This window comes from Passer montanus, unplaced genomic scaffold (genome assembly GCF_014805655.1).
Source record: "Passer montanus isolate IOZ18808 unplaced genomic scaffold, ASM1480565v1 scaffold25, whole genome shotgun sequence".
Lineage (NCBI taxonomy): Eukaryota > Metazoa > Chordata > Aves > Passeriformes > Passeridae > Passer > Passer montanus.
This window is the reverse complement of record NW_024367149.1, coordinates 1,429,878-1,553,413: the sequence shown is the minus strand read 5'-3', so window position 1 is coordinate 1,553,413 and position 123,536 is coordinate 1,429,878. Positions and strand designations below refer to the sequence as shown.

Here is a 123,536-nt window from a genome sequence, read left to right as displayed (position 1 = left end):
TAATTTCATCCTGAAAGACTAGGGGTTTTTGGTTGGATTTGGGTTTTTTTTTTAAAATCTGTTCCTCTTTTAGTATATATTTTTAGCCTCTTTCCTAGGAGACTGTTTACCTTTCTGCAGAAATGTGCCATCTAAATGGTGCCATCCTTTCACCTGCATCAAAAGACAGATGCTGCATGTTCAGAATCTTTTTTTTCCTGTCTTCTTTCATTCAGCAGCCAAGGATAATATCCTGGAGGATCACACAGACGTTCTTTTTCCTAAGCAATGTCTGGGGTTCCCTGACCTTGTCTGAGGTCTGTGAGACAATCCCTATGCAGCAGAGCCACTGATGCATACACTCTTTCCAATCATCTTTAATCTCCAGCCTTTTCCCCAGTTTGGTTGGGCTACACATGATCCCTAGCTGCCCTTTTTTGAAAAACACTTCTGCCTCTGGAGAATTCTGGAATTTGGGTGGGAGTGAATTGGAGATGGAGGGAAGCTGTCTGCTCAAAGCAAAATGTAGGCTGTGGTAACACATCTGCTCAGCCCTTCTGTTTATTGCTGCACAGAGTAACCAGACCTGTGTGGGCTGCTCAGTCCCTGGGCTAGCAGCTCCCATCTCTCCTCAGGACTGGCAGAATTTGGGAACTAAGGAGTCTGGGTTCTGAGACTATGTGTAAAGTGAGCAAAGGAACTGTCAAAAAATGAAACATACAGATTTGGCTTGTTTTGTCAGAAATTGATCCTAATCTGCATCTTTGTATGGGGGATTTAAATTACAATCAGCTGGCACTCTTCACTGGCAAAAGGAAAACATTCTGCCAGAGAATTTGTGATTAACTCTTCTCCTGTCCAGGGGAGAGCTATCTAAATTAATTGTCTTTGACAGGTGAGGTCTGTCCTCATTTTGGTACAGGAGATAAGGTACTGGTTACGACACAACTGGGTAGATTTGCACAGCTTTTTAATTACAACAAAAGCACTTATCACAAATGTCTTGTAAACTGAATGTCAACAGTGCTTGGATTGCAGCTGCCTGGCCTTGGGGTTTGACAGCTTCCCTCTTTAGTACACAATGAAACATTATCCTGCATTCTGTGACCAACTTTGCCTTCAACCTGTTTTTATAGTGCCTTATAGTTCATCAAGCCCTACTACACAGGCCTTAAAATAAGGCAAATCAGATCAGTTTGGTCTCACATTGCCTTTTTTGTCAGCACTCTAGAGAAGATGCTCAGTTCATTGATCTGACACACTCCAAGTTGCACTGCCTCATCATCTTAGTGACCTGATTGATGAAAGACACTTGATGTATGGTGATGTCACTGAGTAAAAAGTTGCCTTGTCCTGTGTATTAGTTCTGCAGAACTAGGAAGGGAGCTAAGCAAATGCTTTCCCTGAACATACTGTATAGAAACCAAAAATCTTCCAGCACCTAATTTTGCAGGATAAATCCACATGGTACAGTTCAAGCCCCATGCCATGCAGAGATAGTCCTCCTGGCTCTGGATGAACAAAATGTGCCTGCATACAAATGGCAAACCATTTGTTACATTTTTGCAAGGAAAAACATGAAAAAGTCTGACGGAGCACAGCCTTGCAGCTCCTCATTTCTCTGGCCTGTGCTGGGAACAGCAGGGTGAGTTACTTGGAATTGGAATTGTGAATCACTTGGTATTGTGTTGATTAATTCACACACACACACAAAATGGCATGGTTAAAATGTCATACACTAAAAGATCAAGTCACTGTCATGCTTTTTTTTTCTACAAGTGTTGTGGAAGGAAGGGGAGACGGCAGAGTTTATACTCACACAACTGGCTGAAAGCTGTATAGAGTAAGCACCTGGAGAACATCAAGAGATTGTGAAGGGAATTATTATGAACACTATAATGATTTTATTTTTTGTTATTTCTTCATGCTATCTTGAAAAAGATCAGTTATTTTCATCAGCACCTCAAAGATTCTTCCCAAAAAAAGTACAAAGCAGACTGACAAAGAGTTCCTGAAAGTGGTTTCTATTGCATTAAAAGAAGCAGTGGGAATTTAAGAAGGGCAGAGAAAAGAGTGAATATTTAAACTAAGGACATTGAGACCTAAAATTCCAGCACTTTATGTACTGTACTTCTCACTGGTATCAATGGGAGCACTTACTTAAAGCTCAGTACAGGATTCAGGGATTCTTTCATATCTGCAAATGACACAGAAAAAAAAAAGAGGCCAGTCTTTTTCTAGTGTGAAGCCTTTGTTTTATCTTTCATGATACTTGAAATGGCAACCAGCTTTAGCGATGGTTCAAGTGTCAGAATTCACTTTCCCCCGCTCCAAAAGAGGACAAGGGAGTCAAACTGCACCATTTTTTGAGAGCAGCCTTGCAGTCCTTGGGAGTTTTAAAATGGGGAAAGTACTGTATTAATTTGAGTGTATCAGTGGTGAATGGGATAATTTAACAGCACCTTCCCCTCTCAAGTATATCTTTTCTTGAATAGATTATTGTACAGGGAGGGTTGAGGATACAAACCTTGAATCATGAAAGCATGTGTATATGCTGAAGAGGTATTACAATGAATTCTAAGCACTGGTAATAGTTTAGAATCCAAAGGGCTGGTGACCTTTGCTTTTAAAAACATGCTTTAAATGTTATCATTCTACAGCACCGTCTTCTCTACTCTATCTTCTAAATGCTTTTGGACACACAGACCATGGGATTAATTATATACTGCAAGCAACAATTCATGAATATTTAACACACTCATTTATACTTAATGAATAAATTTGCATTTTGACAGTGTTATTTAATGTGGTTTAAGGAAAAACTGCTCATTACCTTTCAATTTTGTAGATTAGGAGAATGTAATTGGAATGATAAGGTAGGAGAGAGGCTGCATGATTGTTTCACACGCTTTGTTCCCGCAGGTTTTTTGATCACAGCGGCTCAGTTCGGTTTGTTCGTGGGAAGTTTGTCTGTCTCGGTTACCTCGTCCCGCTCCCTTCGGGGAGGCGGCAGCAGCGCGGGCTGAGCTGGGAGGCAGCCCGGCTGCCCGGGCCGCTCGGGGGCTCCGGGCAGGGAGAGCCGAGGCAGCCCGGCTGCCCGGGCCCCTCGGGGGCTTCGGGCAGGGCATTCCCCGGGCACAGAGCCGAGGCAGCCCGGCTGCCCGGGGCGCAGCTGGAGAGGCAGCGGGACCCTGGCAGCAGGGCAGGGCCTCGGGGCGGTGCCGGGGCTGCGCTGAGGCTGCTCTGGAGAGCCCTTCCAGCACCTGCACCCGGCTCGGTGTGGGCGGCTGCCGGCCCGGGGGGGCTGTCCTGCGCGGGGCAGGCCCGGGCGGGTGGTGCCGGTGGTGCCGGGCGGTCCCCGGCCTGCCCAGCCCTGCCCAGCCCTGCCCTGCCCTGCCCACCCCACACCCGCCCGGCCCCACAGCCCGGCAGCACCGGGACCCTGCAGCGCTCGGGGCTCACCCCGTGCCAGATTGCACAAGGTTTTGTTGAGTCGGTTTTTTTCCCCAAAAGGCTTGGTCCTTTTGAGAACGCTTTGTAAAAAGAAAAAAACAAACAAAAAACCCCAACCTCCCAAAACCCGCAGTTCATCGTGCAACAAAACCTCGGCACCGACCTGTGTAGATTTCAGCAGTTCAAAAGGAGAAGGAGGTAAAAATATAAATTATTTTTTTCCTTTTGTATTCTTAATTTTTAAGCCTATTTCATGATTTGTAGGAAGGGGAAGCAGTGAGGAGGAGAGACAACTTGCTTTGGTTTTGTTTTCTGTCAGCAGTCCTGATATGAAGGCTCTGTCCCATTTAAATTTCATGGATTTTTTCCCCGTTATTTTAATAGGGCTAACTACAAAACCTTTGTGCGTGGGTATCTTTGCTTTGCCTTTTAAGCATGTATTTAATCAACTCAAATGTTTCCTTAGGCACAGAGATACTATAAAGATTTCTTAGCTAGTACTAATGAAAAGAATAAAAAATAATCAAAAGTTTAAAAAGAATTTCCTGGGACTTGGTCTCGTATATTTCTGTGTCTGAACAGCAATAGAAGAGAATGTCCCCGGGTTCCTAGTCTTTAATACCAAGGGTTGATTTTGTAAAACAGTTTTTAAAATGGGTTACAATTTGCTTCTTTAACAAAGTATATGCATTGTTTCTGTTTGTCATTTTGAAGTGCCATATGGTGGCAGATACTAATCCACAATATGTTGCCACAGTTCTCTCTGATCTCTCTTGAAAAAAAATGTAATTACACAAATGGAGACTTGACCTTTCATTCAGATTTAATGGACTGTTTTCTGAGCACATTTCTAACAAAGAGAATTGCATGAAATGTTATTTTTTAAAGTTGGCTATATACATCTTCTCTGGGAAGGGAAAAATCTTCAGGCCAGAATCGGGTTGTTCACCAGCTCCCCGTTCAGCACACAGAGTAATGACATCTTGATTCTTGCAAAGGGGCTCTGGAAGTAACTTTGATGTTAAGCAAAACAAAGATTTGAAATACAGAAACTGTGTTGATATCCTTCTCCTCTGGGCAATGATGCATAAGCAAAGACAGCACATCTTTGACATGCTCCTCATCCTGTGGGAATATTCCCACACAATATTAATAGAGTGGAATGTACCAGATAAAGCTTAGATCTGCATTTTGGCGTTCTTTTCCCTTAAATTTTGTAAGACTTGAAATCTTAGATACTGCTTTGACTGCATCCAGTAAGCTAAGAGCTCATGATTTTCACTCACATTCCCAAACTGCCTGGGCCTCCATCACGCTGCATCTCCTGATCAAGAATTATGTTTCAGTCCCTCATTGACTTAATGTAATTCTGGTTTTAATATATCAAAAGTATCTAAGCTCCTGGTGGGATATATGGGGCAAGTCTAGGTGAACTTCCTGTACATGTCTCCATTTTATTTGATAACAAATGGAAAGGGTTTGTGTGGGGCTAAAGCAGGTGTGTGCAGGCACAAGGTCAGCTGTTTCCCAGAGGAGCTGTGTGACCACTGCTGTGCCTGCAGCTGGTGCAGATGGGCTGGCACAGGCTGGGATATGCAGGTTCCACCAAGGACAGCTGCAGCACTGCCCATTCCTCCTGACTGCGAACAGGTTCTTTTCCTACTTGGGAGGAGAGTTTGTAGCCCTGTTTAAAGGTTTTTGTTCTTGTTTTAGTCACCAAAATGGTTGATAATGTTGACAATGTGTGAACAATAGAACCTGAGGTTCGTTATTTTGCATAGGGGTTTTTTTTTGATACATCCATTACCCTTTTGGTCTGGAATTTGATAGCCCCCAAAACAGTTTTCTGTCTGGAACACAGGATTGCTATCTTAGGATATTTCCTGAGATATTTGTTGCTGAAAGTGTGTATTGCTTGCCGCCATTTTGATAAGGCAGGAAAGCAATAGAAGTCCTATCTTTAAAACTTGTCCCACTGGGAAATCTTGAGTTTGTGAATATGGTGGCTGATTATATGCATCACAAAACAAAAATGCATAATTGAACAGCAGCAACTGTCTGAAAATAATCTACTGTTTCAAACAGTTGAAGGCTCCAGTGTGACAAGTCACCAAGTACTTAAACTCTTCCCATCATCAGTCTACTTGCTAGCTTGATAAAAGCTGTTAGCTATGAATACATGAAAGAATCCTTTGTATTCCTCCCATGCCCCACCTTTAAGTATGCCTAGAGTCATGTTTGATGGGGCACAACAGGCACTAGACCAGATGTCATCAGGCCCCATATACTAGCTGTTTGGGTTACTACTTTTCCCTCAGTATTAAAGGTTTAAGACTTCTGGGATACAAAAAGAAGATTCATGATACATTAGTCTTATTTTTTTACTTTGGTGATTCAAATTTACTTGCATAATTTAACTCAATAATGTTTTGCTTGATAATGCATGTGAACTGAGAAATGAACAAGTAAGAAATCTATAGTGTTTCTGGAATTTTATTCCAAATCTATATATTTCTGTTGAACAAATTTGTCAGTTGTATTAAGATGTTGGGAAACCCGTATATGATGTTTGCTTTGGATTTTACAAAGCAGAGCTACTCACATCCAAGTTATGAAAAATTACTACATTCATAATTTGTAATGTATAAGGAATAGCAAACATCCAACTTGCTGGCTATAGGAATCAAGCCTGGGGGCATATTTAATTGACTCAGAGTCAGACATATTCCTCCTGTGGGCAGAGACGTAACTTTTCTGAGACACAGAAGTCTCTCTCATTTGTATCTTGTGCCAAAGATCTTTAAGCCTCATGAAAACCGTCCTCTCTGGAGCATTCTTCCTTCCACTACTGTATTTCCTCTTAACAAGGTATTGCTCTTCTGCTGTTAATGTTAATGAGAGTACTAAAATCTCTTAATAAGAAAATGTTTGAATTAATAAAGATAGTGCCTTTGCTATTCAGCATCAGCCTGATTCCTTGTGCAGCGATTTCTATGGACAGTTTTACAAATGCCTGTGTTTGGCCTGGCCAGGGCCTCTTTGGAAATGCTACAATTTCAGGGAACAGCATAAATACTTCAGTCAGGCTATTTGAGAAGATAACACAGTAAAATTTTTTACCAGTATATTATCTCAATCTAAAAATGTTGACACCTGAACACAGCAAGTGCTGCTACATTCATTTATAATGAATTAACTAGGCTTGCCTCAGCTTTTGAAGGTTATGTGACTGCATTTATTGATCTCATTTCACTGGTATCAATAGGAGCTGAAGTTTCTTGTTACCCCATAAGGTCATTCATGCCATGGTCTCCCAGATTCATTTGAAGCTTTTTCTTTGCTCTAGAAAGCTAAAAAATCTGCATGAATCCTTAGAAGAAGCTCTGTCTGATATGGTTGCTCTGTTTATTGTCAGTGAAAGGACATAAGCCATAGCCCTATTACTAGCTCTGGGAGAAATGAAGTCTGGTTAGCAATGGGTTTGTCCTTAACAGTCTGCATTTCTCCATTGATTTCACTCCACGTTCCCCATGTCCCTTCATACACTGTAATATCCCCATGTCCTCTGTCTTTTTCCACACTGCCCCTATGCCTCTCTTGCCTATCCCATGTATATTTCCAGAGAGATTTTCTACTGTGGTAACTGAAATTAAGGTGGCTTTAGAGCTCTTTCACATACTCTCTACCACCTTTTTTCCTGTCTGGTGGTCCAAAGAAAACATACTTTGGCTGGTTTAAAGTTATGTGTTGACTTATGGTTCAGTTAATAAATGTGTACCCACTCACTGCTGCTTTCTCCCTCTGAGCGAGCTGAACAAAAGAGACAATTTAAACTGCTCCTGCCTTTCCTTCATTTAAAGTTCTAGTAGGGGCTCTCTCCTATTATCTTGCTGTTGAGCTCCATGAAACTCATGCCTATATTTGAGACTTTTGTTTTCCTGTGAAATTAGTTTCAAATTACCCAGTGAAATCCAAAGTTACTTAATGGAAGTAGACAGGCATGCAAACAAGCAGTGTGTCTGTGATCACATGAGCTTTGTTTGCATGGAGACATTAGGCTTACACAAAAACAAGTGGGAAGATGAAGGCAGTGATTTATAATTCCAGTGGACGCCTTTGCTAACTTTCAGGACCAGTTATATGGCAGATTGCTGGTTTCCCCTTTGTCACAGACCTAGATGGGCTGAGGGGTAACAGCAGTGAAACCATTGGAGGGTTGTGGCATTCACATTCTCTGAAAAAAATTACTTCGCCCAGGATTTTTCTCCTGGGAAGCTGAGAAGCCTCAGAGAAAAAGGAAACAATTCTTGTCTCACTTGCTTCTCCTCTGTTTTGCTCATGTAGAATGTGTTTGGAGATTGTTTACCCAAAGGTGATTGTTTTGTTGGATTCTGGTGTGAGTTGTTTTTACACTTTGGCCAATCAGGGCCAAGCTGTGTCGGGACTCTGGAAAGAGTCACGAATTTTCATTATTATCTTGATAGCATTCAGTGAGTATCCTTTCTGTATTCTTTAATATAGTTTAATTTAGTATTCTTTAATATAATATAGTATTATAAAGTAATAAATTAGCCTTCTGAGAACATGGGTGAGATGTATCATTCCTCCCTGCCACGGGGATCTCCGCAAATACAATAGAGGGTTTTGTCACATTTTGTTTTGTGTCTTTCTTTTTCCCATTAGCCTTCTGAGAATATGGGTGAGATGCATCATTCCTCCCTGTCATGGGGATCCCTGCAAATACAATAGAGGGTTTTGTCACATTTTGTTTTGTGTCTTTCTTCTTCCTGTTTGATCGTATGACAGGTGTCAGTCATTTGCTTTTTAAGAGGTTGTCTTGGTACCTGGAGAACTGGAAGTGCCTGTGTTTTATGTGTTAGTACTAGACTAATAAATCAGAGGTAAGAACAGAAGCAAAATATGCAGGGAGACATTGTGTGGCAGAAAACTATGGGAAGAGATTAGGAGAGGTCTGGATTGCCAGTTAATGGGGAGGAGAGGAAGGAAAAGAGCAGCCTGACCTTTCTGTGGTGCCCTTATAAGAGGTCAGAGGAATGAAACAATAATGGCAGCCTTCAGTCTCGAAAAGGGCAGCAGGAAGAGAAGGGCAGCAGCAGAACTCAGCTACTGCTGTATAGTCTATTAACATTTGCTGCTCACAATCCCATAATTTTTCACTGAGTAGGAGCCAGGATAAAAGCCATCCTACTTAGTGTCCATTTTGCAAAGTGAAATCTAATTAGTTAAATGCTTCAAAGTTAATGAAGAATATGTAATGTCAGAAAATGTGTTCTAGTGTAAGTGCAGCTCTCTCATGCAAGCCCTGGTGCTGTTGTGAACTCAGATGATGCAAATAACACCTCAGTGCCAGTGCTGTGAAAGGCCATGGAGATGGCCCTTGGCAAAGGGCCACGAGGATGCTGTGCAAAAATGTCCAGTGATCTCTTTAGAGGTTCAGCTCTGGTGTTAATGAAGGCTCCCCACAGACACACACATGAAAGGATCTTCTGGAGTTTGTGTGGCATCCACATCTGTAACTGCAGAGTGCTGGACAAACCTGAGAAGATGTTTTATCTGGGCATGTGGGAAGCATGCACTGCTTTGCTTTAGGACTGCTGCTCATATGTAGGTGCAATCTAGCTTGAAATACTTACCCAAGAAATCAAGGGGAAAAAAACCCTGAGAATTGTCTGATGAGCTTCAGATATCACTGGAGTTCCTGAGTTGTCCAGCTGAAAGTGCATTTATTTGACAGGTAAATACTTGATGCTTGAATACAGAAGTTGGAATATTACATTTTGAGGGCTCTAATATCTCCAGATGAAAATTTCTGCTATAGGACTAAAATTCAATATTACGTGATATAATATTTTGCCCCTACACAGTGAAATTTCAGCACATTCATCCCTAGAAGAATTTCCAGGAATTCTTATGCTTCTCCAGGAGATGCATCAGAAATGAAAAAAAAATAAATCTTTGAATCAGACAAAGGAAAACCCATTAAAAAGAAGTATTGGGTGCAATAGTACCACAGAGAACAAGGCCAGATTGCGTGTGGGAGTACATCAGCATTGCTCCATTGAAGACAAATGGATAATCTGGACGGAATGTTGAGTCCTACAGGGATCTTAGGTAATTTCTTTCTTAGCCTCTGTTCTTCTGCCTGAAAGCTGGTTGATTGCCCCTTAACAGAATCTAAGTATTGTAATTTCAAATGTGTCCCTTTTTACAAAAAATATTCATGAAAATTAATTTCAAACTCTGGTTTGTCAAGATCAAAATACAAGTAATATCCAGCTAGGGTACAGGCAAAGCACAAAGCCTTTTCTCATTATATAGTTATCAGAAACACTCTAAAAAACTATAGTAGGAAAGGCATTCTTTGCTATTTTGATCTATGAGTGATTATAGAAAATAGAAGTTGTTTTTTAGAGGGAGCTACAGAATGATAATTCTGTGACTTGAAGAGAAATGAACAAAAGGTTATAGTTGGGAAAATGATATTTTTTCTTCAAGAAAAAATGTGAAAGAAAAATCAACTTCCAGCAAAGGAGCTAGATGTGATTAGAAGAAAGATATAAAAGTGATCCCCAAAGAGTGAAAAGTAGAAACTGTTCTAAGAGGTGGCTGAAATGTAGTGAAAGAATCAACTACTAGGCCTCTCTGGAGGAGTTATTCATAGCAAAATGCTGAGGAAAAATGAGTATACTAGAGACTTGATGTGTAGTATGCATTCAGGCTCAGATAAATATTCACATTTCACAGCCTTTGCAAGAGTAGCTCCTGTGAATATTTTAACATTAACCTGGTGATCACCTGTAAAAGCTGTCACTGTATTTCCCACTCTCTGTACTGGGTTGTTTTGGTCTGGTTTCTTATTGGCAGCTGTGGTTAGTGTGAAAATCCTGGTGGATTAATTAGGAATACTTCCTACGTCAAATATGGGTGAGTGGATTTGCCACTATGAGAGAATCGTAGGACTGATTTTGATTCAGATTCATACCTTTTTACCCAAGTAGTGCATCAGAATCAGATCATCTGCTGTGAGGAGGAGTGCAGGAAGGGTTCGGTGGGATAACAAAATTTGGATGTTTGTATTCCCGCCAGTCCTTCACCCGAGTGCAAGCTCCTGTGTCTTTGAAAGGCTTCCACAGCCGTGTTTTGCCAAAAGAAGTGGTCTGGTGCTGGGCCAGCAGTGAGCAGGGATTCGGGCATGTTGTGGAAATGTAAAGCAGCACAGAAGTAGCCCCTGCTGCTCTCAGGTGAACTAAATAGGAGCAGGATAAAGCCACGTGTGTGGGAGGGCTGCAGATGCTCCTTCATATCTGGAATACCTAGCAATTTTTATAAGGTACCTAAGGAGCAGTAATGCTAGGTCTGTGATATTGGATGGAAAACCAGTTTGAAAGCTTTCAGAAATCATTGAACCGTTAAAAGGTAGGAGATTCCCTTTCTCCCTTTTAGAGGGTTCTGGAGAAGTATGTAAGTACTGCAGCTGTCTGTGCCCCCTGCCTTATGTTAGACTGGTTTTGCTAAGAAAACAGAATTTCTGAATCCATTTTTAGTTCTAAAGATTTTGTCAGGCTTGGGTTTTTTTGTTGTGTATGTCTTTATGGCACACTTTACAAAGACTGGTAGAACACTGGTCACAATCACCTGAAGTTGACAGCATTTCTTCTGCTGTACAAAGAAACTCTGTGGACTTTATTTGGAACTTTCCTCTTGGCTGGTCAAATATTTTGAACAGTTTTTATCATTTGGGTGAGATATGAAATTAGGAAAGAAGCAACTCATTGGCTGAATGTGGCCACTTTTAATTCTTGAAACCAGGTCCCTCCCACAAATCAGGTAAATATATTTTATTAGCATCTTCGTTGTTATGATACTGATATTTCTGTGGCTTCCTTGTGGACTTTTTAGTGACTATTTAATGTTTGAATGGTGTGAATAGATGTCTAAACATCACATGGTATTCCTGTTCCTTGAGTGGATGCCCACAATGCTTTTAATCAGAAAATGAGTTTTGGTAGAGCCTGATAGGCAATTACTGCCTTAAAAAAAGAGGAGAAATGGCTCTGTGAAGGGGAAGGGCACAATATTATGTTTGTGTTCCTGAATATTGCCCATGAAATAGCAAGAACTGCCTGCCTACCTTGCTGTTAGCTTTTAGTAGTTGTATTTAAGTTAGCTTTAGTTTTTCTCTCTTCAATGCCCTTCTGTGCTACTCTTAGCCTTACTCTTTACAGAGAAGTTCAGAGATGAAGGCATAAATTTTCTGACATAAGGTCTATTTGTGTGTGAATACACTTAGAGAGGGTCCATGAACATTGAAATGCTCTTCAGAAGAGGAAAGCAAAAAGCCATTTTCCCTTATCCCCAGTCTCTGAGGCAGGATGAGCACACTCAGAACAGCCATGACAAGGGTATTTATAAAATTTTTTAAGAGCAGGTGATTAATTCATGAGAGCAGATTCTCAGTTGGTATAAACTACATATTTCATTCATTAATCTTGCTATGCCGATTTTCTCTGAGAACCATCTCCATAATTTTCAGAATATCATCTTACATGCTTCTTGTCCAGAGTGCTGTCTCACAGGACGGTCAGATATGATGACAATGGACTTGGTATAAATAGGCAGAGACAGATCTCGGAAGGGATCGTTTTGAAAGAGCCAGATGGCAACAACCACATTTATTTTTTTCCCAGTGTCACAAATATGCTTTGCAGTAGGGTTGTGCTTTTTCATTCCAAATGAACCCAACCAAAACCCCATGTATCTTTTTCCATGTATATTTCAGTTCCTTAGGGAGACATCTATGGGCACAATTATCCAAAGTCCAAGCCTCATTTTACTGATTTACCATGCAGGAAATGCAGTGACATAACCAGATTGCTTATAATTGTGGTTTTTTTAAATTGGCTTCCTGAAACATTAAAAAAGAAACAGTGAAAAGCACAGTTGCTGATACAGGGTCCCATGCATACCACTGCTTTGCATGAATAAGCCTCTGATTAATTCTGAGATCCCTTAAAACACATCTTAGTCATCCTAAAATCAAAACAACATTTCTGTGTTCAATTCAACATCCACATCACTCACTCAGTACTTTGCTCCTGATATTTCTTCCACTTCTCTGCCATTTTTTCCTGTCTTATCTTCTATCAGCTGGTAGAAGTTCATACCTTCTCCTTGATAATTCTGTACATAGGAGACAGTAGCTTTCAGATAAATAAAATGAGTTTCTCTTCCCTTACCATGTCTATAGCCAGCTGAAAACTTCTGTCTGTAGTGGAGGTAACACTATGCTATCCAGAGCAGGTGTTCTTTTGGTACTAAGCAGCACACTTGATTCAAAAGACTCATTAACTGAGGTGTGAGCACGCTGTATAAAATTCTGGATTCTGGATTTTTAAACTTCATACCAGACTTGGGACCATACGTGTGCCTTTTCTGCTTTTGCCAAGTTTTTACTAATGATCATTAAGAAGTACAGTTAGATCCAGCATTTTTCAGCCTCACTCTTCACCGACTTGCTGAGCATTTTTTACATAAAAAGAATTGCTATTTATAATGTTATAATGCAGAAGGGGAGAACTTCCAGAGGGCAGGTTCCCACTGCAGCATAGCTCCTGTTCAGAGGAGGGAGGAGATAAACCCAGATTCCTTTCAATTGCCCCCCTTGGTGGTTATTTACATTGACCCTAAGGCGAGGCTCCCCAGCTAACATGCAGGAGGGGCTTTGCTCTCGCTGTGGGAAATGCTTGTCCCCTATCTGAAAAGTGTTTTGGAGGCTGGAATCCTGTTTGGGGTGTTTGCTTCTCCCTCCTGCTCGCTGAGAGTTCACATTCCCCTTTCATGAGGAGCTGTGTGGGGGGCAGAGAGATGCTCAAAGCAGCAAGGTGGCAGAGGAGCCGGGAAGGCTCGGGGCTGGCAGCCTCAGCCCTCCTGTTCTGAGGCTCAGCCTGAGCTGTGCCCAAGGCAGGCAGCCTGAGCTGGGGAGGAAATGCAGCCTCCAGAGCTGCCTTTGTGCCATCTCTGTCAGGTGATCACACTATCAGCTACCTGATCTTTCAATATGTGATACTGGCCTGAATGTGGCAGGCAGTGCCCTGGGAAAACACAGGGAAATACATTTCTTTTTTTTTTTATTTTCAAACTGCTGTCTGAATGGGGAGACAAGAAATTTGGGGATTTTTTGTGTATTTTTATTTCTGCTCAGGGGAAGTTTAGGGCCATTTTTGATCAGACTTATGTTTGGGGACAGTAAAATAAAGGAAGCAATAAGCCTCTGTAAATACAATTTTCTGGAGTGCAGTGGCAATGATACTGATTAGTGCTAAGTGTACTATTGTTCCTTGATATCTCTGTGAAGTGGAGGCACAAGTATTTTGCTCCCTGGTGATCACTCACTTGAGGATAACTTTTCATAAGAATTTATGCTCAGCTGCATTCTGCCCTATTTCCTGGTATTTTTGGCGAATCAAACTGGTGCCTTCAGCACGCTTGCCTTTGTACTTTGAATGGATTGTCATTTCAGAGATGACAAATCCTTTATACAAATTTGAAGGATAAAAACTCTGTATGGCTTTTATATTCAAATTTGTTTACAGAATGATATTTACAGGTAACTCTTTAAGTCACTCTCTTTTTTCTTTTTATTCTATTTTAAGTGATGGTGTAGTCAGTAGCTTGTTCTGTGCTTGGAGGTGTATTTCTTTTAGTATGTCCATTATTCATTATGGTTCTGTACTCATGCTGTGGGAATCTGCTGCATTCATTAAATACCATTTCATAAAATTGATGGACTGTAGCTGGCACAAGTTTATCTGTAATATTTTCAAAGAGACTATATCATGTAACCAGCTTGTAAGATAAACTCATACGTTTTAAAACATACACAGATTTATTATGCATTTTCTGTTTGCATTGTTCCGTCACCTCCATGATCAAGTCCAGATGCCTCTTGGAGCTACAATTTGATTCTATTTTGCTGCTGACATTCAGCAAGCCCTCTTTAGGATTTCCTCTGCTGTGTGACATTATACATTCTTCTGGAAAAATACAAAGCTTCCAATTCTTGTAATTATTGCATTCTAACTTAACTCCTAGTTCTAACAAGAGAAATTTCATTTTCTCTATCAATTTCAGTGCTGCACACATGTCTCTATGCAGGCATTGTTTATGGTGTAAAGGTGCTTCATTTTCTCTATCAAATACTTGTGATGCAATTTCAGTGCTGCACACATGTCTCTATGCAGGCATTGTTTATGGTGTAAAGGTGAATAAACACTACAATATACAGAAAAATTACAAAGAATTTTGAGAAACCTCAGGGTTTCAGTTTTGTATACACATGAAGGGAAAAATTACTGTTGTTATGATGGTCTAAGAATACAGATAAGGCAAGGTTTTCAGGGAAAATTTATATATATTATTATGACAGCTTTTACAATTTTTGAGGGAGGAAACAACCCCTCACTTGGCCTTGTGCCCCCAAAGCTGGGCTGTTTGTCCTTATTGTGTTCACTTGTATAATAAAGGATATACCTCTCCCTAATGTGTCAAATTCACATTTTTCATAAAACCTGACCTTGCTTTTGTATTCAGCAAATAAAATTTTCTCATAGCCACCAGCATTTCTTTTTCCTTTGGAAAGTGTGCATTATAATAATGAACTAAAAGCTACATAGCAAGGAGATTGTTATTATAGTGGACAACACAAACATGATGGCTTATGCGCTCATCGTTGTAAAAGTAAATTGCAGATGGTGGGAAGTGCTGTGGTCATTTGATTACTTTAATGTGGTAATGCATTAGCTTAATGTATTGAAGGTCAGGAAGTGTACATCTCAGTGGCACTAAACTGGAAATCTGCAGAATATAACAGAAACCAGCAACAAGTAGCATAATTGATAATCATTAAGAAATTAATTTAGCCAAAGAGAACTATTTCTAAGCAGTAGTATACAGAGGGCTATAGACCTGTATGCAATTTTGCAACCACCTTGTCTCAAGGAATGTTTTATTTGCCAAGTGCCACTCTTCCTGCAGACACAGTTACAATAGTTTTTCCTCATGCACATTGGTCACAGAAGTCTGTCCATTAAGAATCAGACATACAGGAAATGCAGGATCAGAGCAGATTCTTCAACACTGATGGTTACTAATTTGGTGGTTTGTAAGAATTCTCATTTTGTCCAGATTATTTTTTTGGTCAGAATTTTAGATCTAGAAATATGCTCTGGATTCTGTGAGCATATAAATCTACTTGACATTTCACAAATGCTAGAATCTGTTAGGCTGTTCTTTGCTGGATACGAATTGGTTTTGTTAAGCTGTTCATTAAGATATGTAATAATATATAAAGCAAAGTACAAGACAGTTATAATAATTTGCTTTGCCCTGATCTGCTGATGCACTGGAAGACATGACAGAACCAGAAAGCCTAGTAACTTCAGTATATCTCTGGGTTGGTACTGAGGTAATGATCACAAACCATGTTTGGCAAGGCATTTCTTAATCCTTGGGACATTTTTTGGTGAAAGACTTTAGAGCACTGGAAATCTGAAGACAAGAAAATTATTTTCGATTGATCTTGCTTCACCTTTGATTCTCATTCTGCTTAGCAACCTTGGTCCAAATAGATTCCTCCTGCCTTTTCTTCTTCTAGCTAGTTCTGCTTCCTAGTTGCAATACAATGGATCTCACTTTTCAGGCAGCTCCTCAAACTCAGTGTTTAGGTAGACAAACTGCATCTTTCAGAGCAAACCACAGGAGAATTTAACTTCTCTCCTGTGCAGGTTACTTTCTGAAGTCTATTCAAAGACTTCACTGCTAGGAAACTCTCTTTCATTGAGGATGAGACATACCCAGCTGAGATCCCACAATGACTCTCAGGTTTGTGGGGGTTTACATGGTTTCTCTCTCCTGTCACTGAACGGATGGTTTAGTCCTAAATGGAGCTTGTAATGTAACAAGCCAATGACAAAACATTCGCCTTTAGCTTTCAGTACACAGCTATCATCTTTTAAAATGGACAAGTCAGAAATGCTGATATCAATGGCAGAGACTCCTGAATGCTTCCCACAGTTAGCAATGCTTCTACTGAATTTCATTAGTCTACTTTAGTGGCCCAGCAATAAAGAGAGCTTTAATTATTTCCATTGTAATCTGAAATATGGTGTGCCTGTCAACCAGCCTACAGGATTGCTTTGTTTATGACAGGTGAAGAGTTTTGCACTGTAAATACTGTGCAGTGCTTTCCCATGATTTACAACTATATCATATGTGTATCCATGTCTAGTTCTTATGGTGCTGTTAATTTCTGAACTGATCCTGAGCTGAACTGGAGAAGCTGAGTTTCCATCTCACTTAGCCTTTTTGTTTTCCATTTTTTTTACTTTTAGCAGTCAAAAGAGCAGCACATACAATACGCTGGTTAGAAACATTTCAGAAATACCATATAGTTATATAGTCCATTTCCAAAACAGTGTTTTTGAAGACAGATACCTGTTTTTCTTTCCATTTCTTGTCTTCAGTCAAAAGGATGGCGTATTACTGGATATTTAGTGCATTACTTTTTGTGGTATAATGCTGCTTAGAAAGATGTGCAAGCAGCCTAAATTTGATGGGAATATGCAAATGTCATGCAATACAACAGTCTGTGCTAGACTGGAAGAACACAGACAGTGGATCTCAGTTTTATAAAAAGGTAGTTTGTTGTTTTTAATGAGGCCATTGGGTAGAATAAAAGGGTGTGACTTTTTTTCCCCTGCTCATTGCAAATATATCTCTCTGATCTCCCTTATTCTCTTATCTTTGGATGAGCTAGATTATAATAGGACCCTCAGAATCCTTTGTATTTTTTGAGCCTTTCATATCTCTTATCTGAAAAATCATCTTTTTTCTTTTATAACAGACTTTCTAGCATAGCTTTCTAGCTGGCCTGTTAAACAGCTTTATCAGATCTATTCTGTTTGTCCAGTAACTGAAAGAACCTGGTCTGTCACATTTTCCAGTAACTCTCCTACAGACTGAAAAGCATCCTGCCTCAGAAATGCACTCGTAACTCAGTGTGCAGACATTACCACCTGCTTCCCTATTTCATCACTCATTGGCAATTACATGACTCATAAATGCAAATTAGGGACAAACAATTCTCATGAAATTTGAGTTTACCCAAACTTTCCAAACATTTCCTGATGTTTGCAGATGTACTTTAAGTTTGTGAAACTTTGGGAGGCATGATTTGTTTTTTCTTTTAAACAACATCTTGATGCCAGTTCAGTTCTAAAGCATAGATGAAATCTAAGCAAGTAATGCCCTTGTCTTATAAATATTATAGTCTAGTTGCACTCTCAGAAAATGCAGCCATGCATAGAATTCCCTTTTACTGTTTGAAAAAAAATGCAATCATAAAAAATATGTGAGCTAATTATTCATATTTATTTCCCCAAAGTAGTGAGGATTCAGATGTTTATAATTTATTTCAATTAAGAATTTGATGCTGTATTCTGGTGACAGGAAATGCTTATCTTCTGATGGACCAAACCTGAGAGAGTCGGTCACATCAGCCATTTGAGCTGTTTCCCACTCATCTCACTGAGTAGCTAATGGCAGGAATATTGTGGATATTCTGCTCGGCCCATTAAAAACCTTTCTTCAATACCCACTGTGCTCTTCACAGACACACTTTTGGATGCATTTTTAGCCATCTTGACAGAGTATCTTGCATTGTAGAGTTTCTGTCGTCCAACTTAGTAACACCTACATAGGCGTACATAAAGCAGCTTGGATCCAACACACCCCCTTAGTGTCCCAGCAGGGATTCTTGGGCTGGTCACTGCCATTTGAGGATCCAACACACCCCCTTAGTGTCCCAGCAGGGATTCTTGGGCTGGTCACTGCCATTTGAGGATCCAACACACCCCCTTAGTGTCCCAGCAGGGATTCTTGGGCTGGTCACATTTGACCAACACTGTCCTGCTTCCAGACCTGAGCTGGGGTGTCTGTGTGGTGCTGGGCAGCCTTGGATTGCACTGATTCACACAACTGTCCTGTATTTCACTGCACAGTTGCCTCAACACAGTAAGTGGAATTTCTTCTGGCTTTTTTTTGTAAAGAGAATGTTTCTTTGAGACGAACCTCTTGGGAAAACAGGGCAAATCCTTGGTTAGCAAGTGCTCATACTCTGGTAACATTTAATTTAAAAGTTTTCTGTAGAAAGAAGATACATGTAGACAGTCTACCACGTAATGAGACCATATTTGGAGCAGACAGATGGAGCTAAATGAACCAGGAAAACCTACAGCTCATTTTAAAAAGGTTTGCTGTAGCAGGAGAATAAAACAAAAAAAAGGAAGAAAAAAAGAAAAGGAAAGTTTTATAGGATAATCCTGAGCGTCTGTCCCTAGTGTATTGACTACCTGAATGACAATTTTTAGAATTCAGGAATCAATTATATTAGCACATTCAAGAAGATTAAAAATTACCCAGTCTTGCTTTATCCATTGGTATAGTCCTTATATTTTTTGACAGTGACTTTCTGTACTATTTGAAAGATAATCATGCTAGAAAAAGCACACATATTGTAAGAAGTTTCAGAAGGTATAAGAGCAAGGGCTTTCTCTCTGAAGGATAATGAGCAGAGGGGCACCCAGATGAATATGTACAGCTTGTAAAGAAAAAAGCACAAACTCCTCTCAGCAATTTCTGAGGAAAAAGGAAGTTAGCAAGAAAGAGAAAATTGATATAAACATACTGTCTGACTCATACAAATGCTGAATACCAGCAATTAAAACATTTAAAAGATGGCACTGCATGTTAATGCTTCTTCAAAGACAGTGTCTATTCTTCTCTAGTCTTGTGTAATATGCATCATCTCTGGGAAGCTGAAAAGTTTGTAGGGAGGTCTTCAAAATACTGTTCCTCCTTCTGAATGAATCATTCCTCCCAGAGATAGTTAACTATTGCCTTCTCTTTGCTATAAACCAAATGATAGCCTAAACTCAGTTGTAATAGCAATGTGGTTTTCTCTAGCATCATTTCAAAGGAGGGAACTTGAGGATATGTTTATTTATTGCTTGGTGAACAAATATATTCTCAGCAGATGACAACTGAGGATAACATCCTGCTTTAATGGCACTTTTTCATGGTATGTTTTTTTTCCACTTTCCTTCATATTCACCCTCTTGTATTTTCTATTTACTGGTTTCTGATGTGCAGATCAACACTAATCAAACAGGCTATGCTTTTAAAGCTCCATTCTTAGTCATGCTTGGGTTGAATGTGTGAAAACACCACCTTCCCAGCCAGAGACACCACTGATACATTGCAGTCTAAGGAGAAGTCTCATGTTTGAGGCACTGACAAAACAGCCACTCGCACACTGCAGGATGTAACTATAATTTGCATGCTGATGCAATACACTGCTAGTGTAAGTATGGTCTGAAACCCTACAGCAGTATCTTAGGGAAGATGAAGGAAACAAGGAGGAAGGGTATGTGGGGAAAGAGACATAATTTATAACATCACGACATTTTGTCTGGCAGGCGTGCTTTAGAAGTGATGCTATGAGTGTCACTAACTTCAGGGTGCACTTATAGGTAAATATAGTTTCTCTTTCAGAGGGATTATCATAGTGTATTTTCTCACTTCATCATTCACAAGTCATCTATAAATAAAGACATTTATATACTTTAGGAATAAGTAAACAGCCTGCATTTCAGAAGTAAATGAGTTCTGACTCTGGACAAGAAATACAGGGTTATATTTACCTTAGAGATCCTTACTGGTCTTCTCTAGAATATGTTTCTCCATAGCCTATATGGTCCCCACTCCTGTTCAGCAAATGACACTTCCTGAAGAAAGTATGCAGGGAATAGGTGTATATGGAACCAGTTCCATGGAGTAACCAAAGCTTGTAACAAAAGTACCACAGTGCAAGAGGAACATTTGGTGCACATTAAGAATAGCTTGATTTTCATTTCATGTTGCTTTCAGACAGGCACCTTTTTAAGTCAGTAGGTCAATCTTCAACTCGCCCTTTCATTCTCAAAATTAATTCCCATGCTAGGAAACTGAGCCAAAGCTCAAAGCCACTTTTCCATACCCATGTTCACACTGGCCCTGGGCTTAAATCACCTACTGAATAATTTAGAGCAAACAGGAACATTTTTATGGTCCCTCATAGCAGTTTTTCCTCTGCTTTGAGCAGCCATAACTATAAAAAACAGGCAAAGTTAGTCCCAGAATCTGAACCAAATACACACAGATTGCTAATTGTCATACTGTTTACGCCAAGATTTAACCCATTTTTTGCACATATTCATTTCCATGATCTTAGGAAGCTTAGGGCAAAGTCCTTGACAAGAATTTTGTTAGTGCATAAGGTTTTGATTATTTTGTTCCTGGCCTTAAAAAGGCATTCATAAGGCATTATGATTTGTGTATTTTAAGACTATATTACTCAATTAGTTGATCCTATTTGCTTTGCCTTTTAAAGTCAAATTCTGGTTTCTTTCTAACCATCTGCACCAAAAGATAAAATAAGAGCCCTGAGGCCCTTTCTTTGGTTACACTCTCTGCCATTCCAAGTTAAATCCATATTTAAGTTTTGAGCTCGTCTGTGGGCTGAGAGCTGGTGTGTTTAATAAATCTGTCATGACACACTAAATGAAGTAGAAAGCTGATCAACACATACTGATTATTAGTTGAGCTTAGGATGTGTGTTTTAAAAACAATTCCATGACCTGGTGTGGACCATTTTACTTCCACAATGCTTAACACAGTCACCAGTTAAATAATTGGCCTGGGCAAGGTTGAAATGGCTGTCCTCTGAATTTCAGTCAGATCACTAAATACGTGGACAAACAACACATCCTGTGTCTCGTGCCAAAACTTTCACCAACTTCCCACCCTTAACTGTTGCCTCTGGCTATGTAAAGGAAGCTACTTTTAAAAATGATACACTGCTTTAATCAAACATTTCACTTCCGTACGAGACAATTGTGGCTTTCCTCTACAGCCATCCCTGTTTCACCTGGACCACTCTTTACTTCTTTCCATTCCCTTGCACCCTCACTTGGATGTATACAGCTGAAAATTAAGTTAGCCAAATAAATTATATCTGAATCCCAATGTGGAAATTTTGCAAGGTCCCTAATGGGTCTGGCACCTAATCTGTCTTGGTAAGAGACAACTAATACTTAATATTTCCACTCATGAAGAGTAGCTACTCAGACTGCTTAGAGGGTACCTTAAATTTTTGTATGCTATTTATTTTTCATTTCTGTATGTTCTTAAACATCTTCCTCTGTCTGTTTGTTGACTGATAAATCTAGCTGTTATAGTCTTGTGTAGACATCATTTATACCTAGAAAAGCATATCTGAAAATACATTACCCTTAAATAGCAGGATCCATCACATCTGAGCTCCCATGTCTGATAGCCAAAAAGCTCCATTTCATTTCAGAAGAAAAATTGCTTCTGTCAAGGTAAACAGAATGCATTATCCCCCCTTAATAACCATTTTTAAGCATGCTTCTGTATTACTTTTTTCACAGCTGTATTGCAATAAGCCTTAGAGTAATTGCCAGTTCTTCTGTCTAATAGGTTCATTATTCTTTTGCCATAATTGCAGCCATTAAACGTCCAATTGTTAAATTTCCACTCCTACATTTACTTAGTGTTACTTTTTATAATGGGCTATGTCATTACAGCACCCCAGTGGCTACAGCTGTTGTTCAAAGTGTTTCTAAAAGTCAATGAGACCTGAGATATGTCTGTATTCTTGATTTTTCACAGATTCTCTCCACTGCACTTTGTCATCTTTTTTTAGCTTTTATAAAGATAGCTGCATTTAGATACCCTTTACTGAAAGTTTAAGAACCTGACCTATTCAAGAAGCCATAAAACTATGACTTCAATATTTCTAAAGCACCATTTTTTCACTTTTATGGAATGATTCATATATAACAAGGTGATGGAGCAAAGATTTAACTAAGGGAAATTAACACTTATGGCTTAATAGCTTTTCGAGAGCACTGATTTATCTTTTGTCATGTTAAATTTGTTGGGCTTTTTCTTTGTTGTAAAAGAAGCCTAGCTCCTAGTGTTACCTACAGTTGTGGTAATTAATAAAACAACCTTTCCAATGTCCCTTGCTTCATTACTTGGCATTTCTAGACACATTAATAAGTATGCTAGGGTTTACTTATTTGTGTGAGAAGGACTTCTTGATTTGAAATGTTGCATTTAGACTTGATAATGAAGTTTTATTTTTTAAAAAAAATAAGTAAAAACCATTAGGAATCCTTTTGTTGGTTGTTTTTGTTTTTGGGGTTTTTTTAAGTAACACTAAAAAATGGCTTTAAGACACCTACACTAACACTTGCACTAGTTTTTGTTGCTGACAAGCATGGAGAAGCTGTCCTGGAAATTGCTGGTAACAACCACTGTCAGTCCAAATCAGTTTCCTGGCAAAATGATACATGATACCCAATAAGTATTTTTGAGGTTATCCAGCCTCTTTTTAGGATATAACTTCATGTCACTTTAAAACTTTCATAGGCGGTATGTCATTTTTATTACTTAGATTTCATCCTCCTCCATAAGGGGTTGATTAAAACTGCATTTGAAATGTATATCACATACGGTTTTTTTATAGACCACATTTTCATTCTTAACCTCATTACCAAGCTGTAATTTTTTTCAGTGATTAACCTAAAATTGCATCATTTCCTATCAGTATATGCAGTATCTCCTATCTTCTCCCTCACACATTATAATAAAAATAATATGATATGGAGTACGATTGATTTATTTAAAAAAATAGATTTTTATTTAAATACTTTTAAAGAGAAACATTTTTACCATCCAGATTCCTTCCCATATTGTAGAGCGTGCACCGAAGACAAAAACAGAAAGAAAAGAGGTCACAAAGAAAATCAGCTTGTTATTTTCTGTGTGGAGGTAGACTTTCCACAGCGGAAGGCAAAGAAAACCCTTCTGATTCCTACTTTTAAATTGCAGCTCAAATCTACATCATTATCAAAGAAGAAAGTTGTTACCACATCATGTCTGTGTACATGACATTTATCTGCTTGTTATCATCATGTTTCCAGTGCTGAGGTAGTGGGTAATTAATTCTTTCAGTGCCTGGCACCAGATTGCAGTTATACTAGATATGCCAAGGTGTTGAAGATGCCATTCAGATGTTCTGTTCTCTTGTGGAGGGGTTCTTTTTGAGCAAAGTAAATGTAGCAAATTTCTACTGTAATTGTCAGCTTTACAGCTACAGAACTGGCTTTGCTTTCCGGGATCCCTGGATTATAAAATTCAAGGAGATACAAAGGATAAGATAAAAACCCCACCAGCTAGTATTTTGGGGGGAAAATTATGATGGGATTAATGTTAATATAAGCAAATAGGTAGTAGAAAAGATGTAATTAATTTTACCCTGGTTTTTTAGCTCTTTGCAATGCTGGGTAGAAGAAAAGCATATTCTTGATTTAAAATCCAAGAGTATCACAGTCAGCAGATTATCAGATTGTGAATTTCAGATGTTTTAACCAGATGTACAATTCACAAGTAAATCACAAGCCATTCTGCAAGCCATAACACTTAGTTAATAAATAGAGCTTGTAATTCACACAGGCTAGAAATAATTCCCATTTACATTTTTCATTAGAGTTGTTAAAAGTATCATCATCTTCTCTCTTTTACCCACCAACCATTATGGCTATAACAGCACAGTTGTGCAGAAATCATCAATTCAACTCAGCCGTGCTATCAAGAGGAGGCTGCAAATGCTGAAACTCTTCCTGGCTGGCTGTGCAGCCTAAAACCTGTCCATGTGCCTTAGGCAATTCCTGTCACCCTGTAGGAGCTGTGGGTAGGCCTGTGGGGCTGGGGGAATAGTCTGCAGCATAATCTGAAAAGAATGGCAAGGCTTTTGTACTGTTTTTTTCATACATGAGTAAAGTTCAAGTTGTTTAAGGCTCAAGTTCATAGGTGAAATTTCACTGAAAGAGTTAGGACCATCCATAAACTGAATGTGAAGGCAAAGTGCTTCCCAAGGGGAGGAACAGAGTGCTGTGTCACTGGGGCTTGAGTGCTGGATGGGGACCTGGAATATATCATGATCTCTAAAATGTGCTAGAAGTAATGTCAAGGTTAGGCTGTATTCTGACGAGCTCTGTGAAAGTAGGAGGCTGCTCCTCGACTTTCTGGAAGACGTAAATGTTTTTTTTCTTACCAAACAGTGCTGAAGTCAGTACTGAAAGGCAGAGTTGAGCCTGCTTTTATGGTGGCAAATAAAAGTACACATAGCAGTGATGTGGGAACATGCTTCTATGGCACTGATGGATGCCCAACGGCATTTTTAAGGCTTAAAGAGCCACAGAACCTTGAAAAGGTTCCCACTCCCTAGGATGCTGCATGGGACTGGGAGAGGAGTGTATGTGTATAGAGGTGTTGTTATTTGAATGGTAAATTCCCTAACAACTCGTGCTTGTTCATCCAACTGAAGTATCTGTGCAGTAAACAGGACCTTTTTTCTGCCTGTTCTGCATGAACACCATCAACTACATTCCAGATGTAAAAAGTAGTAGTGAAAACAGAAAGTATGGAAGAAATGTAGTTTAACTTTCAGTTCCCAAATTATGGCTCTTGTTCACATTGTATTAATTGCAAACAAGGCAAATCCTTGCATCTTCTAGACTATTAGCTGGAAAGAAAATTTCCTGTGGCTTGGGAGTAGAATGACTTTGATATGGTATCATTGATGTTGACGGTAACCCACAGTGGATCTGCCCTTTTGTGTGTTAGAGTAATCCCAAAGTCATTATTACAGCGACTTTTTCTGACTGACTCTGCTTTTACTCCTGCTATTGTATTCTTTTCTTTTCTCCCAACAGTACACCAGCATATCAGCTTGAGCTTGAAATAATAATAACATTTTAGATAGTTTATGACACAGCCTTAACCTTCTTTAACAGCAGTTTTATGTATTCAATATTCTGCTGCTCTAGTCGGCTTGCAGTCTTTCAGAAGCGCTGGTCACTAAATAAAATAAAGTTCATATTTATTGCTGTGTGTCATCTAAAAGCAATCACTCAAAACAAGAATTATAATATCTTCTACAGATGAAAATGTTTTTGTGATGGAACTTGGCAAGGCCAATCTATTATCATGAGGCATGGAGAAGAAAGGCCAATGTTCTTGACTGTTTAGTGAATGCACTTATTTTCTTTTTGCAATTTTCATTATGGCAAATTGTTTGACCTAGCAGAGAGACACCTTCTCAAGGCTGGGATCATATTGTTTTGCTAGTATAATTCCATCACAGTCAACAATGGATATAAATGGGAAAATGAGGCAGAAAGGTACAACGGTATAGAATGATATGTTTTCAGATCAGTAATCAGTGTCTGTTTAAAATAAAATAGAAATGTATTAAATGATATGCTTTGACTCTATTTTATTAAAGTGAAGTGAAGTTTTATTACTACTCTATGATCAAATGAAGGAAAATAGGGGTAGTGAGAGCAATGCACAGGAGAATAAAGGCAAGCAGCTAAAAATCTGCTTTATTAACCTAACAGTTTTTGACATTCTGTAAAGTCATTGAAATGCGATTTTTCATCCAGAGCTAAAAAGTTTCTATGACAGTATTAGTTAAATAAAAAAAAGGAAAATAGAAGTCCTGGATATTGTGTGCATCTCCATTGCAGGAGACACATATGTCTGATTTTTTAGGACAGTGTAAAGGAATAAAAATGCTAATTTTTCCCATCTAAATTCTAGAGAATAAATAGAAAAATAATAGCTAAAATAGTGAAAATTACTTACAGAATAGTAACTTCTACAAACAAAAGCACAGCTTTTTCCATTACCTTGCCAAGTCAATACAGTGGCATTTAACTGTTCATATTCTTTATTTTTAAAATGGATTTGTTTCTTTTTTGTTAGATTTTTCAATGTAATGGAAATACCAAACATAAGGTCATTCTTTCTTCAATTTTTATTTAGCAAATATTATTTTATAATTTAAACCACTATGTGAAGGATTATTTTAATTTATGCTTTGTAGCCCAGTACTCACGTGTAGTTACACTGGACCAAATTTAACAATACTGAAGGAGAAAAACAGACACAGGTTGATCTTATGAACTTTTAAAGACGTGAGGTGCTTGCTCATGTCTGTGGTTCCACAGAAGTTAAATTGAATTATGCAAATAAGACCACATGTGTACATGCTGTCAGGTTCCAGTTAATAAATGGTCTTACTCCTCTGTTATTTTCATGAACTATACAAAAAAGATGCTTATGTAGACATTTCCTCAAAAAATATGAATAAAATTTTCTATGAGATGAGCAAAATAACACCATTTAATCTGGCTGTGAATGAAACTGCAAATACAGTGTTTCACTTTCTGAATTTCTGAACTGTTTTAATTACATTATGAATTTATCTCCATATGGTTGCTGAAATGCATTGAAACTATAGTTGTCAGCCATTTAAATTTATGTTGTGCTGGTTTTTGGTGGGGCCTGATTCTTATGATTACATGAAGTGTCTGACACCTGTTGAGCAATGGAGAAGTGTATTTAAAAAGATCTGCTGAGATTTGCCCCCTATCTACAGCCTCATAACATGGACAAAAGAGGGCACAGTTACCTTAGTGCAAATTATAATCTGACCCAGTGCTTTCATGCACCTTTATTTTAGATCCTGGCATTGCAGGTATAAATATGTACCCGTGTCATAGAAGAGTGGACAATTCCTAGAAACTTGTGTGATATATGGCAGTGGTCTCTGGAAGGAGTCCCTGCCCATGTACACACACATACAAACACCCCCAGGACTGTCTGCATGCAGCAGTGCCCTTCAGAGCTTAACCAGCTGAGATGCACAAGGCTTGTGATAATCTGCAGCAGCTCTTGCAATGCTCCTCAAGCATGGGACTCAAACTCACTCACAAACACCCAGGCATCGTGCCCTGCCTCATGTGGCCTTTTGGTCACCAGTGGTTTGGCTTCCTGAGAGGGAAGTGAATCTGTTCTTTAGTCTGAGTTTGCTCTGGGTGTGCAAGATATGATTAAAAGAGGTCTGCCTTGCCACGTATTAGGTCACATTCAGACTTACTTGTAGTTCAGACTACTGCAAGCCAGCTCAGAGAAGTGGGTGGAAATACTGCTTGCCCTTTCTCTCACATCCTTGCATCAATTTGGTTTTGATTAGTCCTGCACTCAGAGGTGGTGGAACATAGAATGGAAGTTGCAGCCTTGAAGTAGTGAAGACTTAATAAAATAAGGTTATTTTATTTAGTCACTGCTTGCCAAGATATTTCTTACAAACCCAAAATTATTATTTTCATTTTACTGATGCTTTTTAGAATGAGGTAAATGTTTTTTAGTTTGAGACCATGACAAATTCAACTGTTTAACAATCTGTTTTTAAAATGGTTTTTCTGACTGACCTATGAGTTACAAATCAACTCAATCTTTCTCTATTTCATTTTTGAGCTTTATTGATAGTGAGGAGTCATATGAAAAAGACTTCACATATGTTAGTGGTTACTGGAATTGTTCATACAGTCAGCAATGACTTACCATAGCAGTGATAAAAAATTTTTTATGGAAAAATCTCTGAATGGGAGCTCATTGTTGACATACATTATGGAGTGTCTGACCATGTTTGTCCCCTCTTTTCTTCCAAAATTTTGAGAAGTCTGCTATATCTGATTTACAATACACTTTAAATGGTTGTAAAACTTATATTAAAAAAGGAAGGAGTTTTATTCATTTTCTGAACGCTCCAAATTTAGCAAGTTGATATCTGAAATTCACTAAAAAACCCCATTTGAGCTACAAGAAGAAAATCCTTGTTCATATTTTCATTTTGGTTACTTCAACTCTATTAATTTCAATGGAGTAACCAACACAAAGATGCTGGTCCTGAAGACATACATATCCATGATCTCCTGTCATTAGTTCATTACTGGTCAGACTGCCTGAAGTCCAGATGTTGTCTGTGTGCTTCCTACTGCATCCTCTTGCTTTAAGACTGGGTAAACAAATAACAAACTGCAGGCTCAACTCAAACAGAGCCCTTACATCAAAGGTGCTGCTCACTTACCTGTTTGAACCATGTACTCTCCAAGCACACTGCTTAACTGAAGTCACAGTGAGAACAATCAAGCTGACTGGGGTGTTTTTTCAGTGTTCATTAGGCTGTAAAGACTATGAACATGATTTTCCCCAAATGTTAGTGAGGGCTCCCTGGCATGTGTAACAGGTATAGTGCAGGTGAGTGTACTGTCTGCTAATGTCCCATTATAAATTCCACTCTGATAGCAGTCAGGGGAGTGAACATTTGACTTATTTTAAACCAGTGTAAGCTATCAGTTATGGACAATATTTATTGTGTATTTTAAGAGAAAAATTATTATCAAATGGGTTAATTAATTGTGGCACCTCCATATCTTACATTTTTTGCAGAAATGTATTCATTTTAAGAATCCAAACTGAATTTAAATTGCTGCATAATTCTAGCTTTCCCAATCCTACACTTTCCAAAATCATGTTCAATTTTATCTTCCTTATAGGCCTTGAGAATATTTTAGAAGCTGTTTTACCATACTATTTTATCTTCATGAGGCTTTTTTGAATCATCTCAAATTCTTCAAGACTGCATAGAAACTGTTTTTACAGTAGTTTTGTTTCAGGTATATTGACAATTGTGACAGCAAGTGCTTGTGACTGTACAGCAATGGATGATAAAAGAGTAGTCTGGGCTTTCTCTGGAAGTTACCATTGAGAGCAGATGAACTGTCAGAGCTTGAAGAGTAAGAAGTCACGTCCACACTACTGAGGTGCCAATTAGCCAACTTTGAACACGGTCCATTTGTCAGATTTTAGGGAGTGAACATTGCTGGTAGCTGGAAACAAGAGACAGGGAAAGCTATTACTGGAATAACACATGGAAATATCCAATTGTTCTCTACAAGCTGTAACTTTTGTTTCATCAGCAAGTATGGAAGCAAAGCTGGCCAGGCTTCCTGACTAGCAATTGTAGCACAGCTTTCTTTCATCAGATTTTGATAACTTCATCAGAGACAGGCAGCAATCTCTGGATTTTGACATTGTCAATTTTATATAAATTGATAAAATCTCTGAAACAGATTAAAAGTCTCTGCTAAAATCCTTGAAAAATTTTCTTGGTGCTTTGTGTGAGTATCCTGGGGCACAATATAAATATTAATAATAATGTCTAAGGTAATGCTGATCTGTCTGCCAAACAAAAAAAAAATTCCATCCTTTATCTCTGGCTTTTTCCACTATTTTCTCTATCAATGGTGGTTGTAGAAGTACAGAAGCAGTCATGTATCTAATATCTCTCCATTTAAGTTTTTTGGGAAAATGTCTGTCAATAAATTGTGTGAGCTTGTAAAGAAGTATAACTGAAGCTAGTTATTTAAAAATAAATCACAGGAGAGTTGTTTTTTTAAAATCAATAAATATATATGGACTGCAGTTAAACATACACCTTTTCATAGGCTTTATGATTTAGGTGTTGAAACCAGATATGAACAGTGTTTTTTAAAAAAAACCAAACACATTGTGGTAGGAATGGAAATACTAAGAAGTGAGTTCTTCCATAGAAAAAGAGGATTTATATGTGTTAATCGAAGGACTAGTACTTTTCTTTTGTTTAATCAATTTTAGACATTCTCTGAGCCTCCTGTTTAAATCCTACATCAGTTACTGAAATAACTGCTTCTTTCACCTAAGGCCAAATCTTGAAGGCAATGAAGACTTGCCAACGTTTTGTTCTTGGTGAGAGTGGCCCAGGATGCTGCACCCTGTTACCCAGACTACAGTAAAAGTGTTACCAAATCTTTGCATTCCTCTGTGGGGCCCATTCTCTCGCTGCTGAAAATCCCTGTGGCAGAATGGCTTTGTCAGCTGTGGCCCATCTCTCTCTGTTGGGGCTGCTTTGCTGGGGCTCACATAACCCTTGTACCCTATTTAGATTATCAGTTCCTTGGTCCTTGTCCCCTTTTTGGTTTACCTGATATTCTTGGGGTGCAATAATTAAAGCTATAACAGATATCAAAATACATGGCTTGCCCTAGTTGACCTCCATGCCACTTACAAGGCAGGATCACTCACAGGAGGAGAAAGGGATATAATGCATAGATTTAAAGTTCTATTTCTTGGTTTTTTGGTAGGATGTTTTTTATTTCAAGCTGCAGCTTTCTATGATTCCTAGTTATCTAGCTGAATCCAATCTAATTGTGTCATCCATGTGACCAGGACACTCCTTTTTTTCCTTTTCTTGCTGCTCAACCACTCAGACAAGAACACAACTAAAATTCCATTTCCTTCTGAATAGTAGTGAGCAATGATTATTCATTAAGTCTGAGAAATATCTTTAATAGCAGTTTTACTTGACTTGATCATCTTTCACTGCCTTCTGGAAAGTTTACTGGAAGATCCTATATTTCAAACTCCATACCCCAAATAGAATCAGGAATCTAGTATTTGATAACGTTAAGTGAGATAGAAAGTTAGGTGGAAGTGAGATGACACTCTATCATGTGCTCAGAAAGTTCATGAAGATGCCATCCATTTCCTGTCTTTCACTGGGTTTCTCAAGCAAGTTCTGCTGCTGATGACAGAGGGAGTTTATTTCACTTGCAATAAACACATACATTGGCCACAGACTTAGGAAGCTCCTTCTAATGTTGTGGGTCTGTTTGGTTTTTTGTCTTAATTTTGTAATTCATTATTGCAATCCATTTTATAACGGAAAAAATTCACTTCTTCCTTGTCAAATGTAGATGTTTGTAGATGCCATTTCTCATTTATTTGCCTTTTTTTAGCAGATCTTAACAGTTCTTTTAATCCTTCTTCAAAAGCATCCTCTCTAATCCACACACACCCTCTCAGGTTTCTTTCTGAATTATGGTTAGTTCACTGGCACCTTTCCAGTATTAGAGTGCCAAAAGCTGTGTACAGAATTCCATGTGCAGTGTCACCAAAGCTATGGGGAGAAAGATTATCACCTCATTGGGCTGTGATACAATATTTCTACAACACAGAGCCAGTAACTGTTTTGGCTTCTTCAGATCTCCACTGTAAGGTTTAATTTACCATGCTTGGCTCTCTCTTTAGACTTCCCAGTGTGTCCTTTCTATGGAATTGCAGTGCATAACAAAGCATGACTTGGATTTTTGGAGGAAGGATTTAATTCTTAATGTTTTTACTCGTGTTTCTAACATTTAAGAGGTTTTTTTGTATGATTATTCTTTGACTAAAATATAAAACTGGCAAATTTAGTATGAAATTATATGCTGATATATGAAATATATTAAATATTTATTTTCTACTTCCTTTAAATTGTCACTGTTAAAGCATTCTGGCCTCCTGTTTGTGGCAATTTTTGCTTGCTGTTACTAAAACAGTGATGACATCTGAAATAATTTCAATACATTTTTAATAAGATTGTGTGAGAGATATTTTGTAAAGTCTGTTAATACATCAAACTCTAAAGACAAAATAAGTGCAATCCCAGAACGATCTTTCCCGTGTCTGGTTTTAGCATTTTGCTATTGATTGAGATTGTGAAACAGAGGATAAAAACAGAAATTCGATGTAGATCAGACCAAAAGGTTGGGAGGGTCTGTAAGAGGGAGATTAAAACTGAAAATGTTGATGGAAAAACATTGCCAAATGTTGGATAAACACTCTGAAATCAGTAAGGTGACATCCAGTAGAGGCAGATCTCTAGATGGAAACACCAACACACTGTGAATTGATTAGCTGTGCAAAATCACTGCAGATAATTATCTGGCCATAAACTGAATAGGAATCACTCCACAAATGTGATGCTGGACAAAAATAAAGCAAATGCTATTCTGAAGTGTGGAACAGGAGTGTGATCTAATTATGCCATGATATTTAGTACTGCTGGGGCTCTCCAGGACCACTGTTCTCCACTTGCAATCTCACACTTCAGTGTGTGGACAGCTTGGAGAAAGCTGAGAGAATGCCAGCAAGAACACAAGGTTTAGAAAGGAAAGGCTGATAGAATTGATTGCTAAAGAAGCAGCTGAATGTAATAATCACCTGCAAGAAATGTTGTCATGAAAAAGAAAATGATATGGGGGTTTTATTTCCCTGTTTCTACTGACAATAAAAAGAAAGAAATTGATCTCTTTGAAACACATGTTGTTATTCTGATGTTAGAAAATCCTTTTGATTTATAAGAAAATAGTTGGGAACAGACTACCTCTGGAAGTTTTGCAAGATTTTGCAGAGGATTTTGGGAAAAGGAAATTGGCCAACTATTACCTATGCTGTCTCAGAATAAGGAGAACTCCTCTTAAGGCCTCTAGCTCCCTATAGTCATATATCTCCATGCACAGTTCTGTTCCCACCTCTCAGAATGAAAGCAATATAAACTGAGTCAGAGAGGACTCACTTGATACAAACTCATTGTACAGCCCAGCCAGCCTCAGGACCTCTCTTGCAAATGTTAGTCTAGCTAATTGTAGATATAAATACACTGAAGTCAAGTTTCATTGATAACAACAGTTCATTGAAATTTTTTGGGGTTCAGCAAACTGTCCCTGAAGTGAAGGTAGAGATCTGGGGAAAACATGCCTGTCTCCAGGTGAGTCTGCCCTAGGGAAGGGTGGTAAAACTTTGGGCTCCTGATGAAGGCATAGAGAAATAACAGGTTTTCTTTGCTTCTAAACTATCCACACCACCTTTCCTTATTTCTCTTTTCACAAACCAAACTTGGAAAAAAGAAAAGGAAAAAAAACCCAAACCCACAGTGTGGGCAGCTCAGCTGTGTTTTGAACCATTAGTGAGATAATCCTCTGATCATTTATTACCTGGTCTAATTTCTCATTAGTGTACTTTTTCTTTTGGATATCTTCAAATATTCTTTTATTCACTGTTTCTTCTTTAACTAAAATTACCTCAGTGCACATTCACTCACTCTTATCTTTGTCCAGCTCTGTTCATTTATATATAATTCTTTCAATTTCCAGAACATTCTTGCCACCCTCCATTCTTTGAGTAGACATTTGGGAAGCTGTACTGGCTGCTTGGCATTTTCCTTCCTTTATAAGCAGGATTATATTGTATTCTGATGCCTTTCAGGAGCTTCAGCATCCTTGCACTTCAATATCTACCACTCTAGGAATCCATTCTTTAGCATGCACCACAGGATTAATGGGCACTACCAGGGAGCATCCCTACTATTTTGAATCAGCTCATAGTATGAAAAATTACAGTAATGAAGGTTAGATCCATGTTGAACAGTCTTTGTCTAGAATCTTTACTTTTATGACTCATGAAATTTTCTCTAGTGTACCTTAATTTTCAGATTTAAACTCCATTATTTTGCCACCTTGCAAATACAAAGGAGCTGTATTCAGGCCTTATACAGACTTATACATATATTCAGGAACTATGACCATCCCTCGAAATTATTACCCGTATATAGAGGTCAGGAGACTCCAAAACCACAATGGAGCTCATTTTAGTTATCACTGTTTTGTTGACGTGGGTAATGGGATGCAAGTAAAAGTAGTATGAAGAATTACTCCTTTGGCAACTGTCAAAGGGGGAAACTGAACCTCTCTTTGCATTTTTCACACTGTTTCTAAAAGGAACAGTAACCAGGAAACCAAATGGAGAACTAAAGGCTGGTCATTAATTCACACTGGCCATCCAAAAGTGTTTGGCCAGCTTGAAGTGTTTCTATAGCTTGAAGTGTTGCTATAACCCTCACTGCATCACTCCATTAGTGTCACAGATTTTACCTGAATTCTTCTGTGGCTACCTCTCAACAGTTCTGGAGTGTCTCACAACCGTTAAATTTGTGTATCCACACACCATTCCCACAAAGCCACTGCTATTTCTGCTTTCTACAAAGGAAAAGTGAGTGCCAGGTAAAAGTCATGCTTCAAGTCATAAAGGCTTGCAGCAAATCCCAGGTCTATAGGAACCCTAACTTTATATGTTAGTTCAGGTTATTGAGAGAAGAAATACCTGAAGATTGAATGAAATGAAATAACTTACAAATTATAATTAAAAAAAATCATCATTGGCTGTGGCCACTATGCATCCTACTTCCCTAGGAGCAGCAAGTGACTTCTGCTAAGTGTAATGAAACTGGAAAACAAAGTTTGACAAAATCAACAGATTCTAAATGTTCTCCTCAAAACACCACCTTTTTAGTACCTGTAGGCCCTTTAATCAAATAATGCCAGTCTGTTCTGCAGAAACCAGGACATAGCAGTCCCAGCTAACAAAATCTGGGATTTGGTGGTACTGGATGTAGCAGGTCATGACTGAGTGGTTTAAAGAGTAAAGTTTTTATTTGTACTAGGGATCCATGAAAGACAGGCACCAAAAAAGGTGAAACCATAAGATGCAGAGGTATATACCTTCGGATCCCAATGCAGTCATAGGCTGATGCAGGTAAATTTTAATTTAGGATGATTTGATAATATTTCTTATTACATCTGTGTTTACCATTATGCCATTGTCTGCAAAATTAGCACATGTAGTACTTCTGGAAATTAGGATTTTACAGCTATTGCAGCCTTCACTTGTAAAACTGTAGCCAGAGTTTGAACTTGAAATATACCCCTTCAACCTTTTAATTTATGGAATATATTAAGCTGTAGAAATGTAAATAGGCATACAAGGAGAAACCTATTAACTAGATTACATTCTTGATTTACAAAAGCAAAGGAAGACTGATAAACAGCACAGATACTGCCTGTGCACTGTCTTATGGGAAGATCCATGTGTGTTGGATAAGGGAAGTAATACCCCATCATCCACTCTTTAACCAGCCCTAGAGGAACATGTTCCAGATAACAGAGCCAGAAAAGGCTCTGTAGATGAAAGCAGAGATACTGGGCACAGACAAAGTCAGCCCAGGAGCCATAGCATGAAGTGTTCAGAGAACAAAGCAGAGATTTGAAAATGCAATACAGAAATAAATCAAAAAGCATATTAAATAGTTGCATGGAGTGAAGTGGACTTGCAATAATAAAAAAAATAAATTTGTGACCTCCTATAAAGCTCCTATTTCTTCAGATTATAAATTTTGCTCTATTGATAACTATGTAGAAAGAAAAAAGAGCAAGTACTCTCTTTATTGTATACTCTTGGTATAACAGTAAGGAAATCTCAAGTGTAGAATTTAAATGAAAGATTTAATTTAATTTTCTTTGCACTGCAGTGGTACTTGGACCACTCAGTCAAGCCAGACATGAGTGGGTAGTGGGAATTGCAGATCTGCATTTGCTCTTACATGTTTTACTTGTTCAGTCACCTTTAGTTTTTTTCCTGGGGCCTGATAGGAGCTCTAGATTTGGGGTCAGACCACAGAATTACAAGAAAGTGGGCTAATAAAAAAGTACTGCAGTTGACTGCTTAGTAACCAGGTGAAGTTGAGATTTATTTGTAGGAAATTTGAACTGTGTCCTACTACAGGAATAAGCCAAGTAAATGACTCATTCCTGTATTGAAGCAGGTAACAACTGTGAAGATTGATACCTTTATTTTCCAAATCTCTTGAGTGGACCCTAAGTCAATCCTACTAAACAGACAGCAAATATTTTAAGATCTGATTAGTGTGTAAGCTGATGGCTTGATAACCTTAAAACCTTTATGACAGATCTCTGTAGGCAGGGAGGGTATGTTTTGTTTTTGTCCTGGATTAGAGTCTACAGTTATTAGAGAATGACTGACAGCTTAGAAAATCAAACCAGCATTTTTTTTGTACACACATATGTGTGTCTCTGTATGTATTTCTATCCCTAAAGCCTTAGAATTTTAAAAAGCAACTTGAGCACCATGTTGATTGTCATAAGCAGATTTTATTTCAGCAAAATTCTTGTTCGGTTCAGAAGAATTAGAAAAGGATGGTGAAGACCTGTCCTTAATCATCAGAATGGCATTTTTCTGTAGCAATTTACATCCCTGGCTGGTCCATATACAAAATTATTACATTTATATCCTATATCTTTCTGCCAAGATCTAAGTCCAGAAAAAAATCATGGTTGGCACATGAGTAGAACCAAAAGTAATTTTCAAATGCTTTGTTTTAAACTAATTTATCAATATTTAGGAGCCAAAAGTAGCTTCAGCCTGTTAGTGCAGATCGAGGTCTGCTGAAGACTTTCATTAGGCTTGACTCTTAGGCACATCAGTCATCCTTTAGATATAAACATGTCTGCTAAATTGCAGCAAGTAAAATATGTGTATTTGTCCTTGCAGGATGAGGGCTTTGAACTATGGGTGAAACTTTCCAAATTGTTTTGTCACCAAAGAGTTTCACAACTTTACTTCAAGTACCAAAACTGAATTATTTGACAGCATAGGTTAATTGCAGGAAACTTTGCTCTTTACATAGACCTTGAAAAAACATCCTAAGCCAGTGGGGTAAACAGTGTAGAAAGGATACAAACATATTGCAGCTGCATGCCATTCTTCAGTCATTTTTTAGCTCATTATTATTGATTATTTATAAATCCCTAGAAATAGGTGTATCCAATAGCTCTGCTGATAGATCCTGAAGTAGAGTCACACAAATGGCAGGTTGTAATTAGACAGGGGGTGGGGGAATGAGTCTGATGTTCTGCCAGAGCTCATTAAAACAGGTTGTGCACTCCAGTGCTCAGAACATCACTCATGACTGGTAACAGAACATACTACTAGCTGCATAGGGAGGAGAACATGAAATTATTTTTCTAGAAAAATTAGGGAAAAAATGGAGAAGAAAGGGGAAGTAAAGTGGAGTGATTCTTCTTTTCAAGGACTGAGATAAGGCTGTTCTGACCATATGTTGGTAAACCAAAATGCAATTGTGTTTTACCATTTATTAGCAGGGCAAAGGTTTACTGCTCACAGGTGCCAGGGCCAGAGTCAGTGTCTGTATTGCCCAGTCTGACTGGCATTTATTTGGCAAGGTGCACACATTTTTTGGCAGATCTGATGGTTGCACTTGCCAATCATGTCCTATACATTCCTGTGCATTTATGTTTGACAGTATAAAAAGATGTGTGTAGTGCTGTGAGCTGCCATTTCTCATTAAAACTGATGCAGTTCTAGAAATAATTTTATTTGGGAACAACTTTTATGCATTCTGTCTCATCCTTGCTTTGTAATGGCCAGATTTTGACCCTGAAGGATGCTTTTAATATGTAGACAACACAGATCACCACTTGTCCCAGCAAGGTCAAACAAAATAGGAATTGCTATCTGGCAGCCTTGGCTTTGCTGCGTTTACTTCAGCCAGACAGAATGGACACCCTGCATGGGGTAGCAGGAGAGAGGGGGGAAATGCTGTTGAATGCAGTAATGCACTCGTGAAGCTTATTTTGCAAACAAATGTTCTGTAGTTCACAGAAGGGTAAAAAGCAGTGAAGCAGGAGTGTGTACAGCAAGATAGCCTTAGGTGCATTGATAGCCGCTTAAAAAAAAAAAACGAAAAAGAAAATGAATACTGTATAAAATATTAAGATATGATAAAAAATGAGAGCAGATGTAGACTTGAAATGAAGAGTTAGGGTAAGCTGTTTAGTAACCAATTAACAAAATTAATGTAATCAAGCTTTCTTAAAGTAAAAATGCAAGAATATTTCCCTTCTGTTGATTCCCACATAAGAGGGGCTTTGGCAAGTCTGAAGGTTATTTCAGTCAGAGCATGTCAGAGCAAGAGGCCAAAGTTCAGCACCTCTTCTGCACAGATCGTGAGAGAGAACATAGGTACTTAAAGGTCTAACATTATCTGGTTTAATACTTCTTTCATTAACTTTGTCTTAGTATAAGATATTATTCTGTAAATCCTGTACCAAGTAAAATATAATTTTCATTTATATTGGTCAGGTGAGAGGATTTATCCCCAGTTTAGCTAGACTGAAGCATTGAACAGAAATTCAGTTAGTAAATGGTATCTCACAGCAAACTAGATTTGTGATTCCTTGTTTGAATGCTATTCCAATATCCTGTGGAGATATTGTGTCCATATTATATAAAGAATATTACCCCTGTTCATTGCTTATTGATCAGAGATAATAAAACTCCCTGGATCCAGGTCTGATTTCAGCTGTAATCCTATACATCTAATGGAAAAGCAAAGCTGATAACTCTTCCTCTCTAGAAATGGGTGAATCCAGACTGAATACCTGCCAGCCATTCCTAATCCAAATCATGAACAAATGACGACATTAACAAATCAGTGTAAGATTACACAGGGTGAGGCAAGGTACTGGCAGAAATGCTAATGAAAAATAACCCTTCTTTATTCTGGGGAGAGCAAATAGCAGAATCAGCTCTAAGGCTTGCTTTGGCAGCTGTTCTGCAGTTGGTGGCTGTAGGTAGATTGACATTTGCTGAGAATCTGGACTAGAGATGCTCTCCTCTACACAATAATTTGGGACTGGACCTTACAAACCAAGACAACCGTGGAAATCATGGGTTTTTGGAAAGGAAAATTTTCAGTGCTTCTGCTTCTACTGTTCTAGTGTTTTCTTAGCTACTGTCATAACTGATTTTGATCTATGCCAATGGTTGGACAAGCTTGGCAAATGCATGGAAAAGTTCTCATTACAAAATCCAGGGAATAGGAGAGAAAGGTCCTGGAAAAGGAGAATTTTCTGTCTCTGTGGCACATTATAACTGGTGAAATGGAGCAGTCAGCTGTGCTATCAACATCTCTGAACGAAGATTTTTGGGATGTAGATCAAGACCAAGCTGATAACTTGCTTAAGCCATCATACAAATTCATAATCTAGAATAACCAAAACCTACAATTATGCTTAATATTTAACATAGAAATTATTGGAAAAGGCAAGGAATATGTTGCTGGCCTCTACAATACTTTCTATATTTGCTGCTTTCTTTATGTAGAGTTTCTCTTTGTAAATGTATGAACAGGTGTTAAGATGAACCAGTAAAAAGGTTACAAGAATATTAATTGCTGCTTTGAAGTGTTATCTTTAGGGAAAGTAAATTAAAACATAAACAAAGCAAGTAATAAGTATACTCCTGAGGCAACAGATAAGACTCACTCAGAGAAATTTCAACACCAAATGACCCAGCATTTGCTGCCACTGAGGGAGCACAAAGGCTGTCCCCTATCACAAGAGACCATTCCTGAAGTCAGGGAGGTATTTAAAGTGGATACCTATTTCTTGTTGTTCTGAAGTGAGAAGTTCAGAGTTTTACACCAGTTCTTCACCAGAGGACCATCCTTTAATTAGCTGAATCTGCACATGTCTGGCTAAATGGATGCTCTAGCTGTTTTGTACAGTGTATCTGGAGGCCTGGCATACTCTTTGTGTGGTAAACTTGTCCAACTGGGTATTTGAGAGGTTTTTTTTTTTTTACTTGGGTAAACTCCTAGGATGTTTGGATGCAATCTGTATCACCTGGGTTAGTGCTAGCAACCTTGAAGTTTGCACGACAGCTGAATGAAGTCTGGATAAAGGCAAGGAAATTAATCTTTCTTTGGCAAGAATAATTTTTTTGCCACCAAATTCAATGGTAGAAAAGGTTTTTGTCCAGTATGTTCAAATCTGACTCTTTTCTTTTGATCACAGGCCTGTCTTGATCTTAGTTATATGACATGACCCATTTGGAATCAAAGTGCTTTTGGGTGTCAGTAATTGTGATGAATTCCCAAGATGTATTCCAAGGTCTGGATTGCTTACTAGGTTTTGGTCCTATTCAGTAATTTTTGTTTCAGTTCTGGGATTTGACATTTCATATTAATAAATTGTGTTTGTGAGACAGTGGGCATTAATATCTGAGTGGGCAGGAGCTTTACTGACCCTGACATTTGATGAAGAGCTCATCTACCTACATAAATCAGCTTGGTTACTGGAAGACTGTGATGTGTTTATTTCTAAACAATAACATAAGCCAAACAGATACATCAGTAAAGGGAAAGAAAGAACATATCAACAGGAGTCTGAATGGAGACCAAATACTGATGAGAATGAAACCTTATCTCAGGATGCAGGACTTGGCATTCCCTGCTGCCAACAGCTTTCACAAGCCAAAGAAGAGAGAGAAATGTTTTATAAAAATTATAAAGAAGTTGGGGGAACCCTTTAGATAACTATCCACCTACATGTAGCTGTCCCTGAAAAACCAAACAGCAGGAATGAAATCCAATAAATGCTTGTTCTTTAGTACAGCCAAATGTCAGCTGTGGGGCTTCAGTGAAATGAACAAGCTCTGTCCTGAGTAAATATATATATTAATAGCTTGGAGCTGCACTATCAAAGAAAAACAGCTGAACAGCGGAACAACAAAACAAAGAAGCTCTGAGGCCTTCCACTGCCTACAGCAATATGCAGTTCAAGATGAATACTCTGCTCATTTCCATTCTAAACTAAACTCTATCTTCAATGCCATCAATATTATCAGTGTCATTACTGCAACTGCAGCATGAGTTTAATGCAATAGCTATTAATTAGACCATTTTGCCTTCCTCCAACAACAACCCTAGTGCATCAGTTCCTAATGGAGTTTATCTTATTGTGTTTTGATTTTGCTCGGAGCAGCCTTTCTGAATTTTAAGTTACTGTACGGTAATTCAAAGTACAGCAAAGGTTATAGAATACCCTTCATACTTTACCAGCTCATCTGCTTCACAACATTACACACCAGCAGCATAAACAGCCAACTCAATAATGAAGAATGCTGACATAAAAAATAGCACCCTACAATCACACACTCCAACTCTTTTCACTCCTCTCTTGGTGGTCAGCAAGGTGAGAAAAATTAGGAATGTCAAAGAGAGAGGGCAAACCAGTTAAAACTTCACTTTCAGAGGTAAGAACTTCTCCTTAAAACATCATCAGCTGTTCCATTTGTTTTGCACCACAATGGTTATCCTGTATAGATTCAATAGCTCTGGATTAGTGTAAATCTCATTGTTTCTTCTGTCAGCCTATATTTATCTAACTTGCTGGTTGGAGTCTGTCCATTGGTACATGAAAGAGCAGTAGGTTAATTTGCTTTGTGGGAGCACAGGTTGCTTCCTCATCAGTGCACAGGGAGTGATGCACATCTGCCTGTACTGACATCACTGTGCTCCTGCCTCCTGTAGTTATTGAGTAGAGATAGGACATGGAATACACACCTTTTCTTATCTACCTCTGTCTCCTCTGGTCCTCTGTGTTTTCACAGTCCCCATCACAAACAGAGCTCGTCTTCAGCAAAATGAAAAAATAAAAACTCAGGGTACCTTCTGAAAACCCAGTTCCTTCAGTCTGTTACAGGAATTAGCCACAAAATGTTGTAAAGATTTCCTAACATTTCAACCAAGAGTCAGCTCCCTTTCCTAATCTGTGGAGATGACAGTTGTTTCCCACCAATTAATGAAAATGTAAACTGATATTTGCCTATAATTTTGGAAGGGGACACTGGGTTTTATTGATCATTGCTATTGTAATCAGCTATTGTGGGTGAGTTTCTGTTTTCTCTCTCAAAGAAATTATCTGAAGTTTAAGAGCTAACCTATCAACCAAGGAAGTTTTGAGATCTATAGTCATATATGTGTACATAGATATACACACATATGTTAGTGTGTATGTTAGAATCATCTGTTCCATGAAATTGCTATTTCATGACATTGGATTGGGGTATATTTTGATGGAAAGCACATTCTGATCAAATTTCTTTTGAGTAATTCGTGACATATGTGGGCTTGATTTTTTTGTTGTTGTTGTTTTTGTGTTTTTGGTTGTTTTTTTTTTAATGGAAAAGAAACTAAAATGGAACCTAATTTTTTGAAACTACAAAATGTTTCAACTCATATTTGTTTCCAGTTTCTGCTTTTCAGGTTTATCATAACCTGTAAGCCAACATGTAACTAGATTGCAAGCATGTGATCCAGCAGCTTCTATGCAAGCAAACCCCCCCATTGACTCCTGCTGACTTAAGGGAAGCATCTTTTGCTACTGGGGATGAGTTTGAGTCCTTACAAGTGTGAAGCTTTAGGTCCAAATGTGCTGAGAGGCTTAAAAATATCCATGAACAGAAATACAGATAATCAGTGTGCTGAAATGTCAGAGAAGTTACTCAAAAGTGTCATGATGCAGTTTCCTTATCACTGAAGCTATCCCTGATAGGAAAGAGAACTATAGGGTCCTCCATAATCTTTTTATAAGATCACTATGGCCTCATCCCTTTAGAACACTTGATACTCTTGGCTCCCTGGAGTGGAACAGGAATGAAGTGAACACGTGGAACAGTTGGTCCTGAAATCTTTGATTTTGAGATTCAGTGCAAGTTCTACCTGAGTGGTTTATGAGGTAGATGTTAGGAAGGAGGCTTGAGGATTTAGCCCTATATGTCTCTCTGATTTGGACTCACAAGTATTTAAAACTCCATTACTGTTTTAGTAAAGCTGTTTAAGAATTTGCTGAAAACACTGTCTCCCTTGATTCTTAATGTCTACAGGATATTTCTTATGATAAATATTAATAATTTTCAAGGACATGGATGAATGCATTTTTATAATTATCAAAACCCAGACATACTGGTTTAGTGTTTAAAATTAATTATAGTATGGAAACCAGCATTCCATAAGGGAATTATATTAACTCATCAGAATGAGTTCATTTTGCCTTTCAATTTATATTTGTTGAATTTTATATACTGATTTTGTATTTAACTTCCAAGCACTTACTGAAATATCAGTTTTTGTAACTAGAGGGTCTTATTCCTAAATGTTTGACTTGATGTGTATTTAATTTAGATGACCATGTATTTGAACCTGCAACAAGTACATAAATACAAATAACTTCAGAGGAGAATAAGAGTAACTAATTTTCAAAAAGTGCCTTCAGTTGCAACATTCATTATGGCATGAGAATGGAAGATTAGTATTGGTTTTCCTTCAGGATTCCTGTTTACTGTGTTAGTGAAGGGCCCACTCAATGTCCCACTACCTTACCTGGTTCTCCTGTGTACTACAATAATCATTACTTTCTTCCACCCAAGAAACTTTAGTTGGCCATCTAGTGTTACCAACAATCTTTTTCATAGTGGGGATGATGGTCTGATTACACTTAATTGCAGAAGCCTGTGATAAATGGGAACCAGCTGCTTAGTGAGTTTCACCAGGTACCTCTCAGCATTTCACCTGGACTTTGCAGATTTCCCTGTTGCCATAGGGACTAATTCTAGCTTCCCAAATCTGTAGCACTGAGACTGGTGGGGGGTTACAGGTTATGGCTCTAAGTGAGCTGGCAGTGGAAGGATCTCTGCCAGCGTCTGTCTGCAACATTCCAGGCTCATCTGGTGCATGAGAGAACAGCAACAGTAACTAGGGATGGGAAAGACTCCGGTAAGGGTTGATGTGCACTGGAGAGTACCTGTGGGGTAGGATGTTCTCTCAGCATTATTGATACAGGAAAGCAGTACAAAAAAAAAAAGTCTAAAATATCACAGAAGAGGGTTCTTGTATTTAATGTGGGGAAGCAGGAGGCCAAGGAGTGGAGGAAGGACCTGGGCTGCAGTTGCTCACATGATGCTTGGTTTGACTGAAGGGGTTTTCTTTCTATTTGTAGAGCCAAAGGCTTATTCATCCTAGTACTGCTGGTGTACTTCTGACTCTTTCAGAACACTGAAGAAATGTAATAAAGAAATTATCTAGCCTTTTGAGAATTCATAAGGATTTGTCCTTTGTCTTCATGGTGATATGTCTTCCTGCAAGGGGAGGAGCTACTTTTCCTTACATCCCCGCGGTGATCACAGCATGGAAGAGCAGTCCATAGTGCTTCCTTCATAAAGTCATGTGTAAATCCAAGTCTGAAGTGAAGTATTTTTTCATTTGAAGCCCCACTGTACCCTATGCAGGCCATTGTGAAGGTCCTCAGACTTGTGAGTTTTCAGTTTCGCTGTTAGTGAGGGACTCAGAGCAGTTCCACAGTTATCATGACTTCGGTTCCAAACTCTTTAGCTGAATCCTAATCTACTGCATATTTTGGAAGTAGTTTAGAAACCGTAGTTCCCTCCATACTCTGTTTTAGAGTCTCCAAAGGGTTACTAATGTATAAGAAAATGGGACACTATTTTAAGGGCAGTTCTGCTCTAATGCAATCTACTTTAGAGTTGCCATCCAATCTCCCCAACATTTTGAAGACTGGTTTGCTTCCATTAGCAAAAATAGCACTGGAAGTGGGCACCCTTGACTAGTCTCCCTCGAAAGTCAAAACTGAGATAGTATTGTGACATTAGTATGCATCCTTGCTCAGAACAGTGTAACTGATGCCATACATTTACAGCAAATTTTTAAATTTCCATCATAGTAAAGAGAAACTGTCATTCAATCCAGTGAAATGCTTTCTCAGCGTCAAAAGATGCTATTACCACAGGACTGGCATCATTTTTCATCTTAAAGAGGATATTAAACAAGCACAGCAAATTCATGCAGGTGAGCCTACTGTACTAAACATAAAATGAAACCACGCATTGTTCAGGATGAATTATTTTAATGCTTATACTTTGAGTCAATTGGCCAATAACTTTCCAATTTGTTAATACTTGCATTTAGGAATAAAATGGATCAATGTAACCTATATTGGTATATGTTTCTGTCTGTTTCAATGTTGCCAGAATCAGCACCCTGCAGTCAGGGAAGTATCTGCTGGTCAGCACCTGGTTTGCATAATGTAGTGTTACAAAGATGAAAAAAACAGGCAACATCAGCTGGCAAAAAAAAAAAAAAAAAAAAGGTTTGCATAATGTAGTGTTACAGAGATGAAAAAAACAGCCAACATCAGCTGGCAAAAAAAAAAAAAGGTTCCCCTTTTGAAATGTGAAGGCTAACCTTGTCTAATGATTACAAGATTTATGAACAATTCAATAGCAATAGACTATAAAAGTGATAGGTCAGGCCACGTGTACACAAAGACTAAGCAGCTTTGGGTGAGATAAAAGATAAGGCAAAGATCCAGCTTAGATCCATAGCTCTATTTTCAAGACAGCCCAGCATGCTGAGCAGTAACATCTTTATACAGAAATACTTAGGTTTGAGTTTAGCAATATATTTTAATCACAGAGATTTGAATAAATAGCCTCCCTTTTCGTGGATCTTGTGCTCCAGGCAGAGGGAAGCAAAGATGTTATTTCCCTTTACACCACTTTATTGAGATTCAGAAATGTCATTTCACTTACATTGGGTGTGATCAGGGAGCATCCATTGCATACCATACTTTCTGTGTACCCTCTTCAAATTTTAAATCCTGATTAGCTGCCTTGAAATGTCAGCAGCCATAGGCAGCTTTAGACCCCACAGATTTCTTTTCTGTTTGTGTGAGTGAAACAGGGCAGATCAGACTTACAATTTTCATAATGTTTTGGTTGACTTCTGGACTGTCTGTGATGCAAAGACATTGTTTATCCCTGACACACCCTTGAAAGTGCTTCTCACCTTGCATGGTTTCTGTGTTTGTTGCTCTTTCTACCCTCCTCTAATCCCTTCCCCTTCCTCTCTCACCTTTCAAATTTGTAAAGCTGTGAAGAGAGCAGTCTTTCTTCTGAATGTTAGTTAATAATATCCAGACTGTGAAACTAAAACTTACAGTACTGCATTTCGAATTAATCAGAAAGACATACTGTAATAATATAGCTACAGACAAGGAGCTCTGCTAGCAGTCACCCAGTGCTCTGTTGAAAAGCAGCTTGCCAAACAGACCAATCATTAGCCAATTACATCGTGGAGCTCTGTATGGAATGGATTTGGTACATACATGGTAGAGCAGATGGCGGGGAAGAGTAGCCAGGGAGGACCTAGTCCAGCTGCTTAATGGCTGGACAAAGAAAAGCTGAAAAGAAAAGGGAAAGAAAAGAGCACAAGTGGTTTTAGTTGAAGATGAGGATGGGGGGATTTGAGAATGGTTTCTGTTGAGTGTTGGTTGCAGGTATAATTTGTAGGAACAATTAGTACAGGTAATTTGAAAGCACTGCAGTGATCGTGGCTCCTGGTTCATGTCTGCATGTTTTCTTGTAGGTCCTTGTGCTTTGCTGTCTAGAGAGGCGATACAAAGCAAAAAGGGCTGAGGAAAGGAAACTGCAAGCCAGAGTTGGACCATATGCCTAAAACGTTTGCTAATAGAGGCTGGCTCAGCTTCTCATGAAATGAGCCTGTGCATAGCCTGTCTTTGTCTCCTGGTGAGAGTGAGGAAAACAGGTTTTTTTCTCAATGCGCATTAGTCTCGCGTGTGTCTCATCAGCTTTTGATAACTGCTGATTGTAATTCAGGAAAGACTGTGGGCTTCATAACTTCTGGTAGCTAGAAATGTGCAGAATCAGAGTCAAGTAATGTTGTGAGCCAGTATTTGTGTGAGGTCACTTCCCACCCCATTCTGTTTGAAACTTCTTTCAAGCTGAGATGGGAGAGGTTGCTATTGCAGCAATCCTCAGGTGATGCTGAGAAATAAGAATTCTGGGGTTTGAGAAGTCAAGAAGGTTCAAGTTTCCAACACAGCCTTCTAATTTTCAGTGCCCAACTTTAGGCTTTGTGGGTTACAGTACCCAAGGTACTGAATATTCACAGTTGAGTGAGCAACATTCCTTACCTTCACTACACAACAGTCTTCTGGAAACAGGGAAGAAGCTACCTAGATTTTGTGAGGACTAGTTCCTGTATAGACAACTCTTGAATATGAATAGTGCTTAGGAAAAAAATGTTGAGGATCCAAAGATATTTACAAAGTCAGTTTGATTTAAATGATTGGGCCAGCTATACAAACAACACTGATACATATTTTCTTCTCACTTAAGAAGAAACACTGTCAATGTTTGCTTACTAGCAGGATATTAAAATATATACCAAAAAAATCTCCAAAAGCAGTGGCTGAACAAACACAGAACAAGTATTACATTATTTAATACTAAAATACCATGCTCATTTATTCACTTTTCTGCTAAGCTTTGGTTCTTCTTTCCTGTTTGTAAGTTCTTGAACCACGTCCCATAGTCCTTCAATGCAGCAGACTGCTCATGAGCTGGAGCTGATGTGCAGATGGACCCGAGCTCCTCTGCACAGGCTCCAGAGTGGGAGATGTGAGCCAGCTTCATCCCAGAAGGCTTTAGTCAGTGATGTGGTTCTGTGCCTGAGTTAATGTGCCAGAAGAGACGTGCTTTCACATTCCAAGCTCCGCATTTTCCAGACTGATACTGCTTAGAAGCAGAGAAGCTCATTTATCAATGGACAGAAAGTGAACCCGCCAAAGTGGAGGAACCACTGCTGGAGAGTGACTCAGGATTGTGACAGAGATGAAGCGGTAGGAGACTGAGCAGAGGAAGCTCACACAATGAGCAAGAACAGCTTGTGTCACGTTGCCACCTGTTCCTTTGACATCTGAATTTATGGTCTAAACCATAAATGGCCTAAGGCTTCATTTATTTGAAGTCAGGATAGAAACAGCACATGCTCTACACAGCTCAGTTTCACATTTCAAGTACCAAGCACATGAAAAACTGAACAAACCTTACAGAATTTGGGGGCTTTTGGTAACAAATAAAATTAGATACCATGCAAAACCATTGTAAAGGAAAAGGTATCATGTTAATACCATCTAAACTAAAATAAACCATAAACAAAAAATAAAAACTAAGTAAATAGATAAATATGAGTGTTTGAGGCCAAATGCAATTCCCACTGAGGAAATAATCAGATGGCAGTAAAAGTACTGGGGCAAAACTCTAGTTAGTATGTTTCTGGCCCTGTAGTTTATGGGAGAGGATAGACATATAATCATCACCTTGAATAAAATATATGTCATGACTGGGAAAAGTACGTGATTTTTTTAAGTCCTGTCACTTGAATAAAATCTGTGAGGTGGGTGGGGATGACAAAGGCTAGAGAATGTGATAACATGTATTATTAGCAATTCAAAGAAAGAAGGGTACAGCTGCTGCAGGAAATGTTGGATCCAGCTCTGCAGCTGAGCTGAATTTGGTCCTCTGCCCTGAAGTGTTAGAAAGAAAAATGAGTGTATGTAGCCATGGATTTGCTCTAATCCATGATTTGAGGATGCCAGTAGACACCCAAGATATCTATCCTGTACAGAACCGAGAAGGCTTGTTTTCTATATTTGTTTAAGAGTGACAAATATCAATAATATGGCAGAAATGTTTAAACAAGGACACAGCACATTGTAAAGGAAAACAATCCATCTGTTTCAGCAGCTGGTTTCAAGCATCCAGTTAGGTATCTATTGCAGTGAAGAAACTCTCCCAGGTTAGTTCCTATAATACTCATTTATCCTGGCTAGAAGAATTGTCTAGGGTGGTTTGCAGGACATTATTTGGACACAGAAAATAATTTTATAGCTGCTCTGTACTCTCTGGTAGTTTAGATTCCATGTCCAATTGCAGTTAACCAAGGAAGCTACATAAACATGGTCACTGTCTCCGTACCTTTCAAATGACTGCACCCCTGCCGAGATCTCTGGTGTCTGGTAGCAGAGGTCTGTCCCCATCTGGCTCTGCAAATGGCCAGAACCAACACTGCCTTAACAGGCAGCTCACCTGAATGCAGAGATCCTCCTTCCATCTCTGTCAGCTTCTTGGGAAACAAGAGTACTCAGGACCTCTCAGCACTGCGGTGAGCCCCCGAGACTTTATTTATGTGTCTGTCTCTGGAGTATGCTGGGTAAACAGAAGACATTTGTACATTGCAGAGGTGGCCACTACATAATTTCAGGAGCACGCATGACTCAAGCATGAAATTGCTGAGCTATGACAGAAGTCACTGACAGCTACTCTCACACTGCACATTAACATTATTGCTCTGAATTAATTATGATATATAATAATTAATTATGCATACATAGTGATATACTATATGAATAGTAAAGATGATTCCTCTAAACGTGTAGATTACCAACATAAGACCTGTATAGTTTGGTCACTGAAGGACTTTGATTCTGTGATTGTGCCTTTTCAGTTGGATGCTAGTGGATCTCTCTGTATAGTTTGGTCACTGAAGGACTTTATTTGATTCTGTGATTGTGCCTTTTCAGTTGGATGCTAGTGGATCCCCTTGTTGCCACAGTTTTTGCTCAACCTGTCATCATAAGCGATGTTTGTGTTTGTGTTAGAAATAGCAGGAGAGTTTTCTATCGACTTTCCAATAATACATAAAGAACTGTAAACCAATCCATAATGAGCACTTATTCTTCTTTGCTTCCTTTTTTACTCAGATGCTTCACGTCTGAAATTTGCTTGGTGAGTTTTTAAAGTTCAGAAATTCTGTTGTGTTTAACACTTTGACTTCCTGTTGGTGTAGTTTTTCTCTCCAAAGGAACAAACATACGTAGACTGAAAACTGAGCCATTCAGGATCCTCTTAAGATCTCATATATTACAGCAAAGATACCCCACATTTAAATGTATCCACTCATCTCTCACCAGATCATAGTAATGATGTCCTCAGTTGCTTTAGTCCATGTGTTAAATCTGTGCTCTGTTTATAGACAGGATATATACCTTCTTTCTCTTGTTTTGGTAGTGAATGGTAAAACAAAAGGCCATGAAGGAGCTCCTGGTCATGCCTGTTTTGCTTCCATAAGTGGTGCTGGGTAAACTCCGTCTCAAGCCTCCTGTGCTAATTTCTTAATCTTCAAAGATTCTGACTTTAGATGAAGAATTTTGAGTGCACTGTATATTCCAGCATATGTCTTGTTTAACTTCTCCAAAAAAGTAATTAGAATTAAGCACAGTGTTTCATGTGTGGTTTTAAAGCAGATGAGTCAGTTCAGTTGAGCTAGACATTGTTTGAGAAACATCCAATACCTTTATTTAGATTGGGGAGGAAACTAAGAAATAAGAAGGAAAAAACCAGCAGATTCAGCAGATCTTATCTCACTATTTCCCCCTCCTGTTTTCATTTGCACTTCTATTTCCATGCAATATTTCATTTCTTTATGCATCTATCACTGTTTTCTTCTGTCAGAAGTTCAAAGGCAGCCTGCTTTCATAAAGGAGAGGCAGTATTGACTGATCTATAATATTGTTTCTACCTTTTTTGACCAATTCTCAATGCATATTTCAAGTTTTGAGAAGCATTTCATGAATCACTGGGCAGTTTGAAAAATCTATAGTGTAGGCTCATTACTTTGCTGGCTGCTGAATCTTTTCCATTGGTTGTGTTGCAAGGCAAAAATGCAGCCTTTTCTCTCAGGAAAAGAGGTTAAAATTTCATATATACATAAATAATAAAACAACACATGGAGGTGATATCAGTGTGATGTATTTCATTTTATATATACTTTTGACTGCCCTGCTGTCCATTAATTCACACAAACTCCCGTCATATTCCAACCTCCTTAGCACCTTTAGTCTTGCTTTTCTAGGTAGTCAGTCAAAAAAAGGCTCCTTCTTTCCTCTGAAATGTGGCACTCCCAGCCATCTCCCAAATGTCACTGGCTGCAGGCCCAGGACAAGCACTATTCTGTTCTGTGCTAGTGATCATGGTTTAAGCTCCAACCTCATGAGGCTGCAGAAGTGGGAGCTTTACACTTCCAAGTGAGCTCCTTGCCCCAGCAAGCAGAGATGGATAAAATGGCTGTAGGAGTTTATTTCAGTAGGGCCAGGAGGCCCAGCTCCTGGAGACAGATCCCGGCATTCACAGACCACAGAATGTAATGGAAATTACAAAATGATGCAACTTACCAGGAGTCACTTTTAGATTAAATTTAAATATTTAACAAATTTTTTCCCTGTTTCCCACCTATCAAATCTTAGTAACTCATTCTGCATTTCAAAGGCATAAGGATATCAAAGTGGTCCCGATACAGTTAACCTCACCCCTCCAATCTATTTTAAGCACTTCTATCACCAATATTTTTCTGAAAAACACCTTCATACACATAGTGTGATGGGAATGTATTTAAGTGCCTTCAGCACTCCTGCAGAGTGACATGCAGAACTCACCTAGACTTTAACTACTTATATCACACCAGATTCCTTTATTTCTCACTCTTTTGTGAAGGGTAGTAGATAAACAAAAACTCCCTTTTTCTTATTCTCTTTAAAATTAGGCACAGATCTAAATCAGTTCTCTAAAATACTACCTTTTTTTCTTTTTTTTTTCCCAGCAAGAGCCACACCGCCATCAATGAGTCACAAAATAATTAAACATTTAAGACTGTCTGGGCTTTTGTTCTGAGGAGGTGACAAGGGTGCTGAAGGGTAGCTGCAGCTTCCAGTTTAGAGGCATTCTGTGTACTGACTGCATGTGCAAACACTCTGCCTCTGGTCATGGTGGAAAGGAGACAGACACAGCAAGATCACACAGACAGTAGACAGTGCACTTAGGGAAAACAACATCTGGGTCATCAGCAGAAGCACCAACCACTGCCCACATCCCAAATTCCACTGAATATTTTGGCTACCAGTTGCTGAGGTGCACTGGCATAAAGGCACCTCAGGTACTCATTGCAGGCCAACCATCATGTGGAAAGTATCTTTATAATTGTGCATTATATTAAGGTGTAAATTATGCTATACAATCTCTATAGGAACTTCATGAGAAATCAGCCATAGCTTGAAAGGGTTATTTTATATCTATCTAAGGAAATCTCTGAAAGACAAACTGGGCTAAAATGCATTATAAAAAGGTAGTTATTTCATACATCCAGACATCTCAGGGGAAGTTACTCTTTGAGCAGTTTTATTTAGGACTCAGTGAAAGAGCTCTGCTGCTCCAAGTCCATTGCGAGATTTGTCTCTCTCTGCACCACTACTTCTTTCACAGATTTCTCACTCTGTATGGATTTCTATGTTGTCATTAGCATCTTGGGTCCTCCTGAAGCTGCCACAAGCAGATTTTTATTCCATATGGCTATTTTGTCAGCCTGTAGCTACAAGAAATATGAAAATGGGAAGGGTAAGTTTGAAGCGGAGACAACCCATACCATTCCATGCAGACAAAAAGCTCTCCTCAGTCAGTTTTGGTTGAAAAGCCCTGCTACCACTCTACCACTTTTTCTCCTGGGCTAAGGAAAACAGCTGTTTATATTTTAATCTGTCTTTACACCCAGCTCTAAGGAGGAATAGAAATGCATGGATCGTTCATTATCCCTTGCATATAGAAAAGAAATTGGTTGAAGCAGAAAGTCAAATGGACTTTAAGAAGTTTTCTGTATTGACTCATTTCCAAGTTGATTAAATGCTCTTAAGTGCAGCCTATGCTCTTCTCCGTGCAAATCTAGCTATTGGGTATATAGATTCATATTTACATGTATACAGATTCCAATAGTGTTAAAAGCCCCAAACCTCCAGACAGCTAGAAGTATTAGTTCACAGGAATTTAAAATTAAATTAAATAGCTGGGCTGTTTTCCAGATGATTTTTAAAGTTCCTGTGCTTACACAAAAACCTCCGTAGGATTTACATTACACTACTGTATTTGTTTCAGTGAGCATTTGACTGCCAAGAATACGGTCTATGACCAAAATGGCAATCTAATTAAATATTTGACAAGCAGAAAGCTGGACATTATTCAAGTCAAGCATTAAATTAGAAAATTTAGTTTGTCTCCTTTATCAGTAGATTTTTAAATCAGCCTATTCTACCAAAACCCGTAACTTTAATGAATTTGGTCAGACATACTGTGTAACAGATGTCTAACATACAGCCAGGAGCCTAAATCATAAAAATGATGCTTTGCTTTGGCACGGCAAAATATATATGAAAGGTCAGTCACCAGCAACCTGCTTGCTGGTAGTTGAGAAACAGCACTGTAAAATGCATGAGCTGCCTTCTGTAGTCTCTTATAGGAAGCCTTGGAGAGCCACAGATAATTTGCTTTCAATGATTCATCAAGTTGGCCCTTTGTTTCACTAATTTGAGTGTCAAGTGTAACCACATAATAAAGAATTACCGAGACCTGATAAGATTCTTCTTACATTGCTCTGTTTGTCTGAACAACTGGTACTGTTGAAACCAACCCTACAAACTGCATAAACAGCGAGTGTGTGTGCAATTGGTGTCTTCTCTGGAGTGATAAAGGTGTTTACTGCGTTATCCACTGGTGAAACACACCTTCATGTTTCTTTTCCCTTTCTTAAAAGGCACTAATTGCAGCATGCTGTGCCCATGTTAGATATGGCATTTGTTTCACTGTTAGTCCTCCAATGAATTAACAAAGATAAAAAATAGATTTCAATGACAATTCCAGCCTTGAGAAATGTGCTATTGTGACCATGGTTGAGTTACCCTGTTGATAGTTTTCTCCTTAATTTAATTTTTAATACTACATAGCTGTAGGTTAGATGTGAAGCCATATATTAGAGGCACTATTTCAATGAGTAGTTTCATGTGAAATAACTTCATGATTAGGAAATTGATTTTTTTTTATGCTGTCAGTCTAGTAACTTCATAAGAAAACAACCCTAAAAATGGCTTGTGTAGAAGGGGTACGTTTATACACGTGGAATTCCCACAGCAAAAGATATTTGTAATCTAGGGTCTGATAAAGTTTTCACAACTGAACTTTACACTATTAACACAAAGAAAGAATAAAAAACTTTAGACGTGAGAGTGGGAAAATGTCCTCCTTCAGAAAGCAGAGAGATGGCATGGGGAGCAAGTCTGTGAGATTTGATTTATAAGACGGAGAAAGCTTCTGTCAAAAGGGTTTGAAACCGGTTGTTAGAGCTTAGGCAAAATTGTGTGAGGGGGCATTGTCAGCGCCGCACAAGGAGTTGAGGGCGTCGATTTTTTACTAACGTGAATTTAAAGTATTGCCTGATCGCTGCCAGCTCCAGGAAACCCAGGTAGCGGTGGGAGAACGAGAAATTTTCCGCTAGGGAAAAATACAAATAATGTAATGTGAAGGTCGTGCCCCGGTACCACAAGCAGGACAGAGGCCTGGGCAGAGGGAGGAAGGGAGGGAAGGAAGGAGCTGCTGCCCCCGCTCCTGCCCGCTCGGGCTCGGAGCGGCGCCGCCCGCCCGGAGCCCGCGGCCATCCCGCCGCGGCCGCGCCCCCCGCGCCGCGGGCTCGCCCGCGGAGCAGCGCCCGAGCGGCAGGCAGAAGTTAACTTCCACCTGCCCTGAAGTCGCCGCTGCGCCGGCAGCAGGAGGCGGGGGCGGGGGCGGAGGCAGGCGGGGCAGCCGAGGACCCGGCTCTGGCAGGCTCCGAGGGTCCGGCCGAGTGTAATTCCCCCCTAATCTCCGCCGCGGCGGCGCTTCCCTGGCCGAGCCATGTCTGCGGCTTCCCCGCCATGCCGAGCCTAGCGGGGAGCGGGAGGACTGGCGGCCGGGAGGCGCACAAAATGAAGACCCTGATGGTAAGTGCATTGTTGGCACGGCTCATCCCGGCTCCGGCGGCGGGGAGGAGAGCAGGGGAGCGGCGCGGAGCGGAGCTGCCCCGGGCACCCTGCACACGCTCCAGCCTTCGCCGGGCTGCGTCCCCGCGGCTCTCCGGGATCGCGCGAAGGCGACCGAACCTTGGTGGCGGCGGCCAAGAACTTTCCGCCTGCTTTCTTTTATTCGTGTTGCTCGTGGTTTGGGGGTTTTGTGTGTGTGTGCGTTTTAAGGAGCGTACAGAAGACCGATCTGCTTAAAGGACGAGGCTGGAGGTATCTGGGCGGGGGGAAGCGCTACAGTCCCCAACACTCGTTAAAAGGCACGAATGAGATGCCCAAAGGGGGACGGCGGCACGGGAGTGAGAGGCGCCGGGTGGCGGGCGCACGGAGGGGAGAAGAGGCGAGGAAGCAGGGCTGGGGGAGAAGGAGGGAGCCACGGGAGCGGGCTGGCGAGGCGGCAGGAGGAGGACGGAGGGGCTTCCCCAGTTCTCTCCTCGCACTTGGGCCGGGTGCCTGGTGGGTGAAACTTGCGGGTGCGCCGGCGGGGAAGCGGCGCGCCCGGCCGGGCCCCGCGGCGGGGGGAGCCCGCTGAGCCGGCTCTCTCTCTGCCCCCCGCAGCGCCACGGGCTGGCCGTCTGCCTGGCGCTCACCACCATGTGCACCAGCTTGTTGCTCATGTACGGCGGCATCGGCATCGGCGGGGGCCGCCCGGAGCCGCGGCGGCGGCAGCAGCAGGTGGCGGCGGTGCCCAGCCGCCCGCCCGAGCGCGGCCAGCGCCACCCGGCTCTGCCCGTCGGGGCCGGCCTCCTGGAGGGATACATCAGCGTCCTGGAGCACAAGGTGAGCCGCCGGCCGCGGGACCCCCCCTCCTTCCCGGCCCCCGGGGCAGCCGGACCCCGCGCTGGCCCGGCCTCCCTCGGGGGACACCGAACCCGCCGAGCTCTCCCTCCTGCCCCTCCTGCCCGGTTCCTCTCGGCGCGGTGGATGTGCCCTGCCTGCCTCCCTGCCGGGGTTGGCTTAAGCGGCCTCCGGGTGCCGTCGCACCTGGCCCAAGAGCAGGAATTACCGGGGTCAGGAGCCGGGCTCCAGCCCGCGGCTGGGTATTTATGCAGTGCTGCTTCTCTTCTCCCCTGCACAGTAGACGGGGGTGGGGGAGAAGATGAAGTGTTTCTAATGTTGTGTGCTCTAGGTACAGTACAAATGTATGCTTATGGTGATATTAGTAAGGACTAAAGAATGAGGTTTATTTACTGGAGGGCAAAGTCAATAGGTGGGTGTTTATTCTTAGCTCATTTTGTCATAGGAAAAAAGTCTCCTGCACAAATGACCTTTTCATCCCCCTTGTGGGAAGCAGAAGTTGTCACCCATGGTTTCCATTCTAGAAATTTGGGGCACTTCTTTAATGGTGAACAAAATGATGTCCCTCCCCTTGACAGAGGAATTACCGGGCTGTATTGTCAGACTATAATACTTGTTTACCAGAGATAGGCAGGCTAAGCTTTGATGGCTCACAGGACAGATGTAGTAACATAAAGTGAGCAAGGTGGCACATCCATGCCAAAGAGATACTCTAGCTTCAGTAGTTTTCTTACAAGGCAGATTCCTCTGCTTTTTGTTTGGTGTTTGGTTTGTTGCTTTCACCTGGAAACTCCAAGGTCTTCCTCTTCCAAAACCGCAGATATAGTTTAGTCTACACACATCTTGCAGTAAAAATTTATTTTAAAAAATAAACAACAGAAATGAGGATTCACAACTTTCTTATGTTTTCACATCCAGACTGACAGTCTTCTGAAAGATATATTGTCAGACAAGTTACTGGGCTCAGTTTAGAGGTACTGTGTGAAGACTAGTGACTTTGATATACAGAGATTTTTATTGTTCCTTCTGGCATAACTTTCTATGCAAGAGTTATCTGTAGGGCTCTTAGCACAGAAAAATAGCACATGATGGTGCCTTGTAGGCTTTATTTACTTTCTTACATGGTTCTCCTGGAAATTCTCAGATGTAATGTCTATAGAAAAAGCAAGTTTGGCCATGGGCTTCTTACTGTCTGATGTGTGCTCTTGTAATTCTTTTGTTCTTCTTGAACATGACTTTAGTGATAGGTGTAGATAGATGTGCACATGGTTGTTATATCCAGCAGTAATTAAAAAGTAATCTGTGGGCTTTTTGGCATGCATGTGTGATTCTGATAGCCTTCTGATTCTGATAAAACCTCACACTCGTTTCTCCAGACTCACAAACACCTCTCATTAACAGACCATACTTAAAGTCCCTGTTCTATTATATTCCAGGATAATTTTAATGTTTACTTGTCTTTTGGAGAAAGATGATCCTTTGTTTTTTTTAATATATTGTAATATGGCCCAAACCCCACAGATACTCTATTTCTGAATTTCATTTCACACAGCTCATGCCTCACAGTAATAATCTCCTGAAGGTTTAATAACTTTTCCACCTAACTTCTGTGGGTCAGAAAGAATATTGTGCTATCCCTGCTGTGTTCCCTGCTTGCTTTGTCTGAATTTAATGCACATGAGATCATGCAGAGAGCTGTACCACTGTGGTATACAGAGCAGTGCATTACCATAAGGAGACTGGGGAGAAAGGGGCTTTGTCTCTTAATAATGTATTTATTTTTGTAATTTAATTTGGTAGTCCCATGTATTTGTCATGGATTTACAATCCCAGAATACATAAGTTCCACCCATAATAAAAAATGGAGAATGCAAAAAATCACAGAAAGTTGTGGTTTGGAAAAAGAAGGATTCAGGATTGGTGATGGTGGGAGAAGAGGGAGAGAGCAAGAACTGAGGAATGGTGAGGCATGTTCAGAGAACCTGTGGTTTGGGTGGGACATTGGAAACTGCAAAGAAGACAACTTGAATAGCAAGTGAAATGAGGGAATTGGGGAAGTTTTAAGGAATGCGAAGAGAGCTGCAGGAAGAGAGCAAGGTAAAATTCTGTTGCTGTGAACAGGACATGATATTTGAAGAGATGGGGAGGTCTGGGAGGAGATGAGAAGTATCTGTTGTTTGAGGACAACAGGCTTGCAAAGGTAAGGCAGGAATGAATTCAGCAATGGTACATGTTGTTTTGATAGCACATGGTGTGAAATGACAATGAATACTAGATTTTTCACAGTATGGCTTCCTTAATTTCCCATCTAGAATCTTGGAATTACTTGTCAGGTTGAATGACCTAAAGCTGAATGACCATTATACAAAAATCATCCTTGGTATGTGCACATGCATGAATGACAGGTAGCAGTAGACCTGGATCTGGTAGCAGTGGAATGTCTGGATCATTCTTGTGTTTGTTTCTGGATCCCATAATTTGCTTTAAGAGAAAAATCTCCTTTCATGTTCGTGGTGTACCCATTCTGGTGCATTTAATGAGAGTAAGTATGCACATATATGTAGAAGCTGTATGCCATGTAGTGAAGTTAGTAATCCATAATCACAATGTCAGTATTGACACATGAGCTGTGTAAGTATGTGGTAGTAAAGATGTTTCTCTTCAGGGATGAAATTGAACAATTGTCCTCATTGTGAAATATCATGTATTACAAATGTCTGTCACTACTAGCAATACAGCTCATTTAGTAGTGCTGGATGATCATGTATGGAGACTATTTGCCAGAAAATCTGGGCACTTAGTACTAAGCAACAATGATTTTGAAATATAGCCTGCAATATTATAATTACCAATTATTTTTCTCCTTTTATTTTATATTCAGTAAGAATTGTAGTTCCTCATCCATACTGTCAAGATAAGCAGGCAGTCTCTGAGAATACAGTAAAATATGTCTTTTTTTTTACTAGGTTGAAGAGGTTTTTTGCAGGAGTTTCTAGTCTTTGCTTTCATAGTTCCTGCAAGCCCATTTTTCCATGAGTCAAGCATCAGAGATCAGAACCCTGTACTTAGCTTTAGTAGCCTTTCACAGTTTAGCAGTGCATACTTAATTTTTGTTGAGCTGAATCCTTGGAACAAAAAAAAAAAATAAATCAGAAATGCTTGGATTCAGATGCAAGTGGATCCTTGTCATCTCACCTCTGCACATCCCAGAGTAACAGCAGTTGACAGGCATTGTTGATGGATGTTTGAAATGAATAAATAGTATCTCTTTTTGTTCCCATAGCCATATGTTGTATCCTAAAAAAATCTCATATTTTGAACAGAAAATACAGTTTGCTGATGGTTGTTATTGAGAGGTCAAGGACTGAAACAAAGGGAAGAAGTGGTGGCTTCTACTTCCAGGAGCTGCTGGTTCCCACGGAGGCACTTTGAGTGTAGCACTGCTTAGCTACGGCATCTGCTCTGCAGTTAGAAAGGACAAGAGTCCTACACTGTCAAAGTGACATCTTTCATGAATTCTGTGGGTGTTATCCTGAAATTAAAGGGGTTTTGTCACTGGCATTGAGGGAAGCAGAATTATGCTCTTCTGTGCGGAGGCATGGGGATAAGCCTTTCTGTTGATTTATCATAGTGCTAGCAAGAAATTACAATGCTAATATTTTTAAAGCGATTACTGCATACAAATAAGAGAATGTTAATGAAAGTAGGAAACCTAGCACTGCTCCAGAACTTGCAAGAAATAAATATTTAACCATTATATTATGATTCTGAAATGAATGTGAGAACATGTCTCTGGATAGTTAAAAGTCTTTTTACCCAGTATTGACTCAACAGTTGGTGCTGCAAATAAAATATGAGTTTGTCATGTATGTAATTGAATAATATTTCAAGCCATCAGGGATTTTGTTTCTTAGAAAATAAAAAAAAATTTAAATCAATTCTACAGTCAAAATGTATGATTTATTAGAAACATTTTAAATACCTTAAGAGCGAATTGAGATCAACATGGTAATTTAAGTGGTCACAATGATTTCTTAATTTATGATAATGTGAATTATCATATGCAAAGAAATCTTGATGATCCCTCTAAATTAATGCAGATCAGAGAATAGTGTAGTTAATGAAGTGTTTGAGGAAGAGTCATTCTACAAATAGTGCTGCTATAGCTCCTTAATCTCCGAGTTGCAGGAAGTTGCTCTTGGGTGAAACAACTTTTTTTTGGATAGTAAACTTTGTGCACTTAAAATCAGGTGGGAATCTTGCCATGTTTTATATTATTATTAGTAATTTTTAAGTCAAATGAGTTTGGAATTTTAATTTTTACCTCACTAAACCATTGACAGTTTGGGGCTGGATAGTTTTGGGGGGTTTCACTAAACCAGCTTTCATAACTAAACATAGAGATGAAGAGGAATCAAATTATTTTGAAGGTTTTATTGTTTTTGTTTTAATGAATTTATCACAGAACCATAATGTATCTTACAGCAAAACAGCTTATCTTGCCTGAGGTGGGATCAAGCCCACAGAGTTATGTAAACCACGTACCATGATTTCATTACATGTTCCTATTTGCCCCTGAAATTCTCACCCGCAGAGGAAGGAACACAAACTTTATTATACAATTAAGGATTTGATGGAGCTTTTATTATGTGAGAGATCCACAAGGGGGAGACTTTATTCTAGAATAACCTTGTTGGGGACACTTCCCTCTATCAGAGACCTAGGCAAGGTGGGAGTCCAAAACGCCCTTTCCTCAGTGCTCTCTTGGCTTCCTGGCTTTTTGTATTTTTTGGTACCGTAGTTACCTACCACTGATAAGCTGTAGGTTTATTTAAATCCTTACAAAGTTGTCGTCTTAAAAAAAAAAATCATGACAGTCAGGGAATGTAACTGAATATCCACACACAGGGAGCAGAGACAATTGTTATTCCAGATTTACAAAGCTTTTAAATAATGAGTGTCCTGTGCTTTACAATTTCTTACTTTTGAGCTACTGCAGTACTGTGCTTTTTCAGGCTTACCTTCATTTTGATGATCCTTGTCTAAAATCTTTAGTAGTTTCTGTGTGCACTAGCTGCTCACGCAGGGCAATACAGAGCCCGCAGCAATGACAGCAAATTATGGTACATTTTCCTGTTTTCCAGGTTGCTTGGCATCTCTGCAAGGAACCAGTAGTTCTAGCATGGCACTGCTCCTACTGAGAATATTTTGAAATATTTTTAAATGTTTACATGTTGGTATCAGCTGCTGCAAGTAATACTTTACAGTTAACACTATTGCCTAATTCTTTCTAAAATAAGTGCTGTTAAAGATGAAATCTAAATAGCAGGGGTGGTAGTGAGTCCAGGCAGGGGTCAGCATCTGTTGCTTAAAAAATTATCTCAAAAGAGCAAAGGTACTATTAAATATTGAAATGTCCCCGAGAACTGAAAGATGCTTGGTATGCATCTGGTGCATGATGTTGTAAATGTTCATTAATGTAGCGTGATAGATAAAAACCTACCCAACCACAAACTAGCCATGTTCTGATCATTTCCTGGTGATTGGGAAGAAAAAGGAGAGACAATCATTGTTGTAATACTGAAAACAAGAGTAGTTTTGGAGTTTATACTGGATGAAGATCTTGCCCTATGTAATTTATGACATTATGTGATATAGCCTTATTCTTTCATAGAAACTGAAGCAAAAAGTTTATTTCAGAGACTGTTTCACAAGATAGCGATGATTTATTTCAGTAAAAGCATAAATAGCAAGTAGTCAGGTCGACAGTTAATGCAGAATTGGGTTTTAATTTTCTCACATTTTAAAAAAGTCACATCTCACCGCAATATCTGATACCATATATTGGTCATGACATGTTATCTTATTTTTGCAACTGACCAAGACACAGTGTTTGTTTGTTGGAGTTTTGTTTTGTTTTTTCTTTTTTTTTTTTGTTTGTAGAAGAAAAACTGGAGTAGCATGAAGATATTCATTTTTGCACTTCTTTTTTATGACAGATTCTAGATTATATGAATTTTTCAAAAATTATCCTGATTTGTGAAAGGTGAAGAATGAGTAAATATGCTCTTTTCTGTTTTATGAATATCATACATATAATATTTTAATATGTGGGTGCTGTCTGTTTTCCTCATGTGCTTCCCTGTCTTCTTTTATGAACATACAAAATGCTTAATTCAGTGGATTTGCAAAATACTTTCAGGCAGGGAATTGGTGACACTTTGTCTGTTAGTGAAATTTGTTCATCTTTCATGCAAAGCCCCTTAATTTTTTTTTTCTCTGCACTTTCAATGACCACATTTGTATTTTTAGTATGTGTTGAAGTATATTATATTTGATAACCATTTAAAGTTGCTATATTGTGCACTTCTTTTTCACATGATCTTTCACTGTGAGCATTCTAGGCTATTTTCATCTTCCTGTGAAGACAAAGTGTTCTTTTGAAGGTTCTTAATCCTTGGTGGAAGCAAGTCTGAACTAAATGAGATTTTCAATGACAGGAAATGTAATTTTTGCTCACAGCTGATGGATATCTCTCAATAGAGTTCCTTAAATTCTCCCTTTCTGCTTGTCCTGGGGCATAAGTGGATATTGAGTGTCATCCTAACTATGTGATATCCTCAAAGCAGTAGATTGCAGGTGGTTTTCTTTTCCCAGTGACCTTCCTTACCACTGTCACCTGTATTGCTCAGTAACACTCTGTGTGCATGTCCTTGGTGCTGGGGTTGCACTGATAGGAAGAACTCAGTGCATTAATTGAACTTCTAATTAGGGCAATTATGATCAAATCAGCAGTCGTTTGGTGCTGATATAAGCAGATGTGACAGCACAAAAGCTACTTTGAAGGTGAGGTGAAGCATTATGGTATTTAACCTCACTCTGTTTCACCTCATCCCTCCCAATCTCCATTAGCATCACTCTCTCTAAGAGTTAAAACCTGAAGTGCTAAGACCAGTTATCCACTAAGGTTTGCTGTCAGCTGAAAAAGCAAGTATTTCCAGTTCAAAAACTGCTGTTAATTGTTCTCTATTGTCAGTCCGGAAATAGCCAAATGCAGTTAAAAATAGGAGTCAAGTAGGAAGAGAGGGATCTAGTCAAAGCTGAAACTTTCTGCCTTCAGAGCTTCTGTTTGCAACAGAAGTGCAAAATACAGAGCGAGGAGTGGAGCTCTGAGGTGTCCCTTGATAGTCCATATGAAAGACTGAGCTGGGCACTGAGCAACACGTACACAGTGCTGTAGAGAATCCAGCACCTTTGAACTGGCTTAGGCAAATCTGGTAACACTTTGTCTGGGCTGTGTTCAGAGTGACACAGGAAGGAAGAGAAGCACAGTGTTTATTACATGCAATAGTGAATACTGAATCCTTACTGAAGCCTTGTGAGAGAACTTCAGAAGAAGATTGAGTTATTTTAAAACAGAGAGGGAAAACTGGTACATTTAATAGGTTAGTAGAGTTATTTTTTCACAATGACAGTGTAGTACAAAGTGTTTGTTGTCCAAGATAAGGGAACAATAATGAGTTTGTATGGTATACAGGCAGCATAGATCAGGTTTTCTTAATTCAGATTTAATAATATGGACTGTTGTAAGTAACACAGAACAAGAATATATAAATATGTGTCTTGTTGAATACAACATGTTAGGAATTCATTGCAGCCGTAAAAAATTTCCATTACAGAATGGATGGCTTAGTTAGAAATAACCTGGAAGATGAAAATGTTTCTCAATAAACATTCAGTATATTTGGAATATGCATTTTTGTTTTGCAAATAATATATTTTGAATTTAGTGTGTTATTAGCATCCTCAGGTGTTAATATTGATGTTAATATTGCAGAAGCAAAATACTCTGTAAGTTTTGTAGTGTTAAAATATGTCTTGCCCACAGCTATAGCAGGTCATAAAAGTAGATGCAATAACAGCAGAGCATCAGTCCAAGAGCTAGCTCTAAAGAAAAGAAAAATTCCACAGTGCAAATTAGTGCAAATGTACATCTCTACCAAGCCTTGTGCACAGGAAAGTTAAGGGAGCTCTTGTTATGTTTAAGAAATGGCTGGCTGAGACACGGGGTTGCAGAGACCACGTTCATCACCGTGTATGGGCTGCTTACCAGCTTGCCGGCATGAAGCTAAAGCCTTTTGTCCCAGTTTGAGAGACCAGGCTGTGTTTTGCAGGCAGTGACGTGAGTTACAGCCGGGCTCATTCTCTTCTGAACTTTCTTGCCTGCATTACTGTTCTCTGTGGATAGGCACTTCTGTTCCATTTCAGTGAACTTCGTGCTTGGGCTTGTACAAAACAGCATCTGAGGAAGCATATAACTACAGAATCCTAGAACCCTATCATGGTTTGGCTTGGACAAGGGACCTTAAAGAGTATTTTGTTTCGCTCCTCACCCTGCAGTGGGCAGGGACACTTCCCACTAGACCAGCTTGTTCCAAGCCTTGTAACATCTGGTCTTGAACAATTCCAGGGATGGGGCAGCCACAGCTTCTCTGGGCAGCCTGTGCCAGGGCCTCACCACACTTACAGTGAAGACTTTTCTCCTAATATCCAGTCAACACCTATTCTCTTTCAGTTCAATCCCTCTTGTCAGAGGATGCAGTGTTTTCTGCTTCAGCTCTACTGTATTTCATGTATAGTACACACCAAATTCAATAAAGTGAGGGATGTAATAATCTAAGAGTATATTTTAAACAACCACAGTTGACATCGCAGACAGGAAGGTAGCATGTGGCTGTGGGCTGATGAAATGATGCAGAGATTCCAAGGCTGGCAGAGGCTGGGTCACTAAGTCTGCCTGGTGTAGTTTGAGACAGCCTTGTTAGCTTGAAACCAGAATAGTCACGCTGTATCTGAGCGAGTAAATCCTGCTCTTTGGCAGCCACATTTCTTCTGGAGCTGGGCTGGCTCTGCACGGTGCTTTCTGTAGCATTTGGAGGTCAAGGTAGGTGGCAGCTGCATGGAGTGCCTGGGGAATAGTGGTAAAGACGTGCCAACAACACATCTGGACAGTTCTCAAGTGCTGTGCCAAGACCTGAAATTGCATTTGGTATTCTAGCTGTTCTTTAACTTTGGCCATCCAAATTGTGTACACCTTGTATTTGAAGAGACTGAACCATTGGCCACAGCAAAGACATGCTTAGAAAACATAGTTTCCAGGAGTTGTCCATGGTCCTTGTGAGAAAGCTTTTGGCCAATTACATGGAAGCAGTGCTTTCCCAGCTTTATCCTCAGTCTTAGTGCAGAGCTGAGGGGCTCACAGGGGGTATGTGCTCTTGTACAACCTGTGCTATCCCTTCCCTGCTTTACTCCAGCTTTCAGTGTGGCATCTTTGGGTCAGTCCTTCTGACACTTGGCCTCATTTCATCCGTGGAGATTAAAATAATGTCACAGGTGCTCCTAAATTTGATTGCTGTCCGTTTTAGTCCTAATGCTACTGTAAAAGGGTTAGTTTTACACATCTCAGCGTATTGGTTGACTCTAAAATAGAAACATAAAACCTCAAAATACAGCCAGGGTTCTGAATGCAGCTGCCGAAGCATTGCAGAGTTAGCAGTGCCTGTCCTTGCTCAGCTCATCTGCCTGTGCCTGGATAATTGCAGGTGAACTCCTGTGTAAAAAAAAAAAAAAAGATAAAACACTAAATGTTATATTTAGGTAATTTCTTAGAGTTTATATTCCATAAAATGGTCATTGTTGATATTATTGATAACTATCTGAAATACATTTTACAAATAAAATGCCTATAACAAAGTCACTGCTATTTCCATTTTTTCACCTCCTTATGTATTCTCTTTGTAACACCACTCCAGATTTTTTCTGTTTTTAATAGTGATTCATGAGCCTTAGGAAGAATGAGACACTTTGTTATAATATTGCTCACATTATCCATGAGAACTCCCTCAGCCATGAATGGGACTGTACATAATACCCAGCCCTTCAGTGAGGGTTTTCCCAGTGCCAGCTGACATGATGTCTGAGCATATGTCAGGATGGGATTTTGCCAGCAGACAGGAGCACACTCTGCCCTCCCTTTGAGCTGGTTGGAGATGCACGGGCTCTGCTCTGGCAGCACAGCCACTGCACTTTGCCTGTTGCTAAGCCAGAACTAATAAGCTTGACTGAAAGGCAGGGTTTATTGTCCTGGGCTCAGCATTTGTAGTGTGGTTATGTAGCTTTCACGTGGAGCTTTTGTGAGTGCTGCAGTCGGCTCCTGGGCAGCGCTGCTGTGTGGTTGGCTGTGTGGAGCATGGTCAGTACTTGCCTGCATCACCCAGAAAAAACTGCTGGTCCATGTCCTAATGGCTTCCTAACTCTGCTCCAGAGGAGCAATTTCAGCCTCTGCCACACTGCCAGGAATTTTCTGCCTTATATGACCGGAGTATATAACTCAGAGTACTCTTGTCACTTAAGTTTTGGTCATTAGTTTGCCACATGTTTAATACATTTAACAAAAAAGACGATTTTTCATAATTTTTTTCTTGTACTGCAGCCTAATATGATAGATGATGTTGTGGATCAGGTTTTCAGAGTTTGAAGAGACACTAAATTTGGTTCACAGAGCATGATTTAGTCATTTGAGTCATCACTTAGAACAAAATCTGCTGTTTTCACTGAGCAGGTACTTGCTGAAGAAAATATTTTAATTTCTTTGCTTTACAAAATCATGTTTGAGCATGAAGCTATGTGGTTTTTTGCTTGTAACATGACTATTTCTGTATGCACAGATTATTTAATTTGTAATGTTTGTGTTTGCATTTGTCTTTTCTGATATTCTTACCATGTATATATTGCTCTGGAAATATTGACAGCTGCATCTTAATTTTGGTCAGTGAAGAATTGTTGCTGATAGGATATTTAGTAATGTCTTCACTAACAAGAGGCTGGTTTGCCTTTGAGCCTTAATGTTACTCTTTCCATATGTAATTATCATATTAATGGATTTAATTCTGATTTCATTTTTATGAATAGCCAAAAGCTCTGGTTTTTACAAGTAGAATCAAAATTAGAGCTGCATTTTTCACTTTTGCTGTATCTGCTTTATGTCTCAGTAGCAGTGCAAAGAAGCAATGAACCTAGTTACAGATACGCTGAATATTCTTTCTCAGGGGTAGTGTTGATGTGTCCCTGATGGCTTAAGGGCATAATTGAGGTACTTTGTGCAGCTGGTACATGTGGAGGAGGGATAGCAGGGCCAGGAGGGTATCTTTGGTATTAACGTGTCTGATTTCTTCCAGCACAGTGAACCCTTTTGATCTGTAGCAGTTTATGTAATACAAAACAGCTTTCAGGGTATCTTTAATTATGCCTGTGGACATTTTGAGATGGAAAGTGAAACGAGGCTTTAGAATCACCTTTCACTCCCAGCTGTGCTGATCTGAAGCTGGCACAGCTTGTTGCCCACCTTTAAGTCTAAGGGTCGTGTTCCTGCTCTCATGAGAGACGCTGGGCGTGCGGCATCCTGGCTTCAGTGGAAGGTGTGGGTGGCTCTCAGTCTCAGCGCTGTCAGTGCTGCCAGGATGGAAGAGCAGTATATCCCATACACAGACATCCATATGAACTGTGGTAGCATGTGTCTTCAGATCAAATTGGGATTTGAGGCACCTCACAGGACCTGCAGATCTGTCTCTGAGGTTTTGTATTGCTGAGGAGCACAGTGAGGCAGCTGCACTAGGAGCACCTGGAACGAGAGTTTGTGCTAAACAGAGACTGAGCCACTGTGCTTCGATCAGTGCTCTCAGACAGACACATGTAGAATACATTGATTGATTATATGAGGCATTAACTTTATTAAAAGTTTCTCAGAAATTATATTTTTTAATCATGCCACTTCATAGGTATATTTTTCAGGGTGTTATGAAGATGACATAGCATATTTATAGTGCATAATGTGAAAAAAATTGTTTTAACATGAAAATTAATGTCCTAATATTTGAACTTTCAGATATGTTGGTTAATTTTCATGGTCTATAGCAAATAAAAAAAAAGAAGATTAATTCTTTTTGACGGTGCAAGAGGTGATCTCATCCATGTCATACTAAGTCCAAGTACCTAACAGTTATTTAAGTTCTCAAAACGCCTTAAAATTGAGTGCATTGTTCACAGCAAGTGGATGAAAACCTTGTGACTGAGATCAGTGGTAAAACGAGCTATAACACAGCAGTGTGTAAGCCAGTTTAGCTGAAACTGAGTCCCTCATGATTGTGAATGATGAGGTTGCATCTGCATTTTTTAATGCTTTTTTTGTATACCAGTCCTTGCAAAACACTGAGACTGAACTTCAAAATGGAAGTAATCTCTAAAAAATAGTTATCCTTGGAAAACAAATAGATCTGTCAAATTATTTTTTGCTTCATATCCCCTACCTGACATCAGTAAAACTACTGAAAATTACATTACACTGTGTTTATTAAAGTTGTGCTCCTATGCAGTAATACACATAAGACATCTTATACTGCCTTAAGGATTAAGTTAAGCTCCTTTGTCAAGCCTGTTGGTCTGGCAGGACTGTTAATCTTTAGCTGTCAGACTGGTTAGATCCTTCTTTAGGCTGAGGCCCTGGCTAAGTGCAAAGAAATTAAAACGAATCAACTCCTAGTATTTATGCTTTCATGTTTTTGCACAGAGCAATCAATAAAATGGGAAGCTGATTTAGACATACATATTTCTATAAGAAGATTGTATTTCAAGCTCTTATTTAGCAGCATCATATTTGCTTTATGTTTATGATTGTGAAATATGAAGACAAAGTTGGCAGTGTTCAAAATATTAAATTCATGAAAGTAAGATATGCACAGGGTGACAGCTCATTGAAAGGAGGACAGAGAATAATTTTGTGAACCTATATTTGCTAGTTAAAAATCCAGAATTATCTACAATATGTCCATGCTTTATTGTTACATCAGTAATTATTCTTGCATTTTCTTTACAAATTACAGCATTAAGTCACAAAATAAGAAATGTGCTATAATGGCAGCATATTTAGACATGACAACACTTGAAACAAAACTGTATGAAGAAGAAGGTGAAGCTGCGAGGCAAAGTTAAATTCATTGTGAAAGATTGATGTAACATTTTAGCCATAAAAGGGTACAAAACTAGTTGTAAGGAACCATAATATTATGCTATAGGCATCAAAGGTTTTTGTTTCACTGTGAATGTCTATACCACTTAATTAATATTGGTCTTGCTAAATTTTTTGAAGAGGAATTTTTAAACAATTATATGATAATAGCCAGCCAGTGCAATTTCATGCAAATATTCATCAATTAAGTGATACAGATTGTATGTTGAAGCAGTAGGTAAAATATACTGCAGAGAAGGTTTTGAGTGTGATAGGTGCCTACATTGTACTTTTCTAATCAGGCTGTATTTTTTTTTTTTTGGTAATAGGAAAAGAGGCTCCCAACAAGCACAATTTTTTAATGTACTCCTTCAAGTATAGTTTGAAGTGGCTGTTTTTGTGTTTTATGGACATATAACCCAATCCCTTTGAGGGATTCTTTCCCTAAAATTGTTAAATAATAATGTTTTCTGCTTATGTATCACCTTGCTTCTGAGGATCTCGAAGTGCCATTAGAAGCTCTACATGGAGACTCCTGCCATAAAGTACAGGAGTATTAATTCCTTGTGACATAGGAGGATAGTGGAACAAAGAAGTTCAAAGCACAGTTTTGATCTTGAGTGTCCAAAGAGGAATTTAATGTATGAGTTTGGAAAGCTTTGGAGTATTGAAAACTGAGGGTGCTCAGCCTTGGGACTGGCACACAAGCAATCACTTTGAGATACCTGACTTTCGTGCATAGCCTGGAAGTCAAATTTCAGACCTCATTCTGTGTAGCACTGAAGTTGTGTACAGTGGATTGGGAGAGTGATGCACCTGAAATGGATTTGAGATACCTGCTCTGCTGTGCAGAGCCACCCATCAGAAAAACACTGAAGTGTGCTTTCAGTCCAGCCCTGTGCTTTTACAGAGCCGTGATGGGGGATGGTTCAGCCCAGGTAACAGGTAACAAAGGAGAGCACAAATTGTGGGTTTCAGTTGCAGATCTTGGAAATGGTGTGTAGAGCATTTGAGTTCCTTCTCCAGGAGCTGTTAAAGCACATCTTTTGAATTGGAGCTCACAACTCTTTGAGATTTCCAAAGAACTTCCTGATCTGTTTTATGGAGCTGTGTGACAATTCCAACTTCATCATAGGTGGCAGTGTTGGATGTGTCCTGCACGATTGCCAGATTTACCTGGCAGACACACAGAAAGAGCAGTTCCTTAAATACAGATTTGGGTGGTGGCTGAAGGAAGCTTTTGTAGAACACACTGCAGGTTCTGGCTTTCGCTTCTGTCAAAGTGTCATCAGCTGTGTCTGACACACTGACACCTCATTCTAAATTAGTACTCAGGCACTTAGAGTAATGCCTTGATTTTTAGAGCATATTGAGCTACATACACTTGGTGTTCCACTTTGCTACAGCTCTGGTGGCTTAGGGCTGGTTAACTCTTTAGGCATAAGAGTTCATGTGCACAGCAGGGCTGCACATCAGTGGTTTGGGCTCTAATAAACTTCAATGGGGCATGCACACACAGGCACTGAACAGCATTAAATAGGCACCCTCAGGTCCTCAGGGAAACACTCTATTCATCATACTGGCACCAACTACTTATTTTACATTAATTTATTATGCTTTGAAATATTTGGTGTGTATTTTATATGGTACTATATCATGCATTTGGTATTTATTATATGACATTTTATCAAAAATATATTATGTTTAAAAATAAAATATGTGAATTTCATTGACGGGGAAAAGAATAATGATAACACATTTCAGACTTCTTTTTGCATATTCAAATAGTCCCATCTTATTTTAGTTTAAAGAAAAAATAAAATCCTTTTCTGGCTCCAGAAGATGACCAACAAATAGAATGATTTAAAATATATTTGAATATAAATATAGCCAGTAACTGAGTGATAGTTTTGGAGTATGAAGTCTGTCACACTATGAAACAAGAGTAGTTTGGGAAGAGGAGGAAAGAATCCTGCCCTTTACTTGTTAAGATCTTCTTTCAGCACAAAGGTAGAAATAGTGTTTGAGCTGCCAACTGAGTCTTTCACCTCTCCCGGAATGCTGATCCAGAGTTTTCTTGGACACTGAGTTGTGGCAGAATCACTTGGGTTGTGACTGTGTCTGATGCAGTAAATTAAAACAATGGGTTTCTTTAAATTCTGTAGACAGTAAGGACATCCTCTATATGTTTGGTCTTTAGATAGTCCTCAGTAGTGAGATATGAGCAACTGGGTACAGAAATACGGGATTTATAAAGTATGACCTTTGAAAAAAAAATTGAGGTCTTCTTTCAGGCTTAACATTATGCAGCTAAAGATTAAATGACCTCAGTTTTCTTTGCTTTCTATGGATTAGGAATAAATATTTTCTCTTCCCTTCCAAAGGGTAAAAATAAAGATAAGACAGTTCTGTTTTTCTCATTTAAACTAGGAAAGTTTGAGAAGAAAACTGCAAGTAGTGAATCATGTTATCATGGATAACAAAACTGCAATAAAAGCTGCTGCACACCTTTTTCAGAGTTAGATTGTTCAGACCAGGCCATTCTGATTAGACACTGAGATTCACATATTCCACAGTGTTATAGCTTAAGGTGGATACATGACTCACAAATGGTGAACCCTGGCAAATCATCCATCAAGTGATGTTGGGACTCTGTCAGGCAAAGCAGACTCAAATAACCTTTTTTTTTCTTTATTGTAATCCATCACTTCTTGTTGTTTATCTTCTAACACTCTTATTTTGACAGACATTCTTGTAAGTTTTTTCCCTTTTGTGTTTCTTGGGAGAACAAAAGCATAACACTGGGTAACTGGGGCCATTCCCCCGTGCTCTTTGCAGAGCTGGTGAGAGACACACAAGGTCGGGAAATGCTATGAATGAAATATCATCATTCAAAGAACCCAGCCTTGCTTCTGCTAAAACTCAGTGGAATTCTGCCCTGGAAATCAGTGGGAGCAGGATTAGTGCCCAGGTCTGCAGCCCAATCAATTGTTATTAGCAGAGGCTGCGGGTACAGACTGCAGGATGTTGAGCATCAGCTGCTGATCACCTCTCCCATGTTGTTACAAAGGCATTTTCTGATGCTGCTGTGAACTGTTGCAGTCTATAGATCAATAAAATTTGAAGACAGGAAGGGCAAGGGTCAGGCCAGCTCTGTCAGGTTCATACAGGTTAGGAAAAGGAGTGTCAGGCTGCAGTCTGGGGCGGCTGAGGGAGCTGTTTATTCTGGAGGAAAGGAGGCTCAGTGGATGCTGCTGCTTCTGAAAGAAGGTTGTAGACGGGTGGCAGTTGGTCTCTTCTTCCAGGTAATAAATTTCTTCACTGAAAGGGTGGTCAAGCATTGAAACAAACTGCCTGGGGAAGTGGTGGAGTCACCATCCCTGGAAGTGTTCAAAACACATATGAATGTGGTGCTCAGGGACATGGTTCAGTGTTGAAGATGACAGTGCTGGTTGGACCCTTATTGGACTTCTCCAAGCTTAACAATTCTGTGGTTCTGTGGTGAGCAACACTGAATCTTTGTCTTCTCCTTCTTGAAACTAGCACTGACTCAAATCCCAGCAGTTCCCTGAAAGGCCAGGACTTTTTGCATAAACCACTTACCTTTCTTCTTGATCTATCTTTGTGAACTGGTGCTGTCTTTCAGTCAATACAACTTCGTAATCTGTGAGCTAAGAGGGCTAAAATAAAGGGATAAAATAGAGGGATAAAATATGAGCAAGGAGACACCAGGTTAAATATTCTATCATAGGTAAAGCTTATGGAAAGAGTCATCAGTTGAGCCAGTCCAGATTTGTCTTTCAGAATGGTCCATCATCTTATTTGCAGTAAAAGTGAGTGAGTAGATGGAGTGGGATACAGATGGGATTTGCAATTCATTGTAGTGAAATCGTGGATATATGGCGGATTTGGTTTAACAAAAGGAATGGTTTGTGCTTTGAAGACCAATGATGACAATATAAATCAGCTTTTAGTTACATTGTAGCTGTGTTTACCTCAAATTAATTTTGAGACACCAGTGCTGAAGAGGAACATAGTGTAACATCTGTTGTAAAGTCAGAGAAACTTGCTCCTTCGTCTTCTGGTAGACCAAGACCTTCTTTTCTTCTGTGTTGGAGAACAGTACTTTCAAAAATCCCAATTGTACTTCATATATCATCTCAGTGTGATTTTTTTTTTAGAAGTTCTTTTTCTTGTGTGTTATTTTCTCACCTCAGTGCAGTCTGTTGCTGTGCATTCAAATGAAATACACTGTTAAGATGTATAATGCTTGAAAGCCTCTGCTCTGAAGTCCAGTGAGACACATTTTCTCTTTTACTGGTAGATAGTGATAATGTAAGTCTCTAATCTCATTAGTTTATAAAAAGCACCCCATAGCACTTGTGTGCTTTAAAAAAGCAGGAGGTAGAAGAGACATGATTAAGTTTTTAAGAATTGTGAGGAAAATGTTTTCTTTGCAGTAAAAATACCCTTTTATTAGTTCAGTATTAATATTTTGAAAGACAAGGGGGAGAGTCTTTGATTCTGAAGTTAATATGCTCATGTCCTGCATGAAAAAACTTAGTATTTACATTAGCATGTTTGTGACAGAACTACAAAAAGGTGTGTTGATATATTTTGCTATTTGTAATTTACCTTTCTGTCAATATTCTTTTTCTTGTTTTTCTTATCACCCTGAATGAGACAAGCTAGTAACTTTGGTTTTGTGTATGATTATCCTCAGGTGTGTTTTGTTATTCTTTGCAATTACAAAATCTATCAACTCTTCCTAGATATCTTTATTAAGTAGCGTTATTATTTTATTCCAGTCTTTAAATTTTACCAAAATTCATTTATTTGCTATTTTGATATAATTGTCTGGGCTTGTGTTAGAAGATAAAGCATATGCTATCGAATCTAAATTCCAGTTTTTGGTAAGAAAATTGCTAATGACTTCAGTGTTTGATTTAGATAAAAAAATCAAGTTCAATGGGGGACAGGCAAGAAGCAAGTGGTAAGAAAATAGTCATTAGATGACCTCTCCATGTATTTGTCATTCACCCGAGCAATTTTCTCCTTGTTTGTAGGTCCATCCTATGCTTCTGGATGTCACAAGTCTCTTATTCCTTTGTGCTATTCTTAAATGTAAATGTCTACTTAAATTTAGTTCTCAGGCTGTTTTGTTGAAAACGTGGAAAAAGGCTAAAAGGTCAATCATATTTATCTTAATGCAAATTATTTTCAGTAATATTTCAGTATATTCACTCCTCATTGATTCTAGTGGGACATAAGTGCTCTAAAATCAATATAAAATACAAAGTAATATTTATAGCATTATGAGTTTAAAAGAGAAATGGCCATTAATATTCATGTGATTTTTGTATGTATTTTACTAGCTGTGCAGTATAATTTATCAGATATGGTACACTGAATCCCATTGAAATCAGTGAGAAATAGATATGTGACTATTCACTGTGCTCACTTACTATAATGTTTTGGTTATTTAGAGCTGCTAAGTGTTTATTGCCAATATTCTGGCCTTTTCTTCCACCTCCTGCGGGGGGTTCTCTGAAATTCAAGGCTTTTCCAAACTATCCACTGAAATACATCCTTCAGTAGTGCATCCTTGGCTGTGTCTTTTGGAATGTTAATGACTAGCACTTCCTTAGGGTTATCCTGGTTTTCATCCTGAATGTCAGGTAGCCTGATGTGGTGAACACGACATTAGGCATTCCAAGTATGTAGACAGAACTTTGATCTTGTACTTGATTAAAATTTATTAAATGAAAATGTCTTGCATTAGATCCTGATGTCCTGGAGTCAGTATTAAATTCATCACTGACTTCTGTGGGGCATCTTAAGTAATAAACACTGAAATATGTTTTGTCATTCTCTTGTTATTGGGGGGAAAAATATTCTTTACTTTGGAACATACAGTATTGTCTCAAGCAAGCTGGGAGATGCATTTCCTTTTGCTTCGTTTCCCAAGAACTTCCAGTTCTGTTGAATTGAAAGCCATAGTCTTGCTAGCATGTAGGCTGTTGAGCTGGTGTAGTAGTTGTAGTTGTATCAGTGTTTTATGTAGTAGTGTGTGTGATGGACATGAGAGGTTGTACTGTGGATCTGCAGCCCTAAAGCCAAAGGTTGCTTAAGGACTGAGTTGCTCTAGCTTGAGCTGTAAAGGACTCATACCTGTGGTAGGATTATACCATTATACTCTCCATTTATACTGGAGAGATATATGCAGGGTGATGAAATTGTAGAATAATTTAGGTTGAAAAATTCCTCTAAGATCATCAGGTCCTACTGTTAACCTAGCACTGCCAAATCCGTGTGTGTGTGTGTGTGTATACACACACATACGCTTATATGTATGTAATGAGATCATATAATAGATTATTGTAGCATGCACACTGGAAACTATTTTGGTTCCTGGAATATGAGAAAAACTGAAATATAGAGGAACTTCTGTCATGAATCTTAACTCTTGAATTAGAAACTTTACTTGTTCATATACTGTCTACTTGCAGCTTTTAAGCTGAACTGATTAAGCACCTGTCTCCCATCCTGTATATTAACTAGCACAAACTCTAGCTTTTTGAAATCATAAAAAAGGGTTTTGAGCTTTGTAGCTTTCTTTCTTTTTGGAGTAAAATTCTATGGGTTTTTTTTAAATTATTTTTAAGATTCCAATTTAAGTTCAACTGCTCTGAACACTATGCAGTATCACTCAGTCTCTTGAACACTTCTGCAATATTGGTCAAATGTTTCCTTACTGTCTGCTCAAGGCTGGAACTAGCACAGTTCATATGCTTTCCCCTATAAGTCAGGTCTTTCACTTTGGGTATAAGAAAAGTCCTTTTCCATTTTATTTTGTGTTCTCTGCAGGATTTTAGTGGTGTTTTGCAAGTGTGTCTCTGTGTTAATACAGTTCTCTGCATTAAAATAGTTCTTCTGTTTTAAGACAAAAGTGTGATACAGGATCTGTTTTTTTGCACTGATCTGGGGAAAGTATAATTCAAGCACTTTTTAATCAACACGTGTAGTTTCATTACCTCTAATACCTCATTGACCACTGCTGGTTTTGTGTTGTAGAAGACAAAGATTGAAATTTTTCTTCCTGAAGCAGTAGTTTGAAAGTCAGAGCAGCAGCAGAGGCAGCAGCCACAGCCCTCTGTGCTTTTCATCCTGCCAGGTCTCCAGTTCACCCTGTAGTCATCCTGTGTGGGGTTCATCTTGTTTGGGGTTTGTGCTGTGGGGTTCATCCTGTGTGGAGTTCATGCTCCAGCCCCCTCCCTTGGGTGGTTTTCCTCCTGTAAGCACCTCCTGCTGTATTATCTAGTTTGGTTGTCTGGTAGGTGGAGTGAGTTTTTGATCACTGTCCTTTTTTAACCAGGTTTTGATGTCAGGAAGAAAGCTGATGAGTGCTTTTTTTTCCTGATCCTCTCTGAGGAGGTGTATTTGAAGGACCATGAATCCCGTGTACTGAAGAAATTCTCTTTAAAAATTATCTCATGTCAGTATCTATTATATTTTCTAGTACTCTCTTTGGGACTTGTGGATTTTGTCTACTCTATAAATGCTATTCTTCATGAAATTTAACATTTTCCTGCCTTTAGCCTTGTCTTTTTTTTTTTTTTTTTTGCTTTCTACTTTGTACTACCTGCTTGCTTAGGTAATCTTGGTTCATGCTTTGTTTTACTTCTGCCTTTGAGTTTTCCCAGACTTCAGTTGTATCTTTGTGCTAAGTACATCTTGGAGGCTTATGGCACTAATCGGGGCTTATGATGCTTGTTTTGCCTATTACATGTAATAAGAATCAATACCTCAGCTTGATTCCACCTAAGACTTCCATGTCTTTAAACAGGAATTAGGTTTGAGCCCCATAGCTCTGGCTAATGCTAGACATCACATCTGTATTCCACCTCCTGAGGACAGCTTTCCTGTCCAGGCACAGATGGAGATTTGGAGGACTGCAGCTCCTCTGTGGCCACGGTCAAATTACCCGAAACTCTGAGCTCAAAAAAGCCAGGCCTCCCTGGAGGAAATCTAGTCAGGCATCCAGCTGGAGCTGGGTAGAATTTCTCAATCCTGTTTAATTACACAGATCTGTCTTTAAATTGTGTTTCTGCAGGTGCATTTATTTCGTCATACGAAATCTTAATTCTAAAAAAGAGGGGGTTTAAATTTAAGCATTGAACAAATCTATTGTTAATTACAAACTATACTGTAAAACAAATAAAGTTAAATATGATGTCATGTGCCCAAATCTTCATATTAGTTACTTATTTAAAGCTAACCCATATGGTCAGTGAATATTTACAGTCAGCTGTAAATATTCTTAGTTGTTATGTATCAGTAGCTTTTATGGATAGCTTGTTTGACTACAGTTGTAGATATGTTTTGACAACTATAAACATTTGCTTTTCCTTTGTAGATGATTGCTTAGAGAAGAAAATTTGTCTTTTAAGATCCTAATGAAGTGTCAGGAATAGTCCAGAATATAACAAATTATATAGAAATAGTACAGGAAGTATAGGAATCGTATAACATATAGGATTTGTTATACTATATAACAAATATAGTATATCCAGAATATAACAAATTATAACAAATTATTTTAGCTATTTAATGGATAGATTAATAGCCTGCACTTCTGCAGTTTTTTAATGGACATTCATAAATAACCTATGGGAGAGAGGTAATGCCTTTGAGCATTGCTGTGTGTTGTCCTAAAATGAAGCTGAGGTTTGGTGGAGAAATTAATGATATTGAGTGTACAAAATTACTTTAATATGCAGTAGATTTCCCTGTGTTTTGAAGATCAAAGAAAGCATAAACATGAAAACAAATAGGATTTATTTACTTGTTTTGCTCTAAGATAACGTGGAATCCCAAGTGAAATTAAATTTATTTTAATTATTGATTTAATGTCAAATAACTTGCATGGCAGGAGTGTTTCTTCAGTTGTTTTTTAGTAAGTGGAATTGATCTGAATGTGTTGCATATGGTTCATACACTTTGTGTTTACCAGTGAGCCATGTTGTAATAATAGTGAGAGGATGAGTTTCTTTCATAATTCTCCCATACTGTTCTGTATATAAAGGGACCAGCCTTAAAACTTAAGTTGATGTCTGTTAAGTATTTCTGGCTTCTTTTAGGGGCAACCTACCAGAAAAGCAAAAACATTTAAAAATATTTCAAGGGTTTTTTTGTTCTTTGGTTTTTTTTAAATTGTAGATATTTCAAAACCAGATTTTATATCCATATGGCACAATTTCTTTTATGTTTGTAATTTTTCTTTAACAAAAAGCATTTTAGGAGAACCAAGTAACCCTGGTATTGAGAGGAAAAGCAATTTCTAGCAAGCTTAGGTTTTGCTTGTTTTTCTAAATTAACAATTTTCAAAACAGAAGTGTTTTTGAAGTATTTTCTGTGAAGATAATCTGTGTGCAAATTGTGACCATCACCAGTATTTTGCTTTTCGTGAAGAGGAATTGGTTAGTAATGACTCTGGTGGGGTATTAGTTTGAGAGGTACAGATGTGCTATTAAGAATTCATCCTGCAAATCATTCATTGCCTTTCACAGTCCTGTTACAATGTTTTAAGTTTGACCGTTAAATATAAGTAACTGAATATTTGCCTACATCTGTAAATGTTTCAAGGCCAGGGCTCACCTTGCTCCTTTCAAACAGTTCTCCTTGACTCCTAGTGCCTTCACTGTATAATTTCAAATTCTTAAATGAAAATAAAGTCCTGAAAACTCAAAACTTATTTTGTAGTCTGTAATGTTCTGTTACGAGCAAGCATCTGATGCAGTAATTCAAGTTCCAAAGTTACAGTATGTCAGGGGTTCAGTGAATAATCAGGGCAAGTCACATTTCTCTGTACTAACAAATTGGGTGTTTTCAAGTGTTCCATATTTTCAACTTGATAAATGTTTAATGATGACAGCATTTAATTATGTGTTCAAATTCCGAAGATTGTGTTTATCATGAATTATTTACTAGGGTGAAGATTTTATTCAATTTTTTTTTTTTTGGTTCAGTATGGATTACTTTAGGAAAAGGGACTTCAGAATTGATTTAATGCCTATTTAATACCTAACTGACTATGGCTTTCTGATGCTTCATCAACCCTTTGATGGGGTGGGGGAGCAGGGGGGAGGCAATGTTTAGTCAAATGTTTAGTCTTTATTTCCAGATCACAGGATATTCTGAGTTGGAAGGAACCCAAAAAGATCATCAAGTCCAGCTCTTATGTGAATGGACCATACAAAAATTGAACCCCCCACCCCCATTTGCAGTTTCATGTTGTATCTTAAGGTATGAAAATGCATGAGCTTTTGTGCAGGTATGGGGAAGGTCTTTTTGAGAAGGATCAGAATAGAGGACAGTGTCTTTTGGAGCAGAGATCAGTTGATACTTTGTGTAAATCAGCATATGCTCCACGAATCCTTCAAAGTACAGATTATAGAGTGATTTTTTTTTTCCAAGGATGGTTAAATTTTACTTATTACATATGGTCACATGGGTCAAGCTGGGCTGAACTACCCTTTCTGTAGTTGTAGTAGATTGCTGTGAGTGGAACAAATCAGCATGACTTTGGCCAGAGAGCTGGAAAGAAATGAGCACTGGGATGTTGGTGGGGAGGGGTCCCTGGAGAATTGCAGTGGAGAACCTTTTCTGTTACTGTGTATTTGTTTTAAGGCACAAGTGGGGAACCAAGCCTCAGTGTGCTGGGAAATCTATAAACATGTAATAAATGGATCAATTGCCAGATCTAAAGAATTTGAGGGCTAAGTCAGATGAAAGACAGTAGGTAAGACAAGAAGTTGCAAGGTAAAGCATAAAATAACATGTGCTTGTTACAGTGTACTTGTGTCTGAACTCTGAGAAATTTTTGTGGTAAAAGTATTGTAGGTACTGATTATCTCATTTTGATACAGTTACATGCTAATTTAAATGATGTAACTGTATCAAATATTAGGGAAAAAGTGAAAAAGCAGGTTAAAGCATCAGAAAAGTATGTGTGAGGAGGCATGACTGTGTGTGTCACTTCTGATTAGGCTGGGTGTGGTAGATAGAATAAAATGTTCTACAGTGTATAAAAATATACTAGATGAGATTATGAACTGCTTACTAGGCTGCAGAGGAAGGTTGAAATACTTCTTTAGAGCACTGATATCAAAGTAACTGTCTGATGCATGTGAAACATGTACTGTGGGGATTCCCTCATATATCAGGTGCCTTTTTCAGTTAATGTCTCTATGCCTGTTGCTTTCTCAGATCAGCCATCTTGTGTCCTTGTATTGGGTTGTGATCCATTAAGAACACAAAAGGCCATATTTTTCATACTGCTTCAGCATCTGTAGAGGTATCACTTCAGGCACACAGTGAGAGAAGGAGTTTTTGGAGTATGCATTTTAGTAGCATATGACTATTAAAGAATTTTGGGATTATACATATAATTCTTGAAGTATGTTCTGAAGGAGCAAGCTTAATATGTAAAATAAGTTTTGAAAGAACGAGTCAGCCTCATTTGGGTTTGCTGTTGTGACACTGCTCATCAGCTGTGCAACACTGAGGTACTTCAGCGTCTGTCAGACTTGTAATCTGATGAGCTATACTTGGAATAAACCTGAGTTGATGAAACAATCACTGAGCCTTTGGCTCTCTCAGAACTGATTAGTGAAAATCTAGCTGCTCTTTGCTCATGTGGCACATTACACTGTGCTCTATGTACCAAGGCTGAACCATGGAGATTTTGCACCGTGCCTGACCATTACTTAATGCTAATAGCTGCTAAGGGCATGGTCGCCTCATTAGAGAGAGCCTACATCCTTGCAAACATTAGAATTGTCATTATGTAAATACTTCAGTCTTTGCTGACAGGCTGGGGAGTTTCTTATTGATATTCCAGACAGCTCTGGTCATTTTTCCATAGATATCAGTAGTGCAGTGACTGCTAAATGCAGAGGAATGATTGACTCAAATTTATGCATGTTAATTTTCAAACTTCTGTCTAGACTCCATAAAATTAACCAGTCATCCACAGAGATACAACTGAATTTCAAGGTATTGCTTTCCACAGTTTGACACGTGCTCATGTGGCAGCTGCACAAAAAGCAGTGACTGCTTGCTGTGTGCATACAATACCCTATGTGGAATATACTGTTCATGCATTTGGTGTTTAGTAAGTGCACTCAAAGTGGTTCAGGGGAACCTTCTATTGGAGAAGGATTTGTACAAGCCAATTGATGTGATTACTCACATATATCAGATTATAGGATTGGTCCTGAAGTCTGTGGGTTTTTTTGAAAGTACAGTCCAAGGTTTGTGGCTTTCATCTGCAAGCAAGCAAGAATACTACAAAATAAACTGAGGTAGTGTTATACTGAGTGACTTGATCCAAAATCTGTCTAATAATAATTCAGTGAAATTCCAGAATGTCTTTGGCACTCTGCATTAGTATCAAGTAATTATCTCCAGCTAAGATAAAATGAGGGTCAAGATTGGTTCTGGCTCCTAGAGCTGAAGTGTTGCTTGTGTTATTGAACATGTAAATTTAAAGCTGCATTAGGAAGAGATGAAAAAAAAAATATCCTCCAAAATGAATTATGTAGTGACTTTTTTGAAAGACTGAACGCAACTTGTTTTCAGAAGTAAAGGAGGGTTACTGGCAATTAAATCTATATTAGTTGGACAGACACAAGCTGCCATAAATTGCTATTAGTGGAATACTTCTTGTGTTGAGCTCAGTATCTCAAGTTTAAGGCTTTTAACTAGAAAGATCTCGTTTCTTATAAAATTATTACACTAGGTTTATAATTTGGCATTTTGTGAAACTAATCAAAATTATACATATGGGAGAAAGATCAACAAAGCCTGTTGTCTTATCCTGACATACTTTAGACTAGTAAAATAGTAAATGATGCCACTTGCTTTGTGTGGTTTGGTCTAGCCCTGCCATGATGGAATCATTGAACTAAGGTATGACAGGGAATGCCATCTAAATGTTTGGCTGGTACCTCTAAATATTACAAATACTGTTTGACCTATGTGTCCTTTATCTGATGCCTATTTTCAGATCATTGGATATGAAATTAGTGTTGCTGTCGGTGTCATGCTGCAGCACAAACAGTTTCAAGGGCTTTCCTGCCTGGCCTTTCATGACAGGACCTTTCCCCACACATTGTCTTCTCCATGTGTGTTCTCCTCAAAACCTACACACGCTTTTTGCAGGGGTCACATAGCAGTTCTGCTTTTGCTTTGGAGAAGGGTGTGAACAGCTCTTCGCAGCCCAGGAGCCCCATTTGAGCCCAGCCTGAGGCCCAGTGACACTGAGACCAACTCTGCAGTAGTGCCAGCCTTCAGCTGTGTCCCAGCCCTGCTCAGCTGGGCCCAACCCTTGGGGGGCCATCCTGGCCTGGCCTCAGCACATCCCTGTCCCCAGGGACTGCCCAGGGCTGGGGCTGCCCCCACTGTGCTATTCCCTGGCTGGAAAGCTGAGGCTGTGCCCTGCCAGCTCCATGGAGAGCCCCCTCTGCTCCTGCATCCCAGGGACCTCACTGGCACACGGGGGCCACGATAGCGTGGTAGGGTCAGCACCTGCTAGTTCTAATATAATTCACTATTTCATGGGTTTAGGACCCTAACTTTACAGGGATATCACCATATTAGCCATCACTGTGGGAAGGGATCAAGCTGCGCAGAACAGTACTAATCCTTGAAACAGTTTGAAAATGTACAAAATTCTAATGTGAGATTATTTTCTTCACTGAGGAGGGTGTGGCAAATCTCAGCTGATAGACTGTGTGACTAAGCCAGTTCCTTTCCTGTGTGAATACATTAACTATGATCATAATACCCTGAGAAATCCAGAGGGTCAGTTCTTCAGAAGTAGTTTGATGAAAATTTGCATTTATTTCTAACATAGTTCAGTGTCTTATCTGTTTTAAAGATCTAGGTGAAAATATTTTAAAGTCCACCTAATGAAATAGGAATAATGGAATTTAACGTTTTTTGACAGTGACTCTGTGTTAGGTGAATGTATTGGTTGGTTGTCCATCACTACTGTGATTCTCACATAACTCTCTAAATCAGTATTTGTGTGGAGGTTTGTTGGATTTAATCACTTTTTTATAATGACCCCTGTAAATCCAAATAGAAAAATATATTCTCAGTTGTTTATATTCATTTCTTCTAGCACAAGGGAAGTGCTTTAGAGTATGAATTTGCATCAGAATAATTCATAAAGCAGTTTGTTTCAGGGCTGTTTATTCCCTTCCAAGCCCTCTCACAAAGCAGCCACAGTAGAATTATGAATATTGAGGTATTTTTTTGAATCACTTGTACAGTTGTCCCACGGGAGCAACTTGATCCTGGATAGGGATTTAGTAGATCGTGGGTGCAAGTTAGGATTGCAGGAGGCATTGCCACAGAATGCAGCTGGAGGTAACAGTGCTCAATGCCAGGGACAAACAACACAAACTCTGATGTGAATTTCCATGCCATACAGAGTGGGTGAAGAGATCCAGGCAAAGTAAGACATGATATAAGTTCATCCCAGCACACCACAGTTAAGAGGGGAAAAACATCATGGAATGGAGTTGTGCCACAGCAAAACATTTCAAGTAGGTTGATGCCTTGAATTTATTTGTACTGTATCTACATCTACCCCCAGCAGGGGAAGGCATAGTATTTTCACAATAAAAATAGCTTTGGTTGTACTCAAGAGTTGTGTTGGTATTTCAGAGGAACATCTGTGGTTAGCAGGTAGGATGGTTCTGTCAGTGTGAGTCATTTCGGTTTTTCCAAGATACTCCTGTCTGAGCAGCTGTCCTGCAGAGATCTGTTGCTTTGCCTTGTAAACATTTTGGTTCTTATCAGCCCTGTCAGTAAGGAGACAGTCTGCTGCTCTGTCTATACATTAAATTGTATTCTGGAAATGGAAATATTTGGAACACAAATGCTTTGAATAAATATTCGAAACAGCACAGTGATACAATGCAGCAAAAATAATGAAAATGCTAGGCTCAGTGTTGCAAAGTGATAACTCCATTGAAAGCACCTTGTGGAAGTGGGTGTATTTCTGTTTGCTATAATTACACAATGTGGAGAACTATTAATGGAAAGCCTGTTTGTGCAAACCCTGAGGAGGACATCACTGAGATGCAGAGTTCCCTTTGTGTTCATGATGGCATGCCTTTGATGTACAAACAAAAGACAGCTGCTTTTTTCAGCTGTTTTTTTAATCAAGAACCCCATTTTGTCCTTTTCTGTCAAAGTGTGCTCTCTTTTGTTGGGACTGGTCTACGTGCACTTTTCATTCCATTATGTTCACATCCCTGATGGAAATAGTTGTCTTCTGCCATGGGCATAGATGTATAGTGTCAAGATACCTTATCCCAGAGATGTCCTTTATTCTTGCTTTCTGAGACTTGCTTATCATGAAACACCTTTGTACCTCTAAGTCTCCATCCACATTAAGACAATTGTACCACTTTAATTACGCTTTTATAATTAAATGATATGACTTCTGCACGTGCACTGTATTTCATTGAACACATTGCTTTTGAAGTGTTTTTTTAAGATATCCATCTTATTCCTAACATGTTTGTGTATAATCCTACCTCTCAATACCAATAGTCTATTATGTGTATCTCGGTCCCTGATGGTGCATTGTATCCTCAAGTCATTTAGCCCTTTCTCTGTTCATAATGACATGACTGACCCCTTTGGGGCAATTCCTTAAAAGAAGATAACAGTTTTTTCCCCTGACCTTGACCACCAGGCTGACTGTTGTGTTCAGCTCTCCTGAGGACACTGTTCTGTTTCCCTCAGGAATGTGAAAAAGTAATTTCCCCAGATAACAGCAAAAAACCCAATTAAGCTTAGATTAAAGAAAAGGAGGATTTATTGGCATTTTATAGAATAGAGAGAAAAGGAAAATAAAAGCTTGGAGATATTAAATTGCCCGAAGTAGAGTCACAGACTGTCCAGTTTCTAGCATTACTCTTCAGTTTACTGAAAAATTGGTGGAATTTTAGCTGGTTTTAACCACATAACAGTCAAGCATTGTCTCAGTCACAGCCCAAAGCCACATCTCTTTTTCTGTCAGAGCTGGCAAGTCTGTGACACGCTGTCTTTGCAACACTGTGTGAGGCTGGAAAACCCCCTCAGTGACTTGGTCTCTGAATTTGATGTGAAGGTGTCAGTAGTTACAAAACATGTTTATTTTCCCTGTGGGATGCTAAAAGGCACACAGATTGGACCAAGTATACAAGATTTTAATTTCCATTTTCCTGGTATGTTGGATTTCAACACATGATTTTTTATTACCTTTTGTACAATGTGTTTCACATCTCATTGTGATCTTCCAGAGAATCCATTGTCTTCTTATTACCTATTTGAATGGGACACTAGGTACTTCCTAGTTTAAAACACAAGAACATGAACTATTTGCATATTTTTAATTAACCCTCTCTTTGTATAGATTAAGATTGCCTTTAGTAACTGTCAGGTTTCTTGGCCAGTTGAATAAACAGCTTCTTGCATGCATTTCAATTACTGCACTATTATATTGCTAATGAGTCTAAGCAACAGTTTCTTGGAGGCAATCTTAATTTAGCAATTTCATTCACATTTTTATACAGGTACAGCGTTCCAGTTATGTAATTAATGGTACCATCTCAGCTTTAGAGGTGGATAGAGAATTAAAAATCAGCATGACAAATACATCAGCTATAATTCAAATTGTGAAGCCATGTTATAACTTATTTTCGTACCACAGAGTCCCAAACTGTTCTGTGGTGTACACGCAGAATGTACATTGTACAGACATTCTGCCCTCAGAAGGCAGCAGCCAAATGTGCAGTATTTGACTTGGGAAGGTTTAGTTCATAGACAGAACCTGACTGTTGTGAACCAGACATGCCATCCTCATCTCTGGGAGCAGACAGGCTTTTGGGGCTTTTATGGTCTTGTTGGGAGGATTTCCTCGTGACAAAAATGGAGTGAGCCTTGCAAGGTGAAAGGTTGAGCTTACCAGTCTTACCAGTATAGCCAAATTCTTAGCAAAACCAACGTTTATGTGTACAGTTGCAAATTCTGAAGTTTCAGCAGCATAAAGAACGTTCTGTGAAGCTGTGGGCTGATGGACAGCTGCAAAAGCAGAGAGATAAACAGCAGTAGGATGATTTGTAAATGAACCCTAAGGCTTTTTTAGTTAGAGAGAGGAAATGTGATTAGAAATAATTCTCACTATACTATTAAAACCAGGGCTCAGCTTTTTGGCCAGATAGTTCAAAGTCATCTTTGGAGTGGAGTATTAGGAAAGCAACCACAGAAATTCTAGGGTCAAATGTAAAACAGCATCAGGAAGGTCAGAGAGATGCATTTGCAAGTCAAGAAGACATTGAGGGAGATCTAATTATAGGCTTAATTGCTGTAGGTAATGACAATTCAAGCTACTATATTTAACATAGCCTGGATAGTATAACTGAGGTCATCCAACAGATGAATCAACAAATCCAAGGCAGACTTTAAGGAAACATTTAGAATAAAAGGGGAAGTCCTAGACCCACTGAAGCCAAGAAGGCTTTTATCAGTGAGCCAGGTCTTCCAGCAGAGCCTACGTTTCACCCTTAGCACAGAAGGGCTGTGGCTTTGCTTCAGTGTGATTATTCATAAATTTCTGGTAATGTATCTGCTTATAATTTTGCTGGAGCAATGCCCATGATACTCTGTGGGGTTTAGAGCTGGAAGTTGATCCAGGAAACTATGATCCCATTACAAACCCATTTCTGGATTGTGTGGTGACACAATTAGCTGAGGAACGTGGGAATTTTTTATTATTATTTGGTCCTTAGTCTCTTCAGATCTAAACTACCAATCTGTCTTCATGAAAGCTTAAACATCTATGACGAACATTGCTATGCAAGTGCAGTAACTTGATGCTCAAGGAGAAGACAAACAAGGCCCAGTGAAGACTTTGCTTAGATTGGTGAAGTTAGTTGCATGTACTGCATTCCTGCTTATTCATATTTGTAGTTCACAAAAGCGGAAACAAGGTGTTATTAGTTCATGGTCTATAAAACAAAATTGCATTTTTAGTCTTGCATTTCAGTTGGTCTCATTTTTATGAACTTTGCAGTTGTGTTTCACTTGAGATGTATTTGGCTGCTTGACAAACTGACTGGAGATTTATAATTCCTTATTAGTAACTCAGGGCTCCAAAGGGAATAGCAGAGTACTTATTTACTTTTCTAGGTCAGACTCATGATGTAGGAGTTTAATGAACTTCTGCTAAACAGGAATTGAAGCAGAATTAGAATCTCAGAGTCCATCTGTCCAATAAGGTTATTAATCTTACTTTCTATAGGTTAGATATTTTTTGCTTGCACAGTGTGGTTTAGGCTGCATTTTCTAAGTAATCAGCCAAGAATATGAGACTGTCATACAGAACCTGGTATTAGGTCAATGCACTGATGTGATTTTGCTCTGAAATTGCATTATGTCAAATAACTGTATTTATGTATCAGTGTTTAGGGCAGTAGGATCCCAGTTCACATGTGCTGAAAAAGAGTTTGTGATTCACTTTAGCTCCCTAACTATTACTGCAATTTTGATGCCTCTCAGATGTTGTTTGTATCAATAAGGAGGGCACTTCTCTGTAAAGAATACATTGAAATCTATCTTCAGGAAGAAAGGTATAGTATTTATGCTTCCCTGTTAGTGTGATGGCATTACAGTGTTTCATGTTCTTACAGGAGATAAACAGTGGGATTCATGTGATGGTACAAAATTAATGATGGAGATAAAGATGCATGAAAGGAAGACAAAAGCATATTACGTAAGTAGAGTCATGCTTTGCATTGGACTTGTATGGCAGGAAATAACATCTCGTCTTATAACATTCAGAAAGGTCTGTGAAAGTGGGTAAAACAGTAGTATATTTGCAGTATTTAAATTGATACTTTTTAAGCCTTAGAGGTATAACTGTGTATGGACATAAAATGCCAAATCTACTTCATTTATTCAGTAAATATATATATATTAGAATAGGTATAAAACAGAAGATAGTTATCTGGAGGGAAAAAACCCAAAAAACTTAAATACAAACCAACAGAAGGTCCTCTGCTCTGCCATGGAGCGTAGCCTGGTGCTTTGTGTGCTTATCTACCGTGCAGCAGGCAAACTCTTCATTCTTCCTTGGTCAGAAGTGATTTAAAATTCTTTCTCAAGGATGCAACCCTAATCTTTAAACTACAAACTCATGTAGGGGTCAGACTGCTTTGTACTTCTGGTTGAAGCTGTGCCTGTAGGCGCAGAGATCCGAGCAAGGGGGAGTGAATGCTGGGAAGAGCTGGGTTCAGCCTGCTCTGTCTGCATCTTACCCAATTACCATTTCTGAGAGAGCTCCTGAAAGCCCTCGGCTGTTGATGAGCTTCTTGAGCCATCAGGCAAGCATGTTGTGCAGTCTCTGTTCACCATCTCTTCTCCTTATTCACTCTTTGGCTTATTTCTGCATTAAGTAATGGAAAGGAGTATTGAACTTCAAATGCATTTTCTCCCTTATTCCTCATCAACCAAGTGGCCAACTGGCAGAGAGTTTCAAATCCTAATTACGCTCTACAATGTAAGAGAGAAAGCACCTGGCATCCAAATATTGAGCTAGGCTCTAAGAGATATGGGAAAAAAGCTGTAAGAGATACAGCCATTTTATTAGATGAATCTGATGTGGAAGTGAAGGGGAGGAGGTTTATTTTTTTTATTTTCTTTTCTGGTTTTGTCCAGAGAATGACTTGGCTCAAAAGCAATAAACTACCATTATTCTTGTAAAAACCACTTAAGCAAAACTTCAAATAGTAAGATGAAGCTCCTATTTAGCACTAATCAAGCAAGGCTGTTCTCAAGTGACAGCTGAGCAGAGAAGTGATTTAGGAAGGTTTCAAAGCATTATTGGTCAGCCTGATTTTGTAATTGGTCAGTGGAAGGACTGGTTGTAGTTGCTTGTTTACCAAAAGAAAGACTAAAGCAGTTGGAAATTCTATAGCTTTTGAGGGCAGTGCCTTGTCCAAATGGCAGTGGAGGTTGTTGCCTTGTGTAGGATGTCAGTAATGGGAATAACTTCCTGTGTGCTACTGCTGCTGGTGATGGAGGACATCAGACCCAGAGCTGTGCTAAGGAGCCAGGTGGACGCTGAGAGAGGAGAAAAGATAGGATCACAACCAGGCACAGTTGTTTTAGAGGAGACAGTAATGTAGAATGATTTCTAATGTAAATCTGGCAGAATTTGGCATGATTGAGGGGGTGATGCAGCTTGCCTTGTAAAAAGCACTTTCTTTACCATATAGCTGAATCTCTGCTAAGATTGATTTTTCCCAACATAATATACTTGTTTTGCTGTAACAATAATGTCTCTAGAATAAAAATTGCCTAAGAATGGGAAAGGCTGACTACTGAGGATGGTTCTCTCTCTTTGGGAGGGGTCAGTAGAGACAATAATGTGTTAATAGCATTCCTATCCTTTTATTGATATGGATTTTTTTTCTGCTAAGATATATGAACTGCCTTGAAAACTGGGTCAGCCTAAATGCTGTCACAAGTGCTCATCACCAAGCATATATTGCTGCATACCTGTCACACTCGGCAGCTGGAACGAATTTCATGAAGAAACCAGGGTAAAAGGTGAAGCTCAGCAGGATTACTGGCTGTGAAGGAATCACCCTTTTGCAGTTTTGCTGGTACAAAACAAAGAAATTGGGTGAAATTATACTCAATACTGATAAATACAAATAGTATTTGTTTTTTTGTATTTAAACTGATATTTTTGTTAGTCCAATTTATTTGCATACATATGGTCAATGCAGTGTAATTTTCATGGTGGATTATTCTTGTTGCTTAAGAGACTGAATTTATTGACATATCTAGACATGGAAATTTACTGGGAATTGCTTGAAACCCTTTAGGGGTTGAAAGTTCTTTAAATTGAGTCAGTTTCAGTGTAATAATGGGCCTGTTGGTAATAAATTAAAATATTATGTATTTTCTGCTCACTAAGGAAGAGCTTTTTAGAAGATGCTCTGTTTTTTATGCCAAAGTGAAGTTATGTGGATGAAACCCATGGTGTCTCTCATGGCGTATCTTTGCTGCAGCAACTCTTGATCATGGTTCCTCATAGTTCAGGACTGGAGCTGGAGAACACCAGGTGACTCATTGGTGGCCAGTACTCCAGAAGGGGAAGCAGCACAATAGTCTTTTGCCAAAATGGGAAGAGTAAAGCAAATAGAGGCCCCAGTGCATCTGTTTGAGAGGGATGGAGGAGGAATATATTTTCCAAAACATAAGTGGCATGTTGTAGAGTTCAGGGATGGAGCCAGCAGCAGGGTGGGCAAACAGAGAGGAGTTGCTGTGATGCTGAAGTCATGTTAACTGGCAGATATTCTTACAAGATATTCTTAGGCTTTGCTGCAGATCTGATTCTGGGGAGAAGAATGTATCAAAGTGAGACAGAGGGAATGCTGAGCTTAATTGGTGGCAGAGCACTGTTCTCAAAAACCCTGGCAGGAATCCTCACAGTAAGAGGGTTAGTGAGGAAAATATGGCACACTTCACAGATAAAAAACTTAAAAACTCCTGGATAAAGAGTAGATGCAGTTTAAACAGAAATGTCTCCGTTTGGTAACTAGAGAAGCCTGAAGTGACCATTCTTCATGCATTCTCTCAATATCATATCTCTTTCTGAGAAACATGTTCTTCTCTAATTCTGTTACTCCATGTGCTGAAGATTTAAGAAAACCACAAAATATTATGAAATATATTTTTTTAATTGTATAATTGGCATTATGGTAAGAAGAGTAAACAGATCATCAATCATCAAAGATGCTACAAAAATCATCAAAGACGATGATATGCAGCAGTTCTTCGCAGTTGGTGATGCCTGAGTCAAGAAAAGCTTTATGCAGTTGCTAGAAGGAAGGTTGTCTACTGAGGTCTAGAAGTGCTGTAATTTCTAGGTTTAAGTCATATAGCAAATAGAAAAGAAATAGAAAAAAATATTTAATCCATTACAGAAAGCCCAGATGATTTCTATTACATATTAAAATTCACATTCATGTTGTCAGGCTTTGATTTGCTTCCTTCATATTTCAGAATTAATTTCAGAATGTTTCAAATACATTGTTAATTTAACATTTTAATTTACCACAAATTTACTTCATTTATAGTTGTATCACTGCAATGGCATGTGCATGGTGTAGAGATTTTAGCCAAGGAAAAAAATGATATATTGGGGAGTGAGCAACCATGAAAGAAAGGAAAAAACACAGAAAATATAGTGAGTAGAGAAGCTGGGTGCAAAGAAAGTGGCCTGGATTGGAAAGATAATTCATTGGTGCCAGCCTGGCTTTGGAAGCTTGCCAAAGTGCATTAGACAGTTGGAAACAGTTTTAAAAGAGAAATTTAATCTCCTTCCTAGAAGACAGCAAAATTTAACTGATGCTGGATAAAGGGGAACCTCCTGTGATGCTGGATGGCTAATTTTCACAGAGAATGTTTAATTCTCTCAGATACTGCAAGACAGCATTTACCACTTTACTAAATAGAAATTGCTGCTTGTGAAAATCTGTTTAGTAAATGTTATTTTGTAGGGCGTGTTGGCATGTTAGGCAGTCCTGAGGCTTCTTTATCCATTTTGACCTGACCTGCTAAACAACTGCACATTTTCCTTCCTTCAGTGAGCATTAGCTGAATAAAAAGCCCTGCCAATACTCAGTAAAACAATCAGATAAAAAGAGGCATGATATTAAGATAAATGGTTAATATGGGAAATATTTTTCAATATAGAAGTATTCTACTTGCAGTTCTGTTCATTTTACCCATGCATGTATAGTGCCCCATTTTGGTCTAAAGTATTACATACACCCATGTGCAGCAGACTGCATGGTAGTTACCAAATCTTTACTCTGTAAATAATTCACATTTATTGCCAAGTGGAATCAGAATTTTCCAGTCTTGGAGGAAAATAAAGTCTTGTCAGTCCATCATGTTGTCATTATCACTGATGCCTACTAAACAGTTCCACAAATGTGAAAGTCTAGATATCCTACCTCTTCTTGGATAAGCTGTTTGATTCCTGGAGCTAATTTGCTCAAGTTGCATCTGTCTTTCTCAAACTTCATGTAGGATTTGCTCTGGGTGAGAAGAACAAAGAGAATACTGGTATTAGTTTGTGCTTTGGGCTAATTTGGAAAGAGTAGAATATTTTATGTTTTGTATCCCACCTACTGCTAGTCTTGCTAGTAAGGAGAAAGGAGGCCTTTTTTTTCTGTGATACGGTGCTTAATTAATACTCACCAGAGCTTAGCCCTCTAAAAAAAACAGAACAAAACACCCCCCACTAAAAAAAAAAAAAAAGAAAAAGAAAAAAATTTTTTTTTTTTTTTTTCTTTTTTTTTATGGTGGTGGATTTTGTTTTGTTGTTGGATGTTGCTTTTTTTCATGAAAAGAAAAGAGGCTGGCCAACTGCCATGAGTAATACAGAAAGGATGCAGTTATTTCTGATGAAGACTGTCAGCATTTTGTCTGCCTGTGGGCTTGGAGTTGGTCATTCCAGTCTTTTATTCAGGAGGGATGAACACACTGTTAAATATTATGAGATAATGTTGGATAATGGGTCTTCAAATAGAATTAAAAGGCATCATTCAGAACATACAAGGGAGGTGTTTCAACATCTGAATGCACAGAACCAGGTTGCCTCAGACTATATTAATCAGCAAATAGTAAATACATCTGTACATTTCCACAGTAAGAGTTGTCTGCACAGCACTTGGTAGCCTGTACTTCATAGCTGGTCACTGTTGGAGCATTTCAGGGCGGTGATCAGTCAGACAAACTGCCAGCACTGGGATGGCACTGGTATGAGATTTTGTGCCAACTGAAAAACAAAGACCTAGGACAGGGTGCAGAGGAAGCCCTTTGTTGATACCAAGTTATGGCATTATGCTCTTAACCTGCTGTCAGCCCAGAAGGAAAGATGAATCTGCTTTCTTTGGGTTGAGATGCCACTGCCTGTCAAACCAAAATGTCTTCTGTTTATACACATTAAAGGGAGCGCTGAGCAGCACATGTCTTTTTGGGACTTTGCTATTCTTAAATAGCAAGGGCTAGGAGTTGTTACAACATAGATGGAAAGAAATCAGTCATCTGTGAGGTGGAGTAAGATAGGTTTTATCCAACCAAACTGATTTTGTAATTCTGTGATTTTCCCTTTCATATGGTCTCTTCATTCCTAGCACTAGCACTTTCCTTCATTTTAGGTGATGCATTTGCAATTTCAGTTTGTACATTTCCCTTTCTGGTTTTGCTCTTCAGTGGTGTATAGGAGGGGAATAGATATGAGAATTAGGGGGAAAAGTAGTGAGCACACTCAAGCAGAATGGTTTTGGGAGAAGTGGTGTCTTTAGATACAGCTATGACATCTGGATACTTGGGAATTGCATCCATGTGTGTGAACTAAAGTTAGAAATGCCAAAATACTTATAAAGGGTCCAATTTACAAGTCATGTATCATTTTTGCACTGAATAACTGATTTGTGTTTGCAGTTAACACCATTTATGTCTGAAATAGAACAGTAAGTGCAGTGTCCCTGTTTGCTAGCACTTCAGGCTTGGGGCTGTAATGTAAAGTATAATGTCAGGCAGTGCCTTGCTGAGCCTAATTTATGGCTTTGGAACAGCTTGTTACACACCCGGTGTGGGACTGGGTGATGGGAGTAAAGAAACCTTTCCATGTGCCCTAACAGCAGATTGCCAGGTCTGCAGAGCTCTGCTGCTTCAAAAGTAGATTAAATCTTTATTTAAGAAGCACAAGATGGTGATAGTGCTCTTAAACAGTAGCTGCTATTAAAATGTCAGTGTTGCTGTCAGTCACCACCCAGCACCTGAGTTAATGCTTCATGTCCTGGTATGAGGGTGGAAAATAGGTTGCTACTTACAGTGAACTATTGTAAATGAGGAGCACAGATCTAATCCTTTTTGATACGGCTTATTATTCATCTGTAAGATTAAAAATGTATGTTGTATTACTTCAGGGGTTACACTGACCTCTAGATTTCATGCTCCTGGATTCCAGTACTTCTTATGTACTTTTAGGTTTTTATTCCATATTTTGGTAGTATCAAGGCTTAGCCATAAATGTGAAAGAAAATGTAAAGTTGCAGATAATGTGATTGTCCATTTTCTGAAAAGGGTTTTGTCTTGTGAGCGTTGTGCAAAATGGCAGATATTGATATCTCAGCTAATTATTCAATCAAAGAGTTGGCAGGTCAGTCAGTGGGAACAATGTACAGTGGACTGGAATTGATCACACTTCATTTCCCATCAATTGGCAGAGCAAATGGTAGCTTGGATGATAAGTTAGGATCATTGCCAGTCATTTCTTGGGCTTATGCCTTGCACCATTATTTTTTTTTCCCCTCCAGACGAACCCCCCCCAGACTATTAGGTGAAAGTGAATGCCCTCTGATGTTGGTGAATAAAGCAACGCAGAGTTTTTGTAGCCTCTGAGGGACATGAAACTGTTTCTAGCTCCATAATTGATGCTGCTGCATAGTTCTATAATCACCTAACCTTATTGAATTGTCCCCACGTGAAGATTTGATTTCAGATTTTGTAATCATTATACATCATTTATTTTCACATAGATTACAGGTTCATCTGTAAAGTGACACAATTTTACCCCAGAGCTCTTTGAATATTTGGCTTTTCACTTTAACTTTTTTTTGGATATGCTTCTGACACTTTCAGCTTTGGTGATTTACTAGTAATTAGTAGGGTTCCATGACAGATGTGTTGTAGCCTTCCAAGGAGTGATGAATCAGATACGTGGCTATGAAGAAATGGTTCCCTAAGACTTTTATTTTATACAGAAACCCAGAGATAGATCCCGTGAAGAGCTTTGGTGTGTAAAGGACGACTTAACCCAGTTAAAGCTGTATTCCTAAACCTAAATGTAAAGTTTCAGTTTAAAAAAAAAATCTTTGCTTAGCTGCTGACTAACCCTGAAAGCACATAAATGAGCTTTGCTGTTTCCTCATTTGAATTTCAAGTGAACTGGATGCCTACGTTTGTTTTTTTGCATCTGCCAAAATCTTTCGCCGATTCCCATGTAAGGCTGCTCAGGAGCTGAAAATTAGAATTTCTTTCTCCCAAATGCTCTGCCGGGTTTGGCAGACCCAGTCTGCATTCCCACAGCCATCAGTGCCCTTCCACAGCTGGAAGGGACGATGCCATCTCCCCACAGGAGTTTCTTCAGATCGCTGCGGGCTGGAGGGGGGCTCACACTTGGTGTGGGGATTCTGCATGTGTTCCTGATTCTGGGGTTGTGTTTTTGTTCCTGCCACAAAGGTAACCTACTGTTTAGCTTTTGGGACAGAGATTGATTCCTTTGGAAAAGGTGAATGTTCAAAAATAATCTAGTTTTGATGGGCCAATGTTTTTGTATTAACAAGCTTTCTTTTGAAAATACATTGGTTTTATTTGCTCTCCCAGGTGTCTGTTGACACCTAATTGGAAAAAAAAATCTTATTTCTGATTTGAAACCATCCACATGCTAAATATACATTGAACGAAAACAAACTGTTTTAATAACTTATTTTTTAATTAAATGCAAATTTAGCATCCTTTGCAGTCTGTTAAAGCAAACATAACCCCCAGCACATTTAGCATGTTAAAAAGAAGATTTTTGCTGTGCTCACAATATTACACAGTAATTAAAAAGGAAACCAGCTAAGCCTTTGGAACCTGTCCCCTTCTCTAAAATGTAATTAATTTCTGTTTGATTATAATAGTAGGGCTGTAGTGTGATTATTATTTTTGAGGGGTAGAAATCCTACATTGTTGTTTTTTTTTTTTTTCTCAGTGCGTGTTTCTGAAAGCAGAACACCCGACAGAAAGGGAAGGATTTGAATCTGACTCCAGCTGTAATTAAGTGCTGACACATCAGTGGAGTTTGGCTGCATTTCTTCAAATGTGGGTTTCCAGGACAGTTTCCTCCCGGCTCTGCTGGGCTGTGCTGACAGGAGCTGGCCTTTCTCCTGGCAGGATCCTGTTTTTCTCCTTGGTTGTGCAAATCTGGGAAATAGGCGGGGCTGACACAGTGCAGGCACTGCCCTGCCCAAGGTGACATTCCCACTTTGTCCACCTTGGGTTTTGGGATGTCAGGTTGCCAGCTGTCCTCGGTGGCTGTCCCTTGTCAGCGCTTTGGGCTCTCCTGGGCTCCCGGTGCCTGTGACTGAGCCAGGATTTTGCTCTCGTGCCATCTCCTGGCAGATTGTCCCCGCTGTGCCCTGTCCTGTGCAGATGTGTTGGTCACGGTGTGCCAGCCCTGTTTGTCCCCGTGTGCCCACTGGTGAGATCAGTGTCAGGGCTGGGGGCTGCGGTGCCAGCACAGGGACAGGGACAGTGCCCAGAGCCCTGCCACGGGTGCTCCAGGCTGGGGCTGGGACCTTCACCTGCACAGGGCCTGCACAGCAGGGTGGGCACAACTCAGGGCTCCGAGGGAGTGCCAGGAGTGGCAAGCACCAGGACTGTGGGCATGTGGGCAGCAGATTCCCATACAAAAAGCTGTTGACACTCCAGTGATTCTCCCTTACAAGAAGACAATATCCTGCCCTCTGTCCTGACAGTTGAAATTTTTTGTAGCTCTAGAGAAGGTGTGACTTCGTAAAAATGTGCTGTTGAGACGGGTGAGCATTGTTTGGGGCAGTAAAGCTGGAGAGATGAACGTACGTGTCCAGTGCAGAAAAACTGCTTTAGAATATGCCTGTTGCTCTGAAGAAACTGACAGAAGTTCATTCACATGAAAGGAGAATCCTGGGCTGCAGCCAGGTGTGGTACAGAGCCCTGAAAAGCAAACATTGGTTATAGAATTTAAAACTTCCTACTGACAGGTTATCAGTTAGATGTCAAGGCATCAGTAATGGTGACTTTTAAACAATGGAAGACTGAGAGGTACTGTAAAAGTATCTGCAATGTAGAACTTCTTGGTTGTGTTGCCATGTTCTCCTTGTCATTCTTCCATCACCACTACCACTGTCACCCATCTTATCATAGCAATGTGGGCTGAATTCTGTGTGCATTCAGTGTTACTAAAGACAGCAGTGCTGTGCATCCATCTATCTTTTCCTTTTGTTCCTGCCTTCTTTTGACTTCTCTTTGCCTCCAGTTCTGATTGTGAAATGGATCCAGGGAGTGATCCAGTAAAACACACTCCACCCTCCAACCCAGGAGGAACTGAGCAGGAATTGTTCAATGCCACTGCCAGGTAAAATGCACTTAAATGACACACACATCACATCCAAGGAGTATAATTTGGGACTAATAATGTAAAATAAAAAGCAGATAAAGTGTATAAAGCACTCAGAAATCCCCTGTGACTCCATATTGCACCTCTTTGCAGGAAGGTTTTATTTCTGCTGCTGCTCACTAAGAGGTGATTCTTTTTTTCTTGATTTCTGTAGTATCTGTTTTAAACCTCCTGCATTCCCTCTGGCACACCTTCCTACACTTCAAATTCCTTGACCAAATCCATTAGGTAGCTGTGATTTTAAGTAATGCAATTTTGCCAGTTTCAGATCAGTTACATTGTTCAGCAAGGAATATTACTGAAGAGTATTAACTAAGTGCTTGGGAATCATGCTTGGGGTAAAGCATAAATAAAAGCATTTGTGTGCCACAGCCACAAGCCAGTGCCCTAAAATCTGTGAAATACACAGATCTGAAATGGACTTTGCTTCTAGCAAGGTCAGCCCCTGCTCTTGCCCTGTAATTAGCTGACTTGCTATCAGCTCTTCCCTGGCTCCGTTTTGTAAGGGCTCCCTCTTCTCATTTACCCTGCAGCTCAGGTCTCTGAGGGAGACCTTCCTTTCTCTCCAGCCACCCTTTTTCAGTGGTTTCTCCAGAGATTCCAGTCACCCTTTTCACCCACACAGAACAGAGCTTGGACATGGTGCTGTAAACTGAAGAGCCCCTCTTTGGAGCAGCAATGCCGCATTGGCAGATGGAGTGCCAGCTCTTGTCCTTGATTTTCTAATTAACCCTCACTGCCAGGTTCATTTCAGTGCTAAATATTTCCATCTACAGAGTGTTTAATTTCATATTAACCTGCATGCAGACAAATAGACTCAATACAAACATCCTGATTGGATAAATGTGTTTGTTTTTGTCTCCTGATCAGGACTGTGGTAATAGTGAGCAATTGGAGAGACATATTTTGAATGCTTGAGACCTTTTAACAAAACCCCCAAAACTGAAATAGCTGATCCCTGAATTAATACATTTATTTTTTCAAATGTAGTTGTCCAAAATCAGTTAAAATTGTTGTGATACATAGTTGCAGATACACAAATGTTTATATATCTGTCTTCAAGATGATTTTTTTCATCTGGTTTTTGTCCAAAACTAAATATACAAATACTTCAGCACAAAACACTCTTTCTTTTTCTTTTCTGCATATGTGCATGTGAGAAATTTGCAGTGTGTTTCTGCAACCTGTCACTCCTAAGTTAAACGGATGTTTTGGCCACTTCAGCTGCCAGTACCTGTTTCCAGCATTTGTTTTTGGTGTCAATATGCCAGTGATTATGGAGGCTGCCTTGGGATCCTGCTGTGGAGGTGGTACAACTTTGTGAATTATAGAATGTGATACATCCTCAGAAAAACATTTTAAATACAGATTCAGTATCTTCTGGGGGTGGGGAAAGGGTTTAAATTTGCTTTTTTTAATTTTGTTCTCTCGTTTCTGGTGTGCTGTTAAGTCAGAGGGACAGAAGTAAGAGGGTACAGAACAGCCTGGTTTACATAAAACAGGCTGATGAAGATTACATGGAGCTACCACATGAGAATCAAAAGACTACGAGACTGAATATTTTTGACAGATTTTGAAGGAAAGACATTTGAATAACATTTTTGAACACAGGCCTTTCAAAGGAATAAGGAGCATTATTTTTTATTTCACTCTAGTTCAACCAGGTAGAGAAATACAATACAAAATATATTTTAGAAAAAAATCTCTGTGAGGTCAGTAACTTTCTAATTAGAGATTTGGTCTTCTATTTTATCTGGCCTGTTCTAGGGGCTCTGCATGCTGTACTAAGTTCTGTTAAAACTGGATACCATTGGAAAGGCTTGTTTTGCCCTTGCAATGCCCATCACATTATTGCCTTGTAGAGATAATGGTTGTAGTGAGAGTTGAGATGCATTTGGATGAGCCAGATAGTGCCACAGAAAGAAAAAAGTGCTTGAATTTGAAAACTTAGCACACACTAAAGATCAGTGATGCCGGGCTTTAAAGATGGGTTAGATAAAAAAAGGGACCCTGTGAAACTTGAAGCTCAAAAGTATCCTGCATAGCCATGACGGGTGCAGAGAGAGCATAGGAGGGCATACTCACATGAAGTATTTAAACTGGAAAGAACTGCCAAAACATACCAAAGCAAAGCAGAGAAGCTGATGTGAAAACATTCTGAAATAAAGCTCCAAACTGTCCAATACTTTTCTTGGAGATAGTTATAATTTCTGTGTTTCTGACACTTCAGTGATAACAATTTGCATAGTTAAGACACCATGCCTGTGGCTTTATTTCATTATAGTGCAAGTACTTTAGCTGCAGAACAAAAGTAAAATAGTTTGATGTAATATGGATGTCTATTTGCACTCCTTTTAAGATAAACATTAGGCAATAACCATTTCTTTAGAGCCTGTGTATTGTTCATATGATACTTTCTCGTATAACAGTTCATGTTCATCAACATGATACATTCTTGCCTGATTTTCCAGTTCTGCCTTTTACTGAGGATATTCTTTTCTTTCTCTGATTGCTTTTTCTTCTGAGACCATTACTCTAGTTGATAGCTTCAGGTTATCATTGTATCCTATCTCTCTCTCCAATAAGCCTATGATTGATACTAATCTTCCTCATGGGACACATTTATAGGTTTCAGGATGGAAACTACTCTCTAAATCTTAGCTTTATATGTGCTGACAATTTGCAAGGTTGCACCTTATATTCACTTCAGGTGGCTTAGGGGAAAACATCAGCACCTGGTAATCATGCTTCTAAAATAAGAAGAGAAATGTGCCCCATATACCAAAAGTTACCCTCTTGTTCATCTCCTGTGCTGCTGCTCCTGCTAGTAGATTTTATGTAACTAGAAAGGGCTCAGTTTCTAGAGGTGGTCAATGTCCTGTAACCAAACTCATGCCTTTTCTTTCCAGTGAAAGAAGCCATATTTTAATTAATCTAATGGAAGCTTTGACTAGCAGGCAGCCCCCTGAAAACGAGTTAATGTGCCGGAAAACACTTCACACAAGCAGAAGACTCTTCACTGACTAATGTGCTTAACGGACTTTTTCTAAGGAAATTGCTCCACTGAAAGCTTTGTGGAGTGCATTTGTTGGTTTTTTTCCCTCTTCATAATATAGCTGCATGTTCTGAAATTTAATTAGATCCAAGGACCGTTTCAAAATAGGAGTATTATATTTTTCCTACAGGTTTTGCAGATGCCCCTCAGGGTATCATGGCAAAAAAAAAAAAATTCCTTGGTAGAATACAACATAAGGTGCTGTGATCCCTAGTGTGAGGAATGCATGTGCTGGAGTTTGGCAATTTCACTGTCTTACCCAGTATCTGAAGGCAGAGTCCAGTTATATAACTAACTCAGAGGAATCAATGGAAAATGACAATGCTAATGTTTCCACAATATTTGCATATTCAAGCTCCACAGCCCAAGAAACAAAGAGAAGTAATAAGAAATTCAATTGTTTTATCTTTTATCTTTTTAAACAGACATGCATTTATCTCTATGAGCAGACTTGCCAGACCTTTTTTGAATTGCAAAGTTCCACTGCAAATGCTTGTTATTCGGATTTGCATAAGGATTAACAATGTTGGGCAAGTGGTATCTCCTAACCCTTTCTGTTTACTTGTGTGATATTAGTCACTGGGATATAGTTTTGAAGGCAATCAGTGCTTTTAGTTCAGTGGATAATGCAGTTTGTTTTCATGGTAAATTCTCTAATGTTCCAAAAGTATACTTCAACAATAATTATAAATGTATTTGCTCAGAGGATTTTTTCTCCTCTTTGACACCACTCTGTACCTGCATAAGGTGCTCTTATCTAGCATAAGGGTAAAAGAATCAAAATTTATGAAACTTGAGGGGGAAGTCTGAGCAGGCATGCAGAGTGTAGAAATTAAGATACACTCCCTGTATGAATACACATGTGAAAACATCATGGTCAAAGCAAAATAATCTTTTACATCCAAACTTGGCACCACAAAATGAAAACTCACAGTGACTTTAAAAGAGCATTTACCTCAGCAAGTTGAACTCTTCTCATGCTGTTGGTGTTTCAGTTTGGGTTTTTTGTTCCAGCTTTTTATACACAGATGTGTTACCTACAATATTCCAATATGCATCTGAATAACTTCTACTGTTCAGAGAAGACTGGTTTGATAGCATCATTTCATAGATGAAAAATAGCAAACTCTTTCAGATTGTATGTGGTTGGGTTTGTTTCGTTGGTTTTTTTGTTTGCTTGTTTGTTTTGGTTTTAGTTGGTTTTGTTTGGGTTTTTTTGGGTTTTTTTTGTTTGTTTGTGTTTGTTTGTTTTTTAATTTTTTATTGTTTTCATAGTATTATGAAATTACTGTTCCATCAATATATTACAAACCAAAAATAATCAGGAGACCTTCATTATTTTCACAGGATCATGTCTCCCAGAGTCCTTGCATTGTGGAAATCACTTCTGAAGTGCACAGCTGTGCTTCAGTAATGAGACAGCTTGAGCCCCACAGCTTGCTGCATTGGCTTACAGAACACAAGTTACTTGGCAAATGTGAAGCCTCAGGGTTTCTGTTCTACTTCAAGGAGGTTGTTGGGAATCTCTCAAAGAAAAGCAGATTTGGCCTTACAGTTTTCAGTCTTTTAGGGAAAATACTAAAGAGGGAGGCACAGTGATAGAAACAATACAGGTGGCTTGTCACGAGGGATGGACATAATGGCATGAGCAGCTTTGCACCTGGGGCAGTGCACAAGGACAGGGGCTCACCAGAGCTGGAGCATTCAGCTGTTTGTGATGTGCCAGCAGTGGGCTGGGCATGGCTGGAGCTCCTGCACAGCTCGGGATATAGTTGTGACAGGGGATTGTCCTCCACCTCTCTAGGAGAGGAGTGCTGGGAAGGAGCAGCCAGCCTGGAAGAGCAGGTTCCAAGCCAGCAGCTTGCGAGAAACCCGAGAGCTGCTCATAGCTACAAGAAACTAAAAAAAAAAATTGAAGCTGCCAGGACAAAATATTGTATCACTGGCAAAGCCTTAAATATTTAGTGGTTTTGCTGGTGGCTGATGATGCAGCAATCAAGAGCAAGCCATAATTAACAAATGGCATTGAACATGGTGTGAACTCAGGGTTCATTAGCATCATGTAGGAAGTGTTGGTTAAGTTCTGTGCACAAGGCAAGGAACATTAAAAGCAAATATTGAGGTAACTTACAGTGAGTGTCACAAGTTGTTGTGCTTGGCACAATGGGCACCATGTGGGGGAGACATGAAACTCCTCCCAAAGAAGTCACCTGCTTTGTAACAAAAAGAGAAAGCAAGCTCTGGAATAAGGTCACTTTCTCCTCAGCTGATAAGACTGGCTCTTACAGGGTCTATGTGTGCTTTTTCAACCATTAGCATAGTGAATTCAACTGAATTAATTCAGTTGAACATGGGAACAGATTTGCTTTCCTGTACATCAGTCTTTTTATTTGTAGCACTGCTTTTACTTGTGCAGTCAGCTTGGGAGCTGCTGCAGAGAGGCTGTTGGTTCAGTAATACAGTTCAGTGGCTGGTGACTGCAGAGGGGAGCAGCTCTGTAGCCTCCAATCCCAGCTCTGGCACCAGACAAACACTGGCCAACAACAGAGGTGTTGCAGTGCAAGAGAAGGATTTTGCACTTTGTCTCAAGTGCTTAGTTAAAGGTCGTCCCTCCAAAACAAATTTGGATATTCTTTAACCTTTCATGGTATCTCATGTCTCCCAATACACTTTGAAGTCATCTGTGATATTTCCAGATGTATCCATGAGGAATGCTGGTGTTCATGAACTGACAGGTGGTCTTTTTCTGCTGAACTCAGTAGTGAGCTGTTCTCACTGCAGGTCATGTTTTTTGGTTTGGTTTGGGTTTTTTTGGAGAGGTTGGTTTGCTTGTTTGGTTTGATTTAGTTTTGTTGTTGTGGCCAGGTCATCATTGCAAAGATAAAATACTCTGGCATTTATTTATAGAACAGAAATTTTTACGCTACTGATAATGGAGTGATCTGAACCCAGGGGTCTTGAAAGTAGGTCATTAAGTACTCAGTTTAAGAAAAAGTGTGTTTTACAGTGTTCATGATTTTACTGGAGAGAGCTCTCTTCTTGTCTAAATCTTGGCTTTAAAAATCAAGAGACTTCTATATGCATAAAAATTTATTTGATTTTATCACAAAGAAAATAATTATGTCTGAGAATAACTTATTTTGTATCAGGAACAACATTTTTCAATTTATTCTTCTTGAGCACTTGAGCATTAAAGTGTCTGAAAATAACATTTTTCGATCATTGGACAATGTAGATTTTAAAGTCAATAACAGAGCAAATTACCTCAAATTGAAAAATACAGAAACCACCATGGCATTGTTTTTTGTTTCATTAACCAAATCAGGTATTTGTGATAGAGCAGCAGCACTTTGGGGCTAATCTCTGGAAGTGGGAGTTGCTAGGAGTCATTTGGCCTCTGGGAATACTTGTAGCTGTGTGAAGCTGCACTTACTCATGGGCACAGAGGTGCTGTTATGGGGTTTATCCCATGACAGTTCCCCTGCTGCCTTCATTCCCTTGGGATAGCCCATCTATCCTTGAAAAACACCATCTTCTGGGGCTCTACACTGTGAACCTGTACTGTAACCTCTGCTCTCCCTCTCTCCACGTGTGTCTTGAGATGACTGGAACTGAGAGGTGATTTGGGCGATTTTTTTGGACAGTACTTGGCTCATGTGCTGTCCAAGTGCCTGATCTGTGTGGCAGCAGTAGCCATGTGCTCTGCCCTGTCACAGAGGTGCTGTCCATGGAGTTCAGGCAACACATGAACTGTGGCTGCTTATTAACAGTGGGTACAATTCAATGTCAGCTGCTTTTACATGCATGATAGGTTACACTTCAAAGTAATTAACAAGATGCTATAAAACTCGCCTGCCTCTCACCCTATCCTTTTTGAAGCAAGGCTCCTGAAATATAGCTCATATTTCATGGGGTTTGCTTTCTTTTCACTTTGCTTTTTTCCCCAAAATATCACTGTAATAATTACTGTAACAGCGTTTTCTGTGGAGTTAATGTTCTTCTGGCTTAATGGCCCCTGGTTATTCTCAGGCCATCAACTTTTTCCAGCTGGTCATCAATCCCAAAGAACTGCCTTGTGCTTCCATTATTATTGCTTAAGTAGGTGACATTTCTGGTGCCACTGCTGCCTCCCAGTGAGATGATATTACAGCCAGTGGCATTTCCCCCCCTTGCTCTCACTGTTGTCAAAGCATTATAAACAGCTGGTGTGAGAATGTTGTGGCTGTTCCCTGTGAATTCCTCTGATAATTTTTAGGTGCGAGTTTTGTAGACTTCAGCTGAAGGAATCTGAGTGAGGCAACTGAAAATTACTTGCCTAGAGCAGCTACAAGGGCTCAGCCCCCATGCATCATTCAGGAAGTGGCTGGGCAATACCTGACTGTTTCAGTCTAAAGACTTTTTCCCAGAAGGAAAATGTTTCACACAAGATCTGGGACAGATGTTCTGGCGGGTGTTAATGTTCATAGGTAGCCTCAGACCCCTCCCCAAGTTTCCACAGATCTGCTTCCTTTTTTCCTAACAATTGACAGATACCGTGGCAGGCTTTTTTAAAAGAAACAAGGAAGTTGTAGCTCAGTAGGCCAGAAACCATCAGAGATTGTTTAGGTGAAAATGCCTTGCTATGTGGATATTCAAACCTGTGTGAGTTAACATTGGTGCTGACTATATTTCCTTTAACCTCATTAGCACCTTGTCTTGCTTTCCTAAGCATGGTGGTGGAGCAGCCAGTTCACCTTAGAGCCTTTCACTAGGTAATTCATCAAAGTGGCAGATGAAAGCTTAAAGGAAAATGCATGTAAATACTACATTAGGAACCTTGGCTCACAAAGGCATGAACATTTCCACCCATACCATTAGCCCTGGATTATAGTCCACAGATGTGAAATGGACTTTGTTTATTGGGGGAGATGGAGATACAAGGCTTATTGGTTGAATCGCTGTGCAGATTGTATACTTTTTTTTCTTTAATTAAAAAGCATTAAGCATTCATGAGCTAGTCTCACAGAAAAAAAAGAATCTCAGACTATAACTGTAACCACTTAATACCTTCAGAATTAAAACCGAGTTACTACAGTAAAACACTCTCATCAAGTACTCTGGGCCAAAGCGTTTTCAAACAGGGGCCTGAGGTTGTGTCAAACCTACATCTTGCATCCTTTTCAGCTTTAGAGTTTAAAGCTGCGCCTCACTGCAGACTGATGTAGTCATTGGATTCCTGTGTATGTGTAGATCAGAATGATTAAGCAACTGCAGTTCACTCTCTGTGCCAGGGGTTCATCTGATGGGTTTTTTTGTTGGGTTTTTTTCAGGGGTGGGTGGGCATTGTTGTTTGTTTGCTTTGTTGTTGTTGTTCGTTGTTTTTCAAAGACACTTAGATACACACCAAGTGCAAGATACTATTTCCTGGAGGGCTACCAAGGCATACCCTCAAACAGTCTTTATTTACCTCATAGTTTATGGTATTCTTGTTAGAAAGAAGCACTTTGGGAATACTTTTAACCCTTGCTCCTTTTACTTCTCATGCTGAGCAGTAGATAGTGACACACTCCTCCATAATTGATACCTGTGGTGGCATACTTCAGTAACATGATTTATCGTGCATTTTCATTTTCATGAAAGCTTGTTTTACTCTTCTGCTTCCATTAGGTCAGCACTCACTGAACAGGCACCTCCCATTCCATTTTACTGAGTAACTTTCAAACATGACCTGACAATGTAGCAAAAGTTCAGTGCACTAACTCACTGTCATGTAGAATACACACATTACTGACCAGCTCTGACTGTTGAACCATAAAGGAGGTACAAGAGCATCACAGTGGTTGTGGCACAACTTGCAAATAGCATGGAAGCATTGGGCCAGGGTATCAATCTCTTCCTGTAGCAAAATGTTCTGACCCCAGGGTTGAACAGCTAAACACATGAACTTATGAAGACTTAGGATTTATTATTTCCTGGAAAAAAAAGGAAGTGGAAGAATAAAAAATACTGTAATTATAGCTGTTATAGCAAGTGGAAGAAGTACAATCCTAAGCAGTTGGGAAGAGTAGAGAGGCTGTTGTGATTTCTGTTTCTGAAGCAGCAGTGGAGAGGAGGATTTACACAGAGAGATTCCACAGAGGAACTCCAAGGGCTGTACATCTACACCATATTCCCCCCAAACATGTACAGGTAATGGGTCCCCAGCTATTTGGGCAGACTGCTGGGAGAGATTTCTGCACATTGCTCGGAGGTTTTTGCTGTGAAATACGGCACGAGCGTGTAAGGCAGAGCAGTGCAGAGAAAGGGAAGAGGCTGCAGCTGACGTGCAGTGTGTCTTTGCAGCCGCTGAGGATGCACTGCAAGAGCTGCGCGCTGGTCACCAGCTCCGGGCACCTGCTGGGCAGCGGGCAGGGGCACAGGATCGACGAGAGCGACTGCGTCATCCGCATGAACGACGCGCCCACGCGCGGCTACGGCAGAGACGTCGGCAACAAAACCAGCCTGCGGGTCATCGCGCACTCCAGCATCCAGAGGATCCTGCGGAACCGCAACGAACTCCTCAACATGAGCCATGGTGCCGTGTTCATCTTCTGGGGCCCCAGCAGCTACATGAGGAGAGACGGCAAAGGCTTGGTGTACAATAACCTGCAGCTGATGAACCAGATACTGCCTCAGCTAAAAGTGTATATGATTTCTCGCCACAAGATGCTTCAATTTGATGACCTTTTTAAACGGGAGACTGGAAAAGACAGGTGAGAACTTACATGGATACACCTAGGGGATGTCACAGAGTAGTAAAATAATGCAGTTTATATATACCAATTTCAGATCTCTCAGAGGGACAATCCTGCCCATTAAATCCTCTGCCTCATGAGTTGTAATGTGGCATGACATGCCAAATAACATCAGTGGTAACGTAAGTAAAAAATACGCATCAAAGTGATTTGTATGGGGTATTGCCTCATCAGTCTAGAATATCATAGTCTGGATGTAATGTTTATAGAGTCAAGGAGGCAGGAACTGTTTAAATCTCACTTTGGGGTAATATACATTAAAGTTTTTTTCACTGACTCTGAAAAATTAGAATGGATAGGTTATGTTTTCTTATAGAGGAAATGCCACCATTCAGTGAATTATAATAGCTGTTTATTGAATTTAAGCATTTTTGGAACATTGCAGCTGTAAAGCTTCTTGTAAAACAAATAAACATTAGTCATACATTAGGTGCTTCAGAACAGTTCATCTTACATTTGCAACTGGAAAATGGAAAGTTATGATGATAGTTACATCTTTATGACACTGTTTATGAGACTTGTAGGCTGATCTTCAAATGAAATTTGTAGTAAGTGACCCACTGCAGTACTTGAGCATTTTCACATATAATGTTTGAAAATGGGCATTCAAACTAAAGACTTCCCAGCACGAAAGACATTTGTTTTTAATGAAGTTCTGTTTTTTACTTATTAAATATGCTGCTGTAAAAATGGCACAGGGTCCCCACTTAGATACAAATGTTTATTGTGCAGTAACTTACAGTCAGATGTGCTACCTTACAAATAAAAACACACACACCCCAAAGCTTGAACAGGAAACAATCCTGTTGTGGAGTTGAGCATAGATTTCATTTTCTGGGCTACATGAGAAAGGCAGAACCAGTGTTAGAGGAAACTGCTGTATCCTCCTGGCTGAAGGCAATGTTTGCTTGGCATTTGCTGCCTTTGTCACACTCCACATGGTTTGCTTGCAGAGCTCTGTTCAGTTATAGTGGATCTGAGTTTGTGGCTGACTCAGGCACAAACAAAAGCACAGAGTAACTTGGTCAGTTTTGTAACATTAAAGGTTCTTCTCTTCATCTTCCAATTGGTGTATTGGGGTTTCTGCCAGAACAAGAAGGAAGGATAACAAGGGGAGATACCCTGCCAGTTGTGATATGTTTGTCTTTTCCAGAGTAAAGCAAAGTGAGAAGGTGAATTAAGCATTTGAACCCTTCAGGAAATGTGCAGAGGGTTATCTGTGTGCTCAGTATTTACAAAGGCATTAAAGTCAACAAAGCTGTAATTGCACTGTAACCTGGCCACCTAAAACCCCAGGGGGAGGCCCTGGACACAAGGAATGCACACTGCCACCTCCTCTCCCAGACTGTGCTTTTGGTGATCCAGGGTAGGATCATGTGCTGTCCCCAGTTCTGAGGAACAGCTTCCATTCCTGCTTCACTCTCAGAACTTCAGTTCTGCCATGGGGAGCCAGGGTCCCCTTCCTTCCCTGACATTGCCAGGATCCTGTTCTTTTTTTGACACATGCTGTGCAATTTCAGGCAAGCTGCTCTTTCTGGTTCTGCATCACCCATCCAGAGCCAGAGGCCTGTAGTGAGTGTGATGAAAACATTTATTTTTCTGCACAGGCACCAGGCTCACGTCCTGAAATATTCTCAAGGCATTTGAGCCATTAATGACATTGTAACAAGTTTATAGTGAACTCAGTCATGGGCACCCTGAACTCCCAGTGTGAATCAAGGGCACTCAGATGCCAGCAAAAGTCAGCCTGAGGAACAGGCCCTCTTGATTTTAATAAACTGCAGGCTCTGCTCTGAATGAACCACTCCTTTAGAGGGCACAGACAGCATACTTGAAAGGCTAAGAAGATTAAAACAGGAGATGAAAATAAATGAATAAGCTGCACAGAAGAAAGGCAAATGAAACATGGATAGGAAATCATTTGTAAGGGAAAAACTTCACTGTGGGGGCAGGAGCAGAACATTGTATAGCCCAGAATGCTGCTGTTCCCCAGGGGGTTTCTGCTGAGCTCTTGACATTAGTGCCTACAAAAAAACAAAAGAAAGAGAGAGAAGCATGATTGCAAGGTTGCAAGGATCAGACTATTAATTTCTGTCTTGAAAATGATGAAAGGTAATTGGATGTGTTGTGTTTTTTGGAAAAAAATTATTTTGAAATTAAGAAAAACTTCCAGAAAACGTTGCCAGGTAAATAGCATGGTGAAATACAAAGGCTGCAGAGCAATATATTTGGCATTATAAAGTAACTCTACTTGAAAATAACTTTATAATTGAATAAAGGTACATTAAGAAAATACGATTCAGAACCAATATTATAGTAATTAGATAAAAGCAGCATAAATTAAATAACTGCAGGAAGAGTATTTCCAAAGAGATTATAAATGAGATTCTGGTGGAGCAGAAAGGCCTTTAATTGTAATTTAGTGTGCACTACAGAATTATCAGCACAGTGTGTTAGTTCATCATATAAAAAAAATCTGATGATTTCCCCTAATAAGCACATGACAGTTCTTCATATTCTCTCATTACTGCTGATTAGGTATAAAAACAGCATCCTTCTGTTTGACTCTTGCTCAGATCTTGTAGGAAATGCAGGAAAAGACACTGTAACCCTGTTTCTGTGTCAGTGTCCTACACACATGGTATTTAAAGAGGGCAGAGTGGTACTTGAATGAATTTTTGAATCTTTATTTGATTATTCAGCTTCTAAGCCAGCTTAGTTATATTCAGTTGTTTTTCTGTTTCTGGAAAACACTAAATGACAACCTATGTGTGTGTAAACAGAGAGAAACCTAACCCAGAAAATAAAGCAGAGAGCCTGGCTGGTGCCCTGACCTGTGCAAGGCTTTGGTTGTGTCTGGCTGCAATTGCTCCCTTGGTTTTGGAATGTAAGTGTTGGGCACCTGGAACAGTAGACTTGTGCAAGCTCCAAACCACTCAGCCTGAACATGTTCCTGAATTATCTAGTGATTCAGAGCTCAGAATCTCTTAGGTGGCAGAGAAGTACATTTTTTAGGTTACCCTACCATGCTCTTTCCTAATAATTTTGAGCCAAAAATTCTCACTGTTTTATATTGTTGCTGTGCCTGAAGGCCTCCACTGAGCTTATGACCCAGCTATGACATTGTGACAAACTGCACCAGCACCCCCAAGCTTCAGTGCACAGTCAGAAAATAAATAAGGCCCCATAATTGGAAATAATGAGATGCTTATAACATGTCATTCTCCAAATGCTAGCTTAGCTTGAAAGTCTGTGTGTCAGGAGCAGTAAAAATGTGTGTTTCGGGAGTTTATACATTATCAGGTGATCCACTAAGGACAGGACAAATTACCTAGGCTCCTCAGCATCCTCCAGGCATATTTAGTCAAAGAATTCCCTTATGTTTAGAACTGTCTTTTAAGCAGCTGGCACAGACACCACCACTTCTTTTTTTTTTCCTTGTAGTAGTCTGATTCCCTGAGGAAATGGGAAACCTTGGTACAAGGCATTCCTCAATCTGACAGTGCTCAAAACATCTCCTCCTACTGCCCTGTAGGTGACCTACTTGGAACCAGCTTGTTTAGCATTAGCTTGGGAAGCTGCGTGGTGGCTCCTGTCAGCTGAATTAGATGTTAGTGATTGCTGGCACTTGCTTGCAGTGGCTTTTGTGGCCTCAGGTCCCTGCTTCCAAGACTGTTCCACATCCTGCTATCACTGGGTAAACTGTAAAAGATGGCCTTGGAAACTTGGGTCAGGATCTGGGATTCCCTGGTGACTTCTCTGAAGAGAACCTCATGTTTTCTGCTGTGCTTTTTTGGGGGGCTGTGGCAAAGCTTCACAGGTATCTGGCAGATCCAGGTGTGGAGGAATGGGATTAATGTAGGTCCTACATTAATACATTCAGGTGAAGTGCCCAGGCCTTCCCAGAGCCTGCACTTGCTCCCCTGGTGCCTCAGCTTTAGCAGGAGATGAAGGGAGAGCCTGTCTGTGACAGGCTGTCAGCAGGGATCTGAGGACTCTTTGGGCTGCAGATAACACAAGCCTGAACTTCTTCCTGTGGGACTTTCCTAGCTGGGTGAGGAGCCATTAGGGAGAATTCCTGTCTTATTCTTTAATAGAATTTGAAAGGAGACCTTTGAGTGAACCTTTGCAGATAAGGACCTGTGATACAGCAAAATTTAAACACAACTTTTAAATCCCTTACATCTGTGAGCAGTTACAGGGTGGTATCTCCTACTCTGTCTAATTAATACTGGGATCAGCGGAGCTTTTTTTAAAGCCATATCCCAGCCTGCAGTGAAGGCAGAAGAGGTGTGCTGCCTTAAAGGCTCCCTGCCTGTGCTGTCATTCCCATTGTCAGGCTCCCCTCGGGCAGGGATGGCACCTGGGGTGGTTCCTAGGATGATGATTTCCCAGGCTGGCTATGGGACAGTCATAGCTGCCACCAACTAAAGAGTTTCCTACCAGCAGTCACAGTGTGGGGCTGGGAGCTTCTAGAAACCAAGTCAAAAGGTCAGCTAAATATTAATGTTGCTGTGCCTAAAATTAATTACTGAAGGAAAGTTCCTGCCCAGATTACTCCACTGACAGGAGGCACCAGAAAAATCATTAAAAGATGGACGAGCAAAGTAGTCTTGGTTTCCCAGTTTTCAAAGCCTTTTACAAGAATGAAGAAAATGCCAAGAAATTGCTTCAGAATGAATGAATGAATAAATAAATAAATAAATCTCAGGAATTATTTGCCAGCTTAGAAACTTAATTATGTTTTTGCTTTCAGGAAGATATCCAACACTTGGCTTAGCACGGGCTGGTTCACAATGACTATCGCATTAGAGCTCTGTGACAGGATAAATGTTTATGGCATGGTGCCACCGGATTTCTGCAGGTAGGATTTATTTTAGAACCATTATTAGCCAAAAAAGGTAATGTTACAGATAAATATCTGAATCTTTTAATCTTTTTCCTCTGCAACAAGTCTTTAGTCCTCTTAAAGCAATTAATTAGATGTCCCATGATCTCATTCTGAAAACAACAAACAGCATTTAATTATGTTATATAAAATATTTTAAAAATTTGTTTGTACTGTGGGAGAATTAATCCATCTTGTTGCTTTATTTTAGTCTCTGAATATTTATCAGCTAAAAGTAATGCAATAATTGGCATGAAATTAATCTGAAGAAAGAAGTACTGGAAAATATTACTTTTAATTTGTTTTTCGAGTTCCCCCCAAATTAATAGAGGAACAGTGTTCTCACAGTGACTAGTTTCTAAATTGAACTTTCTGTGCAACTCAAATTAACATTATTGTACCTCTGTCACATGAATGCCAATCTTGCAGTTTCCTACACAGTGCCCAGGAAATCTGTCCCCATGAATTTGGCCCCAGAGAATCCATCCTGTGATCCCCAGTTTTGGGCGTGGCAGGGGGGTCACAGGAGGCAGAGGCAGCACAATTGTGGCAGTGGAAGCTGCTGTGCAAAGAACAGCCTGTGCCCCTTTTCCAGCCCTGTTCTGCCTCCAGCCGTGCTCAGGACCCAGACCCCAGGTCCTGGTTAAGCCTTTCCCACTATGGATCAGTGACACAGGGAGAGACTTCAGAACTTCTAGTGCTAGACCAAAAGTACCAAAATTGCATTAGCCAGGATACCAGTAGGAACACAGACACATTTGTATTACATCAGCAGTCTTGATGCTGGCATAAGTCTCACCTGCCCACCCAGCACTGAGTGGTTCCTGCCCACAGCCAGTGCTGATGCCATTTGTCCTGCTGGGTGACCCAGGAAGAGCTGGAGCCAGTCTGGAACGAGGCCTCAGTGCAGCGTTTCATCACCTGCTCACAAACCCCTCTTCAAGAAGTACTTGCTTAAATTTTCTGTTGCAAATGCTGTGATCTGCCTCAGGTCTGGTTCACTGGGTAATTCCAGATGCCTTTCAGGGGCAGGGAGGGCAAGGCTGCAGTGCTGGGTTTGTCTCAAAGAATGGGACTGCTTTGACTTTCCTCTGAGCACTTACAAGGATCGTTCAGGAATCTGCATTTGTCTTGGGCACGTTATAGAAATCCCCAAAGAAATCACAGCATAAAATGTCAACACTAAACTCCACTTTGTGAGAATTTCTACAAATTATAACAAAATACTGATGATAAATGCTGTGATGTACTGCCAGACTTCATAATGAATTCTCCAAGGAAAATAGCAGACTAGATCAGATATGCCAGACAACACAAATACCTTCCACAGCACAGCATCTTGCTCCTCTGTCATCTCAGTTGGCCAACACATGCTACTTCAGTTTCTGTTAAGTGGCTGGTCTGTCTTACTCCAGAAGTGGCTGCATTCCCATGGCACATGGAAGTAATTCTTAAACTGATGATCTAAAAATACAGAAGACAGCATTTTACTGCAAAATAATGTGTAATCCTGACTTTTCAGACAAAGTCAGAATAGTTTAGATACACATTTTTAAAAATCCAGCTTAACCCAAACAAACTGTTTGAGAGAGACTAAAAGTGTCACTGCATATGAGAGCATATGAAAGGCTTTCATGGAATCAGTACAATGAAATCAAATGGACTTAAATTATAACACAAGAAAGGCTGTAGATCAGTCCTACCAGTGAAAGATGTAATTGGTCTTACAGCCTGCATAAAAAATCTTAACATAAAGTACACACACCTGGTTGTAAAAAGGGAAGAGGTCATTTCATAATCAAAGTAATATGAAATGTCTCTACTTCAGCTTGATTCCCCAGGGGATGAAAACTGTAGTTGCCATGCCTGGAAGAAGCTGTCCATGAAGATCTGTGAAAGGAGTTTCTTGCCTTAAATAGAGTTAACCTTCTTAGCTGGCTCTTCAGCCACTCATTAAGAAGTGTCTTCTTTCAAAGAAATAAGACATCAGAACAGAATAGCAGAAAAAAAATATTCTGTAATTGTAAGCCATATTTCCTGGTTTTCAGTCAGACAGGATAAGAATCTACTATTAAAATAAAAAAAATCAAAACAAAAAGTCCCAACAAAACAACTGAAATGTGTGTGTGCTAGATTGGTGTGGGTATCCTACTTGCTGTGCAACTAAGGAATCATTAAGATTGAAAAAAATCTTATTTCTGTTCATAATTAGTATCACCAAATTTATAACTCAGCAGATAGATACCCATTCATTTTGAAGTATTAATTTGTGGAATAAGTAATGAGTGTGGTGATCACTGTCATGGAACTAAATTAGTGTCACATTTGTAACGTGAAGGACACCTCAAAGGTACCAGGAATCTCATGCTGTTGATTCTGCTACAAATTATTAGCTTAAGATCATTAACCAAACTGCTTTGCACCCGTGCAGGAAAAATAGTTTAGTGAAGGAGTCTGGAGCACAGACTAAAATATTTGTCACTATTAGTTGCAACAAGGTGTTTTAGATTCATTTCTATTTACTTTCACTGGATACTGAGTTTCATAGCTGAACTGGACTTGGTGTCCTAATTATTATAAATTTCTAATACTTTACAGCAAAGCTATAAGTAATTTCAAACCCCTTTGCTTGCAGATTTATGCTGTAGTAAGGGTTAATGGCTTGATACTCCTCTCATGCTGTCTTGTGCATTCTGTAGTAAGATGAAAGCCTGAGCTTCCATGCACACTGCAAACATTTTTGTGAAGTGTGCACACCTCTCCCTCTTTTGCCCAAGCCACACAAACCATCTTGCTGTATTTTTCCAGTGCCCAGGGATCCAATCCAAGCCTTTCCAGATGGGAAGCACTTCCCTCTCAGAACTCCCTTTGGCAGCCCTGCATGCACAGCACTCACTCCAGATCTGGGACATGCTGGATTCTCCTCTTGCCTCCCTTCAGCAGCAGCCTGGCAGTGGTGCCCAGATACCATGGCAATTCCTGAAGGCACTGCAGGCTGCTGCTTCCCTTTGTGGGTGCTCAGCAGCAGGGCTGGGAAGGACAAGACAAGCCTTAGTGAGTTTGTAGGAATTCCAGCCTCTGTCTGTGGCATTATGGGCAGCAGGGACAGAAAGGTTGGTTCCCTGTGGTTCACAGGGTACTTCTGTACACAAAGAAAACTCAAGGGGTTGGTGAGATGAACCCTCTTTAACTCTTCTCCTCTTCATGGGCCTTCTGGAACTCCCAGAAGCTTAGAACTTAATTCTGAGCCTTATTTTAACTAATATGAATAATTTTTGTTCCAGTTATTGAACCAGATAATTTTCCTGTCAGAATCCTCATTTGACTGCCAGGTCATTTTCCATGATAATTCACCTGAAAATTGGTATTTTAAATACTTCAGTGTTTTCTTACCTCTCTCTGTCTCCACTTTCAGTTCCTTTAAATCAAATGCAAAGTATCAGTTGTTGCTGATTACATTTCCTGAAGCTTATGAGAAACTGTAAGCTGTATGTGAGCTAGACCTGCTCTTTGGTCCATATGCCTCACCTCATCAGCTTAAGAACAAAATGCATACATGGTTTGGAAAAGGACTAATTATGGAGGTCAGGGAAAAGAGATCCTGGGAATAGAAGGCAAAAGATTATCTAGAAATCTTCATGGTCCTGACACAGCACCTTGCCCATCACTCAACATATAAATGAAACGTTACTCACACATCAAAATATTAATTATTTTATAAAGTGTGTGAGTACCTATAGTTTTAGAGGATTTATTATGGCTCTTGATTTCTAAGGAAAGAGGCTGACCAGAATGTGATATGGGGTGGCCTGAATTCCCTGCCTTTTTTTTGTGCTGTTCCTCTAGCTTTTGCTGTAGGTGGATACCATCTGTGGGAAAATGTGCACTCAAGTGGCAAACAGTGTCTGACTGACAGGGGTACAAGCATTCCACGGGTGCTGTGCTGGCAGGTGACCAGGCAGGAAGCACAGGATATTTTACAGAGGAACTTCCCGAGATTCCTCCCAGCTGTGCTATTAATATGCATGCAGAGTCTGACAAAATACTGATTAATGTCCAGTATCAGTCAGTGATAAAACAGCATCTGTTTTAATGTTAATAAATGAGGTGGCAAGCAATTTCCGTATAGAAATTACTCATGCATTTCATTTGCTGGTGACACAAGCTAATTGCAGTGTTAGAAGATAACACAGCACAGTTAATTTGGGTTATGGTGTACTCAAGCCAGAATTCAAATCCAAAGCTTACTAGCATACAATCTGGGGGAATCCAGAACTCTCATAAAATGAGAAGGTCCTCCATATGTAAATACCCTTCAGAATTCCAAATCTAAATGACAGCTTTTGGAATTTAGCCTTAGAACCTCAGTCAGCTGCAGAGTAGCCCTAGAGAGGTCTGTAGCCACCAGCCCCCGTTCCTGCCCTGATGTCACCCCCAGTTCAGCCAGCAGAGCTGCACACAAGCCCTGAGCCCCACAGGCTGCCTGCTCTGAGCTCCTGCCCCTCTCACCTGCCAGGCCCTGTGCCCGGAGCCTCTGGGCTGTTTCTGGTGGCATCACAGGATGCAGTGAGCTGCTACAGCCTGGCAGGAGCTAAGGGCATCCACTGAGAACACCCTGGTGTTAGTTCAGAGCCTTCCATGGAATGTGGAATCCCTGGCTTCAAAAACACCTTGCCTGGAGGGACCTGCAGCCTCACAGGCTCACTTTGCCCTGTTAACTGGGGCTGCATTTTTCCCCAGGTCTGTTGGAGATAAGATTTCGACTTTACTAATCGTAATAACTTTAAAGCAGTAAATTTATACCAAGCAATACAGGTTGAGGACCCAAAAGTAAAATCCAGCTTTAGTGCAAGAAGGAAGAGCAGTCTGAATGAGAGGCAGAGGCCTATTTGTTTAGTAGTTCTTAACAAAAACACATCACATGAAAATGTATCCTATTAGATTTATAGTAACCATGGAAATTATTCATTTAAGTGACAATAAGAGGTCCAATGTATCAAAAAAGTGAAAAATTAATTGAAGATTGAGTTCTAATATTTGTAGTTTAGAAATAATAAATTTCTACATGAAGGGCAGCTTTAGATTGCAAATACATTTTCTGAAGGTGAGGTGATGAAGGATTTTGTTTCACTCTTATGTATTCCATTGAGAATATATTTAATAAGTTTAGAATCCATCTTATTCTAGAAATGTAATTTTATTGTTGTTCTGGTCTTGCAAGATTGATCACCATGTTGTGTTACAAGGAAGGCAGACTGATCGAATTAAAACGTTAATCTAAGGCACAAATGGAAAGCAGCAGCAATATTATACATTATCTCTGCATATACAATAAGGATAATGGCAAAATAAGAAAAATTAGAAAACTGCGTAGGTGACAGAATTACACAGTAAAAATAATGACCAGCACAGACTACTGACAGATTGTGGATGCATTCTATTGAAAGCGACCTTAAATATTAGCTCTTCAAAATGAAAATAATCAACTGTATATTAGAGCTGACAGCCCTGAATCTGTATCAGATTTCTTGCTCTGTGCTGGGGTCCTGTTCAGCTCAGGCTGTAACACAGAGCAGCTCCAAGGCTTCACTAAATGCTGACATTGGGAAATTTTCTGCCACAGCAAAATAGCTGGTAGCAATCAGGAAGAGAGGGACACAATTGGGTAATTCTGTCTGGGACAGCTTACTTAGTATTTATGACACAGGGAGTGTGAGAGTTCCTGTGAGCCCAAAACGCCTGTGCCCAAAGTAAAAAACCATCATGGGTGCAGGTAGAGATTAAAACAAAAGGAGAATGAATTGCTCTGGCTTATTATAATACAGATGTGCCATTTACAGAATGTTACATGGTAGCACTGAGGTCAGAACTGCTAAAATGAACTTTATTCTAAGTATCTAATTGGTGTTTGGCATAGCCAATGTGTCACCACGAGTCACTGGTCTCCCGCTGGGAAATGTGAACAGGTTCACAAGGTCAGATGGATACTATGGGTGAACTGTTTTAATTTTTAGCTTAGATACATAAAAGCTGCTGTTGTAAAATAAAGAACTCATTTGTGCATCAGACGTTTGATTAAAATGCCAGCAGCAGCAGGCTGTACCACTGACCTGGTGTGCAGACCCTCACTGAAGCTCTGCTCTCGGAACCTCGCGCAGCACGCTGGGAACGTTCAGCTGAGCTGAAGTGACACAGATAACCACCTCTGTCATCTTCTCTTTCTGCCCCAGTGCAGGAAATACCTCTGTGAGACCTTTAACAAATCACAATCTAGATTTAGATCTCTTTTAAGCAGTTTACTTCAAATTTCATACTAGTAACACAGCCCTGCAGAACTCTCCCTTGTTTCTAAGCTTCTGCTGTCCTTCATTTAACTGGGAGGAAGAGGATTAAAGGAGAGCAAAAGACAAAGACAACACCTTTGCCCCATTCTGATGTATTAGATATGCAAGGAAAAAAGCCAGCTACATAGTTTAACTGGGAGAAAAAGTGGATTTGAGCCCATCAGTTCATTAAAGATAGCATCTTTTCAATCAACAAGAAAGAACATCTTGGGCTTCCATCTATTTTCTTTTTTCCACAGGGATCCTAATCATCTTTCAGTACCTTATCACTACTATGAACCTCTGGGGCCAGACGAGTGCACCATGTACATTTCCCACGAGCGGGGCCGCAAGGGCAGCCACCACCGCTTCATCACCGAGAAGCGCGTCTTCGAGAACTGGGCACGGACATTCGACATCCGCTTCTTCCAGCCAGACTGGAAACCAGACCCGCTCCCTGCAACCCCCGCCGGGGCCAGGCCGCTGGCCTGAGGCACGGACACACAGCCCAGCCACGGCACCTCCCGCAGCAGCAGCCTGGGGAGCTTGGGGCCGGCACGGCAGCCTGGAGGAGAAGGGTCCAGGGTGTGCAGCTGGCAGCCGCAGCAGCAGCCAGGAGCTGGCATGGAGGAGCAGCACACACCCCCAGTACTTGCTGTTAAACTGTATGAACCCAGTCCATCACCTTTTGGGGCCATCTGACGTCCTGTGTGTGTTTGTGATTTGTGAAACACAACCTGAGTGTCATTAAGGGACCGTTAATTCATTATGGCTTTTTTAAGTACGATGCCACTGAATTTTCATAGTGAAAACTTTCTGTATTTATTTAATGAAGGTTTTTACGCAACCTAGGCCAGTATTTTTCTAATTCACAGTTATGTGGTTGTTTATCTTTCATAATATTTTAAATCCAAAATTAATATTGCTGATGGTTTGAAAGGCCTAGCTTTTTATTTATAAAAGTTGTTTGAAATATATAATTCTATATGGCATGTAATTAATATTTGATCAAGAAATGTTGGATTTCTTCTAAGAATTTTGGGCTCTGTTCCAGCCTAAAGCCTTTAACAGCAAGAGTGGTCCCATGTGCAGATCCAGCTCACTTTACATTCTAACATCTTATGTTAATACGAAAATGGTAGTGAAAATTCTGTTTGATATTAATATGAATTTGCTGCTGTGCTATCGAGCTGCTGTTTTTTAAATAGGGGTGGGAGGAAGGAGGGCAAACAAAATTTATCCAAAAAAAGCCAAACCCCCCACTGGCCATGGCAGCAGCTTCTCGGTGAAGACAAGCTAAGGAGGGGTTGTGTTCTGTTTTGCCTCTTGTATTCCTACAAGAGACTGCCAGCAACCCTCCTGAGGCAACAGACTATGAACCAGGCCCCAGCTGCCCAGCACAATGTTGACCAAATTTCTGGAATGAAGAAGGTAAACTACCAGTACTACAATACCAGTCATAGTAGCCAGAAAGATCACAGCACCGCACCTGCAAAAATCTCTGCCTTCCACTGTCCCAAGATCATCACTGATCTCAGAGATTCTGGATCACACTGAAGCTGGGATGTGAAAAGCATTCCACGAGTACAAAATTGTCCTCCTGAAAGGAGCAAAGTTAAACTCTGCTTTTTTTTTTTGCTTTTTTTTCCCCATGAAGTACCTGTACGTGCTTGGTGAGTCCCTGCAAGACAAAGGGGAAGGACAATGCTCTTGCTGTGTATGGAACCTCACAGTGGGAATTACTGGGTTACGTGTGCCGTGTGAATAAAGAAGATTTCAGTTACAGTATTACTTCTCCTTTTGCTTCACAAATATCAAATCTCAATTTTTTTTTGAAGTAATCAGTAACTATTGCATGAAACACATCTCAGGTGATGAAAGGTGTCTCTCATTAGACAAGTGCAAAAGCTAGAACGAAGATACTACCTTTAAACACCTAAATCCAAGAAGCTGAACCTCAGAGGTGAGACACAGAACTGGGACCAAACACTCTCATTTAAACCCCCTTATAACTCGTGGTCTTCCTCTTTCCAAAACTGGACAGCAACAGCTGCAGCTGCCCCACAGATACCCTGATTCTCTGGGGACAAAGTGAACTGTCCTGGCAGGGGCAAACTGGTGTCACCTCTGTAACACTGCCTGGACCTGAAGTGCAAGTCTCCAAGAGCCACTGTCTTGCTGCAGCCCTGCCCAAAAAAGCAAGAATCTCTAATGTATTTTGCCTTAAAAGCTTTATTTTGGTGTTCTTCCTGGTACACACCACTCAGCTTACAAACTGAATGCCAAGAGCATGTTACCTTTCTCTTGACAGCTGGTGTTTACCTCTCCTTCTTTCACTGATGGTGTTTTATTCCTTCCACTTGATTTCACTGCATTCTATAAAAAAACAGAATGGGTTTTGAACTAATGGCAGTTTGAACATCCCTTTCAACATGTGTACTGGTTGTGCATCCAGCATATATTGCCCCAATTGATGAAATCTGTCAAACTGATTTACAGATCATTTCTAATGTGACTGCAAGACATGGTACAGATCACAGTAGGTCCTCTGATGCTTCTGTCCCTGTTTTATTACTGATACAATAATAAAAAGATCTTGTCATTTTAAACTAGAGCTCTTAGTTTTTCCATCAGTCAAGGGCTGCAGGATGTGTATGCTGTATGTTTAGCTATGCTATTGGTAAAATTAGGTCATTTAGAGTACACTGGTCTACTTCTAGTATTCTGCAAAAACAGAGACTTGCCAGACTCTCTGCAAGACTGTTCAGTGTCAAGTACATATGGAAAGCATTAAGAATATGAAGAAACATGGAATAAACTGGAAGGACACTGAATCTCCTAAGAGAGCCAAGACAAGCATTGTAACTCATTCCTTATTCAGTTTCTGTTAATAGCTCTCTGTTCTTGCTACCCTCATACACACATTTTAAACAAAACAAACCCCAACTCACTTTAGTCCCATCAACCTCCTGTGAAGTTTCAGCAAGGTCCCCCACGTAATTACAAAAATTATGAAGGAGTATTTTCTAAGTCACACCTGTATATATAAAAAGAAATTTGATGAAGCCAAGGAGACAGCAAGTTTTAAACAGATCACACAGATTTACGGGGAACATAAATTAAGTCCAAAAAGCACAAGTTATAAGAGTGCAAAAGAAATGTAAATAACTGTTAAAGTACTGCAGTTTTAATTAACAAATCACTGATGTATTTCTCTATAAATGCACAGTTTTTGAACTACAGAATCCTGCTGCATTTCAGCCTGATGTAAGGTTTTATGGCCTAGTTATAAACCAAACAGATTTATGACAGTACATGCTGTCAGCCTAGGGATAAGTAGTATAAACTAGGCATTGCTGCCATTGTCTGCTTTATGCTGTCATCTCACACTTCACTATAATTTGATTGATTCATCATCTGCAGCGCATCATTTCACATATTAAAAGTGTTGCAAAACAGTGTTTACAGATACCAGCAATTTCAAGATCTATGTTAGTTTAGTTCTGAACTCCTTGCATACCTTTAGGCTTTTACACTTGCCTTTGTCAGGAGATATTTTTCATCATGAAGAACTGTAGTTTTTACACCATGATATGTGCAGCTGGAATTGAGAATGATAAAACATCTCTGCAAGAACAAAAATTACCACAGCTGCTTTGTGATCTGTTGGCTCAATGGTGACAGCACCATGGTACAAAGCAAACCTTGGTGCACGTGGAGAAACCTTCCACCCAAAGTGCTGCAGACCTCAGAGAGTTAACACTTCATAAGGAAACTGAGGAAAGGCGAGGTTAAGAAATTAAACCAAGTTATAGCCTTGGAACAAGATTTGGGAGAGACTGGGGGCTGCTGACTGGCAGCCCTGGCTCAGTCCAGCAGAACACATGTCCATTCACACAGAGCAGTAAACCAATAAAATCCTTATGGAGCTGCTTCTCTGGGACTTGTCCTGCTGCATTTTCCAGGCAGACTTCAAAGGAAACTAAGTGATTTTTACCCAAAATACCTCTAAGGCTGCAAGTAAGATAAAAATAGCTGGAGAAGCATTGGGACATGGGGTGAGGGGAATCTAAACAGTAAGCAATGAAATGTGCCTTGTGCCATCTAGCTTTATTCCCCTGGAATATGGAGATCACACTCAGGCTGGAGCTGACAGAGAGGAATGTCCTGGCTCCATAGCAATGGTTGTCTTGCATAGATTTCTTTGCAGTGTTCTGTCAGTTGACTCTAAGTGCCACAAAAACTTCAAAAAAATGCTGATAATAATTTCCATAATGAAAGTTAGTTATTCAATCTGATGCAAAGAGATACAATTTCTAATTCAATTTAAAACATAGCTTAGGGATTAAAAAAAAAAAAGCAGTTAAACAGTCAAAGAGTACTTGTAAGGCAGCAAAAGGTACAGCAAACAAAAGGAACTACAGAAACCTTACAGGTACCAATACTTCTGTCTTCCCTGGACTACCAGTTCATACTGATCACTTTGAATTTCCAGCTGCCTGCTGCAAAGGCACACCTTGCATATAACGAACATATGATTTTGAAAGAAAAAAAGGAAAAAAATTAAGGACAATCTAGTTTAATATAAAACTAGGAAATATTCTTTTAAAAACCCTAGGAAATAGGAAAGGACAAATGTCTAAGGTGGTGTGAAATTTCTCTCTGCTGAAGGAGAAAAATATAAAATTCAAAGACTCTTATAAAATGACTGCCAAATGGCAGTGCTTATGCTAAATACCCTTAAAACCACTAGACTGTTAAATGTTTTTCACACTGAAAATTACACCAAAACATGAAATGTCAAATGATGCCCTTTGACCACCATGTGGATGGAGATGCAGCATCACAGCAGAAGCAAAGCTGGTGATTTCATCTGGGCCAGCTGTGGAACAGCCTCCACAGCACAGGCAGAGTGGAAGCAGGCCCTGAACCAGCATCCCTGGGTGCTGAGCCCCCTCCAGGGGGGCAGTGGAGAGCACAGGGCTGCACAGCACTGCCGAGAAGGGACACATCCCTTTGTCTGCCTGGCACTGAAGGCCAGGCCACACCAGAGAAGCTGCACAGAGATGACCAACACACAGTGTCCCTGTCTGCTGTGGAGTGCTTTGACCAGGAGTTGTCAGGAAAACAGAACAGAGAGGAAAACTACAGACAGCCCCAGCAATCCCAGACAAACAGATGGAAACCTGGGAGAACAAAATCAGGAGTCATAAAGACAGATTGGCTAAGATGTAATGCAGCTTTTGTAAGCTAAACCCTGCCTTGCAATACTATTTGGTGTTCTTCAAGGTTCTCTGAAGCAAGGGGATAAAGAGATCCAAGTGATGGATCTGCTTGGAATTCCACAGCTAGGTTTGCAAAGACTTCCAAAGAAGTTACAGTTAACACAGGAAAAAAAAGAAAGATCCTC

At 39.6% G+C, this 123,536-nt stretch overlaps 1 protein-coding gene and 1 long non-coding RNA gene across 2 annotated transcripts; one reads left to right on the top strand and one right to left on the bottom strand.

Annotated features, from left to right (window-relative positions):
• Positions 1-54,516: 54,516 nt before the first annotated feature.
• ST6GALNAC5 (ST6 N-acetylgalactosaminide alpha-2,6-sialyltransferase 5) lies at positions 54,517-118,757 on the top strand. Its single transcript, XM_039711795.1, has 5 exons — positions 54,517-54,797; positions 55,434-55,655; positions 106,464-106,873; positions 111,672-111,779; positions 118,387-118,757. The coding sequence occupies exons 1-5, from the start codon at positions 54,732-54,734 to the stop codon at positions 118,616-118,618; spliced, it is 1,038 nt and encodes a 345-aa protein (XP_039567729.1). The 5' UTR covers positions 54,517-54,731; the 3' UTR covers positions 118,619-118,757.
• Positions 107,185-118,348, bottom strand: LOC120503331. The gene is made up of 3 exons (XR_005627716.1): positions 117,914-118,348; positions 113,125-113,267; positions 107,185-108,939 (listed from the first exon to the last, which is right to left on the bottom strand). It is a non-coding gene; the product is annotated as an uncharacterized LOC120503331 (long non-coding RNA).
• Positions 118,758-123,536: the final 4,779 nt, after the last annotated feature.

Coding starts and splice junctions, on each gene's coding strand:
- ST6GALNAC5 (XM_039711795.1), top strand. CDS start 54,732: ATGCCGAGCCTAGCGGGGAGCGGGAGGACTGGCGGCCGGGAGGCGCAC. Junction 54,798..55,433: donor ACAAAATGAAGACCCTGATG/GTAAGTGCATTG, acceptor TGCCCCCCGCAG/CGCCACGGGCTGGCCGTCTG. Junction 106,874..111,671: donor CGGGAGACTGGAAAAGACAG/GTGAGAACTTAC, acceptor TTTTGCTTTCAG/GAAGATATCCAACACTTGGC.